General features: G+C 42.0%; 2 protein-coding genes, 1 long non-coding RNA gene and 1 pseudogene across 4 annotated transcripts; 2 read left to right on the plus strand and 2 right to left on the minus strand.

Moving 5' to 3' along the window:
• Nucleotides 1-28,168: 28,168 nt before the first annotated feature.
• Nucleotides 28,169-48,862, plus strand: LOC113200308 (3 beta-hydroxysteroid dehydrogenase/Delta 5-->4-isomerase-like). Its single transcript, XM_026413703.2, has 4 exons — nucleotides 28,169-28,196; nucleotides 41,584-41,781; nucleotides 44,826-44,990; nucleotides 48,051-48,862. The coding sequence occupies exons 2-4, from the start codon at nucleotides 41,637-41,639 to the stop codon at nucleotides 48,860-48,862; spliced, it is 1,122 nt and encodes a 373-aa protein (XP_026269488.2). The 5' UTR covers nucleotides 28,169-28,196; nucleotides 41,584-41,636.
• Nucleotides 48,863-59,405: 10,543 nt separating this feature from the next.
• On the minus strand, nucleotides 59,406-86,155 carry Znf697 (zinc finger protein 697). The gene is made up of 3 exons (XM_026413712.2): nucleotides 85,991-86,155; nucleotides 63,402-63,642; nucleotides 59,406-61,928 (listed from the first exon to the last, which is right to left on the minus strand). The coding sequence occupies exons 2-3, from the start codon at nucleotides 63,640-63,642 to the stop codon at nucleotides 60,517-60,519; spliced, it is 1,653 nt and encodes a 550-aa protein (XP_026269497.1). The 5' UTR covers nucleotides 85,991-86,155; the 3' UTR covers nucleotides 59,406-60,516.
• Nucleotides 86,156-86,278: 123 nt separating this feature from the next.
• On the plus strand, nucleotides 86,279-107,659 carry LOC113200315 (uncharacterized). Of its 2 annotated transcripts, XR_003303035.2 has the most exons (7): nucleotides 86,279-86,489; nucleotides 86,596-86,787; nucleotides 87,380-87,510; nucleotides 88,937-89,006; nucleotides 98,882-98,919; nucleotides 100,312-100,392; nucleotides 107,420-107,659. It is a non-coding gene; the product is annotated as an uncharacterized LOC113200315 (long non-coding RNA). The 2 variants fall into 2 exon arrangements; XR_013342173.1 differs by having other exon boundaries at nucleotides 86,279-86,787.
• Nucleotides 89,698-89,820, minus strand: LOC113200323 (small nucleolar RNA SNORA70; annotated as a pseudogene).
• Nucleotides 107,660-118,188: the final 10,529 nt, after the last annotated feature.

Consider the following 118,188-nt stretch of genomic DNA (forward strand, 5'->3'; position numbering starts at 1 on the left):
CCACCTCCTGTCCTATGCCCACTGAACACTCTAAGTTCAATATGCATTACCCCATCCTACAACCACAAGTAAAACATAAGGAAAATCTATAAACTTAGTCTGTTACATTTTGACACCTGGGAATACACAAATCACAAATTCAGTTGATTTGGATTACCATTAAGACATATCTTATTCCTGTGGATTGAAGGATAAAGGGGGGAAAACACCTTTAGGAACCACTTGCAACACCCATAGCAGCAGAAAGAACATCACACCTAGGGGGGAGTCCAAGGGAACGGTAATGTCAGTAATGAAATGTCCCCTCAGGCACCTCAGATGCCCATAAAACAAGAGTAAGTCTCTACCCAACTCTGATGAGGTCTATACACTTTCAATATTTCTTATTCCAGTAGCACAAGAAGTAAAGGTAATAGGTGGGATCTGGGAACGGCCTTCACTCTCACTTTTAGCCCAGTGATTTCTGTCATTGAACACAGAAAACACTGAGGCATTTTCACAAATGGAGGCATTGTCACCAAAAGGCAGACAAGGGTGAGCAGAGGAAGAGAAGTGGATATTGGATTGGACAGTGGCCTCCATGGAGTCCTGGAGGCCATGGAGTCCTCCAGAAGCATAAGGCCTCCAAATGCTTGGGACAATAGAGTCCTCCATTCCTACCTCAGACTGCAACAGAACTTCCTCTTACAGGCAGTCAGAGCTCCTGCACACACACCAGCATGCCCTGCATGAAATACAGCACACCGAGGAGGAAAAGCCAACAGGGCAATCAATGGCAGGCAGCGCCAGCTTGCAATCTCCCTTCCCCTGCCTACTCCTGGGGACTGTAGCCTATGGCAGAGGAATAAGGAAAATCAAGGTAGATGCTCAGCCACTGGCTTAAGTGCTAGGAGGGGAAATGAGCACAGAGAAAAGAGCTGAGCCTAAGGTGTTGGGGGAACCTTAAGAGAGTAGGTGGGACTCTGGGAGAAGACCAAGTGGTTTCACCTTAAGTAATAGCCTGAGAGCTGGTGAAGAGGGCAGGGTGAGTGTGAGGGATAAGGAGAGGAGACCCAAGGGGAGCACAGAGGCTTGACTCCAGCTGAGCAGGGATTTTGGGAGGAGATTAGGTATCATAGGTTCCAGAATGACCTTTGCACTGGGCAAGCCAGCCTAGAGGGCCCACCTAAAGTGGAATGTCCAAGTGGGTGACATCCTGCTCAAGTCCTAGTGGTAGAAAGGCAATTTTTTTTTCTCTTATCAGAACAAGGAATGAGCCCAGGTGTGTTTTACTACTGAGCTTTATCCCCAGCAGTATTCTTTCCTTTTTAATTTTTAGAGGGGTTCTCACTAAACTGCCAGGGCTGGCCATAAATGTGTGATCCTCTTGCCTCAGCATCCAGTCCCAGGAACTAGAGGTGTGTGTTGCACTGAGTAGAATTTTTATTTCAAACGTTTTCATCTTTAAATATTTGGATCTATTTCTAAACTTGACTACCACAGGATGTATAGGTAGCAAAAGATTACTTCAAGAGAGAGATAGAGACCCTGAAAAAAAAAGTCAGAAATCCTTCAAGTGAAGGATACAATAAATCAAATTAAAAAACTCAATAGAAAATATAACCAACAGACTAGATCACGTGGAAGAAAGACTGTCACATAATGAAGACAAAGTATATAATTTGGAAAATAAAGTTGATCATACAGTGAAGATAGTAAGAAACCATGAACAGAACATCCAAAAATTATGGGACAGCATCAAAAGACCAAATATAGGAGTTACTGGAATAGAGGAAGGCTCAGATTTTTATACCAAAGGAATGCACCATTTCTTCAATGAGATAATATCAGAAAATTTCCCAAGCATGAAGCACGAATTGGAAAACAAAATACAAGAGGCTTACAGGACACCAAAAGTACAAACTTCCAACAGATCTACACCATTCTATTATAATGAAAATGCCTACCATACAGAATAAGCACAGAATCTTAAAAGCTGCAAGAGAGAGGAATCAGATCACATATGGGGGAGACCAATTCATATCTCAGCAGATTTTTCAACCCAGCCCCTCAAAGCCAGGAGATCCTGGAACAACATATATCAAGCTCTGAAAGAAAATGGATCCCAACCAAGAATCTTATATCCAGGAAAACTAAGTTTTAGATTTAATGATGAAATAAAAACCTTTCATGATTAACAAAAGTTAAAAGAATTTACAACTAGAAGGCCTGCATTAGAGTCATCTTCAGCAAAGTATTCCAAGAAGAGGAAATAAAAAACAATGATGAAAATCAGCACTGGGTGGGATTACACTAAAGGAGAATCTAACCAGAAGAGAAAACAAGTCTTGTTAAATCCCAAATAAAACAAAAATGGCTGGAAGTATAAATTATGTCTCAATAATAACCCTGAATGTTAATGGCCTAAACTCACCAATCAAAACACACATACTAGCAGATTGGAATTAAAATAAAAGACCCAACAATATGCTGCCTCCAAGAGACTCATCTCATCCAAAAAGACATTCACAGACTGAAGGTGAAGGGTTGGGGAAAATCATACCACTCACATGGTCTGTGGAAGCAAGCAGGGGTTTCCATCCTCGTATCAAATAAAGTAGACGTCAAACTAAAGTCGATCAAAAAGGATAAATAAGGACACTATATACTGCTCAAGGGAACCATACACCAACAAGACTTAATAATTATAAATATATATGCCCCAAACAATGGAGCAGCTATGTTCATCAAACAAACCCTTCTCAAGTTCAAGAGTCAAATAGACCACAACACAGTAATTTTGGGTAACTTTAACATAATTCTTTAATAACTAGATAGATCTTCCAAACAAAAGCTGAACAAAGAAACTATAGAACTCAATAATATAATCAATAACTTAGACTTAACTGATATATATAGAATATTCCAAACTTCAACGAGAGAATGTACTTTCTTCTCAGCAGCACATAGATCCTTCTCTAAAATAGACCATATACTATGCCACAAAGCCACTCTTAGCAAATATAAAAAGTAGAGATTCTAACCTGCATTCTATCAGACCATAATGGAATGAAATTAGAAATTAATGATAAAAGAAGAAATAAAATCCACTCCAATACCTGGAGACTAAATAATATGCTACTGAATGAACAACAGGTTACAGAAGACATAAAGGAGGAGATTAAAAAGTTTTTAGAGGTGAATGAGAACACAGATACAACATACTGAAATCTCTGGGACACTATGAAAGCAATTCTAAGAGGAAAGTTCACTTCATGGAGTTCATTCCTTAAAAGAAGAAAAAGTCAACAAATAAATGTCTTACACTACGTCTCAAAGTCCTAGAAAAAGAAGAACAAATCAACACCAAAAGCAGCAGAAAACAGGAAATAATTAAAATCAGAGCTGAAATCAATGAAATGGAAACAAAAGAAACAATTGAAACAATTGACAGAACAAAAAGTTGGTTTCTTGAAAAAATAAATAAAATTGACAAACTCTTAGCCATGCTAATAAAGAAAAGGAGAGAGAAAACTCAAATCACTAACATACATGTTGAAAAAGGAAATATCATGACACTACATAAATACATAAGATAATTAGAAATTATTTTGAAAACCTGTACTCCAATAAAATAGAAAATATTGAAAGCATCAAAAAATTTCTAGAATCATATAATTTGCCCAAATTGAATCACGATGATATACACAATTTAAACAGATCAATTTTCAGTGACGAAATAGCAGATGTCATCAAAAGTCTACCAACCAAGAAAAGCCCAGGACCAGACAGATACACAGCCGAGTTCTACAAGACCTTTAAAGAAGAATTAATACCAATACTCTCCAATTTATTTCAGGAAATAGAAAAAGAAGCAGCATTTACAAATTTATTCTATGAGGCCAATATCACTCTGATTCCAAAAGAGGATAAAGATACATCAAAAAACAACAACAACAATAAATCAAATACAAAAAAAATAAAAAAGATCGTGCACCACGATCAAGTAGATTTCATCCCAAGGATGCAAGGTTGGTTCAACATACAAAAATCAATAAATGTCATTCATCACATCAATAGACTTAAACATAAGAATCATATGACCATCTCAATAGATGCAGAAAAAGCATTTGACAAAATACAGCACCACTTTATGTTCAAAACACTAGAAAAACTAAGGGTAACAGGAACATATCTCAACATCATAAAGGCTATCTATGCTAAGCCCCAGGCCAACATCATTCTAAATGGAGAAAAACTGAAGGCATTCCTTCTAAAAACTGGAACAAGACAGGGATGCCCTCTTTCACCACTTCTATTTGATATAGTTCTTGAAACACTGGCCAGGGCAATTAGACAGAGGAAAGAAATTAAAGGGATACATATAGGAAAAGAAGAACTCAAATTGGCACTATTTGCTGATGATATGATTCTATACCTGGAAGACCCTAAAAGTTCCACTGGAAAATTCTAGAACTAGTAAATGAATTCAGCAAAGTAGCAGGATATAAAATCAACACCCATAAATCAAAGGCATTTCTGTATATTAGTGACAAATCCTCAGAAAGGAAAATTAGGAAAACTACTCCATTCTCAATAGCTTAAAAAAATACTTGGGAATCAACTTAATGAAAGAGGTGAAAGATCTACATAATGAAAATTACAGAACCCTAAAGAAAGAAATCAAAGAAGACCTTAGAAGATGAAAAGATCTACCTTGCTCTTGGATAGGCAGAATTAATATTATCAAAAGGACCATACTTCCAAAAGCACTATACAGATTTAATGCAATTCCGATCAAAATTCCAATGACATCCTCATAGAAATAGAAAAAGCAGTCATGAAATTCATCTGGAAAAATAAGAGACCCAGAATTGCTTAAGCAATCCTTAGCAGGAAGAGTGAAGTAGGTGGTATCACTATAACAAAACTTAAACTATACTATAGAGCAATAGTAACAAAAACAGCATGGTATAGGCACCAATACAGACTGGCAGACAAATGGTACAGATTAGAGGACACAGAGACTAACCCACAAAACTACAATTGTTTTATATTAGAAAAAGTTACCAAAAACATGCATTGGAGAAAAGACACCCTCTTCAACAAATGGTGCTTGGAAAACTGGAAATCCATATGCAACAAAATGAAATTAAACCCCATCTCTCACCATGTGCAAAACTCAACTTAAAATGGATCAAGAACTTAGGAATACAACCAGAGACCCTGTGTCTATTAGAAGGAAAGTAGGCCCTAATCCCATCATGTGGGATCAGGCCCTGACTTCCTTAATAAGACTCCTGTGGCATAAGAACTAAAATCATCAATCAATAAATGGGATGGAATCAAAATTAAAAGTTTCTTCTCAGCAAAATAAACAATCTATAAGGTGAATAGAAAGCCTACATTTGGGAGCAAATCTTTACCCCTCACACAACAGATAGAGCACTAATCACTAGGGTATATAAAGAACTCAAGAAGCTAGACACCAAAAAAACAAATAATCCACTCAATAAATGGGCAAAGGACCTGAAGAGATACTTCTCAGAAGGTGATGGACAATCAATCAACAAACACATGAAAAAATGTTCATCATCAGTAGCAATTAGATAAATGCAAATCAAAACCTCTCTAAGATTTCATCTCACTCCATCAGAATGGCAGCTATTATGCATACAAACAACAATAAGTGTTGGCAAGGATGTGGGGAAAAGGTACACTCATATTGCTGGTGGGACTGCAAATTGGTGCAGCCAATATGGAAAGCAGTATGGAGACTTCTTGGAAAATTGGGAATGGAACCACCATTTTACCCAGTTATCCCTCTCCTTGGTCTATACCCAAAGGACTTAAAAACAGCATACTACAGGGACACAGCCACATCAATGTTTATAGTAGCACAATTCACAATAGCTAAATTGTAGAACCAACTTAGATGCCCTTCAATAGATGAATGGATAAAAAAAAGTGGCATAAATACACAATGGAATATTACTCAGCAATAAAAGAGAATAAAATCATGGCATTCGAAGGTAAATGGATGGCATTGGAGAAGATAATGCTAAATGAAGTCAGCCAATCCCACAAAACCAAATGCCAAATGCTTTCTTTGATAAAAGGAAGCTGATTAATAGTGGGATAGGGAGAAAGAGCATGGGAGGAATAGACAAACTCGAGATAGGGCAAGAGGGGTGAGAGGGGAAGGGAGGGGGCATGGGGTAATTAATGATGGTTGAATATGATGATTATTATTATCCAAAGTACATGAAGACATGAATTGGTGTGAGTATATTATGTATGCAACCAGAGATATGAAAAATTGAGCTCTATATATGTAATAAGAATTGCAATGCATTTCGCTGTCATATATAAATGAAAAACTAGTGCCAAGTGGAGCAGAGAAGGGAAAGTAGAAGCATCCCATTCCCCTTCTTTCCTCCTCTGGTGAAGAGCAAAGATAGGCCCTTGGCCTGGCCCTGGCCATTGTCTTTCCCCACGGGGAAGGTGTGTGAACATTGGTCTCCAAGAGCCATGGACAGCAAAGCCTGGGGGTCTTACAATGCCTTTGCCTCTGTTTCCCTGCACACAGAAGAGGACTAGAGGCTGTGGGGCGAATAGAGAGCCTACATCTTGGGAGCAAAGGTGTAAAAGTAAAAGCCAATGAACATCTTTGAACTCAATGTATTGAAAGTTTGTATTTTGACACCTGGGTATATACAAATCACTAATTTGATTGACTTTGGTTGTCACCAAGGATATAGCTAAAGACAGTCCTCTGAGAGAGAAGGATAAAAAAAAAAAAAACACTGAGGAGCCAGGTGCAACTCTTCAAGGGACAGAGAATCAGCAGTGAGCACAGGGATGGAGTGTCCCCAAGCAATAGGTAAAGAGAAAAACATAGCCTCCCTCTGGCAGCTCAGATGTCTGAAGAACAAAAGCCAGTGCAGCCCAGCTCTGCTGAGGTATGCACACCTTCCCCAGGTCTCAACCAGCGCCACAGGGAGCATCATAGGATGTCCATGAATAGTTGGCAAGGAACCTCTCTCTCCTTTTCAGCCCAGTGAAATCCATCACTGAACCTATCAGGGCAGTCTCACAGGGATAGGATGAGGCCTCATCTCCAAAAGGAAGATAAGTAGCATGAAGGGATTGGACAGTGGATCTGACTGAAAGAGCCTAAGGCCTTGAACAACAAAGTCCACTATCTCCACATGCACTGGCACAGAATGCCAGGCAGTGGGAGCTTCTGCACACAGCCTGTGTGCACCACATAAAATGCACCACACAGGGGCAGCAGAGACAGGACAGAGAGTGGCAGCCTGCACCAGCCCTTCCCTTCCCTTCACTATATGGGCACTCTGCAGCCTCTGGCAAGGAAGTAAGAGAATGGACAGTAGGTACTCAGCCACTGGGTAAAGTTCTATGAATAACTAAGCATGGAGAGAGCAGCCGAGCCTACAGTGTTGGTGAAAAACTCAGAGTGCAGATGGGATTTCAGAAGCCAAATGGGGTCCATGCTAGAAACCAGAGGGTGAAGTGACCAGAAGGTGAGTTCTGAGCCAGAACTTCCAGAAAGTGAGAACAACAAATTTTATGTCATTATCATTACCTCTAAATATTGCAAACTCACTCTAAACATTATAAATAAAAGTTCAAAGACCAGTTCCAAGAAGGGGATATGTGGGTGGAGTTCCAAGATTAAGTATAAAATCATGTTTCTTAACCACTGGGTGCTGAAGGTAACAGTCTATTTTAATCCTTGCTGGAGATAGATCCCACTTTCTATTTTCTCTTATTTTGACATTTCTGCATGCTTGAAATAGGCTATCATTTTTAAAATAAATTCACCATATGGGAAAAGAAGTATGCAAACTGAGAAAATGTTATGTGGCCTGAGCCAGGGCTATGGGTTACACTCTTCCATGTGTGTTCTCAGACTCTGGTCTAGTTGGGAGATACAATGCGAGACCAGGTGGTTGTTGCACACCCAGGAAACTGTGCAGAGTACACAGAGGATCCCTCCTGGGCAGCGGCTCTTTAGGCCCAACCATTTGGAAGGGTGTGGAGAGCGGGAGGATTCCACAGGCAGAAAGGTGAGGGCAGTGCTCCAGACAGAGACAGTGGAATCTTCAAAGGCCCATGCAGGAAAGAGGATCCTGCTCCTGCACAAGGAGACATGCCTGGGCCACACAGAGCGCTCAGGTGCAGACCAGAAGTGGAAGATACACCTGCACAGGCATGAGGGACACAGGCCCGAAACACCTTGGTCTCCTCAGGAGATACCCACTTCTTCTTTTGTTATAGTTAAAGCTTGGTCCCGGGGTTTCATAAACTAACATCCAGACCACTCATGTATAATCAAATCAAGCCTTTAGTGAAGCACACCGGTGGTGGCTGACCAGAACATAAAGCTGTTCCCCTGATCAGCCCCGAAAAATTGCAAGGGCACTCCTTATAAGCCTGAAAACCACAAAAGGGATGTTCGGGGGGCCTAGCCAATGCAAGCAAGCCAGGTTACAGAAGCGGGAGGGTGCAGTCAAGCAGAGGGAAGCCTAATCAACCACAGTTAGCCCAGTCACCCCAGTTATAGAAACAGAGCCCCGTTACCCTAGTTACAGAAACAATGCCCCATTAGGTAGTTCTGTGTTCTTAAAGGTTTCTATAGCAAAAGGAAAAGAACATCTTGCCCCAGTCATGACCCTTCTACTTGGCATGGTTGTTTTACAGATGAAGTCATTAAACAAAATGGAGTCACATTTGCTCCTACTATCAAACTTTCTTCCCCACAGAGTACACCTTCTGTGCTCCTGCTAGAGAGCACTGGACATTCTATTACTTTCCATTTTTATGCCTCATCCCCTCTCACATTCAGACTCTGTGGTAAAAGAGGTCATCTCCAACAGTGACAAGTAATGAGAGTCACAGAACAGATCTGGGCACTCACCACCCAGTTTGCCATGGGAGACAGTGAAGGTCTGTCTTTGTTTTCCCAGAAAAGATCACTGCAGCAGCACTCCTGAGGGATGGATTGCAAGAGATGAGGAGGATGCTTGAAGAATCCAGGCACAATGGCACATGACTATAATCCCAGTGATGAGGGAGGCTGAGGCCAGAGGATCCCAAGGTCAAGGCCAGTCTGAGAAACTTAGTGAAAACATGTCTCAGAGTAAAAAACAAAACGGGCTGGAAATGCAGCTCAGTGGTAATGTGCCCCGGGTTTCAATGCACAGTGCAGAAAAGAAAGAAAGGGAGGGAGGGAAGGAAAGAAATAAATGGGAGAGAGGGAAAGGAAAGAAAAGGAATGGAATTAAGTCCAGATATGGTGACCTGGTGTATGTATGTCACGTTGACAAAACGTAATGTGGGGTGCAGGCTGAGGCAAGCCAGGGCAGAGTGGACAGACTGAGGTGGTCACATCAGTCCCATGCAACACTTTCTCAAACCATAAATCTGATGGCATCCCCTACTCCTCCTCCTTCTTCTCATTCAGTTCTACCCATTCTACCTCCAAAATAACATGTCATCTTCCTCCCTGGTCACCCAGCCTTGGTCCAGACCCCTGTCATTCTGTGTCTAACCCCCGACATGGCCTCCCTGCCTGGGCAGTCACCCATGAAAGCCATTCTGAGCATAGTTGCCAGAGATGTCTCTCCAAAATCACATCAAACGTGATTACTTTCTCCCTTAAAACCATTGAGTTGAGCCCCAGGACAAGGACAGGTCTGACAGCCTGAAGATAACACCAAAGGCCTGAAGACTTACCCCTCTACCAGACTAAATTCTTATGAATCCCTGCTCTGCCGTCACATTATCCAACTTGATGCTCCAACCATAAACCATGATTTGGAACTTCCTGCTTAATTCTGTACTTTCATATGAGCACAGAGTTCTTCTGCTTAGAGGGTGCCCAACTCTCTTGCTGGCAAATAGTTCTCAGTTCCTTATTCACCAAAAGAAGTTTCTCACTTAAGCACCTCCCTGTGTTTTGTGTCCTAATTCCATAACCCTAATTAATCTATCTATTCAGCCCAATTCTCTATATTATCCTGCCCTGTGAGCAAACTCACCATTTCGTCTCTATGTTGCTAGCGGACACACAGCATAAGTGGATGGATGGATGGATGGATGGATGGATGGATGGATGGATGGATAGATTCACTGACAGAGAGATAGACCTACAGAACAAAAACAAGTTAAACTGAATTGCTGTCATATTCAGGGAAGCTGAATGAAGGAGTCAGAAAGGCAGAACGTTTTAAATGACAAAGACACAATACAAGTGTGTCTTCAAGGTGTCAATGAACCTAAGCATTGTGTCATCCTCATGAGACTCAAGAAACAGAGACACTGCCTTGGGAGGATGTGGTAGGAAATCATTTTAATTTACTCTGTGTGCAGAGGAGCTAGTAAGGAAGGGAGTTGATAGAAACAACATGAGAGGAAAAACAGAAAAAAAAACATCCATGAACCCAAAAACCAGTTGCAAAGATTATAATGGGAATGGAAACTAGATATAATCCTGAGGCTAAGTAAAGCCCCCAACAGTTTTATACTGAAAATGAGGACATTCTGCATTTTAAAAGTGCAATCCTCCTTAAAGTCATCTTTGATGATTCTAGGTGAGGACAACTCGATCCCACTGGAGGTAGTGATATGCACATCAGAAGACTCCGGAGACATTTCTTTCCCTTTTTACTGGTCCTATATGCCACACAAGAGTAATGATCAGAGAATGAGTCATGTTCTGAGGAAGGAAGGGGTTCATCAAGAGGTGCAGAGGAAAAGAGAGAATGAACACAATGTGCATTGCCATTCTGTTCCTAAGTTTACGACAGTGGGTCACTTGCAATTTCTGGAACAGTCGTGAATATTTTCTACAAACTGGAAGCTCCCTGCGAAGAGTGCAGTGTATCCTCAGAACACAAGACCCAGTACCAGCAACATCAGCCCTTTTTCCAGATTGGGTTCAGGGGTCAGAAGGATGGGCCTAATGCTTCCCTGGACACTGGCTATGAGTGCAGGAGCAACCTTCTCCAGAGCCCAGAACCCACTTCCTCCTGCACTGGCTGGAGTATATGAAGCCACTGTGAATATTAGAAGGATAGCTTCATGGGCTACAGTACACACACTTAAGGCCTATGCTGGCCTTAACGATCTGGTATGAGTTCTTTATTTAATTTTAATTAGTGGGAAAATATGCACCAAGGCTTGACGATGAGAATTTCTTTCCCCACTAAGCAAAACAACTGATTGACAAAATCCTAGACAAACAGGGAAGATGCCCTGTCTCCTGCTGGGCAGACAAAACATTTTGTGGGATTCAAATGTAAGAGTGAAACAAGCATCCAGACAACACTTGTCCAGCCTGTGGCTGTGGGATGAAAAAGGAAAGAAACCCATGTGTATAAGGAAAGGGATGCAGGACCAGGATAAGCAGGATTTAGGGAATGTAGCAGAGGTTGCTGAACTCTGGGTGTCTCTTAATCAAGACATACTAGGACTTTGACTCTACCTGCACTAGAAGTGGATGATCTTCTGTGCATCTCTCCCATTACTGCACACCTGTACCTTCCCTGCACAGACAAGGTCAAGATATCATCTCCTTATAGTGGTAGGCCAAGGCTCCAGCATAATTAAATAGTGGCTATTCAAGGCCAGCCACAGTCTGGGTCTGAAGTCATGAGCATGATGCCCACAGCACCTGTAGACTTGAACCTAGAGAGCAGTAGAACTACCTCAGCAAACCACCCATGATGCATCCATTGCTTTCAATTAGACATTGGCTCAGGATGCATCTAGGAAGACATTTATGTGGCCAGATCTTTCCCAGCCCTGGCTCTGTTAGTGTCTCTAAGGACATATACTGCCCAACAAGCCAGATAAAGTGGCTATTGCCCAATTTGCAGCACTGTCGACAGAATGTTCTATAGTAACACAAGACCTCAAGAGTGATCTGCTTGACCTTGAGCCTCCTTGGTTATGAGATCATAAATGCACAGCATTTAAGATGTGTATATTAAAGACATCCTCCTGGCCTCACCACACAAATCTGCTCAGTGCTCAACAGGGAATGCCCTCAGAGACAGAAGAGAACTTGTTCCCACTCAACATGTCAAAAGTCACACTTATACTTGGCAAGGAATCTGAGTTTGAGATTGGCCAGGTACAAAATCAGCCTTCAGTTCACTGTGCAAGTGTTAGAGGGTGCCGACTTCTCCACAGTCTCCACAGCATGGAGCACTATATCTGGGAAGGAAAACATTCTCCTCATTAAGGGCAGTTGAAAAGTGTGAGGCAGGCAATTCTGCCCTGGTCACTGGTAAGAAGGCTGAAAAGAACAGGGCAAGGATCAAAGGTGAGTGGAGCAGACAAAGAAGGACCAATGAATGCCTTTGTGCCCCTTACTGTCTGGTGTGGGAGAATTAAGAGAGACACTGAGCCTGGCCCTGGCCACTGTCTTCCCACTTGGGGAAGGTAGTCTACAGGATTCATCAACATCACAGAAAGGAATTTCAGGACCTGACAAAGGATGCACAAGAAGAGATTTATTCCAGGAAAGCAAGCAATAGAGCAGGATATGCACTCAAAGGGAGAGAGACTGCAGAACTCTAGAGGAATATGTACTTAAAACTCTAGAGGAAAAGGGCTCATGAGACCTTTAAAGGACACTTTGTAAAGGATGGACATGAGCGGAGGTGGGGTGGCGTCAGCATAATCTTGATTCTTTTGATGACCGCTGAGCATGCGTGGGTCCCAAGAGTCTGGTTCTTTCAGAATCTTTGGATTGACACCATGCAATCAGTAGTGCTTAGACTTTCCCCATTGCTCTCTCTAGGCTTTTTATATTAGTCTAAAAATTCATTCTGTCACCTAACAAGGTACATAGGCACAAATGAACTGGACTTCAATACCCTTAAGTTTTATTGAATTTTAAGAAGGTGGTCCTGGGAGGAGAAACAGGCCTGGGGTGGGGGTGGGGTAAAGGTGAGTGTTTTCGTGGAGATCCTAGATGGATAGTGATGGTCCTTCTTTCCTTCCCTGTCTGATTCTCTTCTACCTATCCTGTGACTTCTATGCCACCTTATTTCTTCCTGCCATGATTTTGACCTCTTATTCTCAAGGGTTCATGAAGGTTGAAGATCTGTCTTCCTGAAAGCCGACATGCCATTAGCCCTGCCTAGCCAGGGATGTAAAGTCTCACCCTGCCTAAACTAAAGAACACATAGGAAGATTGAACTCCATTCTTGAGGTGGGTCCTATTCCTAGCATTACCATCATCTTAAGCAGGAATATTTGTAATCTGAATGATACAAAACCTATCTGAATGAAGAAGGCAGCTAGTGATTACTCTCGATATGTGCTCTTCTCTATGGTAGCTCCAAGGGATAAGTAAACCAAGAAGGTGAGGAGATTTAGGATTACTAAGCAGAATTCACATATTAAGGACTGCTTTTTGATAAAAGTAACCCCCATAGTCAAAGAAAAAGTCCCACCACAGCAAAAAAGGAACAAGATTTCTGGTACATAATACATAAGGAAATTTAACTTAAAATCTTTCTTTCTTTTGAATAGGACCCATAGAGACATGAATATTGATTGTGGCTTCATAGAGGTTCTGATCTCAGTAAGTCTTAAAGAGGAATAGATTTAAATCTAGACACATGGATCCAAACAGTATATCCCTGGAATTTAACTGTGAGTACACTTAAAAAATCTTGATAAAGATCTTCCCACTTTGGAAGGAACTAATGTGAGGGAAAATCCTTTCCATAATTTTCAGTAAGATATAAACTCCAAGTTGAAATGTTGGTGGCTGAGGTGAGTTTTCAAGAGCCAGAGGACCTTGTTAGTATATTGATCCTTTAGGCTGAGGAGTCCCATCAATTCTGGTTACTAGACAAGTTTGATTGGAAAGAGGTCTAGGAGTTTCAATCAATGGAGAAAATCAAACCCCCGTGTCCAAAGGGCAGTTAACATTACTTGCCACATCAAATATAGCAAAATTACCCAACGCTCTTCTGACATGATTCCAGTTGATCAAAGAGAACTCTAGAAAGCTCAGGTATCCTCAGTCTTTCAGGGCACATCAACTATCTTATCTCTTATGATTTCCCTCTTTGCAGAAGGGGCATAACTCAGGTGTGGGTGGACTCTGGGGCAGGCCTTGCTCCAGGGTCCAGGATCACTGCAATGGCAGCATCTACCACGCGGCCTGCGCAGTGGTTTCATTAATGAGGTTCTAGGCATAAAGTTAGTTAGACGAGATCGAAATAAAAACACACAGACTCAGTTACCTTAATTCTATTGCTAGGTCCGAGACGGCTCCCCTCTCTGGTTCGCTCCTCTAGCCGCCCAGCAGGGCAGCAAGGATTCCTCAGGGCTAGCCGGAGAGAGAGCGAGCACGCCGGGGAGTAGCCTTTTATTAGGGAACCAGAGATTCAGGGGAGAATTCCATCCAATGAAGGTTGAGGGGGGGCTGCACTCCAAGGTCAGGGTCAGCGATTGGGTCCCCGGGGTCAGTGGTCAGGCACACCCCCACACGGATGGGCTCTCTCATCAGGAGAGGGACGGGAAAAACTTCGACATGTGCCAAAGTGCCTCAGACCCTCAACGGGAGGCACCCGATCACGTGTGAGAATGGCTTCCCACAGCAGCAGCCTCTGGGATTAGAGTTATTTTTTCCCTATTTCATATAGCGCATTGGGGCATCTTTGAGGACAGGGGGCTTTTGCCTAAGGTAAGGCAAGCAATTAGGCCTGTTCTGAAGCCTGGATTCATCTCTTTGGAGCCTTCTTATTTTCCACTCTCTAACTTATATTGAAGCCAAGCTGTGTTACAGACAAAAAAAAAATCAGTTTCTTTTTCCTCTAGTGCTCTGCCTTCAAATAATTTCAGTTATTTAATATGTATCTGAGGTTAGTTCTCAGAGAAAGACACTGAATTACCCATAATCTTGTAAGCACATGTTCAAAGCTTTCCTTATATCTTTCTGGAAAAAAAATTAAAGAAAAACAGGACACTTTTTAAAGTTCCTTCTGTATAATTCATGAGTTTCTAAACTGGGATGAGACATTGCTCTATCACCAACTGCCACATCAGGAATCTTATTTTGTAAGGTTTCTGGGAGGCTCATACATTCCCATAGTGAACCTGGATGAGGCAGCACTGGCCTATCTCACTTTACTGTCTACCTGTGGGTTTGGGGTCCTTGCAACTGGGGAAGCAGCCTTGATTGGAAATAAATAGGCTAGATCATTCCTTCTGTAAATTACAGTGACTTGAGCATCTTTGCCTTTGATATACAGACATATTTCTTACTTCTCAGCCTCTGGACCATTTCCCCCAACCCCTGAATTTTGCATTAAAAAAAAAATGACAACAACAAAATTCTCAATAATGCAAGCCCACTCACATCTTTTCATCTCATGGCCAAAAGGTAGAAAAAGACATACACAAAAGCTAGGCGTTTAACCTTTTATGAAAAGAATATCCCTGGGACAAACTAGAAGTGCTTGACAGATTATGGGTTTTCTACAACCCCTGCCTTTTTTATGTATTATTTTGAGCCAGGGTCTCACTCAATTGCTTAGGGCCTGACTGAACTGCCAAGGCTGGCTTTGAATTTGAGGTCCTTCTGTCTCAGCCTCCCAAACCGCTGGGATATCTGGTGTGAGCCATCACTTTTGGGTAGTATTTTTTCAGCAGATGTTCCAGAGGTGAGTAGTCCTGTTAGAGTAGAATCCAGTTGACTCAGCACAAATTTAAGATTCTGGCAGAGTCTTCTGTGACAATTATCAGTCATTCATGCATAAGAACTTTCTTTACAACTTCCTGGTTTTACTTAGTTCTTTGAAGGGCTAACACAAGTGACTTCACCTTCATTCAGATGATTCATTCTCTCTCTCTCTCTCTCTCTCTCTCTCTCTCTCTCTCTCTCTCTTTCTCTTTTAATCAAATGCTGCCTTGTCTTTGTGACAGTTTTCCTGAAGACAATTGCTGATCACTGATCCTGTTTGATTGTCCCTCATTGCTAGGATGCATCTGTCTGTCCTACATTGAAGGGATAGTGATTACTGAATGGATTCAGTGTCAAAGTCTCCTTTTGGGCATATTTGGGCAACAAGGAGTGGTTTTTAGGCCAAGCTTACCAGACTCCATTGTTAGGTTTTTTAAAATCTTGTATATTCTGTAGGGAATGGCTTGCATCTCAAAACATCAGTCCAGATGGGGTGTGGCACTTCTGCAGAATTCTGAAAGGATACATTAACAAAGCTTTAAAAGGAAAATACTTTTAATAAAAACAAAAGCAAACTAAACACTGTTGCTGACACAGATATTCTTAAATAAAGTTTATTTGTAAACTGAGTAAACTGAAAAAAAAAAGGAAAATACCAAACAAAACCAAGGAAAAACAAAATGAATTTAGTTTGTATAGCACTTTTAAATATTAAAACAAATTTTCAAGCATATCAAATTTTAATAAGAAAATCAAGGATAACCAGTTTGTAAAAAAAAAAGTTTGGTTTTATTAGAAATATGTATATATGAGTACTTGTTGGAGTCTGTCCTAGGACTGTGGTTGTAAATGCTTCAGAGAGAATCAGACCTGTGGACCACAAAACTTAAAACAGCTGTGGTTAGGATTTTGATGAGAATTTGGAAACTAACGTGACAATTTAGCTACGTTCATAGTACATAAAATTTTAAGATAGTACTTATGACTAACAGTATTATGGCAGGACCATGAGATTTCCAAGTTTTAGAATATCTTTAGAACATTTTTATCAATACCATATATCCCATATCATTATAAAATTATAGTTGCTCATTTAATTAGACTTAACCAAAGGTATAAAGTGATCGTGTGATGGATTTTAAAACATATACTTAATGAACCTTGAATGTAACATTTAGTTTTCCTAGGAAATCAAAACCTAACAAATAACAGTGGCAAAATCCAAAAAACTATGTTAATGAAAATGGAAAACCTTTGCTTCCTAGACAAGTTTTTGTAAACATTCCCAGGGATAAATTAATCTCTTAGGTAAACCATGCTTCTCTAAACATAGAGAACTAGCTTGTGGCCTGATATGAGTGCATTTGGTTTTGAACTCTTTAAATAGCTCTTTTAAAAATTACACCCAACTTAATTACACATACATTTTTTAAAAACACTGATGTTTATAAACTTTTGCAACTGACTGAGATACTATACAATTGATAACATCCTTAGATCTTGTCTTACCTTCCTTTTTCCCATACCAGAAATGTGTGTCTTGGATATTAGTGCAAAAAAAATGTTACTTTACCATATAAATCCTTATTCATTTGAAAGCACTCCTTAAAAATATGTCCTCCAGTGGGATCCAAGATGGCAGGCTAGAGGGAAGCAGTATTCTGTGTCACTCTGTGACCTGGGACTCAAGTAGTGGGAATACTGCTTCTCTGTGAGAGATGGAGGCCCCCCCTATAGCTGTTCTCCCTTAGGAATCTCGGCCTCCATACCTGTGCAGGGCTCCAAGGCTCAGCATCAGAGCAGGACCCCCAACTATTCGCCCATGCAGGACTCCTAGGTGCCGGAGTGGGACCACTGGTATCAGCACCAGTGCAGAACTCAGAGCCACTCACCCATGCAGAAATCCAGGACACAACTCCCATGAAGGATCTCTGGCCGCTACCCATGCACAGGAACTCCGGCAGCCACTCTCGTGTGGACCCCCATCTACCAATGTGGGGTTCACCCCATCGCCTCCATCTTGGGATTCTGTAGCCACTGCCTTACTCCCTTATGCACAGTAGCCTGCCTGCACCTGGGGACATGGCAAAGGCTCTGAAGACAGCTGAAAGCCACAAGATTGCATGCCACAGAGCTAATTTCTGAACACATTGCCCAATACCATCACCCAGCTCCCCCCACCAGACCCAACACCACATGGCTGAAGGCAGCCGCCTCCATCTTCGGTCACCTTCATCGCCATCTTTGATCAGGTAACTCTCAGTTTGGAATGCCCAGATACCCATAGTTTCTAACTCCCCCATCTCCCTGGCAGTCACTAACACAGCACAGTGACTCCCCAATACCAAATAGCTCTCCTCGACAATAATTAAACTGTGGAACCAACCGAAATGCCCTTCAATAGATGAATGGATACAGAAACTATGGTATATATACACCATAATTTTATATAGAATATTATCAATATTAAAAGAGAATAAAATTATGGCATTTACAGGTAAATGGATGGAGTTGGAGAATATCATGCTAAGTGAAGTAAGCCATCCCAAAAACCTAAGGCCAAATGTTCTCTCTGATAAATGGATGCTGATCCATAATAGGGAGGGGAAGGCATGGGGAAAATAGAGGAACTTTGATTGGGCAAAGGGGAGGGAAGGTGGAGAGGTTGCATAGGGGCAAGAAAGAGGGTGGAATGAGATGGACATCATTACCCTAGGTACATGTATGACTGCACATATGGTGCGATGGTACATGGTGTACAACCAGAGAAATGAAAAGGTGTGCTGCAATTGTGTACAATGAAACACTGTCATATATACTTAATTAAAATAAAATAAATAACTTTTAAAAAGTGAAAAAATTTAAGCAGATATATAAAAAGTACTTTAAAAATGAAAATCCCAAGGTCTAAAAGAAAGAAAAAAATAGTGGAAAGCAGAGGGACAGTCACAGGACTCATCCTAAGAAGGTAGAAATTTTTCAAAGGTTTTTGAGCAATAAAGAGATTTAAAAAAAAAAAACGTTAAAGCAAAACATTTGGGGCCAAGGGAAGTCTGAAATAAAGGTATTTTTGAGACATTCCATACAAACTCTAGCCAGGACAAAGAAAAAACTACATCCCAGGCAGTTTCCCACAACCAGCAGCATCAGGTCAAGGTAGCATTTGGAAGATATCTGTCCCACCAGAGGTAAGAGCATTTGTGTAAACTTTGGGGGAAGGAAGGTGCTATATTGTCCATAAATTAGATGACAGGACAATGTGAAGCAGACACCATGTGGAAATTGGATTATACAAAGTACTCTTTGCTTCTTGACTAATCCAGGTTGAAATCAGAACATGTGAACATTTTATCAATAAAGGTCCTCCTTTTCCTTTTTACTCCTTCCTCCCTCTCTCTCCCCCTCTCTCTCCCTCCCTCTCCCCCTCTCTCCCCCCTCCCCCCAGCATGCCTCCCCTACCCTTAGGGTGCTGCCTACCAACTCCAAGTCTTGGGCAACTAGGAAAAACCCACAGGACCTTTTGTGTTTTGAATCTCCGGATTCAACATATACTTAGGAATGTGAACCAATATTTTCTGTGTAGGTTTAGCCCCAAATTGTTAGCCAAGTAAGTTTTTTTATATGCTCTCTTCCAATCTTGTGCCTTGTGCTAATTTTAAGGCATATCAGAATATACTTCTCTTATTAAAAATGTTGGTAGTGGTGAAAGTAAGAAGAAAAAAAAAATGCCTAAGCCAACACTCCTAGAACTCTTCACAGTAGGTGGGAAATTATAGATGGTTACTAAGAAATAAAATGAAACACATGAACAGAGATGGGGTTGAACAAAGATTTTATTACCACACCATTCAAGGGTGGATGTAATGACTCAGGGCCAGTTATTCAACACCGTAGTGCACAAAAACAGAGCAAAAATCTAATCTGAATCAGAGGAATCAAGATAAAGATTGACCACAGTCCAAGGTCCCTTGGCTGGAGCTCCTGCTGGGGACACAAATTCTTTTGCACAGGAGAGGGGAAAAAGGTCTTAGGGAAGGAGAAATTTCTGGAATGTAAAATTTAAAGGTTGACAGAATTCTGAGAAAGGAAATACATAAAATGGCTTATGTAAATAAACTGTTTCTCATTAGCTTAAAATTTGATGCAAAGGAAGACTACATCTCGCACAGGAATGCTTCCCTATGGAGAAGAGAAAGGCCAAAACCCATGGATAAGGTCCTAATAGAGGCCACTGCTAGCAAAGTAAGGGTTGATGGGATGAAAATGAAAGCATACAGGAGAGGTGTGATCTTTCAACAGGCTTTATGTGAAGTCCCTGCCCCTCTTTCACCTGACTATGTTACAGGAACACACTTTGTATCTAATCGGGAGAGTGTTTCCCCTACAAATATGATAGAATAGAAAATGTATTTTAGGCAGATTTTCATGGCTGTGACCCAAATGCCTGACAACAAAAACGTAGAGGAGTGAAAGGTTCTTTTGGCTCCTTGTTCCATATATTTTATTCCATGGTGGACCAAGTCCACTCCTCTGGGACTAAGATGAGTCAGAGCATCATGGTAGAAGGGCCTGATGGAGGAGCACTCGTAATTCATGTCTGATAGAAAGCAGAATAAGAGAGAGGGGAAATTGCTGCAGGAAAGAACAACCCTTCCAAGGCACATCCTCAGTGACCCGCCTCTTCCAGCCACACTCCACCTGCCTACAGTTAAAATCCAGCCAGTTCATTAAACTAGAATCAATTGACTAGGTAATAGCTGTGTTCATCTAAAAATTTAACATCTGAAGTTTTCTGCATTAACACAGGAGCTTTGGAGTGGGCTCCTATACAAACATAACAGCATGAGTACACATCCTTCAAACAATAGCAATTACAATTGGTGAAAGGAAAATTATAACATTGCTTGAGCCTGGAGAATGTAGAGTAATCCCTAGTGTGCGACAGCCTTATGTGTGACAAAAGTGGGATTTATGCAAAGACTTATGAGCACCATCCAGAGAAAACCAACTAATAGGACTTTGTAGGAGAGGACATTCACTGGATGGGCGTGTACTACTGTGATGCTATTCATTAAAGGTGGGGGAAAATCACAGGTTGATTCTCCCCAAAATGATGATACCCACTTTTGTAAGAGCAGAGCAGGACAATGGGAATATGTGTGCCATAGAAAACTATGGGCAAATTAAAATATGTTGCTGCAATGAGATTTTTAAAGAGAAAACTGAAAAGGATTGCAGCAAATATTTTGAAAGAATGATCTCTGGCCACAAAGATTAAAAAATATGGTGAATGTAATTGGAGATGAAACTAAAGTTCCTGAGACAAATACATTCAAGTTTTGAACTCAGGGAGCCATGGCATTCCTGCAAGATTGCTCCTGGGAGAGACTTATGTCATGTGTTCAGGTAAGTATGAATAAAAGCACTTCCTTCAGACTCCCAGCTTTTTTGACAGTTTGTGAGAGTTGACCCCAATGAGCCCATTTTGATTCTGACCATTTTCACATTTCTTTCCCACTATCCGACATTAATTTAAACTATTCACATGAATAGAATTCATAAAATCTTGAAACCTGAAATATCACAATGTCTTGGGAGACATCAGGGAAACATTCTACTGGCATGATACTGCCCCAGGAGACCTGAATCAAATGGAAATGGTTTACATAGGAGCCTGCTACCTGAGGGATAAGATAGTCATAAGCACACAACCTATTTCCTTAGGATTGGAAGTATGTAAAGAGCTGCTGGAGTCTATCAACACTTGGAAAGAGACCTAGAAATAGCTCTCAACTAACCAACAGAGACCCATTTGGTTTGCTGTTAACAGGTCCAAGATGAATAGATGGCAATAATTACCATGGAAGTAACTCTGATGGAAGAAGATAATTAATAAGCTCAGTGGGATGAATTGCATGTATAAAAATGAAACCATTAGAAAAAAACCTCCTGTGTCCTGGGGTTTTGTGAATCATGGGAAGTGGCCAAATTCATGCCCTGCATCAGGCAGAAGGGCAGAAGAACCCTGGTACATACAAGGACAACCACTTGGGGAGCAACCATGTGGACATATTCCAGAGTACACACTGAAGTAGGACTTGATGTCCATCAAAAAAAATTGCTTCCAAGTTGGGAAGGTTGTTGGAATTGACAATGTGATGTCCCCATTTTGACAATGAATATGGTCACCTAGGTCTGCAAAATGAATTGGCATGATGGTTCTATAGCAATCGAGATGGGGCTTAATCAAGACAAGTTTTTCTCCCACCCTTTCAGGGTCATGACACCATAGGAAATTGTCTATCTTCCTGCAAAAGGTATAGAGGCAGCAGATGGCTACAGAATCCATGGAGGGAAGATCCTGAGCATTCTGTCCAGTGAGACTGATTCTGGAAGGCCTGGGAGCCACAAATGCACCATGATAGGACTAGAAATGGCTCTGTATCTGGCTTTGCTTACTCAGTGCCACAGACAAATAAATGCTCAGAAGGCTACAGACCAGAGCAGAAGCTCTTTCACAAGCTTAGACAAATATTAGTTCTGCAAAACAAGGAACTCTCTGTATAGCCCATGCTTTCGAGCAATGGACAGAGATACTCCTCAGTAATAATTTTCTAGAGAATGAAATGGGCAAATGAAACACTGGATGTCTAAAGTGGAGGAGATAAAGGCATGAAGGGTGCCATCCACCCCTTCTCAAGTCTGTGCTCACACTCAGAAATAGTGAGGCTCAAAGAACATCCCCCCGTGATAGTGCTCTGTAGTCCTTGTGGACTGGTGGGGACAGAGGAGAAGAATGGTGGTAAGACTGTGCCACTCCTGCCAAAAAAGGAGCATGCCGATATGACAACCATATACATATGCATCTATTTGTGTAAGTTTGTGTGTGTATATATACACTTATATACATATACATATGTATAGATTTATATTAACAGTTTTTTCCTCACCTCAATTTTTTTTCTCAGTTTGTGTACCAATACCTGACACTGTGGTCACAAATTCAGGACTACCATCAACTGCACATCTGTGATAGTGATGATTCCTGATAACCTAATTCCCAAGAGTGTAATGGGGTTGGTCCTGCTTCACCCCATCCTGCTAATGAGGGAGCAACAGTGAATACAGGCCTATAACCTGGTAGTCAGCATGGTCCACTGGTTCTAAACCAATGTAACCAACCCCATCCTAACTAGTGAACTAGGAGAGGCACTTGCTGGACTAGTATTGCTGCCTGCTGTGTACACAGGCACAGTGGCGAAACTCAATGTCCTTTCCAAAGGTGAAAATGTTTGTTGATTAATGAGGCAGAGGATGAGGGGAAACTGAGAGCCAGGAAGAAGTAAGAGGATTATAAATTCAGGAAACTCAAATATTTTATTATACCTGCAGCAAGGCACAGAACAGGAGAGGACAATGTCCCTCAGCTGAATTACACCACATGCCAGAAAGGAAGCTCCTTGTTTGCAGAGAGCTCTCAGACTTCTGAATACGGAGGGGACATGCAAGTCATATGAAATCCTCAGTGGCCTCTCCCTGGACATATATGAATATAATATGATTGACTGAACTGATTGTCAACAATTCAGTGAGATTCAAGCTATGTGGAAGATTCTTTTGGCTTATATATCAGTTTGACATAGCGTTCTCTGATCAAAAAACAAAATGTGACTTAATATTATGATACATATACTGTGGGATTTTCTTACAGTTCCTGGCTCTTATTGATGCCCAATGCAGGACACAGGAGGTCATGGATCTATTTATTCCAAAGGTTCCTATCCCACACCCTCCAGGAATAAATGCTGAGTAATCTAAACAGATAGGCCTTACTAGCTACTCATCCAGTTTGCTCTTGGTCACATTCTTTCTGTGCAATCACACTTTGAAGTATTGGTCCATGTTTAACCACGTTTATACAACGAAGTCCCCATGAAACTCCAAAAGGTCAGAGTTCAGAGAGCTGTAGACATGGAGATGCCTGGAATGTGGTTTGTGCAGCATGAACCAGGAAACTACATGCACTTTCCCCTACACCTCACCCTGTCCATCTTTTTCTGAATTCTCTGCAATCTCCTTAATGATAACCACCTAATGCAAGCAAATATTTCTCTGAGTTCTATGAGCTTCTCAATCACTTTAATAAAACCTTAATAGGAGGAACTTGCTAGAACCAGAATTTTTAGACAATCCCTTAAAAACCATTGCTTAAAAGTACAGGTCAAACAACTTTGGGCATACAACGGCTGTCTAAGCAGTAAGGGGATGGTCTTGGGAACAGGGCTGTCACCCTGTGAGGTCTATCACCATCTCCAGGTAGAGAGTGTCTGAACTAGCTTGGGGTAGAGGCTGCTCAGCTGGTGACCTCTATACAATTGATTCCCTGCATTGTGGAGAGAAATTCCCACATATTTGGGGATCATGGAAATGATGTGTGGGGTGAGAGAACAGGGGGAGAAATGAGTTGGAGTGGGTTTTCCCTTCCATCATCCACAAGGGCTTTCTGTGTACTGCACTCAATGGACTTCTTTCTTTAGACCTCTGCAGGGTCACCCTGTCTTCACACCTCCTACTGGCTGGGTTCGGATACCTGCAATGGCCTTGACTGCTTGGAGTGGCCTGGTGACAGGAGCAGGAGGCTATCTAGGCCAGAGCACCATCTATTTGTTGGTGCAGTAAGAGGAAGTGCAGGAGATCAGGGCTATGGACAAGGTACTCAAACTGGAAACCAGGGAGGAATTCTTTAGTAAGTGAGCTTGAGGCTTCAGTGTGAGACTCCATTCCCCCACATTCAAGCAAAGTTGGAGCCATAAGGCTCCTCCCATGTCTATACTTATGAGAAATCTCGGATGGCATTGCTTGCAGGAGACAGGATTCTTTCTGGTTCAGAACTGGACAGGGTGGCAGTAGGTGGCCACTGAGCTTCTAGGAGCCCATCCCTTATATCTAGAGAATATCACATCAAATCATTCCTCTGTTCACAACTCTTTTTGGGGGAATGGGGGTGGTGCTGGGGTTGAACTCAGGGGCCCTCGACCACTGACCCACATCCCCAGCCCTATTTTGTATTTTATTTAGACAGAGGTCTCACTAAGTAATTTAGTGCCTTGCATTTACTGAGTCTGGCTTTGAACTTGCAATCCTCCTGCCTCAGGCTTCTGAGCCACTGGGATTATAAACATGCACAATCATACCTGACAGCCCACAAGATTTCACTGTGCTGAAGGTGCTGGTATGACAATTGGTGTGTAACATCAACAGACCCTCATAAATGGAACTCTGTACCTCTTAATTGCCCACAATTGGGTTCTTTCTTTGTTTCTGTTGTTCTGTTCTGTTCTGCTCTGTTTTGTTGGGAGGTGGGGATACATTTAGCATTCTCAGTGGAAGTGAATAAAAATGAATTGAAGGTAAAACTGTGTATTTAGGTCTCAGAAAGCTACAGAGAGACAGAGACAGGGGAAGTTACAAGTGTGGGAATATGCAAATCATGAATTCTGTGGAGTAGCACTCACACTACAGCTCTACTTGTAAACTGTGGACTGAAGGAGAAGTGGAAAAGAATCCCTCGGGAACCACCTACAACACCCTTAGTTCAGCAGTAGGCACCAGGGTAAAGGGTCACCAGCAGGGGAAAGCTCAGGGAGTGGTAAGGAGAATGCCCTCAGGACCCTTAGATGCAAAAAAACCAAAAGCCAGTTACTGCCCAGCTCTGTGGGGTGCATGGCCTTCAGCATGTTTATGTCAGTAGCACAGGAAGCAAAGCAGAGAGGTGGCATCTGGACAAGGCCTTCACTCTCACTTCTAGCCCAGTGATTTCTGTCATCGAACACACTGAGGCAAAGTCACAAATGGAGGCATTGTCTCCAAAAGGCATACAAGGGTGAGCAGAGGAAGAGAAGTGGATATTGGATTGGACGGTGGCCTCCACTCAATAAGCATAAGGCCATCAAATGCTTGGGACAACAGGGTCCTCCATTCCTACCTCAGACTGGCACAGAACTGCCTCTTACAGGCAGTCAGAGCTCCTGCGCTCACACCAGCATGCCCTGCATGAAATGCACCACACAGAGGAGGAAAAGCCAACAGGGCAATGGCAGGCATCACCAGCCTGCACTCTCCCTTCCCCTACCTGCTCCTGAGGACTGCAGCCTGTGGCGAAGGAATAAGGAAAACAGGGGCAGATGCTCCGCCACTGGCTAAAGTGCTAGGGGAAAACATGAGAGAAGAGCTGAGCCTAAAGTGTTGGGGGAACCATCAGAGAGCAGATGGGATTTGGGGAAGAGACCAAGGAGCACACCTTGAGGAAACAGCCTGAGAGCTGGTGCAGAGGGGAGACTGAGTGTGCAGGTGGCACCTGAGGAGAGACAAAGGGAGTGCAGAAGCTTGATGTCAACTGAGCAGAATTAACTGGGATTCTTTAGAGAGCACAGGTGCAGACTGACCCCAGCACTAGGTAAAGCTGACCTCAGTGGTGCCAGGTAGAGTGTCCAAGTGGATGATGTACTGCTCAAGTCCTGGTAGGAAAGTGTCAAATGTCAATTTTTCTATCAACTATATTGAGTTTAAACATTTGAACTATTTCTAAAGTTTACCAAAAATGTGTGCAATAGAGCAGAGACTGGACTTTGGCATCCTTTGATGATGCACCTTCCTGTCTTGTGTGGTGAAGTGTTAAGAAAGGCACTTGGCCTGACCCTGGCCTTTGTCTTTCCAGTTGGGGAATGGTCTCTAGGAGCCATTGACAGCAAAGGCTGGAGTCTTACAATGACTTTGCCTCTATTCCTCTGGACACGGAAGAGGACTTGAGGCTGATGGCTTCTACCTCCTATCATCCCAAAGAAAGAAAGGAGATGCCTAACTAGCACTACAGGCTTCTTTACAATTATTGCCACTAAAATTGCTGGCATAGCTTGAATAAAATTTAAAGATACTTGACCTCCAATCTAGCACTCAATATTCAGGTTTTATAAGTAAATGCTCAAAAAACACTCTAAAGTTGAGAATATCTCTAGCCTCAACTAATACTCCCAAAGAATTCTGTCATTGAACACACTGCAGTTCCTCTCACCAGTTCCGGGTTAGAGGCTCCACCTGCACATGCAGGCTGGGAAACTTTTCAAGTATAGCTCTGAGAACTCTTCAAAAAACCCAGTGTTTGGTGAATTGCCTGTGCAACCAGGAGCTAGTCTGGTTGATGCATCAAGCCACAACAGTGAGGCTTGAGCAGGATCTCCCTCCTTCCAGAGATGGCCCAGCCTTCCCATGATGTTGGAACAGTGAATAAATCTTTGCTTTGAACTCTGTAAGCCTGGGCAGTGAAACACCGCTTTAGGGAATCTTTAGGTGTGAAAGTGCCAAGAGAAATGCTCATTTGGAGATTGACTCCTGTTGATAGGGAGAATTTCATGCTCTTCATGGATTTACTCATTCAAAGCTTTGAATTTGAATCCTAGTTGCACAGATATAGAAGAGATGGGCAAGAACTCATAAGCCCCAACCATGCTGTTTTGCTCACAAACTTCATCCTGTTTACCTCGAAGAAGAACTTTTCATAGTGAATCGCTTTGATGTTTAAAACCTAAAAAATAAATGCTCATTGTTAGAGATCAGACCCTCTCAGGGCTGATTTACCCATTGAGTTCTGCACCATCTATTTCTGCTTGTTTGTCTTAATTTCCCTTTTTTCTTATATTTCTAATCAAATCCTGCACCCTACTCCAGAGAACAGTACAACTGCACAACAGTCACTTAGGTTCATGATATCATGACCCTGCTGGACAAGAAAAGGGCTTGTGGACACACAAAGCAGGACCCGGCAGTGATTATTAAAACAAATTAAAATGTTTTTCTTACTTCCTCTTGTCTGTGTCTTCATCACTTCTTCCTGAGGAATTGTTCATGCAAGTTTCAATGGTGGACAGAGACTTCAACAAAATCCAATCTAGTTGATTAGTTCCCTTCAGTGTAATTGGTAATCATTCGTTTACATTTTTGAGGCTGAGTAAGTAAAGAAATACTTTCAAGTGATTCAGGAAGACATAATATTTTTCTTCTTTAAGATAGCATCTCACCATGTTGTCCAGGTTGACCTCAAACTCTCCATGCCTCTGTCTAGTATTCCTGAGGAGCTGGGATTATAGATGTGCACCACTGTGCCTGGCAGAAATTCATTTTATAGATTAGATTTGAGATGGTTCCATCATCCACAGTCACCTATCTCTGAAGTTCCCCCCCCCTGCCCCGGCACAAACCCACACATTGATAAGGAATGGAGATGAAGACAAAGATTTTGGCAAATAAACACCCATGTTGTAATATTAACACATTTGTGAAAGAGAAGCCACGCAATGAGCAAGCCACAAGAGTCCAAGGTTGTTAGACTCAGGCAGAAGGTACAGCATATAAGGCCCCAGTCCTGCCTTGGAGAATGAGGAGACCAGCACAGTCGCCCTTTCGGCTGCCCTTTACACTACAACAGGTTAGAACTTTCCATGTTTTTCTCAACTACGCTTCATGTTGCAAGGAATGGTGGGTGGAGAGCAGATGTGAATGTGGGATTTTCACTGTGATATTAGATGGAAGAAAATGAAAGTGTTATTATATAATGATATGTTTTGTCATGGTGGTGGAGGACCACAGTGTTTGACTCATATCCCACTCTAAGGCAAAGTATACTGGGTCATAAAATTCCTCTTCCTTCTACCAGGATCCTATCCTATACCCTCAAGGAAGAAATACTGGAGAATCTCCACAGACAGATCTGGCTGAGTTTCTTCCTCATTCTTTCAGCATGAGCCCATCTTTTTCTGTTCATCATATGGACACATGATTTTCCAAATACCAATCATAGCTATGTAGTGAAGTCCCCTTAATACAGCAAAAGGCCAAGGTTCAGATAGCTTCCTGATGGATGAACCCAGGAGGTTCTGAGAGGGTGGCTGTGTCCTTCCCAAATGCTTTGCCATATTAGTCTCCACATCTGTAACCATTGTTGTAACATCCTACAGAGTAAACTGGTGAAGGATTCGGGGGATTCTCACCCTAAAAACAAACACCTCAAAATGCTGGCTATCTATACAAATTGAGACATAAAAGCAGCAAGTGCCAGAACACGCTGCCCCTGATTTCTCCTTGCTGCTTCAAGTCTGGAACCCCAGGAAGGAAAAGATTCCCTCTTGTTCCTTCACTGAAATTTAATTAACTAGACTCATATCACAGGAAGACTCTAGTCTGTCAACACATCTGCCCAGACTTGTTTATACCCTAGTCCTCTATTTAATCCCATAGAGAATGATTTTCAAGTCATTGTTCATACTAGGGGCCAAGTACACTTTGCCCCAAGCACATAGAATTTCCCTGAAAATTATCAACTAGCTACCCCAAAATTGTCTGCATTCCCCATTTTGCACCTCTCTTGGAGAAAAAGGGGTTTATCAATTTTTGAATAATATTGTAATAGTGGGAAATCGCACTCCTCTAAAATACATGAATTTTTTATGCCTTTATGATTCATCTTTGTTACTTTAGTCCAGGGAAGCTTCAGAAATCAGATAGGAAATTCCCCATCCTCTTCCACCAGAAAATGCAGATGTTTCCCTGGGATTTTTGATTAACTTAAACAAATTAACCGGATCCCTTCTAAGCTAGTTGATCAGAAGGCCCAGGTCTATCAACCTGAGACTTCCAACTGGCTTCCAAAAGGGTGAATGGGCATTTTTGGTGAGTGAAGTAGAATTTGCTAGCATGGCTCTGGCTCACAAAAACTTATTATGTGGGAAGGCCAACGACCAAACAGTGAGGGATGGGGATACTTTTGTCCCTGGGTTGCCACTTGGTTACCCATGGTCTGAAGGAGAAGCTGTGCTTGCAAACATTTATTGAGGATTCGAGTTACCCTGGAATTTGGAGACTGAAATAACACCCGGGGAGTTTCTCCCTTGGCTGCACATGGTCCTGCATTTAGTCAGGAAACAGTAAAATTTCCAGTCCCTTGGCCATTGTTAGCTAGGATACCTAAAGTAAAAAATGGAAGAGAGCCTGAGTCTGACTGAGGCTAAAACAAGCTCAGAATTCAGTCGGCCTGAACTCAGACCACCAGCCTAGAGTGACCTCCTGGGAAAAGCTGCTGGAATAACAGAGAGCACCTCTAGGACTCTGGGCACCAGCTGGCCACCCATATGGGGAAGGACAGTAACATTCTATGGAAATCAGAAGGTTTGGTTTGAAGAAATAGTTTCATCTACTTTCATCAAATGGATGGTGAGAGTAACATCCTTAGAAGCAGTGTGTTTAAGTGCTACAGAGTGGAACAGCATGTTTGGGTTGATGCAGGATACACAGCTCCAGATGGAACCATCTCAGATGGCTCTTCCTGATGCAGACCCACACTAGGTTATCCCAAGGGAACATTTGGTCAGGGGAACTACATAAAGTCACTGTACAATGGCTTTCATGCTGAGAACAGGACTTGCCACATCCCCATAAATGCGGACTGGAGCAGCCCACATGAAGCAGCTTTAATGCCTCCTACACACGTGTGTGGAGCTAGACTCAGTATGACTGGGATATTCACCTGTTCGTCAGGCGTGTCCCCCATGTCATGTTAGATGCTCTGGTTAATGGGGACCCTTCTTCTTGGGCACGCTGTGCAACTGTACCTCTGAGAAAACATTTCAAGCTGGTGTCTCAGCTTCGCCTTATACGCTCTTAAAGATGCCAACATGAACAATAGGCTAATTAAGAGGAAAGTGGTGAAAATGAAGGCAGAATTACAGGATTTAACCTAGGGAAGGTGGACATTTTTCAAAAGGTCTTTGAGAATTAAGATGGATGTAGAAAGTGTTAAAGCAAAACTCTTGAGGCCCAGGCATGCGTGCATAAAAGGGCTTTTAGAGCCATTCGATACAAATGCTAGTCAGGAGAAGAAGGAACCAGGTCCTGGGTGGGTCCTACAGCTACCAACATCAAAAAACTACAGAATGGAAATGTCTGCCACACCAGAGCTAAGAGCTTTGTATGAATTTTGGGGAAGGAAAGTGCTGTGACCTCTACTGGCCATAGATCAGCAGGAAAATGCTGAGGGGAACTTTTTGAATAGGAGAATAATCTTAAGAAGTACTTGCTTCTCGAGTGTTCTGGGTGTAAAGCAGCTCCCAATGACCCCTTGATAGTCATCCTCCTGCCCTTTTGAGTTAAAGGCTTCAACATATGCTTAGGTTTATGGAGCAATTTCTAGGTTGTTTGGTCCTAATATTATCTATATAATATTTATCATCTTCTCAATTCTCTGTCCTCCTACTAAATTTAGGACATTTCAGAATATTTTACTCTTATGAAAAACATTGGTAGGGGTGAAAGCTATTGTTTTAATTTGGTTTTGCATCAGTGTAAAACAATGTACCTGACAAGAACATCTTAAAGGAGGAAACTTCTATTTGGGGTACACAGTTTCAGACTTCTCAGTCCATAGTTGGTCAACTCTATTGCTCTGGGCCCAAGAGTACATCATGGGGAAAGGGCCCAGCAGAGGAAAAGCTGCATAGTCATGGTGGTATCAGCAAGCAGAGAAAAAGAGAGAGAAGGAGCCTCAGGACAGATATGCCCTTCCAGTGCATGTGCCAGTGACCCACCTCTTCTAGCCACCTACCAACTGCCTATAGTTAGCACCTATTCCATCCATTCAAACAAGGATAGACAGATTAGGTTATAGCTCTCATAAACAAATCATTTTATTTCTGAATATTCCCCACTAACAGGAACTTTTGGGGAGACACGCACCATTCAAACCATAACAGCAAGAGACTATAAATGGAGAGTCAGAAGGGTACGGTGGTGCATGTTTACAATTCCAGGAACTCTGGAGTCTAAGGCAGGAGGAGAGAAGGTAGAGAGCAGATGTGAATGCAGAGAATCAATGTACATGGTCAGATAAAGATTTTAAGTAATCAGTTCTGCAGAGTTGAGCTGAGGAGCAAGGGTCAGGATGAGCAAGCTCATCACTGTGACAATATTCCTTGCCAAGGCTCTTTGCTATGTCTGGTGTTTCTGATATGATTCGATATGCCCAAGTGTCCAGGTGTTCCTGATTTAATTTGCTAAATAATTAATCAATGTGTTCCTTGTATTTGTGCTAAGCAGATCGTGGTTTTTGTTTGTACAAATAGGTTGTAGTATCTTTTTACCTTGGCATTTTACTGAAAACACAGTTAGGCACAGTTTGAAAGGTACTGTTCTATACATCATGGAGTAACTCAGAGCTGGGCACAGCCTGCTGTCCACAAATACATCACAATTCAAATGTGGATGACTGAGTCCCTCTGCTGGTAACTCAACAAGGAAGGGCTCCTAACAAGTTTGCTGCATGTAACCCAGTTGGGAGAAATTTTCAACATCATAATGCCAATATTCCAATGAGAAAGCTAATCTGGAATTTCTCAGAGAAATTAACACAAAGATTGCCCAGATGGCCAGGATTCTATAGCCAAACACCTGCTGGGTACCAAAAATCTTTTGAATAAGAAAGAGCAAAATGGTCTGGGGTAGAAGATAAATTCCTGGGACTAAAACATAAAATATAAACATATAAGAGCTGACATGTTTGAACAGGTTTCTCCATAAAGAAGCTCTGTCTCCTTTGCCTAAATATTTGATGGGAAGAGATACTGTGTCAACTGGGGGAACACTCCCCTATGAAGCATTAGAGAATGAACAGCTGTTGATGAACTCCAAAGGGAGGTTATAGGTGGAAATGAGGGTTGGTGAAATGAAGATAAAACTTTAGAGAAGAATTGTTATTTTTCAAAAGAATTTGATAGAGACTAATGATCCAGTCTGTTCTACATTCAAAATCCAATATTCAGGAGGTGAAAGTTGGTAGGAAGAAATCAGGCTCATTCAAGATCCACCGTCATCAGAAGTTGGAGGTGGGTGGTGTAGATCTTAAAATTCTATCTTGGGGTGCTCAGGGGAGCAAAGGGCTTTTATAGGGAGGGAAAGGAAATATAATGAAAAAATGGACAATTCGTGTTTCTTCTAGAGGAGTGTTAGTCACAGCATGAGTCTACTCCACCACTCGACCAGCACGTTGGTTTCATTAAAGAGGTTCTTAGCATAGAAGTTAGCTAGTGAGATCAAAATAAACACACAGACTCAATTACCTTTTTCTATGACCAGGTCCGAGACGGCTCTCCCCTCTGGCTTTCACCTCGAACCACCCGGTAGGGCAGCAAGGCTTACTCAGGGCTAGCAGGAGAGAGAGAGAGAGCACGCCAGGGAGTGGGCTTTTATTGGGGAACAAGAAATTCAGGGGAAAATTCCATCCAATGAAGGTCGAGGAGGGCAGCATTCCAAGGTCAGGGTCAGTGATTGGCCTCAGGGTCAGTGGTCAGTCACACCCCCACACGGACAGGCTCTCGCACCTGGAGAGGGCGGGGATTAGTTCCTACACAGTTTGGCCAGAGCGCCTCAGACCCAATCAGGGAGGTGCCCAATCACGTGGGAGAATGGCTCCCCACAGTCTACATTTTTTCCTCTGACAGGAACCTAACCATCAGCCTTGACTTTCTGTGGCTAATTTCTGTATTTCAAGGATACAGTTTTGTTTATTTTGTTTCATTTTGTGTGGTGCTGGTGATTGAACCAAGGAGCATTCTACTGAGTTATATCCCCAGCCTCCCTACCCACCCTTTTTAATTTTGTTTCAAGACAGGGTCTCACTAAGTTGCCCAGGCTGGCCTCTAACTCCTGATATTCCTGCCTCAACCTCCTGAATCACTGGGCTTACAGGCATACCCCACCATACCTGCCCAGTGCCTATATTTTCTCAACACATACATATTACTTCTTAGCAAGTTAAACCTCACACCAACTTTCAGGCTTTTTGTTAGGTGATACCCAGGACTAAAAACTAAGTAAAAGCATCCAGATATTCTTGGTTCTATAAGTTTAAAGAAAGACTGTCTGTCCATTAAAATATTAATGATTTATGTGGGAGAAACCTACCATTCAAACCATAACAGCAAGAGAATTATGTGGGGCTCTCCTTAAAATTTACAATTCTGGGCAAAAGGTGGGGGGCATGTAATCCTTGCAATTGGGTTGGGGAGGAGAAGTGAAATTCTATCAAGGACATCTCCTACAGGAGCTGCCTTGATTGATCTTCATGTGAATCCTTGCATCTCTTGCATCTCTTTTACCTGACCTGGCTGTATTATGGGTATGGACACAGTCTAATTGGGCAATGGTTTTCCTTACCAATACTATAAAATAGAAGGCATGTAACCATACCCTTACTACAATCTTAATAGCACATGCTAAATGAGCACCAATAAGATTACCTCAGCCCAAAAAATGTAGACTAATCTCTGGTGTGCTGGTAGGGACAAAGTCCTACATGGGATATTAATTGGGGTTTATGACTAAGGCCTCAAAGTGCATCCCAGTAACTACTGAGGTTTGGGACCAATTTTCACTGGAATTGCATTTACTCTCTTGCTACTGTCAATAAAACAAAAAATTAATCACAGAGTTTCTTCCAATAATAATAATATTTTCTTCCAATAATAATATTATTTTTTGTACTAACAGCAGTGCGATGGGAATACAGGTGCCATGGTAAACTGTGGGAAAATTGAAAGATGTTGAGGCAAGAAGAGGTTCTTAAAGACAAAACTGAAAAAGATTACCTGAAATATTTTGAAAGAATAATCTCTGGCCACAATAAGTAAAATTGAGGTGAGGATAGTTGGAAATGGAAATAAAGTTGCTGGAAGATGTCCTTACAGAAGTACTCTTTTTCCCATAGTTTTTACATAACAGTGGGGTTATTGTTACATATTTGTACACTTGCAAAATATAACAATATAATTTATTCAATATCATTCCCTGGCATTTCCCCCTTTCCTTCTCCTCTACCCTCCCTTCAAGAGACCCCAACACACCTTTCCTTTTCTTTTTCCTTTCTGGTTTCCACATATGAGTGAAATCATACATCTCTTCATTTTCTGAGTTTGTCTTATTTGGCTTAGCACAATGTTCTCAAGTACCTTCCATTATCCTGAAAACGATATCATTTCATTCTTCTTTTTGGCTGAATAAAACTCCATTGTGTATACATATTTTCTTCACCCATTCATTCATTGATGGACACTGAGGCTCCTTCCATAGTTTGGCTATTGTGAATTGTGCTGCTATAAACATAAGTATGCATATATTGCTATGCATAACCCCAGTTAATGTCCCATGTAGGTCTGTGTCCCTACCAGCACACCAGAGGTTAGTCTACATTTTGTGGGCTGAGGTAATCTTATTGGTGCTCTTTTAGCATGTGCTGTTAAGATTGCAACATACAACACAGATAAGCATATGTTGCTGACTTTAATTCTTTGGAATAAATACTGAGGATTGGTTTAGCTGGGGCATATGGTGGTTGCATTCCTGGTATTTCGAGGAATCTCCACACTGACTTCCGTAGTGGTTGAACTAATTTACAATCCCACCAACAATGTAAAAGGCTTCCTTTATCTCCACATCTTCTCCAGTATTTATTGCTCTTGTATTCTTGATGGCTGCTGTTCTAACTGAAGTGAGATGAAATCTCAATATATTCTTGATTTGCAATTCCCTAATTGCTAAAAATGTTGGACCCTTTTCTAATTGTTGACCATTTGTATTTTTCTCTTTTTAGAAGTGTGTATTTAGTTTATTTGCCCACTTATTGAGTTGTGGTTTTTTAGGGTTTTAAAAATATATTCTGGATATTAATCTTCTGTCAGAAGAACAGATAGCAAATATTTTATCTCATTCTGTAGGTTCTCTCTTCACATTCTTGGTCTGCAGAATTTGATGCATTTGATCCCATTTTTAACTCCTGAACTTTTGGAGATCAATTGAAAGAATTGTAGCTTAAGCCTATGTACTGGAATGCTGACCTTACATCTTCTTCAAGGGGTTGCACAGTCTCTGGTCTAATTTCTAGATATTTGTTCCATTTTGAGTTGATTTATGTGCAGGGTGAGAGACTGGGGTCAAGTTTCACTCTTCTACAGATGGATAACCAGTTTTCCCAGCACCTTTTGTTGAAAAGGCTGTCTGTTCTCCAATGTATATTGTTTGTACCTTTGTCAAGGATCAGTTGAGTGTATCTGTGGGGTTTGTCTCTGTATCTTTTATTGGTTCCATTGGTCTATTGTGTCTCTTTTTATGCCAGTACCATGGAGTTTCTGTTACTATAGCTCTATAGTATAATTTAAAGTTAGGTATTCTAATGCCTCCAGAATTCAGGGTGGGCTGCCTGCCTTTCTTTCTTTCTTTTTTTTCTCTTTCCTTTTTTGAGTTGCTTGGGTTACTTTAGATCTTTATTCTTCCAAATAAATTTTAGGCCTATTTTTCCTAGTTCTATGAAGAATGTGATTGATATTTTGATGGTGTTTGAAATGAATATACACATTGCTTTTGGTAGTATGTCCTTTTTAGCAGTATTAATTTGCCTATCCATGAACATGGGTTTTTTCCCCCCATATTCTAAGGTCTTCTTCAATTTTTCTCTATAGTACTCTATTGTTTCTATTGTAGATGTCTTTTGCCTCTTTGGTTAGATATGTTCCTAGGTTTTTAATGTTTGTTTGCTTGTTTTTTGAAAATGGACTTGTTTTCCTGATTTCTTTCTCAGCAAATACATTATTTGTATATAGACAAGCTATTAATTTTTGTATGTTGATTTTGTAACCTGTTACTTCAATAAATTTGTTCATTAATTCTAGCAGTCTTATGATGGAACTTTTTGGTTCTTTTAAATATAAGATTATATCATCTGAAAACAGTGAGCTTGACTCCTCTCTTTCCTATTTTTATCTATTTTATTTTCTTCCCTTACATAATTGCTCTGGTTAGGATTTTAAGTGCAACATTGAATAGGAATTGTGAACGTGGACATCCATGTCTTGCTCTGAAATTTTAAGAAATGCTTTCAGTTTTTCCCCATTCACTATGATGTTGACTTTGGGTTTGTTGAAAATTTCCATTAGGATGGTGAGGTAAGCTCCTTCTTCCCCTAGTTTCTCCAGTCTTTTTATCATAATTGGTGCTGAATTTTATTGAAAACTGTCTCTGTATCTATTGAGATGCTTGTGTGATTTTTATCCTTAATTCTCTTTAGATGTTGAATTACATTTATTGATTTGAGCAAGATTGGTGTTAGTCGATCTTTAAAGATGTGGTACAACTCAGCTGAAGATCCATCTGGCTCTGGGTTTTCCTTTGGTGGAAGGCTTTAAATTGTTATTTCAATTTTATTACTTGATATAGATCTGTTTCTCTTTTCTGTATTTTCCTGTTTCAATTCAGGCAGATCTGATACATATAGAAATTTGTCGATGTCTTCTAGATTTTCCAGTTTATAGGAGTCTAACTTTTCAAACAGTTTTAAATCCTCTGGCTTTCAGATGCATCTGCGATGATAGCTCCTTTTTCATATCCAATTTTGTTGATTTGGTTTTCTCTCTCTACTTGGTTACCAATCATATTTATCTTTTCAGGGAACCAATTCTTGTTTCATTGATCTAAACCCACTTGAACCCACTTGAATGACCCAGTTAGGGTCATTAGTAGGACATAGTATGTAGATAGGGTGTGACTGGAGGAGATAGGTCATTTAGGGCATGCCCTTGGGGTTTATATCTTGTCTGCAGCAAGGAGAGCAATCTCTCCCTTTCTCTCTCTCCTCCTGATTATCATGTCCTGAGCTGCTTCCTTCTACCTTTCTGCCATGATGTTCCTCCTCATCTCAGACACAGAGTGATGAAGTTGGCCATCTTTGGACTGAGACCTCTGAAACTGTGAGTTCCCAAAAATCTTTTCCTCCTCTAAAATCGTTCTTATCGAGTGTTTTGATCAGAACAGCAACAAAGTTGGCTGAAACAGATGGGGTCAGAAATTCCTATCAGTAAACACAATAGTCACAAACTAGACCTGGCATTAAACAGCAGATATCAACTCTGCCATTCATAGTCTTATTAACTGCAACAACACGAATGTTGGGGACACCAGTTTTGTAAACTAAGTGGTTCTAAAAGAAAGTAAGTATACAGTTCATTAAGAGAACAAAAAAAATATTACAAGGTAAAAGAAAGTTTACAATGTTCCAAATATCAATAAAGAGAAAGCATAAGAAATATAGCAAGTGATCACTATAATAAGGAGAAAAAATAAAGAAACTAAGAGAACGAGAGAATAAGAGAATTTGGATATTAGAGGGAGAAGAAAGAAAGGAGAAGCAAAACAAAAATAGACAAGAATTGTAATCCTCAAAAGATGAGATAAAGGTAAATAATAATCACAAAAGTTGTGAAAAAATAAGAAAAATGTGTATCAATGAACCCATTAGCACAGCAAAAGCACCAAAAAAGAAAACAGAAAGAGATTCTTAATAAAAATGAAAGAATTTTCTCCATTGAGGTAGTCAAAACTATTGATGAGGATGGATGATCACTGCTGATGCCCACCTTCCTTTCCATTTCTTCTTTGGTTATGCACCCCTCTTAGAGCATGGGCTAGGAGTTGTTAACACCTTTCTCTTTTTGTTTTGCTCACTGAGTTGCAAGCTGGAGTGGCCTAAAATTGATGCTGGTTGTAGACCTGGAGCTAATTACCACACAAATAGGAATGGTAATATCATGGTTTAGATGTGAGGTGTCCCCCAAAAGCTCATGTGTAAGACAATGCAAAAAAAGATTAGAAGTAGAATGATTGGGTTATGAGAGCCTTAACCTAATCATTGTATTAATCTACTTGAATAGATTAATTAGATCATAACCAGTATAAGGTAGGATGGAATGGGAAATAGTGCTAATTGGATTTTTGTCTGGACAGGCCAGATCCATAATCTCCCAGATTGGAGCTGTTGCAGTGTGGGGGTGGAGAGTTCTAGTTGATGGTGCTTAACTCTAAACAGGCCTTTGGACTTTCTGGGTGCTATCTGCTCTGTGGAGTCTAAATCAACACACTCCTAGGGCTGGGAGATGCTGATCTCTGCTGGGAATCTGGATCTCAGAAGTCTCCCAAAAAATCTAAGGTAAGGGAGCCAATCCTCCATAGTTCTCTTATACCCCGCTGCCCATAAATATGACTTTTTCAGGTTTAGTCTAAGATAGTGCCTAGCCTCAACTCTCCACGTGCCAGTTGAGAAGTCCACGGCATTTTTCAAATATCAGTTTGCTGTGCAGTCTCTGGATCAGCTAAGTCCAGACTGCTTTTCTTCTCGACAGGGTTTTTCCAAGTCAAATATGTCCATTGTGTTTCTCTCTGTGTGTGTTATCCTTACTCTCTACAATTAGTTGATGCTGCTGTTGCTGTCACAACAATCATCTTGGCTTTAATGAACTCCTTCTTGTCCTTTGCTCAAGGCACACAAATGTGAGTCCAAAACATTATGACTGCCTCATACTGAATTTCAGTGAAGTCCCTCTTTCAGACACTCTGAAAAAAAAGCAGCACATTCACTGCTTGAATTCTGAGCCACAGAACAATGGAAACACAGCCTTCCTCTGATCAGACATCTTGAATCTCATACAAAGAATTTTTTGACTCAAGTGGCCATGGTCTGCCTGTAAGGTATGCCTCTGGCAGAGACTTTTGTTATAGTATGAGGCAATTGTGCATAAAAACCACTTATGACTCTTGACCACATTTATTTTTTGTGAGAGTTGACCACAGTGAGCCCATTTTGGTTTGCACCACTTTCACATTTCTTTTCATCTTTCAGAATTAATCAAGCTACCTTCAGAATAGAGTTCATAAAATCAACTTGTATGGGCTGGGGTGGTGGCTAGAGTGCTTGCCTAGCATGTGTGAGGCACTGGATTCGATTCTCAGCACCACATAAAAATAAATAAAAGGGCCACAAACAACTAATAAAAATATTTTTTTTTAAATCACCTTGTAACCTGAAATACCATGAAGCCTTCCTAGGTAGATGCACTCTACTAGGCATAAAACTGCCCAAGGAGACCTGAATCAAATGGAAATGGTTTTCACAGGACCATGCTATAGAGGGAGGCAGGAAGGAGGTAGTCATGAGCACACAACCCATTTCCCTAGGATTGGAACTGTGTAAAGAGCTGCTGGGGTCTGTCAATACTTGGACCAAGACCTAGAAACATCTCTTAACTGACCATAGAGACCCACTTGGTTTTTGGCTGGCACAAACCAAGTGTGAAACAACATCAGATTTCCATAGAAGCTGTTAGAACTGAAGTAGTTTATGGGTGACAACTCCAAGTTGAAATGACAACTCCTATTTCCATGGAAGTTGCTCTATCTGAAGAAGACAACAAATCAGCTCAATGGATTCAATTGCATGCTGAGAAATTGAATAGTAATAAAAGCTCCTGTGTTTGTCTTGGTGGGTGGGTGGGTGGGTGTAGAGTTCTGAATCATGGTAAGTGGCCAAAGCCTGCCCACATGGTCAGGAAGAAAGCACTGGAAACCTGGTACATTAAGAAGGACAGCAATGCAGGGAGCAGCACTGCAGACATTTTAGAAGTGCATTCAAATTGGACATGATGTCCATCAGAAAAACCTCCTTCTAGGTTGGGAAGGTTGTTAGAGCTATCAATCCATGTCCCCATGAGACCAATGAATAGGGCCACTTAGGTCCACAAAATGAGTGGATATGGTACTGCAGAAAGAGAGAGATGGGCTCAATCAGGATATAGTCTTCTCCCACCCTTTTAGGATCATGAAAAATTTTGTTTGCCAAGAACAATCCTGCTTGAAAAGTGAAAAAAGATGGGCAGGGAGTCTGCAAAGCTGAGGGGTCTCACCCTGGGAGACACAATCTATATAATATGATCAACTGGATGAATTATTGAGATTGAGTGGAATTCTGAGAATGCGGCAGATTCTTTTGAGATGTATATCAGTGTGATGTGAAGAACCCATGTTCCATAACCAGGATGTGATACTAATTCACACACACACACATATATTAATGGTATATAGTAATGATACAAATGTGTGTGTGTGTGTGTGTGTGTGTGTGTGTGTGTTCCTGACAGAAATCCCTCCCTAAGGCATGCCATGCCAAAGAAGGCCTTCGTTCTTCAGGGATCCCGCCCTATACCTTCAAGGAAGGAATGCTGAAGAGTACGAACAGACTTACAGACTTGCCTTACTCAGTTATCCATCCCTTTGGTTAGCATCTAGTCACCCTCTTGTTCTCCAATCACATTTTGAAACGATGTTCCATGCTTCCATGATGTCTGTTTAGTAAAGTGTCCATAAAAACCTCAAGTGTAAGGTTCAGAGAACTACCAGACAGGTGAAGACATGCAAGTACCTGCATGGTGGTCTATCCAGGAAGAGCAGGTAAGACAGTGCTCCTTCCTCCACACCTCACCCTGTGCATCTCTCCATCTGTAGGCTTTTAAGTATCTCTTTTAATAACACCATGCACCTAAGCAAACACTCATCTGTGTTCTATATAAACTGTTCAAGAAACCTAATCCAACTTAATGAGGGTAGCATGGGAATTTCAATTTGTGGCTAGTTGCTCAGCACAAGTGAAACAACATGGAGTTTGTAACTGCCATCTTCAGTGGTTGGGAGTCATGGGGGCTGAGTCCTCGCTCATTTGGGATCTGACACTATCTCCAAGAAGAGTGTCAGAATTGATTCAGAATAGAGGACAATTGATTCCTCGCTTGCAGGTGAACAGAAATCCCCCATATAGCTGTGGGATCATGGAAGTGATCTCTGTTGTGAGAGAACAGTAGGAAACTAATTTAAACTAATTTAGGGTTTTCCCTTACACCATCCCAGGGCCTTTTGTACCCCTGTACTCACTGGACTTCTCCTTTTACCCTCTCTAGCATCACCTTTCATCGTACCTGCTCCCTGCTGTGTTCTGTGTCCTGCATTCACCATGACTGGGTGGAGCTGCCTGGTGACAGGAGCAGGAGGGTTCCTGGGCCAGAGGATAATCCGAATGTTGGTGCAGGAGAAGGATCTGCAGGAGGTCAGGGCCCTGTATAGAGTCTTCAGACCACAGAACAGGGAGGAATTGTCTAGTAAGTGAGCTGGTGCTTGAGTGTGTGGCTCCATTATGAATCCTGGGTGTGTGGGGGGGTCTCTTTGTCCAACTAATAAAGGAAATTTGGAGTCTTAAGACTCCTCCTATGTCTGCACATCCAGAGGAATCAGGTGGCATTATAGAAATGACACAGCACAGCTCTCCAGTGACTGGATTTGACACAAACCAGAACTAGACATGGTGACCATCAAAAGCCACTGGACCTCTGGGACACTTGGGTTCTCTCCTCTGCCTACAGAGCTTTAATATGCTGAAAGATTGTGACTTGGCAATTGGTATGCGACATTTACAGAGCACCATTCAGCAGGAGACCTTAGTAGTGGGACCCTATCTCTCTTGTCCTGTTTCTGGTATGCTTCTTGGTTTGTTTTTTTGTTTCTTTGTGAGGGTGGGGTCATTTAGTCTCATCAATGGCATTGAAATTAAAGGAACTGAAAATAAAGGTGAATTTGTTTTAAAGTATGTGTGTGTGTGTGTGAGAGAGAGAGAGAAAGAGGGAAAGAGAGAGTGAGAGAGAATGAGTGAATGAATTAGCACATGACAGGGCATAGGGCAGAACAAAGACAGACTGAGGACTAGCATCACCACACATGCCTCGCCTGGATTCCTCCTACATCTCTCTCACCACCACTCTCTTCTCTTCACCCCACAAAGAAAGTGACTGCAGATTTGGGGTAGCTACCCATTATTCAAAATTGCTTCCCCAGGGCCAATGCATTAGCTGCATGGATAGTGCATTTCCAACCTGCTTCATCCCCAGAACCTCAAGACAATAATTTGGGGAATTTGAAAAGGGGATCAAACCTCTGGACAGTGAAGACATTAAAGTTTTTTGGGAGAGGTAACTGTCCAAAGTCTTCTGATTATTGGAGAGAAGACCACAGATTAGAGCCTGACCTATAGAGCCCCACCACTTGACCCTTGACTGACTCTTAACAGACTCTCTCATTGATCCCTGTTTGCCTCATGGATTTTCTGCCACCCTGCCCCACCTGGAGACACAGGTGGCATGGAGCACATTACCCTGCATACAGGGGTACCTGATTAGCACTCTGCAATCATACCCATCCCAAAGCTCTTCCGGTCCCTTTTTCACATCTTCCAATGTACCATTCCTCCCCTATCATTTTCAATGGGGTCTCTTTTTTACATTAAAGAAAATTAACATAAGACCAAGACTCTTGGTAATGATTACGTCACACAAATATTTGCAATTTTACATCCGATGACAGGAAAGAGTGATACTCAGCATACAGGAATATCCTGGCAATAGCTCAAGTCCTGCAGAAAGGAAAAAATGGAAAGTAATTCTGAGTTCTTTCCTTGCCAGTCTCATATTTTGGTGCAACACGTTCGCAATGTAGACTCCTTAACTTCTCAGGACAGCAATAGGAGAAGATGAACTCCCAGAGGTTAATTAATTTGTCCCAGGGCCCACAGCAAGAAGGCATGTGGGGTTTGAGACCAGGTGCTCCAGTTCCAGCATTCTTATCTCTTCAAGTCTACTTAGTCCAGCTGTGTATCTCTGGTTCTCCTTCGAATACAGATCATACCAGAAAAGCAACTGGGTCTTCCAGCTACAACAGATGCTAAATCCTCAGTGTCTTGGACAAGGTGGGACCTATGGCTCTACCATGAAGTCCCCAAACTGCCCTCTTCTAGCTCTCAGGGTACCTGAGCACTAACAGTGAGGGTTCACTTCCATCTGTGATTTGGGCTTTGCTCCCTGTTTAAGCAGTTCCTCTGAACCAGTTCCTGAAGGCAGCAGCAAAGGAGACTCAGAGGAAGGAGCAGGTGCAAGAGACTTAGCCAGAGCAATGCCACTCTGAGGCCAACCCCACCTCCTTCTCATACCCCTACCCTGCCCTCCTCCACTACAGGGCCTTCCTGGAATTGCATGGAAGGGAAAGGAGGCTGGAGAATACAAAATTTAGCAGAGGATTAAGGAGACAAGCAGTTCTACTTGGACCCCAGAAAGGGCCTTCCCCAGCCCAGCCCTTCCTCTCTGATTGTCCCCCTTGCAGTTCTAGTGCCATATGACCCATTTTAATCCAATTGGCTTCTTTATACTCTGCCTCAGAAAAGTTGGTCTCAAACAATCAGTGCTGCAGAGGAAAGTAAGGAAGGCTTGGAGGCTGAGCCAAGGTGGATCCTCCACTAGAAGTATGTGCTTAGAGCTGTCCCTGATTTCTCTAAGCCTTGCTCTCCTCACCTACACAGGAGACAGGGACATCCCATGAGATAACTAGGAAAGGAAGGAAGCAAACTAGAATTTATGTGTAAATTATAAAGCACAAGTAGGATATTGACGCAGACAGCATACAGCACACAGTGGGCTTTATGGGCTAATTTAAGGTGACAATGTGCTTGGCAGAGTCATTCCTGAAGGATTGGAGGAGCCTGAAGACACTGATGTTGTATCCACTGCCTAACGCCAGGTTGTTGCAGTGTATGTACTTTGGAAGCTGATTTATTTTCAGGATCAATGTCTGCTTTTGATAATATGTGATAAGAGACATTCCCATTAATCTGTTGATTACTCTGCTCTCTCACACCCCATAGCTGTGCATTTGATATGGTGAGGCCAAGGTTAGCTTCCTGTGCTACAACCCTGCCTCTACTTCTTCAATTCCAAATCCACACAGGATTCCTCATTCCCTACAGAACTAAATTCTGATCCTTCCCTCACGTCCAACTCTCCACAGCCTCAGCTCTCTTATTAAAATTGATGAATGTCTCATTACTCTAACAATTCGAATGACCTAGACACACTTATAAGTTCACTGCTCAGATTCATATTCATATTGAAAAAGGATTAAAAAGAGTTGTCTGTTCTTTCCAAGTAAGTTCGACACATTCTGATTTGTGAGCTTTTTGTTACTAGTCCTTTCTAGGAAAGGTGCCCCTAACTAATATCTTCTCACTATGACTGTCCTTGAAAACCTAGCTGATTGTCACATCTCTGAGGAAACATCCAGGATCATTCAGAAAGCTTTCAATGATCTGCCTTTGTCCCCACAGAGTTGCAGACAAAGACCAAGGTGACATGGCTCGAAGGAGATATTCTGGATGCCGAGTGCCTGAGGACAGCCTGCCAGGGCATCTCAGCCGTCATTCATACAGCCGCCATTATTGGTACCGAGAGTTTCATTCAGAGACAGACCGTCATAAATGTCAATCTGAAAGGTAGAGTGGCCTGGGATGACATGGGACAGCTGAAGCTGAGGGTAGCAAAGCAGGATCAGGAGGGGTAGAGAAGCCCCCGTCATGGAAACCTGTGGTTCTCTGGGCCAGCTGTCTTTGCTCACCCATCCCAGCTGACAAAAGCTCAGGGATGTTATTCTGAGGGTTTTACATGAGGAATCCAGGGCTGAGATAGGGCAAGGCCCCACAGATAATCTCACAACTTTGTGGTCCATCTGCCATGAACCTCTTTCTACTGTTCCTTGATTCCAAACTTACCTGATTCTCACTCCAAATTCTTTTATTTTAAAATTTGCTCTTTTGAGATATGCATGACAGTAGAGTGTATTTTGACATATTACACATACATGGAATAAAATTTCCCATTCTTGTGGTCATACATGATGTGGAGATTTACTGGTCTTATATTTATAGATGAAGCTAGGAAAGTTATATCATCTCGGCTGTCTTTCACATAGCCTCTATTATTGATATCTTTGATGCCAGACACACCATCATGGATCTCAATGGGAAAGGTAGAGTGGCCTGGGAACGAGACGGAGCAGATAGAGCTGAGAGTGGCAAAGCAGGATGAAAAGGGTAGACAAGCTCCTGCCCCCGGCCCGCTCCATGAAATACCTCCTGTGCTCTGACTCAGGTGTCTTTGCTCACCTATCCCAGATGAAAGAGCCAAGAGCTGTATTCTCAGGGTTTTGTTTGAAGAATACATAGCTGAGACAGGGCAAGGAACCTGGCCAAGGCCCAATAGGAAAATGGGAATTTAACTCACACCTGTGTGAGTTCGTCTGCCATGAATCTCTTTCTGCTGCTCCTTTATTCCAAACTCACCTTGAGTCTCCAAATTCTTGAGATCCATCCACCCATTGTCTGCCTGGGCAGAAAAGACTTTGCAGGTGCCTCCTCCTTAATGCTTCTAGCTCTTGTATCAGGGCTAATGAGAACATCCAGAGCCCTGATGCTCACCTCAGAGAAGTATTCTTCTCCAGAACACTAGCAAAGCAGGCCCGCAGAGGTTTGCTGAGACACAATGGTCCAGCACTCGCCAACCCACGATGCTTTTTTTCCGGCAATCATCATTATCCATTGTCCACAATACTATCTCTTCATCTCCCTCTGAGTCTACTCTTGTGGAGCAGGCCCTACAGGGGTGACCAAAGTAACCCCTCCTTAGACTCTCATTACTAAACGCTAGGCGCCTCTTTATAATTTGCTGACTTCTTTTACTTCAAATTAGATGCATTTGCCTAAGGAAGCTTGTTAGGCTGAGCCCCAGAGGCCAGTCACTCCCACACCAGTGCAACCCAAGCCCTGGCCCTTCTGTCCTCAATGCCTTGATCTCCACATTTAATTACTCAGAGACTCCTTTTCCAAATCCACCAAGAGGAGCCTGTTGCTCTTTCACATCATTACCTAAAACAAACAAACAAACAAACAAAAAACCCTTCCTGGTTCCCATATTGCCGTGTCCTTAACACAACCACACACACACACACACACACACACACACACACACTCTGCAGGATGAGCTAGGACTAACCAGAATTTCATTACTACTTCCTGCCTCATGAAGCCTACCCTCTGCTTCATCCAACAAACATGATTTGAAATGAAAGAGGCATTGTAGGAGGTACAAATTACAAATATGTTGTCAAGGCTTAGAAAATACTACACAGTTGTGCTCATTTTTTCCCTGTTAGCAAACTAAATGTTCTTCTAGAGAACATTTTATATTTTTTAGAAAACCAAGGCTCTCTCTTGAGAAAATCAGATTGCAAAAATATTCTAAATGATAAATAAATGAATTCTTATATAAATAATCCTCTGTCCGGGACATTCCTTCCTTCTTTAAGGCAAGGTAGTTCTGCACTACCTCCAGGACCTGAAGGTCTTCACTATTCCATGAGTTCCACAGAGTTCTAATATTAGAGGTGCTTCAATAGAAGGCTCACCTTTCATTTCAATTTCAACCAGGCTCATCAGAAAAGTTCACTGCAGGTCTCCAGAATGCTAAGTAAAGGGAATGATGATCACCTCTTCTGTTCACAACTAAGTAAACAGAGTCATAGGGTTGGAGGGACCTTTGAGGGAACACACATTTAGTAACAGAGGCTGGGTCTCCAGCACCTCCCCAAATTTCAATAACCATTTACTCAGTGACTTAAACAATATCCTTGTGACAAAGTTTTTATTGGTCTTCAACAAATGTAAAGCATGGCAACACTGTAATGTCTATTGAGCTGTGCATTTTGCCCACAAACCACTGTGCATGAGCTTATGTAATGTGAAATTCCAACTGTCCTTGAAAGTATGGTCTTCTGAATTTCTAGAATTAAAAAGGACCTATTTTTAATGAAGTGAGATGCATGACAAATGTTTTTATTTATTTCTTTACTATTTTCTTGATGGTGATAGGACCAAACCTGTGACCCAATACAGGCTAAAGAAGTACTCTACAACTGAGTTATATTCCCAGTACTAATGGGATTTTGTTAATATTCAGTTCGACAAAATATAAACTGGAAACACTATGTACATTTTTTTTTTTGCACTAGAGATTGAACCCAAGGGCACTATAACACTGAGCTACATCCCCTTTTTATATTTTTATTTTGAAATAGGGTCTTGTTAAGTTGCTTAAGGACTCACTAACTTGCTGAGGATGGCTTTGAACTTGTGATCCTCCTACCTAGCCTCTTGAGCCACTGGGATTACAGGTATATACCACCACACCTGACTTCTATGTACAGTTCTAAAATCAAACTATACACACACCATCACAAATACACACATATTACAAAGTACAGACAGGTCTATGGGCCCACAGGCAAGAAATTCTTCCTTATAGAATACAAATGTCAATCTCTTTTCTTCATTTTCCTGGGACTTTACCATGGCAGATGTAAATCAATGACAAGGAATAATGTACTTGGATCAGGAGTAAACCCCTCTGTTGGGATAATAGATGGAAATATGGGAGACTCTGTGGCCATGGTGCACTCTTAGGTTATTTCCTGACACTGACAACTTGCTCCCCATGGACAGGTACCCAGCTCCTGTTGGACGCCTGCATCCAAGCTAATGTGCCATTCTTCATCTACACCAGCTCAATAGCGGTAGCTGGACCCAACTCCTACAAGGAGATCGTCCAGAATGGCCACGAGGAAGACCATCATGAAACGACATGGACGGCTTCATACCCTTACAGCAAGAAGCTGGCTGAGAAGGCTGTGCTGGCAGCTAATGGGAGCACTCTGAAAAATGGGGGCACCTTGTGGACTTGTTCCTTAAGGCCCCCATACATCTATGGGGAAGGAAGCCCTTTTCTTTCTGGATTTGTGAATAGGGCCCTCGGGAACAATGGAGTCCTGGAAAATATAGGAAAGTTCTCTGTAGCTAACCCCGTCTATGTGGGCAACGCGGCCTGGGCACACATTCTGGCCTGCAGGGCTCTGAGGGACCCCAAGAAGGCCATGAGCATCCAAGGACAGTTCTACTACATCACAGATGACACACCCCACCAAAGCTATGATGATTTCCATTACAACTTGTCCAAAGAATGGGGCCTCCGCCCTGACTCCAGGCTGAGACTTCCTCTCTCTCTGAGGTACTGGCTTGCCTTCCTGTTGGAGACAGTGAGCTTCCTTCTGAGTCCTGTTTACAAATATCAACCTCCCTTGAGCCGCTATTTACTGACAACATCAAATAGTGTGTTTACCTTCTCCTACAAGAAAGCTCAGCGAGATCTGGGTTATAAGCCCTTAAACACCTGGGAAGAAGCCAAAGAGAAAACTGTGGAGTGGATTGGCTCCCTGGTGGAAAAACACAAGGGAGCACTGAAGGAAAAGACTCCCTGATAGGCAGATGGTAGGGAAGGGGGCCTGGGTTTTGTCAGGAGCTATAGGTCAAGCTCCTCTACCTGGCTCCCTCTAGAAAGTGACCAATGAACCATCCCAGGTTCTTTGACACAATGGGTACAAGGGGAGTGACACAACTTAGAGGTTTCCTTGAGCCACCCGGAGCCTCTTGGTTTTATTCCCCCTCTCCAGTGCTAAAGCATTTCTTTTCTTTGGACATCTCCCATTCCTTCATAAAACTTCATGAAAACATCAAGCTGGGTGTAGGGGCACATGCCTACGACTCAGGAGTCGCAAGTTCAAAACCCGCCTCAGCAACTTCGAGAGGCTCTAAGCAACTTAACAAAACTCTGTCTCAAAATATTTAAAAAATTAAAAATTAGAAAAAGGACTGAGGTTTAATGGCTAATCTCAACTGGGTTCAATCACTGGTACCAACCAACCAACAAACAATAAAGGACCCAGAAACTGTCATGGCAGAAAAGACCAATAGATTTAAAATGCATACCAGGAGAAGGGTGTTTCTATGAAGACATTCTTTCCACTGTCCCTTCCAAGTCCATGTATGGCCACCTTTCGGTCAAAACAAGAGGATGGAACTAGGTGGGGAGAGAAGGGATAGGATCTGAAGGGGACTTGAGATTGACTATAATGTATGAGGTTTGGGGCATGAACAGAATTCCTGCACCAGGCCCACAGATAAAACACAATGGAGTCCCTCCTGCTAATCTCCACACCCCAAGAAAAAGCTTCACAAAATCAATAGCTATGTTTTTAAACAGGCCAGGTGGAGCCAGCATGACAATGATGTGCACTGTGCTTTAACATTTACAAAAAAAAAAAAATAACTTTGAAAAACCCTTTTGTCTATTTTGTCTGGTTTGGTTCTCTTTAGCCCCTTCATACCCTTGAAAGCCACCTTGTTTGGTAAGTTCATTGAACATCCAACGTTTGATGGATGTTGTCTGTATCTCAAACCACAATTAAAAGCTAATGAACATCTTTAAACTCAATCTGTTGAAGGTTTGCATTTTGATACCTGGGAATATGCAAATCACTAATTCTGTTGAGTTGAGCTATCACTAAGGGTACAGCTTAAGATTTTCTTCTGAGCAACAAAGAGAAAAAACACTGAGGAGCCACATGCAACTCTTTAAGGGACAGAGAATCAGCAGTGAGCACAGGGATAGAGTGTCCCCAAGTAGTAGGTAAGGTGGAAAATGTAGCCTCCCCTCTGGCAGCTCAGATGTCTGAAGAACAAAAGCCAGTGCAGCCCAGCTCTGCTGAGGTATGCACACCTTCCCCAGGTCTCAACCAGCACCACAGGGAGCATCATAGGATGTCCATGAATAGTTGGCAAGGAACCTCTCTCTCCTTTTCAGCCCAGTGAAATCCATCACTGAACCTATCAGGGCAGTCTCACAGGGATAGGATGAGGCCTCATCTCCAAAAGGAAGACAAGTAGCATGAAGGGATTGGACAGTGGACCTGACTGAAAGAGCCTAAGGCCTTGAACAACAAAGTCCACTATCTCCACATGCACTGGCACAGAATGCCAGGCAGTGGGAGCTTCTGCACACAGCCTGTGTGCACCACATAAAATGCACCACACAGGGGCAGCAGAGACAGGACAGAGAGTGGCAGCCTGCACCAGCCCTTCCCTTCCCTTCACTATATGGGCACTCTGCAACCTCTGGCAAGGAAATAAGAGAATGGACAGTAGGTACTCAGCCACTGGGTAATGTTGTATGAATAACTGAACACGGAGACAGCAACTGAGTTGGCTAAAATATAGTGTTGGCTAAAATCTCAGAGTGCAGATGAGAATTAAAAGCCAAAGAGGTCCATGCTGGGAACCAGAATAACAGAAGGTGAAGTGGCCAGAAGGTGATAGCCTGAGCCAGAACTTTCACAAAATGAGAGCACCAATTTTTATCTCAATGTTTTGATCTCTAAATATCGCAAATTAACTCTAAACATTAAAATAAAAGTTTAAAGACCAGTTCCAGGAAAGGAATATGTATGTGGAATTCCAAGTTTAACCGTAAAATTGTGTTTCTTAAAAATGAGGTGCTCAAGGTAACAGTCTATTCTAGATCCCACTGTACATTTTATCTTCTTTTAGGCTTTCTGCATGTTTGAAATAGGCCGTAATTTGTTAAAAATAAAATCACTCTCATTGGAATAGAATGTGCAAACTGAGAAAATGTTATGTGGCCTGAGCCAGGGTTATGGGTTACACTCTTCCACGTGTAACCACTCTGGTCTAGTTGGGAGATACAATGTGAGACCGGGTGGTTGCTGCACACTCAGAAAACTGTGCAGAGTACACAGAGGATCCCTCCTGGGCAGCGGCTCAATAGGCCCAACCCTTTGGACTGTGTGTGGAGAGCGGGAGGATTCCACAGGCAGAAAGGTGAGGGCAGTGGAATCTGCAAAGGCCCATGCAGGAAAGGAGATCCTGCTCCTGCACAAGGAGACATGTCTGGGCCACACAGAGAGCTCAGGTGCAGACCAGAGTGGAAGATACACTTGCACAGGCATGAGGGACACAGGCCTGAAACACTTTGGTCTCCTCAGGAGATACCCACTCCTTCTTTCTTCCCCTCAGAGTACACCTTCTGTGCTCCTGCCAGAGAGCACTGGACATTCTATTACTTTCCATTTTTATGCCTCATCCCCTCTCACATTCCGACTCTGTGGTAAAAGAGGTCATCTCCAACAGTGACAAGTAATGAGAGTCACAGAACAGATCTGGGCACTCACCACCCAGTTTGCCATGGGAGGCAGTGAAGGTTTCTCTTTGTTTTCCCAGAAAAGATCACTGCAGCAGCACTCCTGAGGGACAGATTGCAAGAGATGAGGAGGATGCTTGAAGAATCCGGGCACAATGGCACATGACTATAATCCCAGTGATAAGGGAGGCTGAGGCCAGAGGATCCCAAGGTCAAGGCCAGTCTGGGAAACTTAGCGAGAACATGTCTCAATGTAAAAAACAAAATGGGCTGGAAATGCAGCTCAGTGGTAATGTGCCCCGGGTTTCAATGCACAGTGCAGGAAAGAAGAAAGGGAGGGAGGAAGGGAAAGAAAGAAAGAAAGAAAAGAAATGGGAGAGAGGGAAAGGAAAGGAATGGAATTAAGTCCAGATATGGTGGCCTGGTGTATGTCACATTAACAAAATATAATGTGGGGTGCAGGCCGAGGCAAGCCAGGGCAGAGTGGACAGACTGAGGTGGTCACATCAGTCCCATGCAACACTTTCTCAAACCATAAACCTGATGGCATCCCCTACTCCTCCTCCTTCCTCTCATTCAGTTCTCCCCATTCTGCCTCCAAAATAACATGTCATCTTCCTCCCTGGTCACCCAGCCTTGGTCCAGACCCCTGTCATTCTGTGTCTAACCCCCGACATGGCCTCCCTACCTGGGCAGTCACCCATGAAAGCCATTCTGAGCATAGTTGCCAGAGATGTCTCTCCAAAATCACATCAAACTTGATCACTTTCTCCCTTAAAACCATTGAGTACAGCCCCAGGACAAGGACAGGTCTGACAGCCTGAAGATAACACCAAAGGCCTGAAGACTTACCCCTGTACCACCTCAGACTAAATTCTTGCCAATCCCTGCTCTGTCCCTGCATTATCCAACTTGATGCTCCAACCACCTACCGTGATTTGGACCTTCCTGATTACTTTGTACTTCTGTATACTCCCACTTGAGTACGAAGAATTCCTAGTGCTTAGAGGGTACCCAGCTCTCTTGCTGACACATCCTTCTCAGTTTCTTATTCATCATCAAAAACCTTTCGTTTAAATGCCCCCCTTCTTGTGCATACCTAATTAAAATGCATGTATATATTCATTCATTCACCTCCCTCTGCACCTCCAAGTCCTGAAGACAAACTCACTCCTTCATCTGTGTGTTACCCGCCCTGACCCAAGTGAGCTCAAAGGATCAATGTTTACATAGATGATGGACACACAAATAGTGAAATAGAGCACAAAAAAACTCAACTGAATTGCGGACATATGGAAGGAAAGGGAGTAAAGGAAATCTGAGAAGCAGACTGTGTGGATGAGAAAGGAAAAAGAGATACAAAGTTGCCTCCAAGGTGTCAATGTACCTGAAGAATTATGTCATCATTAGGAGAATCAGATTCAAGAGGAGAATCCTAGACTTGTGGAAGGGAAGGCAGGGAAGGGTATTCACTTAACTGTATGGGGAGGACTGAGTGAGCAAGTTAGTAAAAGGAATATGAGAGAGAAAATAGAGAAGTCTTCTGTGAAAGTAACACCACCTGCAAAGATTGTAATGGGAATGGAAATTAGACAACTCCTGAAACAAAGTAAGGCCCTCAGCATTTTTATGCTATGAAAAAAAATTCTATTTTTTAATACTAGAACTTTATGACATTTTCCAATTTAAAGTCATATTAGGAGACTCGAGATAAGGACACCTTGTTCCCTCTGTAGCAAGTGCTTTGCACATCAGAGGACTCTGGGGGAAATTTCTTACCTTTTTCTTGGCTCAACATCACACAGGAAGGTAATTAGCAGGGAATGGAGTTGGGTTCTGAAGCATGAAAGAGGTTCATCAGGAGGAGCAGAGGAAAAGAGAGAATTATCACATTGTACATTGCCACCCTGTCCTCAAGAACAGGGGACACTGGGTCACTTGCAATTTCTGGGGCAGTCATAATATTTTCTACAATTCAGAAGCTCCCTAGTAGTACATCCGTGTAGTACATCCTCAGAACACAAGGCCCAGCAACAGCAACTTCAGCCCTTTTGCCAGAGTAGGTGCAGGAGACACGGGCATGGACTAGACATGGGATGCTGGCCTGTGGTCATCCTGGAATGGACACTGGCCATGACTACAGAAGCATCCTTTTCAGGACCTCACAGCTCACTTTTTCCTGCACTGGCCGGAGTATGTCAAGTCACTGTGAATATTAGCAGGAGAGTATCACAGGCACGGAGAAGTACAGACACTGGGGGCTCCATATTTGGCTTAATTAATGGCCTGAATAGGATCCCACATTAATACTTTGTTGGCAAAATATGGAGTCAGTCCTCAGTATGGTCAAGTTTTTTCTCTAGCCTAAAGATAAGTGCTTCTTGCTATCGCTGTTTACCTCCCAGAAACCAGGGACATAAAGTGATTTGCCAAGCCCTCAAAACCATCAGTAGTAGAGTAGGGCTATGCCTCCCCTCTGACATCTACTTGACCCTAGAATCTACCAAGATCCGTCCAGCTTGTGATCTAATGTGCTCCTCCTCCAACACCTCACACCTGTACCTTCCCCTGCACAGACCCAGGCAAGGTCTCATTCCCACCTGTGGCTATACAAGGCCAGCAACAGTCTGGCTCTGAAGTCATGAACATGATGTCCACAGCACAGGTAGACTTCAACCTAGAGCACAGTAGAACTACCTCGGTAAACCACCCATGACGCTTTCATCACTTTTACTTAGACGCTTGCTCAGGGTATATCTAGCGACACGTGAATCTAGCCAGAGCTTTCCCAGTCCTGTGTCTATTAGTCTCTCCAAGGCACACACTGCCCAAGTAAAGTGGCTTTGCCCAATTTGCAGCACTTGTTACATGATGATCTACCATTACACAAGAACTCTGGAGAGATTCTATTTTATGCTGCTTTGCTGAATTACCATTTCCCTCATGCAGAGCATGTGAAGTCTTTAGACTTATGACATCCTCTTATCCTCACCATCATTACCCCCTCCAGACACATCAATCATCTCACAATTTTACAAAATAATTCAGCACCAGGAAGCTGTTGTTGATGGTTGACAGGGAACAAAACCAGCTTTTACCTTGGATAATACGGCAGCTTCTGCATCTCTTTTCTACCTATTTCCCCCACATGGAGCACTATGCCTATTACCTCTCCTGGTGTCTTGTGTAATTATAGATCATCACGTCTACAAGTGTTGTGAATCAGACAATGGGTACTTTGTCTGGCTTTGTTGGGCAGTGTGTGCCCTAGAAAAGGTTAGCAGGGGCAGGCCTGGTCACATTCATTTATGGAACAAACTTCTCAGAAAATCTTCTGTGAATCATACACCGCCTTGCAGCATGGGGAACGTTGCTTATACACGACAGCTTCCTCAGGACATGATGGGAACACCTGTGTAGATCCATTTAGCCCTTGTGGTTCAGAGAAGTCACCAATGTTGTCTTCTGTGAATCAAATTATAGCAGTGAGCTGCTTCCAATGACTCCATGGTTTCTAGTACTGGACCTGTCCATCCTGCAACTTTGGGGGAAGTTTCTCCACGTGTAAGAACAGAACACCAGCTTGAGCCCTTTATACACACATACCTTTCTCAACCTTCTTAAACATAGGCCAACTTGATACTGACATGCCTTGCCAGGTCCTCATGGGTATAGAAAGCAAAGAACTTCATACTGCTGTGATGAGGTTACTGGATGCACGCAGAGGAGCATGAAGAGTACCTGACACTCCCTTTGAGCAGGTAGAACTGGAAAACCTTTGGAATGTGAGTTAGCAGAGATGACCTTGAAAGTCCAGGCTGGCAGCAGGCAACTGAAATCTGGAAGCACCTGAGGCTCTGAGAGGAAAACAGGAGGCTAGCACTAGGCAGTTCATGCTAGAGACTGGCTGGACAAGTTCCTCCCCTTTGCCACTGGTGCTAAAGGGGACATGGTCATTGCACAGGGCAGCTGAGAAAAGCGAGAAGTGCTCTGGTCAGTGAAACGAGTTGGGGGATGAAGGCCAGAAAGGAGGGACCAGGGCTAAATGTGAGAGGAGCATACAGACAAAGGCCAGTGGTGGCCTTCATGCCCCTTTCCTGCATTCTCTGGTGAACAGCAAAGATAGGCACTTGGTCGGGCCCTGACCAGTATCTTCCCACTTGGGGAAGGTGTATGGAAGGTGGTCTCCAGGAGCCCTTGATAGCAGAGCCTGGGAATCTTATAATGCCCTTTGCCTTTATTCCCCAGGGCACAGGACAGACTTGAGGCTCATAGCTCCTGCTTCCTGACTTCTGCAGGAAGAAAGGAGGTCCTTAGCTGGTCCTACTGGGTTCTCAACCCTGTTTACTATTAAAATTTCCTGGACTGCTTTCATAAAATTAGACACTTAGGCTTCATTGCAATTAATCCATAGCTAGATTTAAAAAGTAAATGTACAAAAACCTCTCCAAGGGTGAGAACGTCTCTAATGAACTGATCAAACCCAAGAATTCCCAGAGGACCAGATATGGTTCCTCTCACTGGTGTGTTGCAGAATCCTGCTCTACCTGCCCATTCAAGTGAGGCACCTCTTGAGGTATAGACCCAAGGACCAGATCCTCTGTTGAGCTTACCAAGTCTGGAGTTTAGTGTTTTTCAAGAGACGTCTGTGGAAGCAAGAGCTGGTCTAGTTGATGCTTTCAAAAGACAGGCACTGCAAGGAATGTGATAGGCACAGCTTCTGGGACTGCTTCCTGGGGACATGCCTGCCCAGGGCCTGGCTGGGAAGGGAAAGGGCTAGTGTACAAACAAGGAGATAACCGTGATTATTAAAAGCAGTGTGGATTCAAGCTTCCTCCTACCTCTGTCTTTGTGATTCCATCCTTAGGAACTGCTAACGTGATGTCTATTTGGCTGAGTAGGGAACTAGCTCAGACTAGCAAAAAGGTCAGTCTAATTCTTACGTTCCCTTCAGTATTATCAGTAATCACTAATTTACATTTTTGAACTGAGGGAAAGAAAATATTTTGTTATGTGATTCAGGAATACATTTTATAGAGATTACATTGGAAACGGAAGTTCTTTTCTCCAAAACTTCGTGTCTAATTTTATGAAAGCAGCCCAGAAAATTTTAATAGTAAACAGGGTTGAGAACCCAGTAGGACCAGCTAAGGACCTCCCATACACTAATAAGGCACAAAGACAGATCTTTGGAAATGGATACCAGTACTATAACACTTTCCCAACATGCCAAAACCACTTTAGTCTATGTGTGCCACTCTGAGTTACTAGTAAGAATGTGTAAACTATTCAGATTTCAGATCTTAGCTAATTTGTGAATGATTTAGGATCCATATGAACTTTCTACTATAAGAGTCAGAAAACTGTTATTTTTTTTAAAAAAAGCTATAGATAGTAAATATTTTAAGATCATGGCCCATGTAGCTTTTGTCACAACCTCTTAGCTGTGCCATGCAGCATGAAAGTTGCCATTGGCAATCTATAAAGGTGACTTCATGGGTGAGACTATATTCCAATAGGATTTTATTTACAGAGTCAAGCCAGATATGGTAGTTTGCTAGTCCCCGTTTTAGCAGCACATAGCTTCCACAGGTTGAACTGAGTGACATTTAACAAATGACAAACAAGGAAGAAAGAATGACAGAGTAAAAGACTGATAAGGATTTAATGACAAATATTCCATATTGATTGATGAACATTAGAATACTGTCCAAGGAACCATCATTAAATAAAATGACCTGAAAACAAGGCAATTCTCACATACACAAGCACACTCACATAAAACCTGTTACTCTTAAGATTATTAAATTACTATTTTAACAAACAGATGTAAAATAACATTACAGTGAAGAAAAATGTGCACAAACTTCAGAAACACGTTCAGATTGTCTATGAACACAGATTCTTAATTTGTACTTTTTTCACATAGGTACAGCCTCTTGATTGTACAGAGACCACACGGCTCAAAGGGTTAACATCTCATTTTCTTCTTCCAACTTAGAACTCAAGATTTAATCAAAACCATTTCACGTCTAAACTGCTCCAGGTTTTGCTTAGTGAAGGGCAGCAGAGGAAGCCTGCTCTGGACCAAACTCACCAGGGAACAAATACTAATAATTCATTTGCCTCCATCGTCATCAACAAGTTGGAGTAAGGAATCTTTAACACCATCAAGGATGAACTACAATTAATAGGGTTTACCAAAAAAAAAAAAATACTACTATTCTAAAACTAAAGACAAGAAACAACCTCCTAAATGTATTTAACCTCACTTAATGCAGGTATTTTCCCTGAAGAAGTGTAAGAAAAAGGGACTCACATATTAAATACACCCTGGGAGTGGGATTTTGATGGTTATACAGCTTTCTTCTGCTAAAGGCTTTGCTCATAGAAAAGACACTGACATGATGGCTGATTCTCTTATCCATGGTAATAGAAAGAACAGAGGCAAATGAAGTTCAAGGATTTCTACTGCCTTTATTTCACATAAACTTCAATCTTCACCTTCCATTGAACCCTCTTCTCAAAGCTGCTGATATGTGATATATTTGATGCTGATGAGACTGTGCATAATGATGGCAGCAAAAGACCAAACAACCAATAAAGTAGATAGTCAATCCATGAGTAATCAAAAGTTGGAAGAGATTTCACAGGCACAGACTTGAAAGAACTTAAAACAGATGGAAGAGGTAGATGTGCATGGGGAAAAAAAATAAAGGAATAAGATTACCTATAAAGTGGCTACATTATTTTTAGGTGATCTTATACACTTGGTATTCAATTTAGACTACAAGAGTCATTATAAATAATGGAAATGTAGTTTGCTGGTATAACTCTTGATTAAAAGAAAATTGAAAAGAATTAGTGTATTTTGAAATTATCCCTAGTATGAACATCTATTTGTATTTATGAATAGCAGTAAACTAATTCAGAGGGCAAGATCAACAGGCAACACACAAACCCAGAATTTGCAGAATTTTTTTTCAGTGTTCTTATAATGACAAAAAACATGCTTTTCCACAGTCCCCAAAGTTCTTTGCTAGAATACAACAGATCAAGTATAAATTACTAGCATTCACAGAAACTTTGCTAAATCTGTAAAAACCATCTTGTAGCTTTTTTTTCCCCCCTTCAACTGTGTCCAACAGTTTATGAAGATGCTTCTATGAATAGTACAGGGTAACAAATGTTAGTGAAGAAAACAATACTGTTTCCCACAATTCTAACTTCTAAAGGCTAACCTAGGGAAGGGACTTTCAGCATATGGAACTGAAATCTATACAAAAGTCCTCTAACTACAGCCCTCTACTAGAAATGCAACATAACTAGGTCACTCTAATTAGGTGACAAAGACCAGCTTTGTCAATAAGGACATCTTTGGCCCTTCTAGGCTAGCTTTGAGTTTTTAATCAAAGGTAAAAATGTTCAGTGTCCTTATTTATATATATATATATATATATATAAATCATAACAGGTATGTCTTCCTAGCAGCTGAGCTGGAGAACACAAAAGGTGAGGCCATACCTCTTCACACTGTCCTCAGCCTTTGTTCAGGTCAGCCTGCCATATTCCTGCCCCCAGGCTTTCCCTAAGACAGAGGTCATAATACTGATTTAGCTCACAAAGATGTGAGAAACAACTAACAATCATTAAAAAGCATAAAGCACTTTGCAAATACATAAGTGCTATTTTGGCATCTATATAACAACTAGAAAACATTCATTGCTTGTGCTATTTGGCAATTTTGCATTTACACCTCTCCCTGACTTTGCCCTCTTTGTGTAAAGCCTTGAGATTTCCACTTCTTGCTTGAACTAGATCCCTCATCAATATGAATGGAGTTGGGGGTGAGCGGGGTACAGGGCACACATGCAAATTGAAGGCAAAAAGACAAAGGAGCCTTGCATTCCAACTTGTGAACTTTGCTTTCCTGGATTTTTCACATACTGCCAGAAAAACCTCCTAAGCTAACTGACTTCTGTAGCAGATCATTATTAGGATAGCAGCTTACCATCTGGGGTTCACTTGAAACACAGACATCAAGCTGACCTGGAAAGGGGAAGGTCACACATAGCTGAGATTGTTCCATTTTCCGGATCACAAGTGACACCTTAAAGAAATACTGGGCCTGGCACATACCTGACACAGGGCAAGGGGCAGGTCACCCACGTAGATGATTTTGACCTAGCACAAAGTTAGAGGGTGTTCAAGGCAGTACCAAGGAATCAGAAGCAAGAGCTGGATTTTTCAAGAGATCTAAGAACCAGTTACAAATGTATTTCTACACCCTAGAAGTCGCCCCTTGAAATGAGGATGTGTAGTTTTCTTCCCAGTTTCCCTTGGATGCCTCAAAATAGCAGCTAACTGTGGCTCAGAGAAAGGAAGAGTATACTAAATATCCTCTCCTTCAGGATGGACAAGAGTCTCCTCGATTATAGCTGATTTGGGAGCTCAGGGCAAACACTGGCTTACCACCTGGTTGGACCAGTTCAGAATCATTTATACCCGCATTATACTTTATTCTCACTCCAACCATACTTCCTCCCCTGATTCCCCCAGGTCATTGTAGCCCAATCTACTCTACTGCCTGCCATCCTGTTTCCCACCCCCACTCTCCAAACCCCCTTCCTCAAGGTCCTCAAATCACCTATTCCTCCAAGCCCCTTCACTCCCTACAGGGTATATTTGAGGAAGTCATTACTCAAACACATCTCCCAAAAGTTTCTTGGAGCGGAAGTAGGCAAAAATATAGCACCCCAAAATAACAACTCTTACTGGGGACTCCTTAACACTCAAAGGCTCCTCAGTCACTCTCAGCTTGCCCCTCCCGCCCCTTCCCCACTTCTTTCAATAGGGTTTGTCCCCAGGACACCTATTCCCTACATGCTTCACAGAGGGCGACCTCCCTCCGACCTAACCCTAGCACAGGTGCAGCTTCTGGTGCTGTGCAAGGTGCGTTTTGTAGCGGAAGCCTTTGCCACAGCCTGCGCACTTATGCGGCTTGTTGCCGGTATGGATGCGGCGATGGCGGATCAGGTGCGAACTCTGGATGAAGCTCTTGCCGCACTCAATGCACGTGTAGGGTTTCTCGCCGGTGTGCGTGCGCTGGTGCTGCGTGAGCGTGGAAAAATCGCTAAAGCGCTTCTCGCACTGGCCGCAGCGGAAGGGCTTCTCGCCTGTGTGCACGCGCAGGTGGTTCACCAGGTGCGAGTTGCGCCCAAAGCCCTTGCCACACTCGCGGCACACATAAGGCCGCTCACCCGAGTGCGTGCGCTTGTGCGTGAAGAGGTGTGAGCTGACGCTGAAGGTCTCACCACACTCTGAACACATGTAGGGCTTCTCTCCTGTGTGCACGCGCTGGTGCTTCACCAGGTCCGAGCGCCAGCTGAAGCGCTTGCCGCACTCGCTGCAACCATGAGGCTTCTCGCCCGTGTGGATGCGCTGATGGTTGGCCAGATGTGAACGGCGCACGAAGCCCTTGCCACACTCCCCACAGGCAAAGGGCCGCAGCGCTGCAGCACCTGCACCGCTGGCGGCCGCGTGCGCACGCCTGTGGCTCAGCAGGTGCGAGCTGAGGCTGAAAGCCTCACCGCACTCTGGGCACGGATAGGGCTTCTCACCGGTGTGCAGGCGCCGGTGTTTGAGCAGGTCCGCGCGCCAGCTGAAGCTCTTCCCGCAATCGGCACACAGGTTGGGCCGCTCGCCAGTGTGCAGGCGCAGGTGGTTTGTCAGGTAGGTGTTGCGGCTGAAGCCCTTGCCACACTCCCCGCAACGGAAGGGCTTTTCGCGCGGGGGCCGGGCCAGTGTGGGCCCAGCTCCAAAGCCCCCTGCCACGCCCATCCCCATCATCCCCACCACAGCTCCGCACTCGCCCGCCAGGCCGAAAGGCTCCAGGCTGGCTACCGCGGCGGCCTCTGCCAGGCGGTGAATACGCTGGTGCTGTAGGAAAGCGGCACCTGGGCTGAAGCTCTCCCCGCAGTCGGGGCAGATGGTGGGCGCATCCATGATGCTAGCCACCAGGCTGTCTAGCTCCCCGAGATCCATGGCCATGGGGTGGTGGAGGCGGTGGAAGCGGCGGTGAGCAGGTTTGTCACCTCGGTGGCGACTTCCCAGGGACAGGTGGCGCCTCCAGGGAAGTATGGGAGGTGGCGGCTGCTCTTCTTCCTCTTCCAACCTATTCTCTCCAGTACTTTCCTCCTCCTCCTCTTCCTGGGGACTCCGGGATATGCTGTCTGATTCAGACAGACCTGGGAACATCCCCATGTCAACCACACCAGGCTGATCATCTTCCTCATGGAGAGCAACAGCTTCCTCCTCACTCAGCAATCCCTCTGCAACATTGAAAAGAAAGCAGAGGGGCTTACTGACCTAGCGCTCAACAAGATAAGACTAGAGGAAAGGAGCTTGGACATAAGGGTGTGTGGGCCAAGGTGTAATGCACCTCCCCCAAACGCTCCCAGTCTCCACCCAGCCCCTTACATTCCAGCCCCGCTCCCACTAGGTTCCTCCCAGAAAAGGCCTAAGGAGTGTACACTCTCTGCAGACTTTGCTACTTTGTTTTCCAGTTCTTCCGCAGGCCCCACCCAGCGGAGCTTTCTGAATGCAGGAAATGGCAGAGTCTGTGCCAGGTGGGACTCCTTGGGATCTCGATCTCCAGAGAAAAGGTTTTTCACTGCTTGAGAGCTACCAGTGCCTTGTAAGGCTATTTCCTCAAAAGAAAAGATCGGCGTAGCTAACCACACACACACACACACACACACAAAAAAAAAAAACAAAAAAAACAAAAAAAAAAAAAAACAAAAAACCCACTTGTCCTAACCAAGCCCTAGACCGACTTTCAAACGCAGTCTGAAAAAGAGGTGGCACGGGAAAGGGGCAGGAGGCTAAAATGAAGCAAATAAATTCCATGCATATATGATTATGAACCCAGCTTTTAAAAACTGCAGCCTGGCACAGCTTCAGGTGAAACAACAAACTAAACTCACTTTCTGGTCTTGTCTATGGATGGGGGAGGAGAGTGATGACAGAAGGAAAGAGGCTAGAGCTATTGAGCCCAGGCTGGAGGCTGCTTCAAGGATACACACCTGTTAGTGTTTAGCTACTTTATCCCCAAGCAGAGGGCACTCCAGGAAGTTACTCAGTTATGGAAGGCCACAAGCTGTGTGCACTGTGGGGGAGGGCAGCAGGGAGTCTGGGACTTTGTCAGGCGGTAAGGAATGTAACCTTACAGTCCTAGCATAGAGTATTTCAGCTCCTTTCTGACCCTGGGGCATGTACTCAGCTGGATAAAGTAACAAATGCCCAAAGACAGAAACCAGGAAGGTCCAGCTCTCAGGTCAGGAATGGCAAGGGATTTTGTAGAAGAATTGGGCACTCTGAAATTAGTCACATGAACCTAAACAGGTCATTTAACACTGTTTACAGAGGAGGTATACCTGCATCTGGATACTTTGCTCAACACTGTACTTAGTAACTCTTTAAATTCAGCAACTCATTTCCAGCGACCCTTCCAGTGTCACCTGAGTAATTGTAGTGCTGTTACAACTGGGAATTAACAGTGGTGATCTCTACTGTAAAGTGCTGTACCCATGAGTGAGCCTCTTCACCAATGCCTACCAGCACAGCCCACCTCAGACTGGACTGAAGAAAATAATGTGCCCAAGGACCAGTACTAGAAAGGCTAGGTTAGTACAGAATCCTGCTTAATGGTCTCTAGAAAGCTCCCCCAAAGATAATGCTGCCCCTGTTGGTAATTCTAGAAAGCAAGATGTGAATGTGAGTGGGGGAAATTCCCACCTCCTCACCTGTGCAGATGTTGGACACGACTTCCCTTCCCCTGAAGTCCTCACTGAGAGCTTCCTCCTGGGGGCTGGAGCCCATCTCCAGCTCCAGGTGGCCTCTTTCTTCTGCATCCTGTGAATTCAAGCCCATTCCTCTTTCTTCTGGGTCCCCTTCCCTGTCCTCCGTGTTCTCAAAATCGGAGCCCATCGCTCCGTCTTCTGAGTCCTGGTGTTCACACATACCCTGGTTATCTTCTTGCTCCATCTAGGAAGAAAAGAACAACAGTGGTGACCAAGGATCCCTCCTCCAGACAAAACTCACAGAAAAGTCACTTCAGCGTCCACTTTGCTCACCATGTCTGGCCTTGATCTCCCCCCATCCAGTAAAATTTCCAGACTTCCAAGTCCCAGATGGCAAATCTCTATTCCCCACCCTGTGTAAATTTAAGGTAAACAACTGGGTACAGAGGAGGACACCTGGATAGTGGATGAATTGTAGCAACCTCATTGGTCCCAGACTTGGTCTGCTTCTGTCTATGAAGTACATTTTTATTAGTGTGGCCTTATAGTTTAATCATGAGGTAGATATCCCCATTTTTATAGCTGAAAAAAAAATGTAAAGTTCAAAAAGAAGACCTGTTAGCCTAAGGCTCCATAACTCATAAGAAATAGAGGGAAGATTAGACCAATTTTTCTAGCTCAAAATTATATGCTTTCCTTACTCTTATTAAGCTTGTCTTCCACAAGCCCATAACAATCTTATGAGTATTTTTGCTAATTATGAGAGGGCCTTTATGGAGCCAAAAAAAAAAAAAGTACAGTCAGGACACAAGGATAACTAACATCAGTATGGTAACGTCCTACATAATACCATGACTTCAGTGGCACCCCCAACCCTGGCTTTGTGGCACTGATCTGCTGCATTGCTGGGAGCTATAAGCCAAGATGATTCAAGGATGTTAGCAGGTCTGTAGGGGGCAGAAGGCAGAGACACAAGGGCTTCCTTGATTAGAAACATTTCTGTGCTCCTAATTACATATTTTGCAATATCTGAATCGAAAGTAAGCTTTAACAGGAACATGCATGAGGGACAACTGATAACCTTTCTACAGAAGAGGCCAACATGTGAACTACAGGGAAAAAATAACATCAGATTCCTAAGCCTTTTGTAGATGTCAGGTTTACATCTCAAATACAAAGGGCCCCCTGCCAAGACTGAGCATTTGGGCCCAAAATAATTTATTTCTGCCATCCATCACTCCTACAGCTTGGCTCAAGGAAGCAAAAACGGTTTCTAGGTGGAGGAAGTTGGACTATGACTTTGCGAGAGACTACCACCTCAGCAGTCCCCAAACAGGAATGCAAGAATATGGCTGATGAGTCCAGTCCCCAGTACCACCAAAAAAGAAAAAGAAATAATAATAATAATGAAGGTTGAGCAAGATGCTTCTTCCTTGGCTGGGAACTTTTCCTGCCTCTGTTGAAGTCTTCCCTGAGGCAGCCCTGGCTCTGCAGACCCTTTGGAGTGGAAAGCCAGAGTTACAGGCAGAGGAAATTCCTCTGGCTGGGTCAGCCTCAGTGTAGAGACCACAAGGCACTGTCAATTAACCTCTCATTGTTTTGGAGTCCTCATCAGTGCAAAGAGGGTAATGTTACTTAACCTTGCTCACAGGGAGAGTGTCAAGAGGAAACTAATTAAAGATCACTTTGGAAAACACTACCAAGAATAATTGATGCTTTGTGAGTTTTCCAAATGTGAGATACACATTATTCTCTTTTTAAGTCCTAATGCTGGTCTAGCATACCTCAAAGACACACTGGCTCCTCTACAATTCTGCATACACATTAGCCTGACAATGTATTAGATTCTTTTCTCAGCAGTGAAAAAATATAGTCCCTAGATTAGAATGAAAACAAAAACAATCAGGTTCTTCCCTTAAATGTTTTGGATGCCTGAGCATGATCTGTCAGTAGCATCCTACAGTGCAGCTGAGTTCCTTTAGAAAGTACATCATTTAAAATACCAGGTTCCCAATGTTGGCTCCTGATTCTTCTGTGTGGTTCAGTGTCCAGCATGGCCTAGATTTAACTGCAGCTCTCTACCCAGAAAGGTGGGACCAACCTGGCAAGCAAGGAGGAGGGCTTCTCCTCTGACGCATTTTAAGGACAGCTTCTTAGCACCTCAGAAATGGCAAGAAGACAATCGGGTTTGTGATTTCTTGCAAATCAAGAGAGCAGTCATACCAGAGAAGTTAAATTCAGAAACATGTTTTTTTCAGATTTAAGGGGGATGACATGCATGCGAGAGCCAGAGTCCGAGTGGCCCGCTCAGGACTGGCATACGAATTCACAGTGCTGCCACGCTCAGAATCAAGGCAGGTTCTGAGCTCCCCTCCCAAAAAATAAAAAGGTATGCTCTAAAGAGCGTCGAAGCTCCTATCACCCAGAGGCAACATTCATGGCACAACTACTCCAATCTTCTCAGTGCAAAACTAGGAATCTCTACACCCAACAAATGTATTCAGTTCCATTTATGCCATCACACGCTGGGGTTTAAGCAACCATCAAGTCATGGAGAAGGCCATGTGGGGGTAAGGAAGGGGCAGAGAACCTGATGAAAGTAGTTGGTTTAAAAAATTACCTCTTTGTTTATTAATAGATGTATGCTAGCATATATATTTGCACATGAATACACAGGCTCAGAGAGGGTGACTAGAAGAATATTTGTTAAAATGTTAAAAATCTCTTGTTTACCTTTGGGGGATTTTGCAGCTATTAACTCATTTAAACTTAACAAAAATCCAACGAGGTTTGGCTATTTCCAACGTCACAGACCAGAAACAGACACAAAAATGATGAGGCCAACATCATACGCAGACCTACAGAGAGGGCCCATACCCTGGAAATCCAGAGCCAGTGCCCACATTCTTAAGCAGCTTCTGTAAGTTTGAAAAGTCATGTCATCTTGTGTGCATCTGTATTTTCTACAGTAAACATGTGGTTTTTAACTGGGAAAAAGGCCAATGTTGTTGATAACCTAAATTATATTAAAGAAAAAGCCCTATGATTTTTTTCTAGAAAGAACAAAAAAGGAAGACGAGGAGTTGTGATTTCCTCATTCTAGAAGAGCTGCTATTCAGAAATGTTATCTCAGTGGTGTGACTGAAGTGTCAGTCAGCAGATATTCAAGCACACTTTGTTCCAACTCCTTCCCCACTCATTCTCAAAATAAAAACTAGCAATATGTTTTCTTGGGCAAGGCCACGGTTGGATAATGAGTGGGTAGCGGGACAGTTTGGTGGTTTTGTGACCGGATTAACCTGGGTTCACATTCTCTGCTCTTTGCCAGCTATTTGACCTTGTGCAAGCTGCACGACTTTGCTGAATCTCAGATGCTATAGCCTTAAAAACAAGGATGCCCCCACCTACTTTGTATGGGTGTTTGAGAACCATATAAGATTGGTGTTTTATAAAAGCCACTGGCACCTTAGAGACACAATCAATAGTAGTTTGACTACTGTAGTAAACTTTAGCCTATTTCTTGATTTTAAAAATTACACAGGTTCACAGCTGCTTTCACTGAGAATGGCCTTCGATGAGTACAAGCAGAGCTTCCCTCATTCCTGCTGCTGAAGGCTTAATGAACAACCCACCAAATGAACAAAGGAGCCCGGGGTGGGAGGGCTGGCTAGCAGCACAGGGGAGCTAAGGAGAGCAGGAAAGTTTATAGCTGATGAGGCATATATGGGTCTAAAGCTGAATGAGGAACAGGCAGGTGCTTCAAGAAGCCAACACCATCTGCAAGGGAGCTAGCCACCCCCTAGTCAGAAGGAATAGAAGACTAGAACAACAGGGAAGTGGGAATAGCCAGGCAGACAAAATTAATTCCACATTTTATTCTAATCACTGATAGAAACAAAAAAGCTGTGGGAGAGAGCCCTGTTTGGGAGCAGCACAACCACTGTGCTGTGTGACTGTGGGTAAGTATTTGCCCCCTCTGGACTTCTACTCAATGAGGCATTTGGGTTTGGGTTTGAATGTGTCGGAGTCCTCTTGAGGTCGTGTGTCACATACTCGGGTGAGTTCATCTGGAGAGGCACTGTGGTCAGGCTCAGGAGACAGCTTCTCCCCAGCGTGGCAACTCACACCCCCCTAAAGATCCCCTTCACCTTTACACAGCCTTTGACTGCTGGTCACATCAGTCAGGGTGGCACTGGGCAACCTCCCCAAGACTGTTCCAATCCCAGTTTCTAGAGCTTAACAACATTTTTGTGTCTCTTCCTCTACCCCAAAGTCTCGAGTCAATAAAGAACACTCATCACCCTATGAGAATGCTCAAGTGCCTTCCAACCGTACTCAACCCTACTGAAAATACTAGTCAGCTCACCTGAAGACTTTGCTGCTGAGTGGAGGGAAATGTGATAAAGTGTCTTTGAAAAAGAAAAAAAAAAAGAGAGAGAGAGAGAGAGAGAGCGTGGGAGGGAAGTGGAAGAGGGGAAGTAAAGCCAGTGTAGAGCCAGAATTAGAATTTAACTGAGTTTATTATTTTCCCAATGGCTACCTGCAAAATCTCGGATTTGAACAGAAGCCCCACTATGAGTTTAACTGACCTTCCTGTGAAGGGGATGGGGTAGACAAGCACACACGTCTCTCACACCTTCCTGGATTTTACAGAGAGAAACCAAGACTAGGAATAACAGCCAGTGTCTCAGCCTCTCAGAGATAAATCACTGGTTACGCTCTCTCATCTTGGGAGCATTTGGGGTTTTTGTTTTCTTCTCGGGCCCCACACTGCTCTGCCACTTCCCTGCCAGGAGGTCACCTACTGCAATCAGGCTGGGAGCCAGTGTTCTATTGGAATAGATCTATGTGTCTATACTACAATTGAACAGGTCCCTCTCCACTGGCTGGTAACTGCAGGTACTTGGGGTGACCATTTTCTGTTTGAAGAACACTGAACAGGTGGCGTATCTCCTAGCCACAGTCAGGACTCCAACTGTCTTTTGGCATTTCCTCCTCCTCCTCCTCCTCCTCCCCCTCCCCTCCCCCTCCCCCTCCTCCTCCTCCTCCTCCTCCTCCTCCTCCTCCTCCTCCGCATGGGAGCAGCTAGTGAGAGCCTTGGACTAGGGAAGCAAAAGGGACGGCAGTTGTGCCACCACACCTGGCAGCACCAGGCAGGGGTGGCCCAGTGGGGAAGGAGCCAGCCAGTGTGAGAACAGACCTCCTTGCCCATCCCTGAGGACCCTCGCAGCCCGGCTGGCCTGGTGGGGACTCATGTGCTGTGCTGCTGCGCCCACTGCCAAGTGGCCCGCAGCCAGGCCGGCAGGGCTGTCATGTCAGGGAAAGGAAGCAGCCGGGTGGGCAGAGGGCCAGGAGCAGCTCCCACTCAGCCGCCTCCAGGCTGCAACTCCTTTCCTGTCTCCCACTCGTCTTACAGGTCCCTTCCTTACCTCCTCAGTGGGGTGCTGGGAGGGCCAGCAAGAGTTGGAGGCGTCCTCCTTCCACTTCCCATACCCCCTGCCCACCACCGTCTCCCGAGGGAATTTTCCATACCAGACAGGGACACCTGATTGGATTAGAGGTCTGGAAAAACAAATTTAGCCCATGGTTCAAAGGTCTACTTCAACACCATAACTGGGGTCTAACCACGGATTCCAGGGGGTTAATCATTTGTCCATTTAAAGCACCAACCAAGTAAACCGTCAACTAGCCTCCCAGGGGATATGGCCGTCAATGTCCCAGCCTCATGGTGAGCTAACATTCAGAAAGATCTCAAAAGACAAAGCTACCTGGCTGTCTTTGCAGGGCATGCCTCTAGAGCAGAGAGCAACAATCTTACACATACTGTGTCCCCAATCGAAGGTAGGCATCTGACTGTCCCCTTAGCTGGCTTTCCAAGTCACACACTCAGATCGTCCAGCCTTAAAGGCCAGCTGCCCAAGTGGCAGACTGCACGTCAGGTGAACATTAATTCCAGACAGAGAACACCAAAAGATGACTGCAGCTAAGTGCTGACCACTCACCAGACAGCAAAAGCTAAAATAATAAGGTTTCTGCTTTGCGGTTACTGCTGTTTTTTGTGGGGAAGAGGGAAGCCCAAGTTAACATGAGGAGGTTACTTGCCCAGCACACACAAGGCACTAGGATCAGGACCCAGCAACACACACACATACAACCAAGGCAACAGAGAGATCAGTCCACAAACCCACAGGTCAGCGCCAGTCTGAGACTCCTTCGAATCTTTGTGGTCAAGATGAGGACAATGTCCTTGTAGCCAGACATTTCCTGTCCATTGATTGGGCGAGGGCCCCTCAGTTTGTCACAGCTGCCAAGCCTCCACCACCATCGCCACCCAGTTCCCTCTTTGCACAATAAGACTTAGTGCAGTGCAGAGGCAGATCTTTAGTATACTTGAAGTTAGACTCTCTGCACTCAGGTGAAAAGTCACCAAAGCTAAAGGTCCTCATGCAGACATGACTCATCTGCATTCTAAATTTACTGATGAGAACATTCTACCTGAAACAGGAATTCCTTCTGTAATTTTTTTTTTGTCCCCTGTGCTTGAAATCATATCATACCACAATTACTACCTTTGTACATTAACTTGTTTAGTTTTTTTCTTTTCTTATGTAGCAAGGGAAGCCCAAGGCTATCCTCAGAAGAATGATCCTCACACAACCTTTTCAGCAGCTGGCTCAGATGTTCAATGTTTGTATTCATGAAATTCAAACATTTTGGAAATCTCTTGGTTCAAACTCCTTTTACAGAGAATAAACTGAGGCAAAGAAAAGGAAAGTCAGAGTTACACACCCAAAGGCAGGTGATAGAAGAGTTGTGGCCGGAATCTCAGTATTCTCGTGGCCTTGCCAATGATCTTTGCATCTCTTTGATATAAAATGCCTCCTTAAAAAAACAGTCAAATAAATCTGGGACATACATCTGCCCCTTTTATCCTTTGCCCCTCTGTTTGAGTCAGGGTTTTCCCAGAGAAACAGAACCAATGGATGGATACATATTTAGAAAGAGATTTATTATAAGGAATTAGCTTTTGCAGTGATGGAGGCTGGCAAATCCAAAATCTACAGGACGGGATGACAGGTTTGAAAACCAAGAGTAGATGCAGTTCTTGGCTGAGGGCCATCTGCTAGAGAAAACCCTCCTGGTTCAGGGAAAGCAGTCTTCTCGTTTCATTTAGGCCTTCAACTGATTGGATAAGGCTCACGCAAGTTGTGGAGGGCAATCAAGCATGACTCAAAAGTCCACTGATCTAAATGTTAACTTTATCCAAAAACACCCTCACAGAAACATCCAGGATGATGCTCAGCCACATATCTTGACACCCTGTGGCCGAGCCAAGTTGACACATCAAATTAACCATTATATATAGCTTAACGAAAAAGTACCATCTGCAATAATCCCATCATTATTCAAAATTTACTTCTGAAAACATCTTCTTTTTTCATGAAAACCATTATTACATACAAACACTTGAGTAGAGTCTCAGAGTTATGTGCTGAAGAGGACAAAGGGGAAGAATCAAGATTAATCTTAAAGTATATGCAGGCATGAGTATGTGTACACAGAAAGAGGTTCAATTTAATAATCCATTTCTCTGAAGGAAAAAGAGAAAACATGGAATGTGGAAGGATTTATGCAAGATGTAGAATGTTAATGAACGGCCTCGTACTAGAATCTTGTGCTAAGGTGGCCAGATGGGGTCAGGTAACCTCAGGAAAGCTTTCCCAACCCAGAGATTCTGAGATCCTCTTTCTACTGGAATGAACAAACCTCGAGAGAATATTCCTCATTCCTCATAACAAAAAAAGAAGTGTTGGGACATTTGATCTCCTGCCTCTCACTGCACATTCAACAGGAAAACCCGCCCTTCCAACTCTCTGCCCAGAATAACTGGTGTTACTGATGAGGAATGGCTGGTGTATTCCGGCCAGCCGGGAAATGCACCCAGTAAGCGACACTTCTGCATGTAACTGGCCAAGGTCTTCCCATAAAGAGATGGCAGGGGGAGAAAATGTAAAGAAGTCACTTTGCACACACTTAAAAACACCTTTTTAAAAACAACATACTTGTTTTACTCATTTCCTTAAAAATAACAGATAAGCAAAACCTAGATTATAGGAAACTAAAACACACAAACCAGCTTCTTCGATACCAATAAAAAACGGTGACAAAAATGGCAAGAAACAGAAGGGAAACCTTATGGGTCAAAAGCCTAAGTGCTTATCAACCAACCTCACAGCAGAGACCTTGGATGAATCCCAATTCACATTAACAAACTACAAAAACAAAGTATAGGACCACTGAAAGAGCTGTGAATGCTGATTAGATATTTGCTATTAAGCTTCGTTTTTTAGGTGCTGGTATTGGATTACGTTTGCAAAGATTTCTTACATCTTTAATACATGAGATATTTACAGGTGAAATGACATGTCTGGAATTTGCTTCAGCGTATTTCCAAGGCAAAGGGGAACCAGGACGTGTTGATGGAACAAGATTGGCTGTATACCCACCTTGCTGAGGCTGGATGGTCATATGTGTACATTTATACGTTCTCTTCTATCCACTATTATATTTGCTATAAAACTTCCTAAAAGAAGTTTTAAAATGGAAAACCAATTATATTTTTTTTTCTGAAACTTAAGATCGATTACATTCACTTACATTGTGAGTAAAACAACAAAATGTCAATGATTTCCACAAAAGAAATAGCCGGCTTTTACAAACCATACCAAGTCAGGAGTGATTACTGTGCTCCTGGATAGAGCTCATGGGAAGCAGGGACCGGAGCAGTGAAGTAAGAGAGCAAGGGAAAAAAGAAAAAAAAAATTAGATTTAATGTTTTTGGGTCTCTCCCCTCCACCACATTTTATGAGATTCAGGAATAGCTATTGCGTCCAAAATAGAATCAGAATCCTGTTTCCACTTTTATCTACTTTCATATTTTTAAAGGACTCAAAGGACGCTGTCAGCTAGTACGTATTCACTTCTACCATTAATTCAGTAATTCTAGACTGAAAATTCAAAACCAAAGGGAAATAAACCAGGCTAGAGGCCCACGTTATGACAACCTTTGAGGAATTAACCCAGGACAGTCACACTGAGGAAATGATGGGAGTATCCCATGGATTAAGTACTTCAACAATGGATCACACCCAGAATGATCTTCTAAGGGAATGAGAAAAGTAAGGGCATGCAAAGATGAAAGGGAGGATAACAGCAAAAGTGATGTATGAAAATGCAATCTCCTTGTGCTGAACCTTGTCGGGAACAGAATTACTAGCCAAACCGGAGAACTTTAAAATGTAGATAAGTGTCCTCCTCAGAGAAATTCAGAGGATGCCATCCAAACAGACTCATACCATAGTACGGAGATAGGAGCTAGAATGTATGTTCCCACTTTATTTTAGAAACCAAAAGCTTGCAGATTATTTTCTTTCCGGCAATGGTGCACATAACTAGTCTCCAAGATGCTGCATTCATCTAGGAAGTGATGAATCTGTCTCAAGAAGGAGGCTGTGAGTGTCCAGGGCTCATTCATAACTTGAACATCACAGCCTCTGAGACTCTGTTTGGTCTCCTACGCCCCTCCTGTGCTAGTTCCTATAGCATTTCCCAAAGAGCAACAGCACCACTCAAACTTGTAAACAGAATATTCTTCCTGAGCATGGGTTCTGGGCCTGGGTTCTAAGCCTTCAGAGCTCAGGAATACCCTGAAACTTATGTAAAAGTGTATGGGGACACTTCTTCCACAGAGAAGGCTCACGGCTTTTCCTTGGACCCGGAAAGGATCCATGGAACAAAGACAAAACAAACACAAATCCTGTTATAAACCACCGCTCTAAAGAACTCATAATACATTACAAATCATTAAAATATGTCGGAAGTGATCCAGAGTAGTTTGGGGGAAGAAGAGCAACTTCGCCACTATGTGCCACGAGATCTTCTGTTGGGCTGGCACAGAAGAGAAAATAATGGCAGTAAGCCCCAAACCAGGCAGCAGCACACACCCACAATGTGCAGGGGATGGAAAATGAGACCCCTAGCAAAGGCAAACTGTCTGATCCAGTCTGTGATCTCAGCCAGCAGCCTATTTTGCAGATGAGCCCAGCAGACAGGATCTAGAAAGGTAAAATGAATTACCCTTTAGCACCGCATATAACAGCAGACATGAGCTAGCATCTCAACTTTGGTTTCCTTCTCCCCTTGATACACAATCTAGTGGTACTTGGCTAACTGGGACTTTGAGATGTCGGCCTCCCAGCAACATTAATTCACCTGCTTTTCTAATCATCTGTGTTATCTGGCAGGTATATTCACAGAGAGGGAGTTTGCTCTTAGAGTCACTAATACACTGCCTCTCTGGGATATATCCCTAATTTATAAGTCTGACCCCGGTTTTATGGGTCCCTAGCTGCTTACTTGGGCTGTGAGTCAAATCACATTAATCAAACCGTAACCTACTCAACACACAAAATGCTTTTGTTAGTTAATCCTCTTCTCAGAGGAAAAAGAATTAAGAATTAAAATCTGGCCAAAGTCACCAACTCATTCCTAACAAATCTTCAAAATGTCAGCAAAGTCATCTTGCCAACAAATAATATCATGAGAATTCCTGGGTAAAGAAGGGGATTCTAAAAGTTACACAAAACTCTCCAAGAATGAGAGACCCAGTTCAGGATTAACAGGAAGTCAGGAAAGTAAACTGGGGAGATGAAGCACCCAGCTCATCCAATATGGGTCTTTAGGGCAAATCTTGTTTCTTGGATTCTTCTTTTCCATGACATCTTTTGCCCCAGATTTAATAGTTTGCATTGAGGCCGAGGACATAGCTCAGCGGTAAAGCACTTGCCTCACGAGGTTGAAAAGCCCTGGGTTCGATCCCTGGAATCACAAGAAATCAATTAATTACCTACTTTGTCTTCCCTGAGTGGGAGGAGGTATAGAAGTGGGCTAGGTGGCAGGGCAGGCAGCTCATAAACTAAACTTTGCTGAAGAGAATATAGAGAGATGATGAGAAAGCCTCACCACTTTGGATTAAAAATTTCTTTTAAAAACCTCCCATTTTCCAGATAAGAAAAACGAGGACCAAAGAAGATTCACACTTTGTTGGAACTCAGGAAGGTATGCAGTTGGTGGAGAATTGGGACTGCCACTCAGGTTACCTGATTCCTTCTATGCACAGTCTCCCTGCATCAGGTGCTCTCCAGCCTGCTCTGCCGTATTTATGGACTTAGTGCTCTGACTTGCATGACAGCATTTTGCTGCTTGCTGTTTTCCTTCCCCCACCTATCTCTTTTGGACTCCTGCTAATTTTTCCCCCTATTGCGACTTCAATAAGTTTTCTTCTTAAAAAAAAAAAAAAATATATATATATATATATATATATATATATATATATATATATATTCTTCAAACTTCTATCTGACCCTCTGAAATGGGTCAGATACAAGTTTGAAGAATATTTATTAAGTCAACAAATATTCTGAAATGATCTCTGAAATGATCTCTGACTTAACAAGTTTGGGATTATCTATTGCTTTCACTAGAGAAATACAGAACATCTTGTTGGCTAGAAAAAGCAGCTACTTGAATCAGCACTTACTTAACAGGGTGTCATGGTAAACACCAAATAACTTCAAGTCCTTGGTATAGTACCTGAAAGAAAAGTCAGAGAGAGAGGAACACAGAAAGCCCATGAAGCTGTAGAGGTGGTGCAGACGGTACTGATTATGCTATTTTAAGACAATCAGAGTTTTTTTGTGGTTGTTTTGTGGTGATTGTCTAGTGTCTTAAACTAAGCTACACCCCTGTCCATCCAAAAGGATCTTTAAAGACATTCTTCCATTTTAACTATGAAACCCTCTCATTAAAAAGGAGACTTTGTCATCCTGCAGTATCATTTTTTTTAAATGCCTAAAACCAGTCATCAAATTACATATTATATAACATTTCCTCTCAGTGTCATTTGTTTGGGCCAAATAAATTTTCATTTTGTTTTTTGCTTTTGGTACCTGAGAATTGAACCCAGGGGTGCTTAACCACTGAGCTACATCCCTAGTCCTTTATTTTATCTTATTCTTTTTATTTTTAAAGAGGGTCTCACTGATTTGCCTAGGGTCTTCCTAAATGGCTGAGGTTGGCTTTGAACTTGTGATCCTCCTGCCTCAGACTCATGAGTTGCTAGGATTACAGGCATTCACCACTGTACTCAACCCACATAATTTTGGGGTTGGGGGGACTTGGGATTGAACCAGGGGCTCTCTATCCCTGAGCTATTAGGGATAATAGGAATCCGCATTCCTATTTTTAAATTTTATTTTGAAACAGATCTTGCTAAATTGCTCAAGCTGGCTTTAATCCTCCTGCCTCAGCTTCCCAAGTAGCGGGGATTACAGGTGTGTGCCACTATGGCCAGCTAAGGTCAAACAGATCTTACAGGCTACTGGGTCAAGGAGGAAAAGTTGCCAGTGAGCCCTGGTCAAAGCTAACATCACCCCACACACCAGTTTCCCCATGAGCCTGGGCTTCCAGGTATGAGCCAGCTCAGCAGATGATATTAACTGCTAACTTGAGTAAACCAGGCTCATATCAATGGCAGCTTTATTTTTCTGTCTTCCAAATCCTGTGGTCACATCTCCTGTGATCTCACCAACAACACTGTAAAAGGGTCTGGCATTATAGCTCAATAACTGGCTACAGAATTCCCATCAAGATGCTCTCCCTGGAAATTCACTCTGTGCTTGGCCTCCCTCCGACTGAGTACAGAAGAATGAGCGATGATCTTGGGAATGAGCGATTCTTCTTGTACTTCACACTCTACCCTGTCTCCTCTTCTTACCTTACAAAACAGGTCAATTTTCAAGGGTTTGTTCCACATTTTCTTCTGTCTCTCTCAATGCTTTGGCATCATCCTGTAGTTTTAAATATGCACCTGCTCTGACCAGAGGCCTCACAAAGTTGAACCTCTGACCACAATCCCAGGCCAGCACTTCAGATCTACATTCCTAATGACGCCCCAGTGTTATAACCGAAGAGCCAGAGTTCCAAAATGCTGCCATGCACATCCCAGGTAACAAGGGACAGGAGGCAGCTGAAATAAGGAGAAAAGCACATGCTATGCAGTCAGCAGCCCTAGGTTCATTAAGAAGATGGCCACATTTACACCGTATGCCTCGGGGACACTCATTTCACCTCTCCCAGTCTCAGTTACCTCATGGACACAGTGTGCCAGAACAAGCCACCTTGAAAAGCTATTGTAAAGATTAAATGAATTTCCATTTGTAATGCGAGTATCTGACCTGGGTCATTTCAAAAAGTTCCCAAAAGCTTGCTACAAATCAGCTCCAACAAGTGTCCACTCCTGTTAATGCCTTCTTTGTTCTTACTTCTCAGGCTCAAAAACCCTGGAGTCAACTTTGACCTGATCCTCACCCCTTTCAATCAAATCAGTTGCCATATCCTTCCTTTTTGAATTTCTCCTTTTATTTCATTGCCACTCTCACAGGAGTGGACACTCACCTAGTTAACATGTCACTCCCTTTATTTTTCTTTTCAGAAACCCCTAAATTACTGCACAAGTAGCACAGACTCCAAGTCTCAACAAAGTAGCCCCTGACTCTCCTTCTTCACCTTAACACCAGCCCAAAGGGCTGCTCTGCATCCTGCAGAAGGCATTGTGTTTTCCTGTCTTGCCACGCCATCCCTCCTCAAGAAATCTGGGATGTCTCTCCCTTCCTGGAGGGAAGCAGGACCTGTAGTGGTGAAAGGTGCGCCTCAGTTTTTCATTTATAAAATGAGGTACTGGTGGAACCTACCTTATAGGAATATTTTAAATGTTCAGAATTATTTCATTTTGTATGACTCCTTATGATATACTTTTCCTTATCACATTCTGCCTCATATTAGTTTGAAAAATAAATATCAGACTTAATAATGCATACCTTACTGTGGCCTCTCCCTCTCCCCCATCACCTCCCAACCATAAGTTCCTTGTGTTCACAAGTTGTGTTATAGTGATTCCACCACACCACGGGCCCTCATGTACTTCTTGAAATGAATACAATTAGGTGAAATTATTTCCTTCCTTGAGTCTCAAAGGGAAAAACGAAAGAGACTAGGAAATCTAGTGACCTAACCAAAAATCAGAGCAGGTAACAAGCTAGCTCTCCTGACTGCATCTGATAGCCGGTCAGCACCCAGAGCCAAGCATGCTTAATTATCCTGCTTAAAAGGCAGTCATGACAGAAAGTAGCAATTAGCTTCAAAAGTTAGACAGAACGTTCTCCAAAAAGAATTCTGCGTTCCTTGGTCAAATGTCAGCAGCCCTTGTCTGTATCAAATGGCCCTGTGGCTCCTTCCTCCACTCCCAGCTTTTAACCCTTGCTTCAGCTGTGCAAAGAATGGAGGTGTGAGAGCTGTTTGTGTTCATGGTGCAAAACGCTCTTCCACTCTCCCCTGATCTAACAGATCAACTGCTTCTCTCCCACCCAAGGAAACATGGGAGTAGCAATAACAAGAAATTAAAATGATCAATGAGAAAAGACCAACACTCACTATTCTCAAAACAACAATGAGACCAAGAAAAAAGTAGATAGCGGAAGATGGAAGGCAGGGAACTCATTCAAATATAGAGAAATTTGTATTTAAGAGTATCTATTTAGACTGAAATTAATGCTCTGGCAGTTTAAGGGTGTTTTATTTTATTTGTTGTTGTTTTTTCTTATAACCAGGGAGGCACAAATTTCTTGTTTTTCTCATCTTACCTACATACAATCAGAAAACCCCTTTCTTAAAGGCCCAGAATTAAGCTGTGAAGCAAATATAAGCCCTTAAAGAAATCTGTAAAATTAAATGCCATATAGGAAGTGGTGACCAGAAATATCTAGCAAACCACTAATTTGACCAATAAACACAGGTACCTATTAGGGAAATAGAACCAACCATGTTCCTATGGTAACTACCACCTGGCCATTTCTGATTGTGGCTGCAATATGGTTCAATTCAATTGACATTTACCTTATTAAAAAAAAATTAAATGGGGGGCGGGGGCACGAAGGGGTGTTTCTTCAAGTCTCTCACTCTTTGGTTTCCTATATCTGGTTTTATATTTAAAACACCTCTGGTACATGTATACTCCCCCCCCCCAAAAAAAAGAAAAGAAATGATGAAAATTCATATATGCAAAAGAGAATAAGACAAGAAGTCACAGATTGGAAGAAAATATTTGCAAAAGGAGTATCTGATAAAGGACTGCCATCCAAAATATATGTAGAACTCTTAAAGGTCAACAATAAATAGCCTAGTTTTTAAAAAATGGGCAGAAAAGATCTGAACAGACATCTCACCAAAGAGGACATATAGATAGCAAGAAAGCATATGAAAAGATGCTCAAAATCATATGTCATTAAGGAATTGCAAATTAACTACAAGATGCCACTATCCACCTATTAAAATGGCCCAAATCTAAAACACAGACAACATTAAATTCTGGTAAAAATGTGAAGCAAAAGAAACTTTCATTCATTGCCAATGGGAATGCAAACTGGTACAGTCACTCTGAAAGACAATTTCTTACAAAACCAAGCAGGGACATAACTCTGACCATATGATCCAGCAGGTACACTTCTTGGCATTTATCCAACTGAGATGAAAATTTATGTCCACAAAAAAATACCTGCCCATCTTTATAACAGCTTTATTCACAATTGTCAAAACTTGGAAGCAACCAAAATATCAATTCATGAATGGATATATAAACTGTAGTACCTCCAGACAATGGGATATTATTACACACTAAAAACAAATGAGCTGGGTGTGGTGGCACACACCTGTAATCCCAGAGAATCGATCGGGAGGCTGAGACAGGAGGGTTGCGAGTTCAAAGCCAGCCTCAGCAAAAGCAAGGTGCTAAACAACTCAGTGAGACCCTGTCTCTAAATAAAATACAAAATAGGGCTTGGGGGGTGGGGTGTGGCTCAGTGGCCAAGTGCCACTGAGTTCAATCCCTGCTACCCACCCTCTCCCCCAAAAAATGAGCTATGAAGCCAGAAGGAAAGGGGAAGGAATCTTAAATATATGTTACGAAGTTTTAAGAAAATGTCTATCTGAAAAGGCTACATATATATTAATTCCAACTATATGACATTGTGGAAAAGGCAAAACTATGGAGAGAGTAAAAAGATCCATGGTTGCCAGGGGCTAGAGTGAGGGCTGACTAAGTGGGGCACAGGATTTTTAGAGCAGTCAAACTCTTCTGTACAATAGTGGTGGATACATGTCATTATACATGGGTCAAAATCCACTGAATTGTACAACCAGGAGTGAGCCCTAAAGTAAACCAGGAACTCTGGCTGATGATGTATCCACCTAGGCTCATCAACTGTAACAAATGTATCACTCTGGTACAGGATGTTGGCAGTGGCTAGGCATGTGTGGGGACTTACCAGAACTCTCTCTACTTTCTGCTCAATCTTGCTGTGACCCTGAATACTCCCTAAAAAAAAGTCTATTTCAAAAATTTATGTGTGTATATTATGTATACAATCATTTCCCCATCTTATAGGCTTTATAAGCATATGCCCTTTTCCACAACTCAATAAAAATTAAAAAACAAAAATGGCAATGCTATCCTATCAGGAAAGAATCACAATGAAATATTTTAAAATGTCATACACTCATTCATTCAACAAATATTTACTGATCACTTACCATATGCTACCCATTATTCTAAGTTCCAAGCTGTGGAGATTAAATTCTAGTGGATTTTTTAAGTCCAGCTTTCAAAACCACCTTCAGAAATCACTGTCAATACCTGCGGAAGGAAAGTGGAGGTAGGGGGTGGGGGGGGGCGGGGAGGGGGACTAGGGGAGGAAAGTGATTCTGTGACATTTACAAACTTCCCAAGTATGGGAAAAAATGGTCAAAAGTTTCCTTCCTATAATGCCCTGCCTAAATTTCACCAAGCCTCAAACGATGAATACCCATAGTACTGGGATGAATGCAAAACATGTCTTTAAATAAATAAAACCCAGAAAGAATGGTTCTTGTTTTGTCATTTAATGGAAAGAAAACCATAAATACATAAAACATCTCTTGTAATAAAAGTCAGTCCTGTTTCCTTAACTACACATAGCAAATGAGAGCTGTGTGCCCAGGACTGAGCCTTGGGCCCCTGCATGGAGGGAAGACTGGGGTACCACAAGTGGCCCTCCAGCCTCCGGCACACCTCACTGGAACCCTGTTGCTAGCCTAATGTATAGAATATGACCTGCTGCACAGAAGTAGAAATCCCATGAATTCTCCTAGGTGCCTTTAAAATGACTAACTTGCTTGTAACAGCTCATGGCACACTGTGTTTCCACCAAGGCTTTCGAAGTTCTGGCAGCCTCGAGGTCAGAGGAAAGGAAGTCTAAATCGGCCTCCAGAGACGGATTCAATTTTGTGAAATGGGACAGTCTCTTCCACCCAAGGAGAGGTTGCTGATCTTTTGTTACCATCCCCCATCACACAAGATGTAATACAGCCCAAATGCAGACCCCCATACTCACTGCAGTACTCTCAGAAGTGATATCAGAAGTGGAAATGGAATCATCTTCCTTCCTCACCCATCCTTTCCCTTTCTCTTTCTTTCTCTCTCTCTCTCTCTCTCTCTCTCTCTCTCTCCCCCCCCCCCCTCTTTCTCCACACCTGAAGTCAGGGATGCCCTCTGATTTTCTCACATGTACAGCAAAAGGCCTTTCCCAGATTTGGCAGAGGATAAGCATGACAGGAAGGGGAAAGGTACTGAAGCAGTGGCCCCCTCAGGCTACCTAAAATCATTAAGCACCATAATCATTCAGTGCTGGAGTTATCAAGCTCATAAAAACAGCACTATGCAGATCTGCTCTGGCATGCTTCCAGATGGTGCTTACCTCTTTCCGTGGTCATGTGAGAAAGGTGAAAATTAACCGAGAAAATCATTATCCTCTCTTTGGAAACCTCTCTTTGGAAACTTTGGAGGAAACTGTTAACATATCAACAATGCTTCATGCCCACATTTCTGCCTTCTACTTATAACCAATTCACCATTAACACAGTTTCTGGAAATTCATCATATGCCACTCTGTGTTCAGGACATACAATCTCTGTCATGTGGATGGGCTCACTTAAGTCTTTCATTAAGAAGACACTGAAGCTAGACATGGTGGTCCTCACCTATAATCCCAGCTACTCAGGAGGCTGAGGCAGGAGGATTTCAAGTTGGAAGCCAGCCTGAGCAACTTAACAATACCCTGTCTGAAAATTAAAAAATAGAAAGGACTAGAGACATAGCTCTGAAATATAGTACCCCTGGTTTCAACCCTTAGTACTACCAAATAAATAAGATATTGAACCCCAAATATTTCATGCAATGCAAGAGATTGAAAGAGAGGCTAAGGTGTGGCATGGTATGGTCAAGACAGGCTACTCAGAAGTGAGCTTACCCTGAAGAGAGGAACAAAGAATTCAGATAGGCTGGGAGAAAAAAGAATTCCAGGCAGACAGTTGTGTGCCCAAAGGTCCTATTAGGGATTCTACAACTGGCCTTGCCAACTAATGGCCATGCTAGTTTAAGGTCATAAAAATAAAAATTTACACAAAACAGTGTAGATCTCAGAATGATTTTAAAAGCCTAATGACGGTAGGATATCTGTAAAGTGGAGGACTCCAGGGAAAGAAGGAATAGAGATCTGGCATGGACAGCAAATTCTGAACAGTCTTGGCAGTCAACAGACCTAAATTCCAATCTGTCTTCAGGGTACAACCTGGGACTCCAGCGAGGTTCTTCTCTCTAAGCCCTGGTTTCCTCATTTGTAGACTGGAGATAATAATGTCAGTCATCAGATGAAATGAGGCAACACAAATCAATTATCCTGTTTAGTAGCTGATATGAAGATGTTCAAGAAATGGTGAAGGTTATAATCATATGGAAAGAAACCAAGAAAAGCTGTCCAGTTAGATATAAATAAGGGATTACTAAATTACAATGTCTTTGAAGAAAGAAAGTTGAAGGGTCTAATCTGTCTTGTACTTCCATATTCTACCTTTCAACCCTTGGGCTATAAAAATCTAACAGACATGGTGCCTGTCTGGCTTAGCTGCAAAAAGGACAGTCTTTGTGGTGCTACTTTCTAATAAGCACCTTAATAATTAAAAGGAAAATTACCATCTTTGCTCTGAGAGAATGACAAGAGATTATTTTTTTATTCACTCGATTAACTCATTCTATATACTTCTACAGGGCTGGCAAAGAAGCTTTTCAAAAATCTTCATGAATGTCTTTGTAATAGACAGTGTGACCGGTCCTTTTAGGACCTTTGGATCCTTTTGCTTCTTAAGCCAGGAGCAAAAGGTAATGCTTTAGTCTATGATGTCCTAGAGGCATGAATCCTGATGGGTCTGAGAAAGGATTTTCTACAAAACAAGTAAATTAAGATGTATGCATTCATCCACTCATGTCTTTCCACTCATCTGTTCATTTATTCATATTTTTAAAATCAAACATCATTTGTATATCTAAATTTGTGTACCTGCTAGGTAAAAGAGTACCAGGCAGAAAGAATCGTTGCACCCAATGGGCTTACATATATATGTATTATGATATATACGTATTTTTGTGATACTGGGGACTAAACCCAGGAGCACTCTTCCATTCTTTTTATTTTTTGAGTCAGGGTCTCACTAAGTTGCCCAGGCTGACCTCCAACTTGCAACCCTCTTGCCTCAGCCTCTCCAGTCACTGGGATTACAGGAACTTGAAAGGATTTACAGTTTAAAGAGGAAAATGAACAACTATCTATCAGAAGCCAACTAGAACCATGAGGACAAAATTAATTCTGGCTAGCAAGGCTTCTATAAGGGAGCTCATCATCTGGGCTAGGATTTGGACAGAGTTGGTATAGGTGGTTCAGCTTGACTCCTGGAAGTTAGAGAATATGTGTTTCACCTGGGATGGAGAGCTATCTCCCACAAGAATAGCTAGATAACTTAAGGTGGCTCAGGTACAAAGGAGGATAGAGGTAGGCAAGTACTGGAATTGTGACAAATTTTGAATGCCACAGTAAGGAGTTGCTTCTTTTGATTATGTCCATACTTCCTAGTATGTGGTACTCTGAAAACTGTAAAGAAGCAAAGGAAAAAGGTGCAGTATCTTAGATAGGTTCAGGCTCCAGACCTCTTAAGCTTTTTGTTTTCTTCCTTCATGAGTAAACAAGGCCTTTTCTTGCCTTAGTTTATCATCTTCGGAACCAACCTTTACCCTTTCTCCTTCCCTTCACTGGATAACTAGGAATTAGGCAAACAAACAAGTAAATTATGAGAAAATCCAAAGACTCAGGCCATTGCTGAGGTCGCTCTTCACCACTTCAATCCAGCTACATCTGCTTACTGGTATCTGTTTACACTCTAATCCCAGAAGTGTTTGAAGGCCATCTTTGTCTAACTTTGTGTCATATAAAGGGCAGCTGGACTTCCCATCTATGATCTTGGTTCCATTTGGTGCCATCTTATTTTCTCTTGGGCCAGGCTGACATCAATGTTTCCCCACCTCCAAGATACACAGCCAGTATGCTCCCAACTGAAGACAATCCGCTAAATGCACGGAGTATTCCTCTCCACTTCCCCATCCTCAGGCCCTCCACTTGGACAATTCCATTCTTACCTTAGTTCAGATATCTCATCTCTTCTAGACAATACAGTAAAGAAATGTTTCCCCCTACAAACCATTTATATAGGGTGCAAGGTTCTCTCTGTGCCCTATCACATCCTTCTTAATATAAGCATTGAGTACCCCAACCTTGGCACCCAAGTCGCAATTTTAAAGGTCCATTTGGTTCTTAAAAGGTGTTCCACACTAGCCAGTTGCAGGGGTGCACACCTGTAATCCCAGCCACTCCAGAGGCTGAGGCAGAAGGATTGCACATTCAACACCATGCTGGGCAACCTAAGAGGACCCTGTCTCAAAATAAATAAAAAGGAGCCAGCACCTATAATCCCAGCGGCTTGGGAGGCTGAGACAGGAGGATCACAAGTTCAAAGCCAGCCTCAGGAAAAAGCAAGGCACTAAACAACTCAGTGAGACCCTGTCTCTAAATGAAATTCAAAAAATAGGACTGGGCATGTGGCTGAGTGGTCAAGTGCCCCTGAGGTCAATCCCCAGTACACCCCCCAAAATTTAAAAATTTTTTAAAAATAAAATAAAAAGGGTTGGTGGTATTGCTCAGTGGTAGAGAGGCCCTGGGTTCAATCCCCAGTACAACAACAACAAAAAATGTATTTCATATTAGATAATAACAATATCTTGCCTGAAGAAAAGGAGGAAAACACTTGGAGACAAGTGGGAGAGCAGAAAAATGATGCTCCTTAGGTGAGGTAAGTTCAGTTGCAGCAGTCACACTTGGGCAGGGTTCAGGGTTACCCACTCATCTATCACAGCTCTTAAAGACCATTAACTTGCTAGCCATTATCCCACCACATTTCCCACACTCAGTCTCTTAGTAGGAGGAAAGCACTGCCATAGGAGATACAGAGTAGTGTGTCACCCCACAGGTTAAGACTTCTATGGAGCAGGAATACAGCATCACCCAACTGCATTCAGCCTAGCACACAGTAGAGGAGTAAGCGATTCACTTGAGGGGGACAGCGGGGAACAGTTAAGAAAACCAGAAAATGTAGAAACTCACATAAGTAATAATCCAATTCTGGAGGCCATTATGGACACTGGCCATAGATGCATTCAGTGCCCCCCGTGTCGCTGCTTTCCCACAACCTCTCACTTGCCCACTTCTCCCAACACGCCTCACCCCAAGCCTACACTCAATCCTGAGCCTCGGCATGTCCCCTGGGTGCAGGTCCCACTATTGCCCAGCCTCCAACAAGGCCATGTGTGGTTGGGAAGCCTCCTAGAGCTAGATGGCGACCCCTTTAGGGCGATGAACTGCTGCCTAGCCCTCCACCCACCCGTCCTTATTGTGCCATTTGCCCAGTCTGAGCGCAGTCAAAATCGCTAATTGAGTCGGGGAAAATGGAGGGGTGAAGAAAGGAGAGGAAGACATTTCACCAGGACCCAAGATAACCTGCTGCCCTTTTCGGAGTCCCCACCCTGACCCTGCGGTCCTCCGGTGGGGCTAAGGGAGCGAGCAGGCAGGGCAAGAGGAGCGCTGTCCGTCCGGGTCCACAGCTGCACACAAAGCCCTTCACCTTCTCCTGGCCTTCCAAGCTCCTCCCTGGGCTTCGTTTTTCCGAGGGTCTCTGATGCCCCCTTCGGTGGTCGGCGGGACGGTCCGACTCCCTCTCGCAGCGCTGCCTCCTCCCTCGCGTGGTAGCCTCTTCCCAGCCCCTAGCCAGAGACCCCAGAGGGAGCTCAGCCTCGGTTCTGGAGGCGCGAGGGCACACCGTGCGCCCGGCAACCCTAAGCCCAGAGGAGAGCGGACAAGGGGTGCCATCTGGGGGACACGACTTAGCCCAGCCTTTCAGCCACAGCTCTCATGCACACACCCCATCCCCGCAGTGATCAGGTCGGGTCCCTATCAGCACCATCCTCAGGCGGCGGGGGAGCCCAGCCACAGCCGTGCTCCTACCTGCGTTGCGGCGGGCGCGGCGAGGAGCGGGGACACCAAGCGTCCTGGCCCAAGCCTCGCACCGTGGCGCGACTGCCCTTGTGCTGCGGCGGCGGCGGAGGCTCCAGCAGCCGCTGGCTGGCTGGCTGGCTGGCTGGCTGGCTCGCTGGCAGACTAGCTAGCCGACTGGCTGGCTGCCCGGCTGACTCCTCACTGGGGCTTCCTGTAGGGCTGGACAAAGGACATTTCCTGGGAGGAGCAGGGGAATGTTCCCAGCATGCCTCGATTTGTAGTTCGCAGGGACTTCCTGCCACCACAGCAGTACCCCTGTCGAGGCTAGGACCCCAGGACTGGAGGGCAGGCATACACTCCCCTAAGTGCCGGAGGAAAGGGCTAACCTGTGCCCGGGGCCCTGGACCCGCCTGCCGACGCGTGGTGCCGGAGCTGCGCTCCCAGCACTGGCTGCAGCGTCCCGGTTGGACATCGCCGCAGAGCTGTCGCAGTGTGCGGAGGCTCTGCGGTGGGAGCGGCCTTTTCTTTAGAAATGAGGAAGTTTGTGGTGGGTTCTCTTTGAGTTGACTTTTTTTTTTTTAATAGATTTTCTTTTTCTATTTTTATGCCGTCAGAATCCTGGTGGAGGCGGATTAAAGAAAAGAACTTGACTGCTCACCAGGAATTCGGGTTCCTTAAGATCTTGGCGCTTCACCCTTAAAACCATACAGGGCTGATTGTTTCCAGATCCTGACCCGGTGACATTCCTCCCTCCAAAGTTGGCCTTGGCCCAGACATCTTTTCAAGAAAAGCAATTTAATTAAGAGGTGAAAAATAAATTACGTGGATTAAACTTTAGACATGTAAAATCCAGTGTGCTGTTGAATGAAGACGGTACTGGACTTTCTGCTAATCTTAGCTCCATTCATCTTTAAGACTCAGCTCCCTTGATCCTATAAAAGCACACATGATGCCTAAGGTATATTGAGTGTGTGTTTGGAGGATGGAGAAATGAAGGAATGGGGACCTTGACAAGAGAGGAACTCCACTTCCATCAAGGATCAAGAAAGCTCTTCACAAGTTTCTCGAAATTTCTGGGATCCAAACCCTTGTGGGAAATTCAAGGAGGGGGCCACATAGTGGTCACATGACTAAAGGCTGTATTCTGTCAAGGAGAAAGAGCAGAATGTAATGAACCCAGCTAGGAAAGGACAAGTGTGATGCTCTAGAATGTATTTGAAAAATAATCAGACAGAAGATCACAATTACCTGTCCTGGCCTCCCTAAATCCCTGGAATTGGTTGTTTTTTGTTTGTTTGTTTATTTGTTTGTTTGTTTGTTTTAGTACCAGGGATTAGACCCAGGGGCTCCTAACCACTGAGCCACATCCCTAGCCCTTTTTTTTTGTATTTTATTTAGAGACAGGGTCTCACTGAGTTGCTTAGCACCTTGCTACATTGCTGAGGCTGACTTTGAACTTGGGATCCTCCTGCTTTACCCTCCCACCGGCACATCTCACATTGTGAATCCATGTGAATTAGGACATTTGGGTGAGTATTTTAGCTTACTTTTAAGAAAAAGTTATCCACTAGATGAATGGCGTAGTTTTCTTTTTCTAGAACTCTAACCACAGAGATAAAGTAGGCTGGTTTAATTTAAGGTGGAGAATTGATGGGAAGCATGCAGATAGGATTGTCCACTTCCCAAAAGTTTTCATCACTTTATTAACTGCTCATATAAATTAATTTTACCCTGATGCCTACATTTTTCCAGCCCCTACAAATGAGTGCTTCTTTACAGTTTGAAGCCTGGTAACATTCTAATGATGCTCCCCTATTTGTTCATCGTCAAAACAAATAGCCTCTAATAGCTCTACCTGAAAAAGTGGTAAGTGTGCCTGTGGCATTTTACATGATCTGTATTCATTGAAGCTATCTTCTGCCTTGCTTCTAACACCCAAAATCTTCCTTCTACATTTCTAATTTCTGCTCAGGATAGTTAAAATTTTACTCACTATCCCCACCCCATACCAAATCTGTGCCTCTCCTTTGTTTCCAATCCCAGTTAATCCATTATTTCAACATAAATTTATTTAACACATTCCTCCCGGCACTGTGCCTGAGTAAACATATAACATCCAACAATAAGATATTCACTGAGTAACTGCAAGCTATGTCTTACCCTCCAGGAGTCTACACCCCAGTTGAAAAGACAGACATCACACAATCACTGTATAGCTTTCAAGTGCTGCACAACTTTATACAAGGGTTTGTGTTCTAGGACAATGGTGCTTTTACCATAAGCCCATTTGTTCCCATGGGGCAGGAGTGGAACCCAAGTGGCGGGAGTGGAAATGGGAGGGAAGAGATGCAGACAGTTAAAAAGGAACACGGAAATGTGTGAATTTGGTTGTGAAGGATTGGTAGCTTAGGATCAAAGGAAGGTTTTCTGTTTGTGGGGGCTTCATTTGTTTACCTTTTAAGATGAGAGATCCTTGGGAATATTTAAATGCTGATGGAAAAGGTCTGAGAGGAACATAAAGACGGAGGAGAAAGGATTAGCGCTCAGAATTAACAAATTCCTGCAATGGATCATGTTGGCGATGTTGAAATTGAAATGAATAACTTCACATTCCCAGCTAAGATATGCAGAGCCTGAGACCCACAGAAATGACATTCCTTTCTCCCTTGTCATGTGCCCTCCCCTGCCCTTCATGTCCTCAGGGGAAGGTAATAGACAAGTGAGTGAAAGGAAGAACCAGGCTTCCCCAGTATCAGAGTATCAGCTTAGCAATAGGTTTGAAAAGTACACAGCAACTTCAGAAAAGTCTCAACCTATATGCCTACTGATTGTTATTTTATTCTTAAACAAATAGTGTACCCTTGCCTTTTTTTTTCATTTTTTCTTCAACATTTTGAGGTAAAATAGATAACTATTTTCTATTTTTTTTTGAATTTTTAAATATTTATTTTTTAGTTCTCGGCGGACACAACATCTTTGTTTGTATGTGGTGCTGAGGATCGAACCCGGGCTGCACGCATGCCAGGTGAGCGCGCTACCACTTGAGGCACATCCCCAGCCCCTAGATAACTTATTTTCATTCTCATATTTCAAGAACCTGGACAGATTTTTCAACACTTATTGTTTTGTTTGTTTGGTTGGTTTTTTGTTTGTTTATTCTAGTTTTATTTTGTATTATTATTACTATGTAGGTGGTCAGGAAGCAGGATTTATTGACAGATGTTAGTAAGGAGAAGGTAGCATAGTCGAAGCCCTCACAGTGTAGGGCCTTCCATTTGTCCAGGGGACAATAGTTGTGGATGAATCTGAGCCTGTAGCCATTGGGCATAAGCCATTTGTCAGCCACCATATCTTCAAATTCATCCTCATTAAACTTGGTAAAGCCCTACTTCTTTGTATGTGATGCTGAGAATCGAACCTGGGCCGCACGCATGCCAGGCGAGCACGCTACCCCGCTTGAGCCACATCCCCAGCCCAGCCCTACTTCTTTGAGATGTGGATCTTTGGTGGGTGGCCAGAGTGCTTGAACTTCGCCCTGCAAAGGGCCTTAATCACGTGTTTCTTGTTCTACAGCCTAGTGCTGATGGACATGATGACTTGATCAATGTGAACCCTGGCCACCATGCCCTGGGGCTTCCCAAAGGTGACAAGCATACCTGTCTGGAACTTAGATTGTGAAAAGCCCTAGATCAGAGACATGTGCATTTATTTTAAAGGACTGTCTCAAAGATCCCTTAGGGCAGCTCATATCAGCAACAGGCTGTGTACATGACTGAAGAGTCTGCTGTTTGAACACTGGGTGCCATAAGAAAAGAAGCCCAGTTGCCAACATGCTTAAAGTTTTCAAGTAGAAGTGATACATCTGTTATTTTTCTTAACCTGGCAAGCATCCATTGCTCCTCTTTTGGATAGCCTCACCTTTAGGAATAAATAACCAGCTTTCCATCTTTAGTCCTTGTGGTTTAGAGAGGTGCAGAGCCATCCTCTACCTCCATTTCAGTGGTGGTACAGGATCCAGACCTGCTAATGAGCCACTTCCAGTGCCGTATGCAGGATAAGATATAACAGGAAGTAGAAGTGAGGAAGCTAGGGGTGCGGGGAGAGAGAAAGAGAGACAGAGAAAACACACACGAGCAAATCTTTACAGTATTGTTTGATCATGCCTGAAACCAAGATACCCCTAGACTTTTTGTTTACATGAGCTAAAACATTCCGTTTGAGGCTTAAGCTATTTTGAGTTAGTTCTAACTTGTAGCTAGAAGAGTTCTATATAGCTGTACGTGGGATGTCGCAGCCCAGCAATTGGCTGGGTTGAGGAAGAGTGAGAATAGAAAAGATTCCTCTGTGCCAGGCTAAGGAGCGGAAATTCCTTTTGAAATGGTTGCCAAGAAACTGAACGAAAGGTGTCAGACCTCTCCGTGTCAGGGATAGAGTTTGAGATATTGACCAATGTCAGAATTTTAGAGACTTTAAACTACTTATAATTTTATAAATTATCTAAAGAAAGGCACATGATGATATTGAAACTGGCTGTGTAGAAGCAGAGAAAGAAAGAAAAGCCTGGCTATAAGTTTTCCTTCCTGCTACTAACCAGCAACCCCAAATGAGAAAGAGTCCAATACACCCAGTCATGCCAAAGAACTGAAATCTCACCATCCTGCACACAGTGACCGAAATGATGTTAAGGTAAAGACTAAAAATGGGAAGACTATCACCCAGGTCTACATCAAACTCCTGCTGCTGTGCTGTCCCTATCTGAAGAAGGGAAGACTTAACCCCATTTTAAGTACAGTGACCATATAATTTATCGTCTGAAATGGGACAATTTTGAGTGCAAATAGGGGTGCTATTAATAATTATACTTAGATGACTGCTCTAAAGCAGGTCACCCTAATTAAAAGAGCTATCCACTAAGACACAGCCTTGCACCAGAAACCAATCTGTTAGTCCTCAACCATAGATAACTGTTTCAAATCACCCTGGCAGAGGCCAAGATGGCCACCATTAAACAGAAAACTGGAGAATTAACCAGCCCTAAGCCTGTCTTTAAGACTCCAGGCCAGGGTCTAGAGCAGAGATGAACTTCATACTTCTGAAATACAATATCAAGTGATTGACAAAAACAGCTCAGTTCCAAGAAAAGGAACCCTCCCCGATTTCCATCAAGTTGGGGTCATGGAGAAAAAGTCAGTAAGAATCCTTTTTGAAGTAAAACTGAAAGTAGTTAAATTGGCCAGAAAACTCAAGTTCTCTTCAGGGCAGGTAATTCTTGCTATTTCTAATTAGCAAGAATATGATACTTCCTCTAGGAGAGTCTCTGTGCTTATTATTTACCCTCTCCTTTGCTTTCATGTAAGAGTTACCCTATTTTCCCTTCCACCATTTTACACAGACTGTGTAGGGAGTGATTGAATTTGTAGTTTAGCCACAGGCTGTAGAGAGAATGAAAATCATTAAAACGTCATGGACTAGAAGCTGGGGACCAAGAAAAACCGAGACAAGTTAGACATGAGAAAGTATACACTCCCTTTGGAGCCCAAGAGGATGGATTTTCATGCATATGTAGGGTAATTTCATCCTATTGCGTAGGGATTTTTCCTCCCTCCACTCCCAGTACTGGGGACTGAACTCAGGGTTGCTCTATCACTGAGCTGCATCCCCATCCCTTTTTACTTTTACTTTGAGACAGCGTCTCGCTAAGTTTTCCAGGCTGGCCTCAAACGTGCAATCCTCCTGCTTCAGCCTCCCAAGTAGGTAGAATTACAAGTGTGTACCACCATGCCCAGAAAGTAGGGGCATTTAAAAAATCATGTGTATGGACAACCAGAAGCAGGAAATGGATCATAGTATGTATGTGGCTACTGCTTTTTGATGGCTCTCTCAGCATCCAATTCTACTTTTTCTTGTGTAAATAGCCTGATTTTTCTTCTAACCACCTACTTCTCCTTCCGTTTGGGTTTTTGTGGGGAACAGGGTGCTTTCTTCCCTATCTCTTCCTCTTCATTGTCCAGTTCCAGGGCTGGTCTTATAACCCAGCCCTGGCCAGTCTCCACCTCCCACACCCCACAGACTAGTGATTGGGTCAGGGACGGGCATATAAAGCAGAAGCTAAGGTCAAAGAAGCCCTCTTTCTCTGTAGCCACTGCTAATCAAAAAGATAAACCTGGACATGATGGAAAATGTACCCTGCATGCAGTCAGAGAAGCAAAAGGAAGAGCGGAGAGACGGAGAGAGAAATTCATGTGAGGTTTTCACGTGACCATTTCTAATCTATCCTGGTACTTTTCAATCCTACACACCACTGAATTCCCCTCCCCTGCCATTCTGTTTGTGTATCCAATTTGAATTGAATGCTGCCTATTTCAACAGACATTGTCCTGAGTAAACTCAGAGAATTGGAATGTTTTTCAGTATATTTTTGTGGTGAAATTACTCAGAAAAAGAGGGAAGGGAAAACAAGAGCGGTCAAAAGCCCAGACTTACATAAACATCAGCCATCCACCAAGAGTTCTGTATCTGAGGGGACTGACACGCGGTTGTCCCCAGCGTCAGCTCTCTATTTCCACAATCCAGGCCTGGATGGTTACAGCTGGGTGTTGTAAACCCACCACCTGACTACCTTCTAGGTTTTAAATGGTAAGTCAGTCGGTGCCTGACTTAGTTTCATCTTTGTATTGGATTATTTTCTTCAAAAAAAATAATATTTCCAACCCTTAAAGATATAGATGAGCCAGGTTGGTTTATCAATAGGCAACCTACAGCTTCATTTTTCTGGTCTCGTGTCATTTTGTTTTGTTTTGTTTCCTGGTGGCCACTTAGTGTCTTCCTCTTCAGTCCTCTTTTAATCACATCCATATCAGGGCCTTTTCCTTTCTTCTGCCTAGAATTAACAATCCAGCTCCTATCCCAGCCTTCCTGTGAGTAACTCCTCATCCTAAACCTAAAACATCCAGACTCAGAGTGCTTGCCTAGCACGTGTGAAGCCCTGTTTTCCATCCCTAACACCAGGGAGAATGTAAAACTAAACCTTGGTGTCACCTCCTGATAGAGATCTTTCCAACCACTCCATGTAAAGGAGCCTACCTTATTCTCTGTTAGCTCTTTGCTTTCTTCATATTTGAAATAGTTTAAACTTTGTTTACCAGCTTTTGGTTTCTCTCCTGCAACTAGCATGGAGACTTCATGAAGATCAGAAACTGTTTGTTTTATTTATACTTTAAAAAAAATTTTTTTAGTTGTAGTTGGACACAATATCTTTATTTATTTTTATGTGATGCTGAGGATGGAACCCAGTGCCTCACACGTGTGAGGTGGGCCCTCTACCACGGAACTACAGCCCCAGCCCTTATTCATAGTTTTGTCCCAAGAGTTTAACACAGTGCTCAGCTATTATAGTAGGGATTCGTAACAATGTTCATTGAATATATCTAATGAATATTTTGTAAACAGTTGTGGGGAACAGCATCCATGTTCATTGATGGATAACTTCTCTTGGATATACTTTTTTACAGTAAACTTTTTATTAGAGTATAATGGTAAAAATAAATATTTCATTCATGTGTTCAGATTTTTGAAGCACATCTTGATCCCCAGAGGAGAATTTGGGGAAGAAGAAAGTGAAAGTGTTTCCCATCTGATCAAAGGAAGTGGAGAGAGGAGAAGGGAATGTTATCACTGGGATTAGCCAGGCTGAGGACTGTCCCTAAAATAGCCTGCCTCTGACAACATTTCCCCTAACCAAAGCCCAAGACCATTTCCTTGCTGGGCTCCATAGACTCTGGAACCTCTAACATGTCAAGAATGGAGAGTAGAGGAAAATCAATTGTAAGTAACAGGAAAAAAACTGGGTCATAGAAACCAAGGTATAGTTGTACTCAGCTCTGTATTCCAAAGATTATAAAATATTTAGTTTACTAAGTTTTTAAAACAAACCACTACCTGATGTAATGGGAAAACATTAGACATTCTTTCTCTAAGTTTTAAAGCAGGATAAGAATACCCAACATCACTCTATTCTTCAGCTTCGTTCTGGAAATCTACACCAACAAGAGAAGACAATCAAAATTATTAACATTAAAAAATAAAGAAATAAAACTGTTGTTTGCAGATGCTATGGTCATCTATGTGGAATTATTTTCAACTGAAATTCACTCATTTATTTAATATTCACAAATAATCTCTGTTTCACAAGTAAGGATAATGAAGTTCTTAGAAACTCGTTAGCACTGGTGTATGCCTGTAATCCCAGTATCTTGGGAGGCTAAAGCAGGAGGATCGAAAGTTCCAAGAAGACTCAGCATCTTAGTAAGGCCCTAAGCAACTTAGTGAGACCCTATCTCAAAATTTAAAAAATTAAAAAGGGTTGGGGTTGTGGCTCCGTGGTTAATTGCCCCTGGACTCAATCACCAGTACCACAAAAGAGAAAAGCTATGTTAGCCCAAGACTGTTCTTGAGTAGGCCTTAGATGCTGAATATAAGCCCAAGAGACAAGAGTTTACTCTGAATAGGAACACTCAGAGTGAGAAGGGGAGAGCCAAGAAGTTCTCGCCATCCATCCCTTCACCCAGAGGCTCATTCACTCAGTAGCCATAAACACACTGTGTTCACCAATGCCTGTTCTCCTCCCTGTGTAGTGCTCAACGTTAGTGACAATTGATAAGTTAATAAGAAATACTTATGGAGCCTGAATATATCAGTGAATAAAACTGAAGATGAAGGCCCTGAGAGCAATCTGGCAGGACACTAAGCACATGTGGACAGAGCTTGCAAAGCAGACAATGGGAGCACATAAGAAATGGGGAGTGTCAGAGACGATGCTTCCTAGTAGGTGCAGCTGAGCCCAAAGGTGGAGCTAGGTTTTCTGGGCACTTAGAGTAAGGACAAAGACTTGAGATGCTGTAGGGCAGGGAATGGGGCAGAACAGTTACACAGAATGACAATGTCTGAGACTGGAGAAGTAGGTACAGACCCAGAATGATATCTTGAGCCATCCAAGGGAGTGTAGGAGGTGGAGACGCACAAGGCATTGAAACACAGACTGGAAAAGAATTACCGACAGACGGAAAAGTGTTTCTGTTAAATCATTCTGGGTTTTGTTGTTGTTATGTGTTTTTATTTTCTACTGTGTCTACACTCAATGATGTCTAGACTGAGATCAGCATGCTAATTTTTTTTTTTAATCACTAGCCACAGCTTTTTAAGTGGTGTTGCCAAAACCACTTTGGCCCATTCTGAATAAAATCACATGTGCATCTAGTTGACTACATTCCCCCACCTACTTCTCATGTCCTCTCTGTGAGCCTTGTGGCTCCATTACCAGTTTTATCATCTTCAATCAAGTTAGAGGATATAGCTTCAGAGAAGGAGAATAGATAAATCAATCTATTCAATAAATATTTAGGGAGCATAAATACATCAGTGAATAAAATAGAATTCCCACTCTCAAAGAACTTACAGGCTCCAGTGAAGCAAACACATGGTGATAATTTCAACATCAAAATCAGCAAATGTTACATGATACCATGTGCCAAGTTTGTTCTACATGCTTCTGTACATGAATCTTTAGTCATTTAATACTCTCAACAACCCTGTGGGGCACTTACCATTTATCATCCTTGCCCAGTTCACCTTCTAGTTGGTTTAAACCCCCAGCAGTATTCACAGCTTCAGGGTCTGTGCTCGGAACTCCTTAACCTTAATAACTTAATGATAATCCAATGTGATAAATGACCCAATGCAGAGACATTGCATTAGAAAAGTGATCATGGTATGACTAGCCCTTAATCTAGTCTTCAGAGTCAGGAAACATTTTCTGAGAAAGTTTTGTTGGTTTTTGTTTTGTTTTTGGTTTTTTTTTTTTTTTTTTTTTTTTGGTACTCGAGGTACTCTGCCACTAAGCCACATCCCCAGCACTATTTTGTATTTTATTTCGAGACAGGGTCTCACTGAGTTGCTTAGCACCTCGCTTTTGCTGAGGCTGGCTTTGAATTCACAATCCTCCTGTCTCAACCTCCCGAGCCACTGGGATTATAAGTGTACACCACCGTGCCCTACTCTGAGAAAGTTTTAACCTGGAAGCAGGAGGAGTTTCACCAGGGTGAGAAGAACAAAGCAGTGATTCTAGGTTGAAGGAATCTTGGGTGCAAGAACCTAAAGTCTAGAAGCAGTTGGTCACAAACAAGGACTTTGGAGCATCCTGGACGGCCAAAATGAGGACAGAGTAAAACAGTGGGAGTCGGGGGAGGGAGGAGTAAAAAAGTAAAGGGGGTTGTTTTAGATCTTAACATTTCAGTGTTAGGAGAAATCACACAGACAAGGCAATGGAGCTAAGTTCCAGAAAATTCTGAATTTGAATAGTATAGCCCTTTCAAGAAATGATGACCTTTTTTTTTCTCCAACTAAGATCAGAATCACTTTCTAGACTTGTGAATTTATTTAGATAAGTCTCAGGAAAGTATTTCTTATTACTTACATAGTTAGACATTTTAACCGTTCACCTTTGAAGAAAGGAATACAAATGTATTAGAGGTAATAAAAGAGCCAAGCATGAATGCACACACCTGTAATAATCTAGTTATTCAGGAGGCTGACGCTGGAGGATTACAAATTCAAGATCAGCCTTGGGTAATTTAGCAAAACTCTAAAGTTAGAAAGGTCTAGAGATACAGCTCAGTGGTAGAGAGCTAGCTTGACGTGCTCAGTCCCCAGTATCACATACGCACTTTGGTGGAACTGTCATGGTTATATTCAACATTTATTTTTGTGGAGCACCTCCTTTATGTTGATATGACACCAGACAAAAACTCAGTGAGAAAGAAAGCTTCTTGAGCCTGTGGTATGTGTATTTCAGCAAATCCTGAGTATCTTAATGTGAAGACTTGCAAGATAACTAAGGATTTGGCCAAACATTTAATTTCATAGATGAAGAAATTAAAGAGGTCAAGTGATTTACCCACATTCATAGCCATTGATTTAGTGTGATGCTGGGGACATGACCTAGTGTCTCACACTTGTAGGCCAGTGCTCTTTCCAATAACACCCTGTCTCCCACTATAACATGAACCACAGGCTCAAAAGAAACATTTGACAAGACCTCAAGAAGTGCAGGGTCAGGATTCTCATTGGCACACTTATTTAACAATGTTTCATAAAGTAACAGCCCACACATGACCAAATCTGTCCAGTTTGCAAAAATATTTTCATATTCGTTATCTTATTTAAGCTTCCAGTGGTGCTCTGAGAAAGACTCCTTAGGTATTAATAACTCCATTTTACAGATAAAGAAACTGAGTTTCAGAATTTCACTGACATAGGGCTGGAGATGTGGCTCAGCGGTAGCGCGCTCCCCTGGCATGCGTGCGGCCCGGGTTCGATCCTCAGCACCACATACCAACAAAGATGTTGTGTCCCCCGAGAACTAAAAAATAAATATTAAAAATTCTCTCTCTCTCTCTCTCTCTCTCTCTCTCTCTCTCTCTCTCTCTCTCTCCTCTCTCACTCTCTCTTTAAAAAAAAAAAAAAAAAAGAATTTCACTGACATAAACATGGTTACAAAGTAAGACAGGGCAGACTGTTTCCCCAGACCTCAATCACTGGGCACCAAAACATTACAGGACTTCATCAGAGATTTGGTCCCATTTACCTCATGTTTCTACCACCACTCATAACACAAATGATGAAATTTAATTGGTTCTACTGTCACTCGAGAAGGAAGTGCGCTTAAACAGTAATGTCGAAAGACTCCCAGAACTTCAGTTTGTCTTTATTGAGATTTTCTGTGATACATACATGCAGATTTCTTGGTCTAATTAGAGTCTTGACTCAGTTCCATGAAGACCCAAGGCCAACAGCTGAATTCTGATGCTGACCAACATGTGGCATAGTACAGGAATAAAATGTGTTTTATAATATAGATTCTCGACAGGCACCGTGCCACACGCCTGTAATCCCAGAAGGCTTGGGAGGCTGAGGCAGGAGGATCCCAAGTCCAAGGCCAGCCTTAGCAACTTAGTAAGACCTTAAGCAACTCAGTGAGACCCTGTCTCTAAATACAAAAGAGGACTAGGGATGTGGCTCAGTGGTTAAATACCCTGGGTTCAATCCCCAATACTAAATATAATATCTATCTATCTATATATATAAATATAATGTATATATTATACATATATACACACATATATGTGTATCTTATTACTTACATAGAGTTAGATATTTTGACCATTCACCTTTAAAGAAAAAAATACAATCATATTAAAGGTAATAAAAGAGTCAAGCATGATGATGCATATATATATATATATATATATATATATATATATATATATGTGTGTGTGTGTGTGTGTGTATGTGTGTGTGTGTGTGTAGTGAGAGAGAGAGAGGGAGAGAGAAAGGGAGAGAGCAAGAGAGGAAGAGAAAGAAAGGGAGAGAGAGAAAAGGAGGGGGAGAGAGAGAGACAGAGAGAGAGAGAGAGAGAGAGAGAGAGAGAGAGATTCTTAATTCCTTTAGTATACCTACCACAAAGTTAGCTGGTTAGAAAACTGAAGTGAAAATGGAGAATAAAAACTATAAATTGTGGTTAAATGTTTTATTGGCATGAAAGCCAATAAACTTGACTAATAGAAAGGGAACTTAAAATGTATTCACATATATAGATTACACAGGTGAGATGTGACTAGATTATTACTACTATAGAAATTATAGCTGGGGGTATGGAATAGTGGTAGAACCCTTGCCTAGAATACACGAGACCTTGGGCTTGATCCACAGCAATGAAAAAGAAAAAGAGAGAGAGAGAATTTCAAAGACGTATTTAGGTTTAAGAATAAAAATCACTCTTCACATATCACTACTAATCTTGCTGCTGTCCCAGTGATTTACAAAAGTTGCTTTGTTTTATTTTAGAAAACATATCTTGAACAAGACTTTGTAACTACCTACAAGTAAGTTATCTCTATCCTTAGTGTGTGTTAGTGACTAATGCTTTCCAATTTTGAGAACTGGAAAAATTTTGAAGCAAAAGACAATTCCAAATAAGTAAAATATTCCACTACAGCTAGTGCATATAATAGATCCCTTATTTGAACAGAAAGAGATATTTTTAATAATGGAAATAATCTTCTATAGTCCAAACTTTCTCTATTAAAATTTGGAGAGGGCTGGGGATGTGGCTTAAGCGGTAACGCGCTCGCCTGGCATGCACGGGGCGCTGGGTTCGATCCTCAGCACCACATAAAAATAAAATAAAGATGTTGTATCTGCCGAGAACTAAAAAATAAATATTGAAAAATTCTCTCTCTCTTTAAAAATAAATAAATAAATAATTTGGAGAGACATCAAATTATCCAGGGTCTGGATTTGGCTCTTGAGGCTCCTATTCAGTGACTGAGGCTCAACCCTTTTTTCCTACAAGGATTTTGGTTGGGTGCCCCACAATCTTTAAGTCCCTTGCCTCTTTGCTGTCATTTCTCCATCCTGTGAATGCCTGTAGTTGTAATAAACCATCCCACAAAACATTTATGTCTTCTTCTTCTTTTTTTTTTTTTTTAGTTGTAGATGGACACAATATCTTTATTTTATTCATTTATTTGTATGTGATGCTGAGGATCAAACCCAGTGCCTCACACTTGCCAGGCAAGCACTCTGCCACTGAGCCACAGTCCCAGCCCCATTTATGTCTTCTTTTGGTTCATGACATTGGTTCATGACACATTTTCATCTTGAAGCTCTCTGGCACAGGAATCTTTCCTAAAATTCGTTTTTAGTTGACACATTAAAATTGTACATATTTATGGGTTACAGTGTGATAATTCAATACACGCATACAAATGCTAAATGATCAAATCAAGGCAATTAGCATTTCAATATCCTTAAACATTTATTATTTCTTTGTGTTGGGAGCCTTCAAAACACCACTCTTCCAATTTCTAAATAAAATCTATAATAAATTGCTGTAAACTATAGTTGGCCCTTCTGTGCTGCAGAACCCTAGGACTTACTCCCCATCATGGAACCAAATTTTACTACCTGTGATCTCTCCTCCCATTCTCTCCTTCCCATCCCCTACTGACCACTACCTACTGTCTTCTTCTATGAAATGAACTGTTTTGGATTCTACATGTGAATGAGAACATATAGCACAAGGACCTTCCCCTACTCTTATCTCTGCCTGTCGCCCCCATCCCCCAAGTGCTCAGCAACAGAGTAGTTCTAAGTCCCTGGAGGAATGTAACTACTCAGTAGTCACAGGCTCTCCCCTAGCAGAAACTTCAGAGGTGGGTTGAGTAGTTTTAAATTGGCGGGCTTTTTTGGTTTTCTGTTTGTTTGTTTTTCAGAAGAGTCTCCATACATTGTCCAGGCTGACCTTGAACTGCAATCTTCCTCTGCCTCCACCTCCAGAGTCCCTTGGATTGCAAGTGTGTGCCACCATGCTGGGTAGATCCCAGAGTAACCTTTATGTGTTCCTGTTTTAGCGCTCCAGCTACTCTCTGTTCCCAGATTAACTTCCTGACTATTCTCAATCACAAATCCTTTCTTGTCCATAACTTCAATGATACTAACTTTTTTATTTCTCAAACTTTGTTTCCTTTTCTACTCTAGAGTTCACTGTTAGTTTGTTTGGGGGGGGGGTTGCTTCCAGAGGCACTTTATCCATTAGCAATAGGTTCTTTAATAGCTACTTTAATTATTAACACTTACAGTTATTTATAGAGATTACATAGACCAGCCCATGATATGGGAACTCCTGTCCCAGGATGATGATTATATCTCTGTGTACTTAGATTGTCCGAGTACACACTGTATGTAGATTACTTTTTTTTTTTTCTGTGAGATTTTGTTCATGATCATTTGCTTCAGCTGTTGATATAAAGAAACCAGTTTAACAACTTCAGAAAGTCAACTGAAAAAGGAACTGGTCAACCTGTATACTTATTCAAAATGAATACAAGAGTTATTAGATCTACGTCAGGATTTTTTTTTGGGGGGGGGAGGAGGGGATAGGAACGCAGGGCTTGATAGGAGGTGGATGGTTAATCAGTATATATCTTAAGTTGCATCTGTTGTGATATTGGGATTTTCTTCATGTGAAGAGGCTAGAAAATCCAAACAAGAGTTTATCCTAGGCTGGGGTCTTTGTAGGCACAGAATTTAGGGATGTAACTATTCTAAGAGTTCAAATCACTTCAAAGAATGCAGTTTCCAAGGACCATCCTGAGAAATGTTCAAGTAAAAGAGAGACAGAAGCTGTAAAGCCAGAGTTCAGCTAATCAGACTGGATTCAACACCGTGGTTAATACCAATAACTTCTCTTTCCGTGTTGCTTAAATCAACCCCAATTCTTAATTCTACTTAGTTTTTAAATCTGAAAATTCAAGTGGGTACTAGACTGATGATCATCTAAGAAAGTGTAGGGAAGAAAGGAATAGGTGGTCAGGGCTGCCTTGCCGTCTCCAGGTAGCTGGAGCAAAACAGGTACTGCATTCTTTGGGAGGTGACAGATGAAGGAATCTATTGTTACCAAAGAGCAGTTACCCAAGACACCCTGAGGCATCACATTAGCAGACCAGGACACATGACTGTTTCTTAACTCTGTCTCCAGCTTGGAATCACATGTCTCTTGTAAGTGGTTATTTGGAGAGAAGGGGAGAAAATATTTGTTTTTCTGCTTTCCATGCCTCTATTAAAACGTAGGTGCTACAGTCACCATCATGAACTTTGTTTTTTATTTTTTTTTATTTTTTGGTACTAGGGATAGAACCTAAGGACATTCTATCAGTGACATATATCCCCAGATCTTTTTCTTTTCTTTTTTTTTATTTTGAAATAAGGTCTTATTAAATGGCTGAGGCTGACCTTGAACTTGTGATTTTCCTGTCTCAGCCTCCAGAGTCACTGGGATTACAGGCATTTGACACCAAACCAGCTTCTTCATGGACTTTCTTGGTAACTGCTCAGCTTACATTGAGTAGTCACTTTGTAGATGTGTTGTTTAATGGCATGGTCAGGAAGGATATTTGATGCAGGATAGTTGGTGGACAGGGTTCAGTCAGTCTTAAATATTCAAATCTAGTGTCCATCTAGGAACAGAACTTTGGAAAAGTAATGATTGTTAACTACGAAGAGCTTAATATGTTTCAGAGTTTGGGCTAAAAATTTTAAATGTATCTCCTAATTTACTCTTTACAATAATACACAGAGGCAGTTATACTTTCTCTATATAACTATGAGAACACTGAAGCCCACAGAGGTTCAGTAATATACCCAAGATTAGCAGAGACAGGCTTAATACCTGGATCTGACTTCAGATCCCAAGCTACTCTCCCAGGAAAAGTACCACCTGCCATGTGGCTGAAGGGAAAGCTATAATGCTACACTTTTTTTTAAGTATTGATGGACCTTTATTTTATTCATTTATTTATATGCAGTGCTGAGAATTGAACCCAGTGACTCACACATGTGAGGCAAGCACTCTATCACTAAGCCACAACTCCAGCCCCAAGGCTACATTTTTTTAATCTCACAGGTTAAAAGATCAAAAATGCTTATTTACTTGCAACTTTTCCCCAATCTACCATGCTTTGCATGCGCAGATATTGGAGCTGTGTGGAGTTCAAATGGTTTATTTCTATAGAAGAATGCCCAGCAAGCAAATAGACTTGCTGATATTAGCCCCCAGGTGGATGCTACAATCTATCAGGGTGTGATGTGAGGTGTATACAGTTCTCACTGGCAGGAAGTTTACAACTGCTTTTTCAAGATAAAATGTGCATATAAAACGATAACCCAAGGCAGCATAAGATAAGTAAAAAACACGTGCTCCACATCGGAGGAAGGAGAGGACACAGTGGTCAAAGTGGGGTTCCTGGAGGAAAAGACAGGTTCTGAAGACTGAAGAAGAGCATTTATTGGGAGGTAGAGGAATCATAGACGGAGCAAGGAAGTGGAAGGTGTTTTAGGAACAGTGAAGACACAGGCCAACTCTACTAGGCTTAGTAGGGGAGAGGTATCAGATGAGGCAGGAAAGGCAAGCTGAAATTGGATTGTGCAGAGCCTTGAAAATAATGTATAGACAGTTGTCTGAACTCATTACAATAAATGAAATTTCCAATGTAAAACACTAGGCCTACTATAAGCTGTTATGCAACACTAGCAAAAAAAAAGAGCAAGGGCTTTGGAAAGAAAGTCCATCTTGGGTCAGATTCTAGCTCTGCCATTTACTAGCACCGTGACTTTGGGCTACTTAATTCATTTCTCTGTGTTTCAGTTAAATTAGTTAAGTGTGAATAATTCCCATCTCACATGGTTATGGAGCAGCATAAGCAAACCTTTTCTTTAATGAGCCAGATTATAAATATTTTATTTCTTATGGGCTATTGTAGGGAGAATGCACAAAGACATATACAAACAATTGAACAAGACTGTGTCCCAATAAAATTTTATTAATAAAGCAGTCATCAAGCCAAATTCTTAGCCTTTAGAATATGGTTTGCCAATCAGTTATAGAAGAAATAATAAAATAATATCTATAAAGCATGTTGTACAAAATAGATTTTTTTCCATACTGGGAACTGAACCCAGGAGTGCTATACCACTGAGCAACTACCCAGCCCTTTTTATTATTTACCTTGAGACAGGGTCTTCTTAGTTTACCCAGGCTCCACTCAAACTTGTAATTCTTTTGCCTCAGCTTCCTAATTCATTGGAGTTTCAGGCATGTGCCACCAAACTTGGCTACAAAATAGAATTTAAATAGCCGTTCCAATGTTTATCAACTCCTTTTCCCCCAAAAAACTGGCTTGAACCTCCATTATGACATTCTGTTGTAGTTTATACTTATGCATCTATTCTCTATCACTTGCTTTTCTGTTTTGATGGCCATAATATAGTCCCATAAAAAGGACTCCAAACCCACCAGTTTTCACAGGTTTGTTTTTGTTGTTGTTTGGTACTGGGTATTGAACCCAGAACCATTAGATCACTGTGCTATATCCCCAATCCTTTTTTTTTATTTTTTTATTTTGAGACAGGATCTCCTTACATTACTGAGAGTATCACTAAACAGCTAAGACTGGCCTCAAATTTAAAATCCTCCTGTCTTAGCCTCTAGAGACACTGGAATTATAGGCATGAAATACTGTAACCTGGCTGCCTTGGAGGTCCTTAAGGGCAAATTTGCTAACAGTATAAAGAAAAGGGACTCTTCCTGAACATAATCACGAGAAGCAGGCTCATTTTCTAGGATGAGAGGGCACAAAGCAGCACCCTCCCTTTGGTTATAATTAGTGCCAAGAGCAAAGCACTATAGAACTCCACTGAGTAGGAAATTTGGAATGAAAAGGCGCCCCCTACTGGAGCCTTGCAGAACGCAATTGAATTCTGTTTCACTACTCCAGCTAGGATTATACAAAATGAACATAACTCCACAAGCAGTTTGATCAAAAACTCGTTTGATCAAAAACTGTCTTGTGAGATGATTTTTGCTTTTGAGAAAATTAAAAACAGAGTGGCTAAGGATTGAATCAAGGGTGCCTTCCGTGAGATGAAGCAATAGAGAAAGAGCACAAGATAGGTTTTGGGAGAAGGCTGGGTGGAATAGTCTTACCAGGGCAAATGGTGGGAGACTTTGCCACCTCCGAAATTTTATATAGGACCTGTTGCCAACAACATAACAAACAACTTCGATAAGTACTCATCAGTCCATCTCAGTGAAACCTCTCCCGCTGCAAAAGAGTTCAAATTGTGCTTGACATGCTGTAAGCAAAGCAGTCATAAACCAAGCTAGTCCACAGGGATGACTTGATAGTTCTTTACCAAAGATGCCCTTTGGTAAAGGGTGCACCAATTTCCAAGTGGTTCTTTCCTTCCCCCTCACCAATAAGCCACTTCCTTAATTACTGAGTCAGGTTTGTTGGACTCTGCATTACAGAGAGTACCTATAATCCTCCTGGAGCCCCTTTGGTAGTCACTCTTGGGAGTCTGAAAGCAAAACAGTAGAAAATTAGCCAGACCATGATAAGAAGGAGAAACCAGATCTTGTTTCTGATGCCCGTCTGAACTATAAAAATAACAGAGTTCGCAATGTTAATTAAAAGCAAAGCAAAGATTATGGTAGGAAATATGTAGCTTAAGAAAATAGGGCTGGGGCTATAGCTCAGGTCCTGGGTTCAATCCCCAGCACTGCCAAAAGATAAAAAAATTATATATAGTACAGACCTAATGAGTCATACTTGTTCCTTAGAGGAGTGAATCTCAAACTCAGTTCCTACTTATTCCATAAATAGGAATGCTTTTTGAGCTAAATTTGAGTAGAACAGTGGTAATGCTCCCAGGAAAAAAAATTTAATTACTGGGAAATTTTTTCTCAATTTTATCTGTAGCTGTTTTCCTTTTGCTTATGCTAAAATCTAGCTTCAGCCAGGTGTGGTGGTGCATGCCTGTTATCCCAGCTACTTGGGAGACTGAGGCAGGAGGATCTCAAGTTCAAGTCCAGCTTTGGTGTCTAAGTAAGACCCTATCTCAATAAAAAAAGTAAATAAATAAAGTCTAGTTGTCAGCATTAAAGTAGTCCTTTAGCGAGTGGATTTTTTTTTTATTTTTTGGGTACTGTGGATTGAAAGTAGGAGCACTAGTGGTAACTGAGCTACATTCCCAGACCTTTTTTAATTTTTATTTTATTTTATTTTATTTTTAGTAAGACCCTATCTCACCAAGTTGCTGAGACTGGCTTGAATTTGAGATCCTCCTGCCTCAGCCTACTAAGTCACTGTGATTATAGGCATGTGTCACCTTGCCTGGCTTCTTTGGTGAACATTCTGAATTACATTATATTTCCATTTTTGGTGAAAAGCACTTTCATTTCAAACTATTCTTCACCTGAACTTGAGATTAACACTATTCACAGTTTGTTGTAGGAGAACCATGATCTAAGAATATTTCATTACTCTTTAGTTTTGTACATTGACAAGACAACCAAATGAATGTGTTTGGGCAATTATACTTCTTATTTATACCTCTCTCTGGGCCATTAGAATAAGAATTTTCACTAGGCATAGTGGCACCCCTATAATCCTAGGGATTCACAAAGCTGATGCAGGAGGACTTCAATTGGAGGCTAGCCTGGGCAATTTAACAAAACCCTATCTCAAAATAAAAAAAATTAAGAAGGACTGGGATTGTAGCTACAGTGTTGGAACACCCCTGAGTTCAATCCCCAAGAGGAAGAAGAAAAAGGAAGAGGAGGAAGAGTAGAAGGAGGAGGAGGAAGGAGAAAGAAGAGGAGGAGGGAGGAGGAGGGGGAGGAGGAGGAGGGGAGAGGAGGAGGAGGGGAGAGGATTAGGAGGGGGGGAGGAGGAGAAGGGGAGAGGAGGAGGAGGAAGGAGGAGGAAGGAGGAGGAGGAGGAGGGGAGAGGAGGAAGAGAAGAAGAGGAGGGGAGAGGATGAAAAGAGGGGAAGAGGAGGGGGAGGAAGAGAAAGAAGAATTTTCTCGCCTTGGTTGACCTCATTCTAAAGAATTGAACCTTGCACCTGGTCTTAGAATCTCACCTGATGCATCAACAAGATATTCAGGCAACCTGTATTGGATGTTCAATTACCTACTTCAGTAGTGGCCTATGATAATCCTTAGCATATGGCTGATTTCCCTGTGGGTCTGGCCTTTATGCAAAGGAGATAATCTGAAAAGCTAGTGGATGAGAATTGGCTGGATATGTTCGACATGTTGGCCAGGAAGAATTAGGTCTGCCATACTTAGGTCAGACTCTTTAACTGACTATGGTTCCAAATTCATTTGTTTGCTTTTAGTTCTCAAGTTTTCCAAGTTCTTATCTCTCCAGGCCAATAGGCTTCTATCTGGACATAGGCAACAATTTCCCCCAGAAGGGCCTGCGTGTGCTCTGGACATGTTGTCCTCCAATAGTCACTGAGGCTTTAGGGGAAACTAAATTAATGCCCAGCTCTCTCAGAAGCCAGGTTAGCAGCAACCAACCATCCCAATTTGTATAGGACAGACGGTGCTTTTTGTGCTAAAACAGGTATTAATGTCCTGGGCAAACCAGAGTGAGTTGGTCACTTTACAGACTGGAAAAAACTAGAATCTTGTCTATCTATAATCAAGGTTATTAACAGAAGTATGCAAATCTACCTAATGAGCTAAAGAACCGTGAGGGAGGCAGAAATATTGGGACTCTCTACTGGTCTCTTAAGAGCAATGATCAGGAATAAAGAATAGTGTCTAGTGTGGGGTCAACTGATTAGTCAGTTCTGGAATTAGGAGGAGCAGGGGTTTCAGGCATAATTTCCAGTGGTTATTTCTGTGCCTCTGTGCAGTTTCCCATTATTCCCAGGGTACCTGTGAGCCCGAGAGAGAAAAACTACGGTAGAAATGCTCAAATGAGCCTGTATCTAAGGGCTCACATAGTACAGCTGAGGGCATCTTTCTTCAAGGATCTGAACCTGTAGATGTCCTGGCCAGAGAGAATAGAACCCAGGGGACTGAGGACAGAGACAGATGACCAGAAAAGGACAGCAGAAGCAAGACCTGCAAACAGAGATGATGAAAGTGACAGCGGACAACAGTGGACAAGGTCAAGAGAAGCTCTGATAATCCTTGGGGTCCTGGCCTAACTTCTAGAAACTTCAGAGAACAAGAACACCAAAAACTGGTGGCTCCACCCAAGCTACATATATCTGGGAATTCTCAGAAATAGCTGAGAATTAAGGAAAATAAAAGCCTATTAGCCCATGGTTATGAGCATGAAGGATGGAGAGTGGAATTTTTTTTATTATTAATATAACCCTAGGTTACTATTATATAATACTGCCTATTAAAGTTTGAGACATGCAGAGTATAATTACATTAAACTACTTTAAAAATGAACTTGCTATTAAGTACAAGTACTTACAGAAAAACACACTAATCACAGGTATACAGCTCAATGAATTTTCCCAAGGAGAACACACCTACCTACCCCAAATCCAGATTAAGAAACAGAATATTAATATCATCCTGGTGGCCCACCTCATGCCTCCTCCCAGCCTGTGCCCCCTCCCAAGGGTAATCACTATACTGACCTAGTGACTGACATCTGTTTTGTCTGTTTTTGAACATACATAACTTGTCCGTTTGCCTTGTCTCATGCAACATTATGTTTATGACATTTACCCCTGCAGTTACATGAAGTTCTAGTTTATTTATTGGCACTACCGTGTGGAATTCCACTAGAAATACCCCACTCTTTATTCACCCATCCTACACCCTATTTGTGTTTTATGAGTAATGCAACATGGACTTTCTACTCCATGTATTTTGGTAAATACTTTGGTACATTTCTGCTGGATATAGACAGAAGAGTAGAATTGCTAGGGCAGAGGGCAGAGGGCATAATGTATGCTATGCTTTGGAAGATACTGCCAAGCAGTTTTCCAGAACAATCAGACGATCTGCTTCCTCCAATATTTGGGCATTCCAGTTGCTTATGTCATGCTTTCCTTTGACCATTCTGGTAAGTATGGAGTATACATACAACTTTAAGTTTTATTGACAGTCACAGTTGCACATACCTGTATTCCCAGCAACTGGAGGCTGAAGCAGAAAGATCACAAGTTCAAGGACAGCTTCCTCAACTTAACAAGACACTGAACAACTTAGAGAGATCCCCTCTCAAAATAAAACAGGAAAGACTGGGAATGAAGCTCAGTTGTAAAGCATCCCTGGTTCCAATCCCCAGTACAAAATAATTTTTTAAAAAGTCTTTTTAAATTTTATTTTCAAGTCTGGGAGATTCCCTAACTCATTTAAAATTTATCTTGAGTGTGGCCAAATGGAGTCCTCAATAAAAAAGATTCAAATGGATTCTTTTTCTGAGGAAGTGAAATGTATTTGTAAGAGATTTGCCTTATTAAAAAATGAATTTCCCTGCTTACAAGGTTTTAGGAACTAAATGAAAGAAAAAAAATCAAAAAAATGGATGAAGGGTGGCCATGCAAGAAGATTTCCTGTTCTTCCCAAACTGGTTCTTTAATTCTTCTGTAAGTCTTGATGCTAAAATCCTTCTACTAGACTGCATGATCTCTCTTCAGATGTCAGCTATAATAGCATAATATGTGGACCCAGAGCACAGAAGATTATTGCTAGAGATCTGCCGTCCGTATTAGTGGGAGAACTGCAAAGCTTTTCTTGTAATCGATCTTGAAAGCAAAGACTCTTTTCTCCTAGGCTATTTCTCTAGGGGAAACTGTGTTAATTTAAGAGGAAAGAATCTGTGATGACCAAATCACAGACAATAAAACAACTCTGGGAGTGCCACGGGATTTTGTGGATTTCAGCTCTAGAGATCAATATATAAAATGTGCATGATCGGTTTTCTTTTTTTATTGTTTCCCTTGGTCTAGGGATTTTGAATTCTGCAAAAATAATTTTTGTCCTTACATGAATCACTGACTTAGCTGTCCCAAAAGTATTACGTACTTAAATTGTGTCCTAGAGCACTGAAAAGATTGAAAGGAAATAAGGAATTCTCATATTCTGTTAGAATGTTCCTTTTTTTCTACAGGCTTTTTGGTCACAGCTAACTTGAAAGAAAGTAGTCCACCACATGGCCTGAAAACAACTTTTGAAAAAATAATAAACTGAAACCACATTTGTGTCTTTTTGCAAACTGGGCTTCATTCTTCCCAGTGCTGATAACAAGGACAGTTAAGAAACCACAAATTAAAAAAAAAAAAAAAACAGAATCATGCAAATGAGAAAGGACATGAAGTGAAACAGGAAGGAAGTGACATGAAAACTTTTATGAATGATGTTATGATTAGTAATTTCCTCAAAATCCCTTAGTATCATAAAACTTTTGGTTTGAATACAAGGAGAGAATTGGGGACATCATTACCCAGTTCTTACATAGGTGACTTTTTTTCTAATTTCAGGGGTTAGGTACCCTGGCTTTGTTCCCCCACCAGACTATCATCTTCTTCAGCACAGGGACCAGGTATTGATTAAAAAACAAAAATTAAGCACCTGCTAGCTGCTGAGGAGGGTAAAATGACACTTCTGCCATCAGACCTTTCTATGCAGCCACCTGTTGAACCCCTCACTTGGTGTCTGCTCTCAGACTCCTGGAACTACACTCTCCTCCTCTAGAGACACTCGAACTTTTCCTGAGCCCTTATGATGCCCACTATGCCTAGACCAGCACCTGTTGCTCTCTGGTACGCATGCTCTACCAAACAGACCTTCCAGCACATGAAGATAATCTACCACCCCTGCTTCTAACTGCCCTACTCTATCGGTATGTCCACTTAAAGTTCTAGAATCTTTTTTTTTTTTTTGTACTGGGAATTGAACCTAGGAGCACTTTACTACTGAGTCCCATCCCCAGTACTTTTTATTTTTTTCTTTTGGGACAAAGTCACATTCAGTTGCTGAGGGTCTTTCAAAATTGTTGAGACTGGCCTTGAATTTGTGATCCTCCTGCCTCAGCCTCCGAGCCACTGGGATTACAGGTGTGTGCCACCATGCCCTGCAAAGTTCTGGAGTCTTCCAGGTTGCTCATCTAGCTCTTTTGGGAGCCGCATCACTTCATTCATAAATATATTTTTCCCTTGGTATCTGTGAAATATTAGTTCCATAACCCTACAGAGGCCCAAATTTTCAAGACCCTTATATAAAATGGCATGATACATAAAATCATATAATCCTATATCATAGGATTATAATCCCACACTTATAATTCCAGCTATTCAGGAAGCTGAGAAAGGAAGATTGTAACTTTGAGGCCAGCCTCAACAAGTGAGTAAGACCCTGTGTTAAATTAAAAAATAAAAAGGTCTGGGGGTGTAGCTCAGTGATAGAGCACCCCTGGGTTCAATTCCCAGTACCACAAACAATAACAACATCATCATCATCATCATCATCATCATCATCATCATCTCTAGATTATGTATAATATTAATACAATATAAATGCTATATAAATAGTTGTACTTTATTGTTTGGAGAATAATAACAAGAAAAGAAGTCAATACATGTCCAGTTACAGATGAAATTTTTGGGGGAATACTTTTGGTTCATGATTGGTTGAATCCATGGATATGGAATCCACAGATACAGAGGGTCAAATGTGCTTTTGCTCCACAGACAGTTATTAGGCTTCTGATTAGTGTCAGGGGCTGTGCTGGGTGCCCAGGACACAATATGTTAATGGTCATTAGGCTGCAAAAAAGGAAAAACAGAGGCACGTGGACAAATACATATGAGAAAATGCTATGGATGCCTCAGTAGATGTGAGTATGAGATACAGCGGGGCACCAAGGCCCAGGTGTCATTTTTTTCCATGAGTAAACATTAGATAAAGGGACATTAGATCTTTGTTCCTGTAGCAGCCCTCAACCTCCTCCATGGGCCACTCTGCTTTGCTGGCCAGACAGCTGGCAGCATTGAGCAGAAGAAAAGACCAGAGGCTGCCCACAAGCATTTAAGTCTAATATCCAGGACACTGCTGTGGTTCTGTAGCTTCTGGAGATAATCGGATGATGGTTAGTAATGTCATTGTGCCAATGTTTCTAGACTTCTGTTGTCCATACACATATTAGGATTGCATTTCCTGAGGGCTGGGTGTGGCTAAGGGAAAGAAAATTTTTATTTAGTATATGCAAGGCCCTGCATTTGGTCCCCAGCACCCCATGTAAATATCACCACTATTTATTTTAGAACACTACTTTTTCAAAAACCTTGTAGAAATACAAGTCAAAATTACGCTAAGATTTCATCTCGCTCTAGTCAGAATGGCAATTATCAAGAATACAAGCAATAATAAGTGTTGGCGAGGATATGGGGACAAAGGTACACTCAGACATAGCTGGGGGGACTGCAAATTGGTGCAATCACTATGGAAAGCCTATGGGGATTCCTCAGAAAACTGGGAATGGAACCACCATTTGACCCAGTTATCCCACTCCTTTGTTTATTCCCAATGGACTTAAAATCAGCATACTACAGTGACACAGCCACATCAATGTTTATCGCAGCTCAATGCACAATAGCTAAACTATGGAACCAACCTAGATGCCCTTCAATAGATGAATGGGTAAAGAAAATGTGGTACATATACACAAGGGAATATTACTAATCCTTAAAGAAGAATAAAATTATGGCATTTGCAGGTAAATGGATAGAACTAGAGAATATCATGTTAAGTGAAATAAGCCAATCCCCAAAAGCCAAAGGCCTAATGTTTTCTCGGATAAGCAGTTGCTGATCCATGGCGGGGGAGTGGGGGAGATGAATGGAGGAACTTTGGATTGTGCAGAGGGGAGTGACGGGAGGGGTGGGGCAGTGGGATGGGAAAGATGGTAAAAAGAGACAGATATTATCACCCTATATGATTACACTACTGGTGTGACTCAGCACCATGTACAGCCAGAAGAATGAGAAGTTGTGCTCCATTTGTATACAATGTGTCAAAATGCATTCTACTGTCATGGGTAACTAATTAGAACAAATAAAAGAAAAGAAAATTCTAAAAAAAAGAGAGAGAGAAACCTCATACCCTTTAACAGTCACCTCCCATTGCATTCCTTCACTTTCCATACCCCTTTTATTTTCTCTTTCTATTCCCACCTCCATCAAAATACTAGCCTACTTCTGGTCTTTTATAGACTTACCTGTACTGAACATTTTATGTAAATGAAATCACACAATATGTGACTTTGTGCCAGGCTTCTTTTGTGTTTTAGGGCTCATCCACATTATAGCATGTATTTTTGATCCAAATTATGTTCTATTGTTTGGTTATGACTCACATTACCCTTTCATCCATCGATGAACAATTTCAGTTGTTTCCATTTATTGCCTATTCTGAATAATTATGCTATAAACATTTGTGTACACATTTTTATGTGGATATGTTTTCATTTCTCTTGACTGTATAAATAAGAGTCAAATTTCTGAGTCATATGGTAACTCTTTACTTTTTGAGGAACCGATAAATCCTTTTCTAAAATAAATCCTTTACATCCCATCATTAAGGTATAAGGGTTCCCATTTCTCCATATCCAGGTTATTACCTCTATTTCATGTTGAAGCCATTCTAGGAAGTGTGCAGTGGCATCTCAATGAAATTTGGATTTGCACTTTCCCCTGGTGATTAACATATTGCCTCTTTGTTTACCTGCCTTGGATAAATGTCTACTTAATTCCTTTGTCTATTTTAAAAATTGCGTTATTAATCCTTTTATTGTTTGCAACTTGATAATCATATAATTATATTATTATGATTTACAAGATATTTTCTCCCATTATGTGAGCTCCTTTTACTTTCTTAATGGTATTCTTTGAAACAAAAAATCTTTTATTTAAAGAAATTTAACTTATCTATTTTTTCTTAATTCTTATATTTTGAATGTTGTATGTAAGAAAGCTCTAGCCCAAACCATACTCACAGAGATTTCTTCCTATGTTGACTCCTCACAGTTTTATAGTTTTAGCTCTTAAATTTAGATCTATGGTTCATTTTCAGATAACTTTTATGAATGATATGTGAGGAAGAATCCAATTCGCCCTTTTACATGTAGATATCTAGTAGTCCCAGCATCAATTATTGAAAAGATTATTCTTTTTCACACTGGATTGTCTTAACAATCCATTTTTTTTTCTATAAGCAAGGTCATGTCATAGGGATAATTGTTTCCTTTCCATTCTGAATGAATTTTATTTCATTTTCTTGCCTAATTGCTCTGAGTAGAACTTCCAGTACAAGGCTGAACATAAGTGGCAAGAATAGATGTTTTGGATCTTGATCTTAAACGGAAAGCATTCGCTCTTTCACTCTTATGCCTGGTGTTAGCTAAGGGTTTTCATAGATGCTCTTTATCAGGCTGAGGACATTCCTTACTATTCCTGGTTGTCGAATGTTTCTGTCATGAGGGTTGCATTCCATCAAAAGCTCCCCCTGCAACTCTTTAAGTGGTCCTGTGACTGTTGAACTTCAGTCCATTGATGGAGTATATGCCATGAATGAGATTTGGGATGTTAAACTGTACATTCTCCGGTAAATCCCATTTAGTCATGTAGTTATTTTTTATATTGTTCAATTCAGTTTTTTAGTATTTTGTTGAGAACTTTTGTATCTATAATCATAAAAAAATATTGGTCTGAAGTATATTTGTGTATGTGTGTGTAGGTGTTTTACCAATGTCTGACTTCAGTATCAAGACTATAGAAAGAATTAGGAGATATTCCCTCAACTTTTGGGGGGAAGAATTTGTGAATAATTGGTGTTTAATCATAATTTAAAATGTTTTGCCAGAATGATGAGAAAAGCTGAGAGGGTATCATCCTGAGGCCCCAAAAGGACAAACTATTGTTTGTCAGAAATAGATTTTTTAAAATAAGAAGTCAGAGCCTGTGACTGACTTTTGAGGGAGAAAGACTCTCGGTGTTTGAAAAGCTCTCATGAATACTCTTCATGATCTCACAAGACAGATTGCAATAGCAATTTTCAGTCTAATCCACATGAAAATCTCTACCAAAAATACCAGTGAATCAAATGTGACAGAAAACTTATAACAACAGAGTACATTTATTTTAGGAATGCAAGGACAAAAATCTCATTCTTTGGTTTTATTTTATTTCTATCCATCATTTCCCACAAGTAATAGTTGTATACATTTGTGGGGTAAAAAATGTTATGCTTTGTGTGTGCACTGTGGAGGGATTAACTCAGGCTAATTAACATATTTATAATCTTACAAACATAATTTCTTAATGATGAAAACATTTAAAAGCTACTTTTTAAACTTTTTTTTTTTTTTTTTTTGATACTGGGAATTGAACCCATGGGTGCTCTACCACTGAGCTACATCCCCAGCTCTTTCATTTTTGAGGCCAGGTCTTGCTAAGTTGCTGAGGCTAACCTTGAACTTCTGATCCTCCCAAATCACTGATATTACAGATGTGCACCACTATCCACGACTTGATAGAGTAATCTTTCTGATAATGCTTTTTAAAAACTACTCATATACAAATGCTTCCTCTAAAATGATAAAGGACATATATTTTCAAACAGAAAGACAAAAACTGCATGGTCTCACTTAATATGCAGAAACCAAAGAGTTGATCCCAAAGAGTAGAAAAGTAGAACAGTGCTTATCAGAGCCTGGACAGGATGTGGGGGAGGCAGAGATGGAGAAAGGATGATTAACAGGTACAGGGTACAGTTAAACAAGAGGAATAACTTCTAATGTTCTGTAGCACATTAGAATAATTATGGCTGACAACTATTAATAGAATATTTCAAAATAACTAGCAGAAAGAATTTTGTATGTTCCCAAAGAAATAATATATGTGCCCATTACTCTGATCTGGTTATATTACATATTGTATACCTACATTGAAATTTTACACTGTGTAAATATGTACAATCATTATGTGCCAATCGAAAATAAAATTATGGAGCTGAGGGTGTAACTAAGAGATAGAGTACTTGTCTGGCATTCACGTAGCTATGAGTTTAATCCCCAGCACTGCAAAAGATATATACATTTAATGGTGCTTCTTTGAAAGACATCTTATTGTACCACCATCTTTATTATTATTATTATTATTATTATTGTCATTTGAGAAGTTCCAGCTGATGCATTAAAATATGATGCAGAAATAAAAAGGGGACATTTAGAAAGGTGAACACAAATAATTACTATTTATTACTGACAATATCCCTTAGAAAATAAATAAATAAACTGGAAAAAGTTAATTTTAATAAAAACAGAAAGTACAATGGCTGTACCCAAGGTAAATATAATTCAATAGTTTCTCTCATTGATAATGATAAGCTCATTTTACATAAGCTCTTGTGTTGTGGTAGACACTGGATAAAGTGCTGTACAGGCACCATCTGATTTAATCTTAAAAACCTCTAGTCATTGGTTAATAAATCCTTGAAACAACTCTTAAAGATATACATGACCATTATCTCTATTTAATGAAAGAAGAAATTGGGGCTTAGGGATACAAATTAACTTGCCACAAAGCAAGTATGAAACAAATCTAGAAGCAATTAACTTCATTCTTCATTTTTTTATTATTACAGCTGTTATTATTATCATCATTATTGACATTATTATATGCTGAGGCCTTGGGCTGAATTTTTCCTGACCTCTCTCATTTCTACGTATATTATGAGCAGAGACACTGGAAGCCTTTGATCCTGACTCTTTTCCAGGCAGTTTGTATAGTGAATACCCTGAGAAGCTAGAAATAGCATCTCCATCCAGAGTAAAGGACAGGTTTGTTTATTGTCCAGTATAATAATGTCTCACTTCAAGAAGAAGCTTCTTTATAAAATATTTTTAAAATATAAAAAGTGCAGTTTGTCTTAGGTAATGCACTCACTGCACATGTGCAAATGCAGGTGGCTCCTGACTTTCTTCTGCTGCCCTGTGAGAACCAGAGCTCAGGGAACTGTCGAAAATGCTGTCCGTCTGGCTACTGCTAACGGTGTGAGGAACAAGGACTTCTGTCTCTGGCCTGGAATCTCAGACTTCTGCCAGTGTGGAACTACGGCTGGGTAACTTTTCATCTTGCAAGTAGGGCAAACGCACAGACCCTTTACACATCTGGACAGACTCACCATGATGGGAAGATTGACCATTTCAAGGATGTTAAATTTCCCGAGATTTAATTTTTATTTTGAACTTAATAAAATGATTCTTAGTTTCCATTGGGAGAACCACTAGAAATTGCCAAGAATCACTACGATGTTTTAAAAGAAAAACAGGGAGTAAAAAGGAAGTACTTGCCTTATCAGTCATTAAGTTATTCCTAAAGTTATAGTAATCAAAACAATAGATGTAGTTCTGGCATAAGAAAAGATAAGAAAAACAATGAAATAGAAAAAAAAATAACTCAGAAATAGATTCTATAGCAGAAGAAATTAAAATATCATTCAGGAAGCAATAAAAACCAGTGGTGGGAAGTTGAAAATTGTGGTTTCAAAAAAGGAGTCGAACATGTGGGGGTAAAATCAGCTTAGAGATTAACATAACACATTAGTATGTAATTTTGATAGTTAAGATTTAAATATGGAGGACGATGTTAAACCATTAGCAAATATAAACAAAGCCTGGAAAATAATGTCTAATCTGTGGATAGGAAAGATGCCTCTCAGAATTTTTAAATTATCATGTCTTTTGACTCAACAATTTAACTAAGAGAGTGTAGACTATGGGTCTGAGATAACTGACTAGCTTACTTATTGCTGCATCCACAGAGTGGTAGGAACTCAAAAAATATTCATACATTAAACAAAGAGCGTTGCACAGAACCTTGAAGGTGTATGTTCAAAGAAGTCCCCGTGGTCCTGTCTGTGTCAATTTCCAGCAGTCACCCTGCGCCTTGAGATTTGAATAAAGTTATCCTCAAGCCAGGTGTAATGTGTTTTATATAGGTGGTCCCAGCCCTAGGGAGGCTAAGGTGGGAGAATCACTTAAGCCCAGGAGTTTGAGGCCAGCTTGGGGGCATAGTGAGGCCCCCACTTCTAAAAACAAAACAAAATATATAAAACAAGTTGGCTTGAGATTCCCTAACCCTGGAATCTCATTGTCCTCCTTATGCTGAGTTTGGGACTGTTTTATTTTCTCATGGCTATTTCTGCCTTGCTCAGAATCATGGATTTGTCTGAAGCCCACCTCCTACAATGTGTTCCTTCTTTTTAATTTTTTTATTAAATATTACTTTAGTCCACTTTATTTTTGTGCTGCTGGGGATTTAACCCAGGGCCTAGTCATGCTAGGTAAACACTCTACCTCTGAGCTATACCCACTACGCTGTCCCATCTTTTTTGATCTGAACCAATTTTACTATATGTAATATTCAGTTCCCTTCCTTTATTTTCCCATCTTATTAAAACAAAACTTGATGAGGAAAAACAACAAGAACACCTACGACATTTGAATATGTCACAACTTTTAGAGATTTGAGATGACAAATGGGATTTTTGAAACTACATGTATTGGCTTATTCAAAAAATGATTAGACATTCTCCTACATAAAAGTTCTTTGGCCTCTTTCCCATGAAAATTTTCTCCCTGGCTACAGTTGTCCCTGGCTCTGATTGTCACTTTATGTTCTTTTCCCATATCAGGAATTTCCTCACATATTATCAGTTCTGTGTATTTCAGGACTTGCTTTCCCATGGATGAAAGTATAAGCAAATGCCTCAC

The sequence above is a fragment of the Urocitellus parryii genome, chromosome 11 (assembly GCF_045843805.1).
Source record: "Urocitellus parryii isolate mUroPar1 chromosome 11, mUroPar1.hap1, whole genome shotgun sequence".
NCBI lineage: Eukaryota > Metazoa > Chordata > Mammalia > Rodentia > Sciuridae > Urocitellus > Urocitellus parryii.

Bases quoted from the DNA above. Each gene is read 5' to 3' on its own strand.
- LOC113200308 (XM_026413703.2), top strand. From the start codon at position 41,637: ATGACTGGGTGGAGCTGCCTGGTGACAGGAGCAGGAGGGTTCCTGGGC. The intron at 41,782-44,825 runs GTAAGTGAGCTG...TTGTCCCCACAG, and splicing joins GAACAGGGAGGAATTGTCTA to AGTTGCAGACAAAGACCAAG. The intron at 44,991-48,050 runs GTAGAGTGGCCT...CCCCATGGACAG, and splicing joins CATAAATGTCAATCTGAAAG to GTACCCAGCTCCTGTTGGAC.
- Znf697 (XM_026413712.2), bottom strand. From the start codon at position 63,642: ATGGAGCAAGAAGATAACCAGGGTATGTGTGAACACCAGGACTCAGAA. The intron at 61,929-63,401 runs GTGAGGAGGTGG...TCAATGTTGCAG, and splicing joins CGTGTCCAACATCTGCACAG to AGGGATTGCTGAGTGAGGAG.